The 144179-nt window shown below is 44.9% G+C and overlaps 2 protein-coding genes across 3 annotated transcripts in view; one reads left to right on the top strand and one right to left on the bottom strand.

Moving 5' to 3' along the window:
* The window catches only part of GDF5 (growth differentiation factor 5), a 14864-nt gene extending 12221 nt beyond the window's left edge, over nucleotides 1-2643 (bottom strand). The window contains exon 1 of the mRNA XM_068263908.1: nucleotides 2008-2643. Coding sequence (XP_068120009.1) covers nucleotides 2008-2641 — 634 coding nt within the window. The 5' untranslated portion in view covers nucleotides 2642-2643. The remainder of the gene's footprint in view (nucleotides 1-2007) is intronic.
* Nucleotides 2644-82505: 79862 nt separating this feature from the next.
* Nucleotides 82506-139275, top strand: ZNFX1 (zinc finger NFX1-type containing 1). 2 transcript variants are annotated; one of them, XM_068264328.1, is made up of 14 exons: nucleotides 82506-82602; nucleotides 97106-97187; nucleotides 101256-103205; nucleotides 107892-108023; nucleotides 109787-109935; nucleotides 112120-112263; nucleotides 115917-116028; nucleotides 119222-119469; nucleotides 120551-120690; nucleotides 122921-123075; nucleotides 126154-126299; nucleotides 128729-128839; nucleotides 131499-131594; nucleotides 136325-139275. In XM_068264328.1, exons 2-14 carry the CDS (start codon nucleotides 97124-97126, stop codon nucleotides 138764-138766), a joined length of 5889 nt encoding a protein of 1962 aa, XP_068120429.1. In that variant the 5' UTR covers nucleotides 82506-82602; nucleotides 97106-97123; the 3' UTR covers nucleotides 138767-139275. The 2 variants fall into 2 exon arrangements, with proteins under 2 accessions (XP_068120429.1, XP_068120430.1); XM_068264329.1 differs by lacking the exon at nucleotides 82506-82602 and adding an exon at nucleotides 95664-95710.
* Nucleotides 139276-144179: the final 4904 nt, after the last annotated feature.

Genomic DNA, 144179 nt, shown 5'->3' with positions numbered 1-144179 from the left:
TTCACTTGGAAGCCGAGTGAATTTCTGTCAAACTACAGAATCACATACAGTTCCTGTACAGAATAACCCTACAGCTCTTAATTGGGATGTAATAAAAGCGGTTTATAAAGGATTTTTATTTTTACCTCAGTGTTAACAATTTTAAACGTAAACATTGTTTTAGCGATGATGAATGTCATGTATTCAACTAAAGCAATAGATATTTTATCCCCTAATTCTCCATAAAATCCATAAGGAATAAACTTGCTGTTTGTTTGGTCAAAATGGAAAGCTTTCCAAGATATATATATATTTACATGAGTTTAAGTACCAAGTTATTCATCAATTAACATACACATGGGCAGCTGGGCACATACACATTACAACAGGCTGGGAAAATACACACCCATACACAACCAAGCATACACAAATGTGCACAGGTCATGCCAAAAAGTTTTGATGGATAAGGGGCACATTTTCTCTACACAAAAGTGGGGGCTTTGGCAGAAACCAACAGTATTATTGGTTTATCTAAAGTTTCCTTTACTTTAAACAAAATTAGACTTTTATATTCAAGATGTTTCATTTTGCTTGCTATAGCAGGGGGTAATAGTTTATTTCTGGTTTATTTTTTGGGGGAGGGGAGGGGGGTGCAACAAGTAGCAAGTTTGCACATATAGATACATACAGACATTGACTTGCCTGCACACTCAAGTACATGTATGCATGCAGAATTTGCATGGCTAGTTACAGACAACAGGTTTTCTTTGGCCAAGGCAATCACTCATAATAGTCTGCTGCATAAAACTAGCCTTGGTATAGGTGTCCCACAACTTCAGTTAGCAATTGTGTCGGTCCACTAAATGACCATAATGGATGATTTATGTTTGGTCCCTTCTATCCCTCCCTCTACATTGAAAAGGATGCTTGGTTGTAGCCGAGCACCATATCTATATAGTGATTGTTCCTTAAGGTGGCCACTAACGGTCCAATTTCTAGCGAAAAATCGTTAGGGCAATCAGAAATTCTGATCTGATTGGTTGTAAATAATCTCAGTTGATGGGCACAATCAATTACAGACAATTATAAAATCAGTTGTCCGATTGGATTTTCGTCGAACCAACATTTGAATTTTCTTGTTGGTGGTGGTAGATAGTAAGCAAAGATTGGTTTGTTGATGGTGTAGTGAATGATTTCACTGCTGATCAGAATTTCTGATTGCTCGAACGATTTTTCGCTAGAAACTAGATCATTAGTGGCTACCTTTAAACTGTTTACCAGTGAGCATTCCAGATTCCAGACAGCGATTGGGCATCTATATGGGGCTTAATATAGATTATCTTATAAAGCAATAGTTACCTGTAAAAGGTAAAACATTGCATTTAAACATACTCACACATAAGAAAAACTAGCACAACCTAATTTTTTTGCAAACAGTTGCAAGCCAGATTCATAAAAAAAAAATGAATATCCAGAAAGTATTAAATATTCTCGTTCAGGCAAACAGGTGCAAAGCAGTTTACAGGCAGCATTGTCCATTATTTACAATAATCCAATTATTGACGACTAATCACAAAGCCTGTCTAATAACGACCGCTAGATAACTGCCGCACATCATCCACAGCTGCATGCTGCCTGGCCTTGTGGGCGTGCCTGGCAATGACCGCTGCCAGAAGCTCACCCACACCCACGAACCGCGTGTGCGCAGCAGGCACCCGACACAGGGACATGGTGGACATAATAACAGGGAAATTATCATGTAGAATAGTACATGATAAAAAGTAAGTTTTGTGTGTTTTGCTATAAAAGAAACAACTTAGCCTTCAGTTAAAATTAAATTGGTTTCTATTGTCTAGATTTTATGTAAAAGCAAAGAACAAAGCAGATCCATTTTTAAATAGACCCAATATCTGTCCTCCTTAAAATAGATTTTGTCTTTGAAAAGACTGGTATAGGTTGCAGCCAATATATTGTTATTGCCAGTTTTATTTTTTTTAAAAACTCCATTTGGAGCTAGTATTTTCTTACCTTGACCTTTGTCTATGAAACTGGTGATAGTGTTAGCTAACCCTGCCTCAAGTTTCAGGCTTCCGTTCACTCCTTTCCTTTCGGCATCGGAGAGTGTTCGGTACAGTGACAGCATATACTCATGAGGAGTGATAAGGGGGTGCTTAAAAGTGTCCTTTTGTTCCTTCTCAGTAATGGGGTTTGTGGGTTTTTTAGGTTTAAATCCAGCCGAATCTGCATGGATGTTGACAGTTTTGGCAGTAGCCTTTCCTCCAAGGACTAAAGGCCTTGTGTTCCCAATTTTAACCCCAGGCTGTTTATTCTCAGTGTTCCCATTCTTGGTTTCCACAGTGGGTCTTTTCAAAGCTTGCTTATTTGGCTCATCATTTTTAGCTAGAAGGACCCTGCTCTGGGCAGGTGGGTTCTTACTCCGAGGTTTTGCTGCACCTGCTCCATGGCCAGCAGTTCCTGACCTAGTAGTAGCATTGACCTTCAGTAAAGGTGTCTTCTCTTTCCCTCCAGCGATGGAAATCTCTAGCTTAGCTCCTGATGGAGTCTGTCCTTGTTCAGAAAGGCCCAACACCAAGGGGGCAAGATTGAGGTAGTCCCAAGTTAGATACCAAAGCAGTAAATGGATCAATCTCAATATTTTCATGTTCTGATTTGCCTTTGAACATCACCAAAGAAAAAAAAAACAAAGGGTCCACCAAATTGGCACACAGCAACATGAAACAAACTAAAAACCAGTGTTAGCAGAAACAGCTTTCTTCTTAGTTTCCTTTTTAAATCTGTTTGCTTAATGTCGTTCTCCAGTCCCATAATGGAAACTTAACATGAATTCAGCCCTAATCTATGTTCTCCGCCAAGCAGCTGTAAAGAACGTGCTTCTGAAAGGTGAAGTTTACCTCCTGTGTTTCTGCTTGAAAACTCTCTGAATACTTGAAGGAGTCTTGTTTAAATCTGAGAGTTTTTTTTCCAAGGAGGAAGAATGGCGTAATGCTGCCTCTGTGTAAAACCCTTTTTTTTTAAAGATTTGAATCCTTTCCAGTGAAAATATTTCACACACACAGAGTCTTGCAGGTGCTCAGAAATCTTTTACAAACCTGAACTCAGGAATTGGAACCGGAATTCCAACCAAAACCAATTTAATTACTCTCTGATGTCATCCTGTCTAAACTAATTTAAGTGCGATATATTTCTTGAAAAGAAAAAAAATCTTTAACCTTTCCATTAACGTGAGTCAAACTCTATGTGAAACCGTGTCTGTAGGACCAGCATGTCAAATTATGTCATTTAAAGAGGCAAAGGGACTGCATTAACCTTACATGAACCTTAGGGGGGGATTACAACATAAATATTACTACTAATCTTTTTTTGTGTTAATTAGACCATCATAATGCCACCACACTTAGCAAGTACTTAGTCTCTCAGATACACAGATAACAAGCAGTTATATTATTACAATTAATTACTTAGAATCTATTTTTTCTTTATTTTTATTTTATAGAACTTTTTTTTGGCCTGAGAGTTTAAACTAGTAAAATGAAATAATAAAAAAAAGTTAAATTAAATTACATGTTAATGTGGTAATGCCATAGCACTTTCAAAATACTTCATAAAATGTTCTATAAAATTAAGTTACGCAGCACTGAATAAATGAAAAATTTAAAGGGAAAAAATGTCTCTGCTTCATATAAAAGGCAGCAATGCTTTTCCAGATGTTTCCCTGCCACAAGTTTTTTTTCTGGCATGGCGTTAAGCCACAGTGTCCCCTGCAGTCTAAATACAAAATAAAAACAGATTTCTTTTTTAATAATGAAACAAGGGTATCTTATATGCATTTGACCCATTAATGACATATAACCCGCGACCTATACCCACCCACTTAATGCAGGTTTAACTGCGTTAAGTGGGTGGATATAGGTCTGTTTTAACCAAAGTATCTATGACAGAAGTATCAGGTGCTGACAGATATGTAATTTGAGAGCTAAAGAAGGTCTGGTAACACCAGAGTTTTGAGAGTTGTGTTAGTGGAAGGGCTTTGTCATTGTAGGGTTTTTTTGTATTGTTAGACAACACAATTGTGAAAGGTTCGAATTTTTGAACTTGAGCTACTGTTAAGGCAAATTTAAAGGATTAAGGTAAGGGGTTTAGTGTAATTTGCCTTCTTAAAACAGAAAATATTTACGATGATTGAGCTTTATGTGAGCAATTGTGGTTTCCCATGATACATCACTACTGAATATGCAAAATCTTCTTGCCGCTGAAGCCATGCTTGCATCCAGAACCGCTGGTGTATAGCAAGCCTATAGCTTATACATTTTACACAGCCACATCAACCCAGAATGCAGACAGTCTGTTTTGGACTTATGGTCCTCATCAGTGCATGGCGGTGATTGATATGTCTCTATGGGATAGGGTTTGGACCAGTACTAAGGAATACAAAGGTAGTTCATTGTGATGCAGAACCATTAGGAAAGTATAGGGGACTAAAGGAGACTGAAAAGCCATTCTACTAAAAAGCAACGCTCAGTGTATTTTGCTTTCTTAAACAGAAGGTATTTGTGATAATTCAAGTCAGTGAGCTACTGTGGTTTCCCATGAGGTTAGGGTTTATGCTCAAAGATAATTTTAGGATTTTGTTAATGAACAGGTTAAGGTTAAAGGGGATTTTTTTTAGGGTCACCAGAAGGGAGCCTTGGTTTGTGAAGGGTTCAGGTTAGCATTAGGCATATTCTGGGGAAAATCTTTAGTGTTAGAGACAGGGCATGGGCTCAGGTTAGTATTCTGAAAATTTGGGGGATCCGTTTATTTTTCAAGGGTATAGTGGGTTAAAGAACAGGGCCATGCAGAGGGTCCTTAAAGAGACAGTGAAGCGAAAACAAATTATGATATAATTAATTGGTTGTGTAGTACAGATAATTACTAGAATTTTAGTAGCAAAGAAAATATTCTAATATTTTTATTTTCAGTTATATAGTGTTTTTTATAACATTGCATTGTTCTCTAATATTTGCAGTTTAGACACTACTCAGCATTCTAAATGGGTTCAAAAGTTCACTAGCCTGCTCTGTACAATCTTCCCTGCAGAGGAAAAAAAGATGCATTGTCTTTTAGCTTATTATCTCAAGTGTCTATCAGAGTTCTCTGCAACTTTGAAAGTCCTGGAGTTCAATAGCTAATTTGCATAGATAACAACTGGAGTTTCTTAAAGAGACTCTGTAACAATTTTTTCAGCCTTAGTTCTTCTATCCTATAAGTTCCTATGCCTGTTCTAATCTGCTCTGGCTTACTGCAGTCTTTCCTAATTACACTGTCTCTGTAATAAATCAATGTATCTTTCCTCTGTCCTGTTTGTCGGGCTAAAGCTTGATTGTGTGGAATGTGCAGGGCTGCTTGTGATTGGTAGAAGCGATACACACCCTCTGCAGGCCCCCTGCATACTCTGAATGACTCATACACTATGCTTAGCTAAGCCTATTAGAAGCTGGTTAGTTTGTTTGTAAACACTGCCTAAAACTGTTAATTACAAGCCAGGATTGCAGCAGAGAGTGGCAGAAACAGCACAGAGGGGCACAGGAGAAAATAATGAATAGAATGGTATGCTTTTTATTGTAAGAATATTAGAGTACAGATTCTCTTTAACTCTTCCTTTACTGGAAACAATATTAGTGTGTTTCTGCTGCTAATGTTTTTTTTCTCAGTTGTACTACACATACAAATCATATCATAATTTTTTTTTCACTTCATTGTCTCTTTAAGAGGCCTCACCCCCCGAAATGCACAGTGTTACATAATAGTGGTGGGGGACCTTCCCCCCCCAACTCCCTTGCCCTGCAGTGGCATATGACCTTCACCCCCCCTGGCTCTCCAACTGTCCCAAATAAATCCTCCTGAGCCTCACCGCTTGACACATATATTCAGTCACAGAAGCTCTGGCAACATTCAGTGGTGTGGAGTCAAGTACTGCCATGTGAGGTCTGGGTGCATGTACTGGATTTCATGTGGATGCTGGGTGCAGTTCCTGGGTGTGACATGGGTGTGAATACTTGGTGCCATGCCTGTACTGGGTGCTAGTTATGGGGGGCATTGGGTGTCACGTTGGTTTTAAATGCAGGTACGAGGTGCGAGTACTGGTTAAGTGGTTGTGTGCAGATAGTGGAGGCTATGTGCAGGTGGGAGTACTGGGTGCAATGTCAGGCCTTGGTACAGGTACTTGGTTTCATGTGAGTGTGAGTACTGGGTGCCAGCTATGGGGGTAATGGGTGTGGGTGGATGTTGGGAGAAGTAGAGGTCGGTGTGGGTGCTGCAGGAAGGGGAAGGCATTGGGGTGATGGGGGAGGGAGAGGTCACTGGGGAAGCTGGGGGAGAGAGAGGTCACTTTAGGTGCTGGGGGAGGTCACTATGGGTGCTGCTGAGGACAGGAAGGGTGCCGATGGGGGAGGGAAAGTCAATGTAGGTGGGGCAATGTAGGTGTAGGTAGGGGAGGTTGAGGTAGGGAGAGGTCAGTGTGGGTACTAAGGGATGGAGGATCACTGCAGCGCTAATGCTGGGGAGGGAGAGGTCAGTATGGGTGCAAGGTGGAGGGAGAGGTAACTGTGGGTGAAAGATTGAGGGAGAGGTCACTGTGAATGCTGGGGAGGAAGAGGTCACGGCTGTCAGGGAGACACCATCTTAGTTACCTGCTCCAACAGCTGCGGGGATGGTTACACTAGGATTTCTGTACCCTCTTTACTCCAAAGTGTCCCAGATGGGGGAGAAGCAGGTGGGCAGGGCCCCTTGAACGCAGTGAACAGGGCTTATCACAGCCAGAGAGGGCTTCCTTTCCACAGCCAAAGGGGTCTTTTTACGGATTTTTAAAAAGGGGGGTGCTTGGGCACCCAGAACTCCCCCCTCTGCACATGCGTGATACTAACTGTAGCTGAGATTTCCATCCAGACTCTGCTGCCAGCGCTCCTGCTGTTCTTCCCACCTTCCCACACCTATCACACCCACTAACGCCAGCACCTAAAGCACCTAACTATAGGTGTCGGCGTAGGCGGGTGCAATAGGCTTGGTTGGGTGGAAAGGACAGTGAGAGTGGTGGTGGCAGTGTCTGGATGAAACCGAGCTCTCAGCTATACTAAGTAAAGGGGACTTCCAGATGCCACCATGACCCCCCCAAAAGCGTTGTTGACTCCGCCTCCTCCTAGTCACCGGATGTGGGGAAGAGTCCCTTGTCCATGGATTGGCCAAGGGCTCTGGGGAGAGGGGGAGGCTTGGCCACCCCTCTCTAGCAAAGTTGTCCCATACCATGGACCATGTGGGCTGGTATAGCTCAGGGTGTGGATCCCCACGTGGCCGTGGTCCAAGAAATAGGTATATGTAGTTCCTGGGGCTCCTTATACAGCCATATTGTGACTGTATAGCGATCCCTGGCCAAAGTGTTGCCACATCGGGTTTCTGGGTGGTCATTATGCACTACATACTATTACTGACCACCTGGAAACCCTGTCATGAAATCCACTGCTCTTTCTTTTGACATATGTAAATTTGGACTAACTATAGGTTGATGCATTATCTGTCATTTAGCCACATTTAAATACAGTGGCTTGCAAAAGTATTCGGCCCCCTTGAAGTTTTCCACATTTTGTCATATTACTGCCACAAACATAAATCAATTTTATTGGAATTCCACGTGAAAGACCAATACAAAGGGGTGTACACGTGAGAAGTGGAACGAAAATCATACATGATTCCTAACATTTTTTACAAATAAATAACTGCAAAGTGGGGTGTGCATAATTATTCAGCCCTCTAAGTCAATACTTTGTAAAAGCACCTTTTGCTGCAATTACAGTTGCCAGTCTTTAAGGGTATGTCTCTACCAGCTTTACACATCTAGAGCCTGAAATCCTTGCCCATTCTTCTTTGCAAAACAGCTCCAGCTTAGTCAGATTAGATGGACAGCGTTTGTGAACAGCAGTTTTCAGATCTTGCGACAGATTCTCGATTGGATTTAGATCTGGACTTTGACTAAGCCATTCTAACACATGGATATGTTTTGTTTTAAACCATTCCATTCTTGCCCTGGCTTTATGTTTAGGGTTGTTGTCCTGCTGGAAGGTGAACCTCCGCCCCAGCCTCAAGTCTTTTGCAGACTCCAAGAGGTTTTCTTCCAAGATTGCCCTGTATTTGGCTCCATCCATCTTCCCATTAACTCTGACCAGCTTCCCTGTCCCTGCTGAAGAGAAGCACCCCCAGAGCATGATGCTGCCTCCACCATATTTGACAGTGGGGATGGTGTGTTCAGAGTGATGTGCAGTGTTATTTTTCCGCCACACATAGCGTTTTGCATTTTGGCCAAAAAGTTCCATTTTGGTCTCATCTGACCAGAGCACCTTCTTCCACATGTTTGCTGTGTCCCCCACATGGCTAGTGGCAAACTGCAAACGGGACTTCTTATGCTTTTCTGTTAACAATGGCTTTCTGCTTGCCACTCATCCATAAAGGCCAACTTTGTGCAGTGCACGACTAATAGTTGTCCTATGGACAGATTCCCCCACCTGAGCTGTAGATCTCTGCAGCTCGTCCAGTGTCACCATGGGCCTCTTGACTGCATTTCTGATCAGCGCTCACCTTGTTCGGCCTGTGAGTTTAGGTGGATGGCCTTGTCTTGGTAGGTTTACAGTTGTGCCATACTCCTTCAATTTCTGAATGATCGCTTGAACAGTGCTCCGTGGGATGTTTAAGGCTTTGGAAATCTTTTTGTAGCCTAAGCCTACTTTAAATTTCTCAATAACTTTACCCCTGACCTGTCTGGTGTGTTCTTTGGACTTCATGGTGTTGTTGCTCCCAATATTCTCTTAGACAACCTCTGAGGCTGTCACAGAGCAGCTGTATTTGTACTGACTTTAGATTACACAGGTGCACTATTTAGTCATCAGCACTCATCAGGCAATGTCTATGGGCAACTGACTGCACTCAGACTAAAGAGGGCCGAATAATTATGCACACACCACTTTGCAGTTATTTATTTGTAAAAAATATTTGGAATCATGTATGATGTTCGTTCCACTTCTTACGTGTACACCACTTTGTATTGGTCTGTCACGTGGCATCCACGTTGTCGACATGATAACCATTGTCATGGCAACAAAATGGACATCATGACATTTGAATGGAAGCTATGGCAACCTAGTGGTCATAATGACAACCAAGTGCAATATTTTTTCCTTCTGTGAAGTGAGCAGGAACCTCAGTTGATTTCCCAGAGTGCTTTGGGGGGATATTGCTGCATGACATCATAGCCTAGACTAAACATCACTGGGAGGGTGGGTTTACATACCAATATACAGCAAGATCCAGGCCAGTAACACCTTTCTGCGCCATGAACTCAAAGTGTCACCTGAGGGATCACGTCCCAATCCATGCCGGGGGACATTTCTGGTATGTTCAAAGAAGGCTTCGAACACCATATAAAAAAATATAAATAGTTAACCTTTACATGAGGGACTACCACAAAAAGTCAAAGGATATGCTTTACTAACTCATAATATCGCGTTTCGCAGGTGACCCCCCCCCCCCCCACACACTTCTTCAGGGTAGTCAAGGCCAGAGCCGGGACAAGGTCCTTCAGCACCCAAGGCTGAGACAGCAAAGTTCGCCCCTCCACCCCTCCCACCCCAGCCGTCACACACTGATTTCTATTAGACTAATAGGTGCCCCAGGGCCCCCAACCTCCTCAACACCTTAATCTCTAGTTATCTGGCTTGCAGTCACTGTCATGTATCCTTTTTCTTATTTCTCTCTGCTTCAAACACAATTGGGAATGGCAGCTGAATGAATTGTGCACCCCCTCCTACACTGCGCCCTGAGGCTGGAGCTTCTCCAGCCTCTGCCTCGGCCCGGCCCTGGTCAAGACTATAAAATAATAGTATGTTATATTATAAGAGCTCTACTAAATCTATTTAATAGCATTTGGCTGATTGAATCTCCTACCATAATATTTTAAATCAAGTTGAAACTGACAAAGTGGTTGACAGTTATTTAAAACCTACAACTACAAAAAAACCTCCTTCCTGATTCCTAACCTTTAACATCCCACCCAACACAAACTCCTTTATGCTTAATCTTTTTCCCCTGACCCTCCCAATAGTTGAAATACGCAACAACTTTCATGCAGAAACTGTGTGTGTGTGTGTGTGTGTGTGTGTGTGTGTGTGCGTGCGTGCGTGCGTGCGTGTCAGAATCAGAATCAAGTTTAATGGCCAAGTACAGGGGTTGTACCTGGAATTATTTTTGGCACAGACAGGCTCGAGTAGTGCGAAAGACAAGTTATGCAGATATGCAGTATTGCAGTGGCGTACCTAGGGCATTTGACACCCGGTGCTGGGTATTAAAAAGACACCCCCCCCCCCCATTAAAAAAAAAAAAAAACAGCAAATGTGGCATGCTAAACGTGACACGGCGGGTAATGCCAGGTGTAGGCTCGCTCCCCCCCCTAAAGTTGTCCTTAGTATAGTATAGTGGCACCAGTATAGCTAACAAAAAATGGGTGCGGTTATAACATGCGGCGCGCATTGCGCGCCGCGGCGAAAAATGGGCGTGGCCATGACCGAATGAGGGCAGACCTAACTAATTTAAAGTGAACCCGGGATAAGAGTGATATGGAGGCTGCCATATTCATTTTCTTTTAAACAATAGGCAGCCCTGCTGATCTATTTGGCTGCAGTAGTGAACTGAATTACACCAGAAACAAGCATGCAGCTAATCTTGTCAGTTCTGACAATATTGTCAGAAGCCCCTGACCTGCTGCTTGCTTATTCAGGGTCTATGGTTTAAAGAATTAGATGCAGAGGACCAGCACAGCAGCCAGGCAGCTGGTATTGCTTAAAAGGAGATAAATATTGCAGCCCAATATTATTCTCACCTCGGGTTCCCCTTAAAAGTGCAACACAAAGACAGTGGGCCTTTCCCCAGAAAATTCACATAATTGTTCAGGTTTTCTCAAGAAAATACACGTAATGTGAACAGATTTGACCAGAAAATAGTTCAATCATGTCGGCAGATTTGCCCAAAAAACACGTTCAATCATGTCGGCAGATTTGCCCAAAAAACACGTTCAATCATGTCGGCAGATTTGCCCAGAAAATACATGCAATCATGTCGGCAGATTTGCCCAGAAAATACATGCAATCATGTCGGCAGATTTGCCCAGAAAATACATGCAATCATGTCGGCAGATTTGCCCAGAAAATACATGCAATCATGTCGGCAGATTTGCCCAGAAAATACATGCAATCATGTCGGCAGATTTGCCCAGAAAATATATGCAATCATGTCGGCAGATTTGCCCAAAAAACACGTTCAATCATGTCGGCAGATTTGCCCAAAAAACACGTTCAATCATGTCGGCAGATTTGCCCAGAAAATACATGTAATCATGTCGGCAGATTTGCCCAGAAAATACATGCAATCATGTCGGCAGATTTGCCCAGAAAATACATGCAATCATGTCGGCAGATTTGCCCAGAAAATACATGCAATCATGTCGGCAGATTTGCCCAGAAAATACATGCAATCATGTCGGCAGATTTGCCCAGAAAATACATGCAATCATGTCGGCAGATTTGCCCAGAAAATACATGCAATCATGTCGGCAGATTTGCCCAGAAAATATATGCAATCATGTGGCAACCTGGCCAGAAAACACTTCAATCATGTAGCAGACCTGGCCAGAACAGTCGATACACCTGCTAATATAAATTAAATAAAAATTTACTCACCTGAAGCAGCAGCAGACCTCCTGTCCCGGCCTCCGTCCGGCGCGCAGCTCTCACGATCCTCTGCAGCCAGCAACTGAAACTCCCGCGGTGAGAGCAGGGCTACGGGAAAATGGCGCCCGAAGCCCTGCATTGCAGACTCAGTCTCCAGAGCAGGGCTTCGGACGCCATTTTACTGTAGCCCTGCTCTGCCGCTGTTGGAGCTGCGGGCTGCTGCTGTCAGTGAACTGACACAGCGTCTATTAGACGCCGAAAATCAGTTCACGCTGGGGGTGCTTGGACAATATTAGGGGGTGCTTCAGCACCCAAACCACCCCCCTGGCACCGCCACTGCCCCAGTATAGCTAGTATAGTTGCCCCAGTATAGCATAGTGGCCCCAGTATAGTTTAGTGTAGCATAGTGGCCCCAGTGTAGCATAGTGGTCCCAGTGTAGCATAGGTGCCCCCAGTGTAGCATAGTGGCCCCCAGTGTAGCATAGTGGCCCCCAGTGTAGCATAGTGGCCGCCAGTGTAGCATAGTGGCCGCCAGTGTAGCATAGTGGCCGCCAGTGTAGCATAGTGGCCCCCAGTGTAGCATAGTGGCCCCCAGTGTAGCATAGTGGCCCCCAGTGTAGCATAGGTGCCCCCAGTGTAGCATAGTGGCCCCCAGTGTAGCATAGTGGCCCCCAGTGTAGCATGGTGGCCCCCAGTGTAGCATGGTGGCCCCCAGTGTAGCATAGTGGCCCCCAGTGTAGCATAGTGGCCGCCAGTGTAGCATAGGTGCCCCCAGTGTAGCATAGTGGCCCCCAGTGTAGCATAGTGGCCCCCAGTGTAGCATAGTGGCCCCCAGTGTAGCATAGTGGCCCCCAGTGTAGCATAGGTGCCCCCAGTGTAGCATAGTGGCCCCCGGTATGAGGGAAGCTTGGAAGGTGGGGTGGCGGGGTCCCCTCCTTCCGGCGCTTCCCCCTCCTAATTAGCAGCAGCCAGCAGCTTAGCGAAGCGGGCGGGGAGGACTTACTCACCTGCTCCAGGCGATGGCGCATAACGTCATCCTCACGTGACGCTGGTCTCTCTGTCGCTCACTGTGCTTCCGCAAATCAGGAAGCACAGTGGGCGGTGGAGAAGGTGGAGACCAGCGTCAGGTGACGATGACGCTATTTGCCATCGCCTGGAACGCAGGAAGTAGGTGAGTAAGTCTTCTCCGCCCGCTCCTGCCCGCTCATCAAGCTGCTGCTAATTAGGAGGGTGAAGCGCCAGAAGGAGGGGACCCAGGTGAGGGAGGTGGGGGGTCCGGCCCCCCTCCCCGCCGCTTTCCCCGCCACCCCTCCTTTCCGGGTTGCTTTCCCCCTCCTGTCCGGCCGGCACAGGCCTCTGTGGGGGCCTTGATGACACCCCCTGGGGCGCCCGACACCCGGTGCGGGGCGCCCCATGCCGCCCTATGGTAGGAACGCCACTGCAGTATTGTACAAGTTATACAGATATACAGTATTGAGGACAACAGATATACAGTAAGTAGAGTAATTTAAAGTAGGGAGGGCATTGGAGTAGTTTTAATGACTCTAGACTAGTTGGGGTGACGTAACATGGGTGGGCTAACTACCCGGGTGTAGCGCTGGAGCAAGGGAGTGCGATGTGGAGGGTACGTTGAGGAGATCAATGGCTTGGGGAAAGAAGGTGTTCCTGTGTCTAGTGGTCCTGGTGGGTAAGGACCTGTAGCGGCGGCCTAAAGGGAGAAGACTGAAGTAGCGGTTTCCAGGGTGGGTGGGGTCGCCTGCTATCCTAGCGGCCCCCGAGCGCAGTCTGGACGAGTAGAGAGGGTTGAGTGGTGGGAGGGGAGTGCCGATGATCCTTTCTGCAGACTTTATGACTCTTTGTAGCTTGTACCTGTCCCTTGCAGAGGCCCCTGCATACCACACGATGATGGAAGAGCCAAGTATTGACTCAATGGCTGCAGAGTAGAAGCAGGTCATAATGTCTGGAGACATTCCAAACTTTTTCAGCTGTCGTAGGAAAAACAGGCGTTGTTGCGCTTTCTTCTGGATCATTGTGGTATTTTCCTCCCACTTTAGGTTGCTGGATATGGTGGTGCCTAGGAAACGCGCATGCGGGACCCTGACAACCTCAGTGCCTTCGATGTGGACCGGGGGGAGTTCGGAACGGCCTTTTCTGAAGTCAATGATCAGTTCTGCGGTTTTGGCTGTGTTCAGTACAAGCTTGTTTGTCTTGCACCAGTTGCAGATATTCGTAATCTGTTGGCGATAGGCTCGTTCATCGCTCTCATCTATGAGACCAAGGATGGTGGTGTCATCTGCAAACTTGATGACCTGGACCGAGTTACTTGTTGAGGTGCAGAAGTTTGTGTACAGCGAGAACAGAATTGGGGACAGGACACAGCCCTGGGGTGCACCCGTGTTGGTGACTCGTATCTGCAAGGAGAAGGTGCCCAGCTTGACTGTCTGAGTCCTGTTTGTGAGAAAGTCCATCAGCCAGCTACAGAGGCTGGGATGCACATTTAGGAGAACTAGTCTGTCGGAGAGAATGTCGGGGCTGATAGTATTGAAGGCGGAGCTGAAGTCCAAGAGGAGGATCCTGGCATAGGTATTTGGTCTGTCTAGGTGGCTCAGAACGTGCTCCAGGCTGATATTGATGGCATCCTCCACGGACCTGTTGGCCCTGTAGGCAAACTGGTAAGGATCCATCAGATTTTTGGTGGTGTGTTTCAGGTGGGAGAGGACCAGCCTCTCGAAGACCTTCATGATGTTTGATGTCAGTGCGACAGGTCTGAAGTTGTTTAGGTCAGTGGCACCCGGTTTCTTTGGGTGTGTGTGTGTGTGTGTGTGTGTGTGTGTGTGTGTGTGTGTGTGTGTGTCAAAAAGGCTGCAAGGTGGGAATGTAAATCCTGTTGATCTGGATGTTTAGTGTTATGATTTTTTGCACTACTCTTCTCTGTAGTATAGTTCCTTTCGCTATGTCATATTGCTGAGTACTGCTGTTACTACTGTGTGATGCACAAGTGAAGCCTTTCATTCAAGATCCTGCTGTGCTGGCTGTTCCTTGTGGGATCATTGGAAGACCACATCTACCTAAACGAAAGGTCACCAATATTTACCTTTTGTAAATACAGTAAGTAACCAACACTCCACTGAAATGTTCTTGGGCACCTGATTGCATATCCAAAGTTTATTCGTCATCAGCATACCCATACCACAGCTCCAAACAAGATGGATAAATGCTAGCACGAAACCATTTGTTTTTATCAGATAAGGATAGAGTCAACCACTTGAGGACCGCGGTGTTAAACCCCTCTAGTGACCAGGCCATTATTTTACTAAATGGGCCACTGCAGCTTTAAGGCCTCAGGTTAAAGTTTAATCATAACTTAGGTTGGAGGTGCTTATGTTAACTTAGGCTGGGGGTGCATCTACAGGGTAGTGCTTATAGTTAGGCTGAGGGGATAAAGGATGTTTAGGGTTAGACATCAGAGTAGAATTAAGATACAGTTAAGGTTACATTAAGGTTATTTGGTATTAATATCAACGAAGCGGTTATTGTTATGGTTAGGCAAATAAAAGAGGCTGTGGTTAGGCATTAAGGTGTAGATCCAGCCAAAAATTTAAACCACAGGGGACCTCCTGGAAAATTAATAATTACCTGCTGTATTTTGTCCTCAGAAGTGGTCCCTGAAGTTCCACATCAGTTGACTTCACAGAGCCCTTCCCCCGAAAAAATGCCAATCTGTTTTCTCTATTGAGCCACGAGCCAGAAGTTGGCTGATGCAAGGGCTTTGGGGACAACTTCTGGGGATAAAACACTGCACACATGTGAGGGTGTGTATTTTGTATCCGTCCATACAGATAATGTGTATGTGAATGCCAAGTATGTATGCATTTATTTGTGATAAAACAGAAAGGACCGGCACCGCTGTCTTGTATCAAAGCTCTTTTAATAGCACCAAAGTGGCAGCAGTGACAGACTGCTGTTTCGGTTTACACCTTTATCAAACTGCTCAAAGCCATTTTGTTTATGTGCATTTATTTGTGGGCATTTTGTGCAGGGCAGAGGTGAATGGGTGTGGTTTAGTCTTTATGGATCTTTTTTTTTCAATCTTTTTTAGTTCTATCATCCTATTCTTTTTTCTTTAACAAAGGAGGGATGTAGCCCATATGTGACAATGCATACTGTGTCAATTTTTTTTTTTTTTTTTTTAAACCAGGAGCCCTATGCAATTCCAGATGATAAGAAACTCACTTGCTTGTGCATTTTTTATCACCTGGCATTACTGAGGAATTACCTTCAAAAGCAATTGCCAGCTTCTCCTGGGTAATGGTTGAATGAAAAGAGCCTCACTCAGGTGAATAAGAGCCATTTGTCTCAGCGATGCTAGTGGTTCCGAGGTGATGTCACAGTGAAATTTTGTGCTGTGAAACGGTACTTCCGCCACTCTCCTGACGTTCACTGCTACAGTGCCTGACACCCACCACTCTTCCAACGTCCTTGATAATTCAGCCAGGCCTGCCTCTAACTGCCACTACAGTACCAGGCAACCTGACAATCTTCGGACATCTACCACACTTGCGGCAGACCCGTTGCTCACCGCCACTACAGTGCTGGGCAATCCAACACTCTCCAGACATTCACCACTACAGTGCCTGCCTCCCTTACATTCTCCCAATGCCCTTTGTACCTATGACATACCCCCCTCTAACTGCAGCTACAGTACTGGGCACCCTGACACTCTCCCAATATCTGCTGTACCTCCACCAGACCCGTCATTCACCACCACTTCAGCGCTGACCACCCCAACACTCTTCTGACATCCAGCACACCTATGCCAGGCAATGTTACTTCCTGCCACGCCACACCAGACCTGATCCGCCGTAACTACTACCGCAGCTGATGCTCCAATGCCACTCTTCTCACAATGTAAAATGGGGACATCTTAAAACCTCCTTTGGGAATCTCCATTGGTCCACTAATCTGGCCAATCGGAGTCCAACTCGGATAAATGTATTTTTTGAAAGATTATTTTTATTCAACATTTTCCACAATAAAATATGTACATTCCTGCTCCAATGCTGCATGTAGGCAGTGTGGGCACACCTAACAAACAACCCCAGGACCCAACCAAAACTCCACCAGTGGATACCCTCTGCCCCACAGCAAAATAAAAAGTATAGTTGAGCACTTGATGATATATAGTGCCATCATCTTCAGATACTGGTAAATAATACAGATGCGGTAGATACTAAAGTTGTGAAAGTGAAAAAAGTATAATGATTAACAATTTACAGAAAGACACAAAAGAAAGAGAATGCTACCCTTGCAAGCTTAAGATCTAAAGGAATAGGAAGGAAATATGGTGGGGACAAGCCAATGGTGTTGGGTTATTCAGAAAGTATTTTCAGAAAGGAGCTGTAACGATTGTGGAACTTTCTCCGTGATCAGCGCACAACGCGTGCGCTGACACAGCGGAAATCCTCCACAAGCGTGTAATTGCAGGCACCCAGCAAAAGGTGCTACGCACCTGTAGAGGGAAATTCCTGTTGGCAGATGGCGCTGGGGAGTGCAGAGGAACCAATCCTCTGTACCTCCACAAATGCCAGACAGGAATTGTACGAAGCGCAGAACGCAATCGCAAGAGAGGCGATTGCGAATGAGAACGAGCAAAGGGACAGGTTGTATGTGTGTGCGCCAATCCAGTCGCCACCCCGCGACCGCGCACACACAACAGCAGATATGAAATAGGAACGCGATCGCGAGAGGTGCGATCGCCAGACGTGACACAAGGCAGATCAGAACAGAATACGAGGGTAGCAAAGGCACAGCAAATAATACAATGAGAAGATGCGGAAAATAACAAACGCTAGCTAACTGCGAACACCGCACTCATTCGCAACAGTGCACGCGGTTATGCGCGGTCTCCACATGATAAGCACAATAGAGACAAGCACGCCTAACTAACCATCGACAGACAAACATGAAACAGAGGATGTGAACGCTTGCTTAACGGTTACCTCACCGAGCCTCCAGCAAGCGGTCGTAGCAGACAAGACAGACACACGAAAACAGGGACAAGCGAGAGATAGGATCCACAGCACTAGCAAAAGTGGCTAGCGCGATCCCAGGAGACAGAACAGAAGGATCCACAGCGCTTGCGAAAAGTGGCTAGCGCGATCCCAGGAGACAGAACAGAAGGATCCACAGCGCTAGCGAAAAGTGGCTAGTGCGATCCCAGGAGACAGAACAGAAGAGATAGCTGGTAGCAACCGCTGCACCAGCTATACTCCAAGAACAGAGATTAGAACCATTTCCTGTCGATCACCGCTGGGACAGGACAACAGCAACAGAACAAACAAACAGATAAACAATCCTAACTGCACTTAGGGAATCTGCCTAGCACAGTTTCCAGGAATACTCTAAGCTGATCTTCAAACCAAGAGCATGGCTAACACTCTCCAGAGTGTTTCACAGGAAGACTCCTTATGAACAGCAAAGCATTGTGGGAAACACATAATGACAGGGGACCCCCAGATGCTGCGGTGGCGACGTGCGTTAGCCGGTTTAGACCTGCTTTTTGCAGGTCTAAGCTAATGCTCATGTCTGCATCGCTTCCCGGAGACATGATAAGGGTAATTGGATTCTGTGTTAAGAACTCGCTGGGCAATTATATCGCCCAAACGAGTTATTTTCCGCCTGGGGGGGTCTAAAGTTTAGTAAGATTAGGTGATGCCCCCATCGCCTAAGTTAAGAACTCGCCAGTGCTTAGCGCTGGCGAGTTCAGCAATAGAATATGGCCCATAATGTCTAAATAGCTGTCTAAACATTTTCCTTCTTTTTATGTTAAATATCAAAATTACAATGTACAATTAATGTCTAAGTAGCTGTCTAAACATTTTCCTACTTTTTATGTTAAAGGATTTATGAGGTGAATTGCTTAAAAAAAGTTATGTACCTCATTGCTAAAGCAGACCTCAGGGCAGACGAACAGCACCTTCCTTTTCAGGTGCTTTACCAGCCTAATCCATGTTTCATTGTAGCTCCCGACCCTCCACAGGGTCACCTTATCAGAATCGGCGCTTTAAAAATCTACCTCCTGCGCAGCTCGCATAGCCTTGGCTGTGCAGGATTACAGCCCTGCCCGTGGCCGCCTTCACTCCATTCGCTCCGTTATACGTCATGTGACCACCCACATGACTAACTACACTGCCAGCCAGCCACGCCCCCTCAGCAGAGAATACAAGCGCTGAGCAAGTGAGGAAGTTTGATACCATAGTTAATACACCCAAAATAAGCACATGGTCAGATCTACAGTATGTAGATCTGAGCTCCCAGCCCCCTGTCAGTGATAGTAATTGACAGTGGAGCTGTTTTTCTCCTAGGCAATGACCTCTGATCAGAAAAACTCGTTTTGTTAGCATTTAATTTCAACCAGCTGTCATTCATCCACTCCTCTATCACAGCTAAGCAAGCCTTTATTGTTGGTGTAGGGTCTGCCTTACAAAGTTTAAAGGATACATATACTGTAGCTGGGTGTTGAGAAGATAATGCAATCACATTTCTGGTGTGATACTTGGTAATTACATGTCCCACTCGGTATTCCAGGTCTGCTTGTTGGCAGGTGCTGGTCATTTGCACTCCTTGAATGTATTTGAAACACCAGGTTTACAATTTAAGACCCCATAGGGTTGCAGCTAGTCTAAAAACACTGCTGGAGGCGCCCTGCATATCTAATCGTAAGTAATGAATTAGGAGTAAATAGATCTTAACTATTAAATATAAAATAGAAGTAAATATATTTTACCCCTTTAAAGGGAACCTGAGGTGAGAGGAATATGGAGGCTGCCATATTTATTTCCTTTTAAACAATACCAGTTGCCTGGCAGTCCTCCTCATCCTGTGTCTCTAATATTTTTAGCCATATACCCTGAACAAAGCTTGCATCAGATCAGGTACTCTGACTCAGCTGACTGGATTAGCCATATGCTTGTTCCTGGGTTTTGACTCTACTTATGCCAGTAGATCAACAGGGCTGCTAGGCAACTAGTATTGTTTTCAAGGAAATAAATGTGGCAGACTCCATATCCCTCTCATCTCAGGTTTCCTTTAAAGACAAACCACAGAGGTAAGTATAACGTTTTTTTCATGTCTTCAGGCGTAAAGAGGCGCTCACCCATAGTAACTGCTGCCAAGGCACTTTTGTATTGACCCGAGGAAGTGGGCCAGTACCCATGAAGTGGGCCAGTCTTATGTGCAGGAATAAAACGTTATACTTACCTTTGTGCTTTGTCCTTAAAGGAGGTAAGATCTATTTACTCCTAATTAGAGATGGCCCGATCCTCCGATTTTCGGTTTGCGAACCGGGTTCGCAACTTCCGCAAAGGTTCGCGAAATTGCAAACTTTTGCGAACCGCAATAGACTTCAATGGGGAGGCGAACTTTGAAAACTAGAAACATTTATGATGGCCAGAAAAGTGATGGAATAGATGTTTCAATGGGTCTAACACCTGAAGAGGGACATGGTGGAGTGGGATACATGCCAAAAGTCCACGGGAAAAATCAGGATTTGACGCACAGCAGCGTTTTAAGGGAAGAAATCACATTGAATGCTAAATTGGAGGCCTAAAGTGCTTTAAAACATCTTGCATGTGTATACATCAATCAGGGAGTGTAATTAGTGTACTGCTCCACACTGACACACCAAACTCACTGTGTAACGCACCGCAAACAGCTGTTTGTGTAGTGACGGCCGTGCAAGACTGGTGCGCACCATGGCCAGAGTGCATGCGATAGCAGTTTTCAAGCCCATATGGTCGCCGGGCTGAGGCAGCTCAATGACAGAACAACAGTACAGTGAAGTACAGTGACTGTTTATTATATCACACTGCAAGCGCCCCCGTAGGTAAGTGGGTGCACAGAACAACAGGTACGTATATGCAGTGATGGGTATTACAAATGTGCACCTGTCACACACACGTACTGTACCGTGAACAAGTACAGTGACTGGTGCTATTAAATATCACACTGCCTGCACTCACGTAGGTAGGTGGGTGCACTGAACAACAGGTAGGTATATGCAGTGATGGGTATTACAAATGTGCACCTGTCACACACATGTACCATGAACAAGTACAGTGACTGTTGGTATTAAATATCACACTGCGTGCGCTCACGTAGGTTGGTGGGTGCACTGAACAACTGGTAGGTATATGCAGTGCTGCTGGGTATTACAGATGTGCACCTGTCACACACACATGTACTGTGAACAGGTGCAATGACTGGTGGTATTAACAATGCATGCGCTCACGTAGGTAGGTAGGTAGGTAGGTAGGTAGGTGCGCTGAACAGTGAACAGGTGCAGTGATTGGGATTACAAATGTGCAGCTGCCTGTCACACATACTCAGGTAGTCACTCACTGAATGTGCTGGGCCTGGTAGTGGCACAGTAGGAATTACCACCAAGGGGCCAAAGGCCAGCTGCGACTGACTGACAGGGCTATATACGCAAGTGGGCCACACACACACACACACACACACACACACACACACACACACACACACACACACGCACACACACACACACACACACACACACACACACACAAATTAGATCACAAGAACAAGATTAGCTCTCAAAAGAGCTGTTGAGGGGTGCTTTTTTAGCAATAAGAATCAGCAAGGAGCAAGCTAAGAAGCCTACAAGAGCCTAACTAAGCTTTTCCTATGAGAGTCTGACTGCAGCAGCAGCAGCACCTGTCCCTTCACTAATTACTGCAGGCACACGAGTGAGTGAAAAGCCTGACACTGCCTGCCTTTTAGAAGGGGGGGGGGGGGGGGGCTCCAGGAGGGAGTGTAGCCTAATTGGCTACAATGTGCCTGCTGACTGTGATGTAGAAGGTCAAAGTTGACCCTAATGATGCACTATGGGGGCGAATCGAACTTCCGGAAAAGTTCGCGGTTTGCGGCGATCGCGAACCACCGAAGTTCGCCGGGAACTATTCGCCGGCGAACCGTTCGGGCCATCTCTACTCCTAATTCATAACCTCGTATTAGATATACAGGGTGCCTCTAACTGTGTTTTTAGAATGCAATTAAAAATACTTCATTAAAGGGGAACTTCAACCTAAACAAATATACTTTAATTAAGTTACATTAGTTATATTAGTTATGTTAATTAAGAAGTTTTAAATCAGGATGATACCATTTATTGGCTAACTAAAAAATGAATAAGAATAAGCAAGCTTTCGGCCTTGCAGCTTTCGTCGGGCTTACATCCCGACAAAGGCTGCAAGGCCGAAAGCTTGCTTATTCTTATTCATTTTTAGTTAGCCAATAAATGGTATCATCCTGATTTAAAACTTCTTGCTTTTACTGATGGCTAACACGGTACAATACCCTACTGCTACTATTATGTTAATTAAAATAGATAGGCAATATAATCTCTAACCCACCCTGTTTTAAAAGAACAGGCAAATATTTTAATTTCATAGGGCAGCTATCTTTTTCATGGGGCAGCCATCTTTTTCATGGGGCAGCCATCTTTTTGGTTGAAAGGAGGTGACAGGAAGCATGAGACACAGTTCCAACTGTCCTGTGTCCTGATCACCCCTCCCAGCTGTGCGCGCTAGGCTTCAAATCTCAAATTCAACATTTTTAAAAAAATTGCGCCAAAATAGCAGAAGGAGAACAACAACATCAAAAATGCTTTGCACAGCATCAGGGGAAAAATGCCTGGGCAGTTTCCTTCTGTGCAGCTGAAAATGAGGCTTGGGTAAGAAAAACAAAGTTCTGATGCTGTAAAACACCAAGCCTTTTCAGTGCTGCTGAGTAGATTTTTAGTCTGGAGGTTCACTTTAAGGTTACATAATGTCCAGAGACCACCATCAAAGCTGTGCTTACTGTTTGATGTATATTTCCTCACCTTGGTAATAGCCTATAACCACCCCCTTCCCCATCTCTACCAACACAGAGGAATGCAGTGTTTAGAAGGGTAGTTGCCCCGACCATCCCTGAGAAGGGGATGACCTATAAAGTCCCATAGAAGAACTGTGTATTGAACTAATAAAGATTAAGATCTGTGTATTGTATGGGAGTATCAAATCATTTCAATATGTTAATTTAGCACCTGTAAGTGCACAGTGCATGTTCCTGTATCCAGAAAGCTTCCTAGAGTTCTGGCAACCTTCTCCCAATGTACTCAGTTCAATGTACAGTAGTTTTAATGCAATGTGGTCACTAATGTGGAACAAATTACATGTTTGGATACCTTGTGCAGATCTTAACCAATCTTAATGTTAAATATATATTTTTTTAATCCGTTTAAAGGGGCTTTATCATGTCACCCACAAACTGGAGTCCAGAGGTACGCTCTGAACATGACATTTCAAACGAGATCTGATGTCCCAAGCACATTGTTGGTAATAGATTTGATTCTGGTTTAAACATGACAACACTGACACCTAGTGGAATTGCAACTAAGTGCACCACTAGAAATGTCATTTGTATTTATCTTCATACAGTATTAATTATTATTATTGATTTACAAAGCATCAACATATTTTGTGTCACTGTACAAAGTAGGAAAACAACAAAGGATAAATAATGACACAGACAATGATATACATTAAATATGGACACTGGTACAAAATACAGAATATGTGATTACAATGACAGATGTAACATGATGAATAACATGTATAACAGAGTGCAAGCTATAAAATAAAAAACACGATCCAAGACACAAAAAAGGTGAGAGAACCCTGCCCTTACGAGCTTACTATCTAAAGGGATGTGGGAAAACAAGAGGTGGGGAAAGTATGCAGAATACTTACAGGCAGGGGGGTTTAGGTTATCTAGTAAGGAGTAAAAGTTGACGAGAGGTTGAAGGGGAATGGCCTAAGTTAGAGCATATGCTTGTCAGAAAAAGTGATCTTTGAGGGAGCGTTTAAAGATTTCAAAGGTTGGAGAGTGACGGATGTGCTATGGAAGGGCATAACAGAGGAGGGTTGAGGCACGTGAGAAGTGTTGTATATATGAATGCAAGGAGGTAATTCTAGAGGACAAAAGAAGCTCATGTGCAGATCTGAGATTGCAGGAGAACATTGTCAGGCAATAACAACGGAGCAATAGCACCTCTGCGAGGTGCCTGGGTCTTCTACTGACCACATATGCTATTGCTCCGTGGTTATTGCCTGATGAAGCGGGATCAAACCTGCGAAACGCGTTGCATATTTGGAGTTCATAAATAAAATATATTGACTGTCTTTACTACAGTCGTTGTGTGTCTACTTGGAGGAGGTAAGTCGACCACTACCTCCTCTATTTGCCAAGAATTTGGTTTTTAAGCTCATTTAGCTTCCTTTTATCCTTTTGGCGCCTCTGTTCTACTGCATAATATTGAGTCCACCCTGGGTGGAGGGTTGAACCCCCTTCTTCTCATCTACAGAGAGCGACTTCTTATTCCTGAGTGGGGTCAGGAAAATCTCCCCACCTGCCTTTACAGTGGTTGCCTAATGGTAACCCTGGTATGTGAGTATTAATATTTACTCTATCTAGTAACCATTTACCAGTACATATTACACTATTGGGGCTCTTGGTGTTCCTTGTTTTTAGATCTGAGATTGCGGTTGGGTTGGTATCTTTAAACTAGTAAGGAAATGTGCAGAGGAGAGAGATTGTGGAGAGCTTTGTAGGTTCGGGTTAAGGCTTAAAATGGATTGTCTCTGTAATTGGCAGCCAATGAAGAGCTTGACAGAGAGGAGCAGCAGAGGAAGAGCGAGAAGAGAGATGAATGAGATGAGCAGTCAAGTTCAGTACAGATTGGAGGGGAGCCAGTTGGTTCATTGGTAGTCCACCAAGCAATATCAGAATCAGAATTTATTTCTCAAGTACAACGTAAGTTGTACCCGGAATTGATCAATATATTACAATAGTCCAAGTGAGATATAATAAGAGCATGTACTAACATTTTAGTAGTATCCTGAGTGAGAAAAAGTCAGATGTGTGCTATGTTTTTGAGTTGGAAATGACAGGGGCTGGTTAGGGAGTAAATGTGAGGAATACATGAGAGATAAGAATCAAATATTACCCCTAAGCATCGTGCTTTGGGAACGGAAGTTATAGGGGTGTTATTAACATTTATTGTTATATCAAACAGAGAAGTGGACAGATATGGTGGAAAGATGATTAGATGATTAAGCCCCTCTGCACAGAGGCGCTTAATGCAGACCTGGACTACTACTGCTATATACTCCTTTTTTAATTGTCTGAAGAAGTGGGGTCACGCCCGCGAAACGCTTTGTGAAATCGTGGAGTGTATAAATAAATTCTTTTTGTGTTATACCTTGAAACATACTTGTTTCCGAGTGTCCTTTGGAGTGGTCAAATTTCCACCTCAACCACGTCCATGTTTTAAAATTTTTATCATATTGTTTTATTCTTTTGGCGCCTCTGTTCACTTGCATTGATTTTCTATTCACCCAGGTGGAAGGGCAGAAAACGTTATATGCTGCTTCCTATCTACAGAGAGCTACTTCCTATCCCTGAGTAGGGACATGCGTAATCTCCCTACCTGCTGTTACAGTGGTTGCCTCAGAGGTAACCCTGGTTTGTGAGTCCTATAATTACCTTTCATCACTCTTCCCTTGTGTCCATACATACTACACTATATTGGGCTCTCGGTGTCCCTGTGTTCTCTTCTTCCTGAAGCTATGTGCGACTTGAGTAGTGAGTTAAAGTCTGGGGACAAGAGGTACAGTTGTATATCATCTGCATATGGGGGTATTGAAAGCCAAATGAGTTGATTAAGTTACCAAGGCCATGCACGTAGATGGAAAAGAGAAGGGGACCAAGGATAGAGCTTTCAGGTATCGCCACAGACAAAGGATGTGGAGAGGAGGTCTGATCTGAGTAAGAGATGGTGAAAGACCTTCAAGAGAGATAGCAAGATATCCAGGAGAAAGCATGGCCCTTTATGCCTACAGATGAAAGAATTTGTAGGAGTAAAGTGTGGTCAACAGTATCAAATGCTGATGACAAAGCAAGGATGGGTATGGAATTATGGCCTTTGGATTTAGCTGTAACAGGAACATTGGCCACTTTAGTAAGGGCTGTTTCTGTGGAGTGGTTTGTCTGAAAGCCAGACTGGAACTGATTAAACTGATTAATATGGCCTTTAAGTAATTTAGATGCAAATGGGAGAAGTGACATTGGGCGGTAGTTGGCGAGTGCAGTGGGATCTTAAGTAGTGGTGTTACAATAGCCTTTTTGAGTGAGGACAGAAAAATACCAGTAGAGAGGGATAGATTAAACAGATATTAGAACAGGGATGAGCAATGAGTATAGCTGCAGAGTGAGATGGGAGGGGATAGGATCCAAAGAACAGATGGTTAAATGAGATTTGGAGATTAGAGAGGAGAGAGAATGTTTGAAGAGTAGAGAGAAGGCAGATAGAGAGCAATTGACAAGAGGTCTGTGTAACGATCGGTGCCAGCACACAGAGAGAATCTGATTATTGGTGATCTGCAGTATCATCAAGAATACAGATATATACCCGATTATTGATGATCTGCAGAATCACCAATAATACAAGTATAACTAACCTCTGGACACCTATATAGTGTGAGTGTTTGGTGCAACAGTAATGACTTTGAGTGGGGCCACCCGAGGAGCAGGTGGTCCTTGGCAGTATGAGAAATACCTCCCTCTGGGAAGTGCGAAGACCTTCTAGCAGCCTGAGACTTCCAAAGGGGTGGAGCCCAAGGCTGAATAGCAGGAAGGCCCTGTGGCTTAGGCCCCGTTCACACTTGCGGTTTTGCGAAAACCGCACCGGATGTCCGGACCGCACCGGAGCCGGATCGGACCTGAACCGTACGGTTCCTGTCCGGATCCGGTCCGGATCCGGTCCGGTTGCATACGGTTTCCGTGCGGTATGAACACGGTTGCGGTCCGGATCCGGATTCTTAAAGAGATAACAACCTGTATAAATACCTGGGGTTCTGGGAGGTCAGCAGAAGCTCTGGGGTCATTGTTGGAGACAGCTGGACGTGTGGAGACCATCCTTGGATACAGAGACAGCAGTTGGGACCATGGATCCAGTCATTTTTTACGCTTATTACCTGGGAATTCTCTCCTTCCTGTTGTTTACCTACTACTATGTGGGGAGAAGGCGTGCTCCTCGCAGGAGATGGTGGGTGCACCCTCTACTAGCCAGGAGGCAGAGGAAGGGAGAGTTCCAGGCCCTCTACCGGGACCTCAGACGACACCCACAGAAGTTCTACAGCTACACTCGGATGTCTATTCCCCTGTAAGTATATAGGCCTAAATACACCAACCCCCACCATTCCTAAACACCACACCCTCACCCCCACAACACCTCATCCCTGTATACCTAGCTAAACACACCACCCTGACCCCCACACCCCTGTATACCTAGCTATACACTACACCCCCACCCTCCACAACACTCCCAAACCTCTGTAAACACACCTCCCCCATCCTCCACCCAACACCTTGTCCCACAACATACTTTACAGCTTCTTCCTTTACATCTCCTGACAGGTTTGATACCCTTTTGGAGATGGTGAAGGAAGACCTTAGGAAGAAGGATACCACGTTCAGGAGAGCAGTCACACCACAAGAACAACTACTCATCACACTGAGGTATGTAAAAACAAAAATTTTTATTGCAAAAACAACCACTTTCCAACATGGAAACATTCTTCCGACATGGAAGACAAAAAAATAACATATCTATGGTATAGCCCGGTCAGTTTTAAGGAACACCAACCACCAACTTTGTGCTGGAAGAGTTGCAGGGCATAGCTGCCCAAGTGTCTTTCGGGGACACCAGGCCCTAATAAATTGAAGTGCTTCAAAAACCTAACCACTGGCACAGGACCCTCTGAGCCATGGATGAAGGACACAGGTCAGTGAAAAGGCTAGGCCTCTCACCAACCAGTGTAGGTGTCCTTCATCCATGGTTTCAAGGGTCTTGTGCAAGTGGTTAGGAACAAGAACAAAGTGAGGAGCAAGAGGAACCGATGGCAGAGGTGCATGACTACAGGTGCAGTGCAACAGGCACAAGGTTGTGACCCAGGTAGTGTCTTTCGGGGACACCAGGCCCTAAAATTGAAGTGCTTTAAAAACCTAACCACTGGCACATGACCCTCTGAGCCATGGATGAAGGACACAGGTCAGTGAAAAGGCTAGGCCTCTCACCGACCAGTCAAGGTGTCCTTCATCCATGGTTCAAAGGGTCTTGTGCAAGTGGTTAGGAACAAGAACAAAGTGAGGAGCAAGAGGAACCGATGGCAGAGGTGCATGACTACAGGTGCAGTGCAACAGGCACAAGGTTGTGACCCAGGTAGTGTCTTTCGGGGACACCAGGCCCTAAAATTGAAGTGCTTTAAAAACCTAACCACTGGCACATGACCCTCTGAGCCATGGATGAAGGACACAGGTCAGTGAAAAGGCTAGGCCTCTCACCGACCAGTCAAGGTGTCCTTCATCCATGGTTCAAAGGGTCTTGTGCAAGTGGTTAGGAACAAGGACAAAGTGAGGAGCAAGAGGAACCGATGGCAGAGGTGCATGACTACAGGTGCAGTGCAACAGGCACAAGGTTGTGACCCAGGTAGTGTCTTTCGGGGACACCAGGCCCTAAAATTGAAGTGCTTTAAAAACCTAACCACTGGCACATGACCCTCTGAGCCATGGATGAAGGACACAGGTCAGTGAAAAGGCTAGGCCTCTCACCGACCAGTCAAGGTGTCCTTCATCCATGGCTCCAAGGGTCTTGTGCAAGTGATTAGGAACAAGAACAAAGTGAGGAGCAAGAGGAACCGATGGCAGAGGAGCAGGACTACAGGTAGTGTCTTTTGGGGACAAAAGGCCATAAATTATTAGTGCTTCAAAAACCTAACCACTGGCACATGACCCTCTGAGCCATGGATGAAGGACACAGGTCAGTGAAAAGGCTAGGCCTCTCACCGACCAGTCAAGGTGTCCTTCATCCATGGCTCCAAGGGTCTTGTGCAAGTGATTAGGAACAAGAACAAAGTGAGGAGCAAGAGGAACCGATGGCAGAGGAGCAGGACTACAGGTAGTGTCTTTTGGGGACAAAAGGCCATAAATTATTAGTGCTTCAAAAACCTAACCACTGGCACATGACCCTCTGAGCCATGGATGAAGGACACAGGTCAGTGAAAAGGCTAGGCCTCTCACCGACCAGTGAAGGTATCCTTCACCCATGGCTCCAAGGGTCTTGTGCAAGTGATTAGGAACAACAAAGTAAGGAACAAGAGGAATCAAAGGCACAGGTGCAGGACTACAGGTGCAGTGCAACAGGCACAAGGTTGTGACCCAGGTAGTGTCTTTCGGGGACACCAGGCCCTAAATTATTAGTGCTTCTAAAACCTAACCACTGGCACAGGACCCTCTGAGCCATGGATGAAGGACACAGGTCAGTGAAAAGGCTAGGCCTCTCACCGACCAGTGAAGGTATCCTTCACCCATGGCTCCAAGGGTCTTGTGCAAGTGATTAGGAACAACAAAGTAAGGAACAAGAGGAATCAAAGGCACAGGTGCAGGACTACAGGTGCAGTGCAACAGGCACAAGGTTGTGACCCAGGTAGTGTCTTTCGGGGACACCAGGCCCTAAATTATTAGTGCTTCTAAAACCTAACCACTGGCACAGGACCCTCTGAGCCATGGATGAAGGACACAGGTCAGTGAAAAGGCTAGGCCTCTCACCGACCAGTGAAGGTGTCCTTCACCCATGGCTCCAAGGGTCTTGTGCAAGTGATTAGGAACAACAAAGTAAGGAACAAGAGGAATCAAAGGCACAGGTGCAGGACTACAGGTGCAGTGCAACAGGCACAAGGTTGTGACCCAGGTAGTGTCTTTCGGGGACACCAGGCCCTAAAGTTCAAGTCCAGCAAAACCAAAAGTTCCCTGACATGGTCATCTGAACACCTCTGAACCTTGGTTGAAGGAGATGGGGCAGGGAAAAGGTTGGGCTAAAAAGCCCTGTGATGGTATCCTTCCTCCGAGGATCGGAGGTATTCAGAGGAGCATGTCCAGGAACAATTTGACTTTTTTTTTCAAATTGTATCGGCACCAGTACTAGAAAAGGTGGGAGTTGCTGCCTGGAAATCTGGACTCTCTTGGGTGCTGGTCGTGGATGAGCTGGACCCTGACAGCGGGGGCCCATATTGACTGCCTCTGTAGCCGGTGTACATCTGTGATGATTGCCAGGTGGGCACCGCTGTTGGTTGTGGGGGTCTAAAAATTGGTGGTTGCAATAATGGCGTGTCCATGTGCTGTTTGATCACCTCCAGCAAAGTGGAATGGCACGCCATCAAGTTTTGGGAAGGCACCTTTTCCAAATATGGTATTAGAGACATCACAGTGTGAAAACACGGGTGTGCCTGCAATTTCAGTAGTTCCTTGCTTTGTTGATGCATTTGCTGCATCATGTTCTGCAGCTGGCCCACCGACTGATGATGCTGCGCACGCAGTTGGTCGATTTATCCTCTGTGCATCTCATGCATCATTTTAAGCTCGTCCCTGTAGTGCCCATGTACAGCGTCGAGCTCACATTGCAGTGAAGTGATGTGGGACTTGTACTGCTCCATGATATGGCCCCTGTCCTCATCTTGCAACTGCCGGGTTATGAGAGTTTGGTGGCTCTGAAGAATCCCGAGAAGTCCGGAGACAGCCCCGGACATCTCGGACTCTGTCTCTCTCCTTGTTGGGGGGAGGGTACCTCGACGCCTCACTGGTGTGGTGGTCCTCACTGGTGGTGTGGCAGCATCTTCCCGTCCTCTGGCCTGTGTCGGGGTTGCCCTGCTCGCTGGTTGTGCTGCAGTCTCTCGGTGCTCCTCACTTTGTTCTTGTTCCCCGGGAGCTTCCATAGCGGTCGATTGTGGAGGTGCAGCTTCATCCACACTCGGTCCTGCAACCTCAACATCCAAGCTCTCTTCTCCCAAGTCATCATCAAAGGAGAGAGCTGGGATAGCTAAGGACTCCCTCCTCCTACTCCTCTCCTCGGGGACATAGGTTACATCGGCGACGTCATTATCCACCAAGCTCTCCTCACTGCTGAACCGTGCCTCCTGGGTCGGTTCCTCTTGCTCCAAATTGTCTTCAGTCCTGTAGATAAAAACAATATTTATTGGTGTGCCAAACAGCATGTGGCGTCAATTCACAGAGCAAGCAAACACTAGCAAACACTTTATCAACCGTTTCTACCAAACATTTGATAAAGCTTGTGAGAAAAGTTCGCTAGCCATGGGAATTGAGGCCAGTTTATAGCAATACATGGCCGAAGTCATGGTAGTTGTCTGCTAAAATGAGCTCTCAGTTCCTGCCCACAGTAGTGGTACTTACAGTCTAGGTTCCAGGCTTGCATTGATGAAAGACAATTGCTTGGCAAATTGGTAGTCTTTTTGTCGCTTTCCCCCGCCACTGCCACTTCGTTCGGCAAGTTTTTTCTTCCGTAGCCATTTCAAGTATGCATCACGTATATTGCGCCACCTTGTCTTGAACCTTTCTCCTGTAACGACATGAAAAATTGATTTCGATTATTTCTCTTGTAGGTACATCGCAACTGGACAAACATATACATCGCTACATGTCACATTTCGTATTGGGAAGAGCACGGTGGCAGGCATCGTCGTGAGGACTTCGAGGATCCTTTGGACGCGACTGAGGGCCAGATACATGCCTGTGCCGGACACCACGAAATGGGAGGAGATCGCCCAGGGCTTCTGGACCGAGTGCAAGTTTCCTAATTGTGTTGGCGCACTGGATGGGAAACACATCCGGATTCAGAAACCCGTGGGGAGTGGCAGCCATTATTTCAACTATAAAAAATACTTCAGCATTGTTCTAATGGCAGTGGCAGATGCGGACTACAAGTTTGTGTACGTGGACGTGGGGTCGTACGGTAGTTCCAATGACTCTGGAATTTTCCAGCGTACGACCCTTTGCCGGCTGATGGAGGAAGGCAGACTGCGTCTCCCCCGTGACAGACCCTGGCCTGGGACAAGGGCACCGGCCTACCCCTATGTGTTTGTGGGGGACGAGGCCTTCGCCCTGTCCGACCATGTAATGCGTCCGTACCCAGACAGGGGACTTGATGCCAGCCAGCTACACTTCAATGCTCGGTTGAGCCGTGCAAGGAGAATGGTGGAGTGCACATTTGGGATCCTGGTGTCAAAGTGGAGGGTGTTCCACACGCCCATGCTGCTGAAACCGGGCAACGCAGTTGTCGTGGTGAAGGCAGCATGCATCCTCCACAACTTTGTGCGGCAGGAGGAAAGAGAGACTCCGGAACCCCCGAATGTGCTTCCACTAATGCCCCTGCGGAGGTATGCAACCAGGCCAAGGGTAGTGTCACTGCGGAACAGGGACCAACTGAGACTTTATTTTACCACACCACCAGGACGAGGGTGAATGTTTGGTTTTTAATATGTTTTGTTGAAATGTGTTTATTTTGGAGTTTCAAGTTTTTAAGTGATTTTAAATGTCTTAATTTTTTACAATAAATTGATGTTTAATAATTGGTCATTGTGTATGTTTTATGTGCACAGGTGGGGTACATCGCAGGTGGGTGGGAGACATCACAGGTGGGTGGGATACATCAAAGGTGGGTGGGATACAGCACAGGTGGGGTACATCACAGGTGGGGTACAGGTGGGTGGGATACAGCACAGGTGGGGTACAGGTGGGTGGGATACATCACAGGTGGGTGGGAGACATCACAGGTGGGTGGGATACATCACAGGTGGGTGGGATACATCACAGGTGGGGTACAGGTGGGTGGGATACATCACAGGTGGGGTACAGGTGGGTGGGATACATCACAGGTGGGTGGGAGACATCACAGGTGGGTGGGATACATCACAGGTGGGTGGGATACATCACAGGTGGGTGGGATACATCACAGGTGGGGTACAGGTGGGTGGGATACAGCACAGGTGGGGTACAGGTGGGTGGGATACATCACAGGTGGGTGGGATACAGCACAGGTGGGGTACAGGTGGGTGGGATACATCACAGGTGGGGTACAGGTGGGTGGGATACATCACAGGTGGGGTACAGGTGGGTGGGATACATCACAGGTGGGTGGGAGACATCACAGGTGGGTGGGATACATCACAGGTGGGGTACAGGTGGGTGGGATACATCACAGGTGGGTGGGATACATCACAGGTGGGGTACAGGTGGGTGGGATACAGCACAGGTGGGGTACAGGTGGGTGGGATACATCACAGGTGGGTGGGAGACATCACAGGTGGGTGGGATACATCACAGGTGGGTGGGATACATCACAGGTGGGTGGGATACATCACAGGTGGGGTACAGGTGGGTGGGATACAGCACAGGTGGGGTACAGGTGGGTGGGATACATCACAGGTGGGTGGGATACAGCACAGGTGGGGTACAGGTGGGTGGGATACATCACAGGTGGGGTACAGGTGGGTGGGATACATCACAGGTGGGGTACAGGTGGGTGGGATACATCACAGGTGGGTGGGAGACATCACAGGTGGGTGGGATACATCACAGGTGGGGTACAGGTGGGTGGGGAACAGGTGGGTGGGCCACGGGTGGGTGGGCAACACGTGGGTGACACAAATCCATAGCAAAAGTGGAATACATCACAAGCTAAACCACAAGCCCCCCCAAAAACTTCTAGTCAACATACCCTCTGTGCCTTGCTGTCTCTTGCTCAAGTGCTCAAAGTCCTCCACATACAGCTTGGCAATTTTTTTCCACAGGCCTCTGCATTTTTTGATGTTGCTGTGGTCCGCATCCCCCTTGTCCCACAGGGCTGGTACCTGCTGCACCTGTAGGATGAGGTCTTCTGATGTGTAGGGCCTCACCCCCTCGTTATCAGACATATCGTCAGACATGTTGCTGCCAAACAGCTCCAGCATGAAGTCACTGCTGCTCCACTCTGTGAACGCTGGTGCCATGTGGTCCCCATCCAAAATGGCCACCATACCATAGAGTCTGCATAGGAAGTGTGGTATAACATCCGGTTTTTATAGCCAGTGTGTTGTGCGCTCTCCGGTTCTCATTGGTTTCCATTGGCCGGATGCAACATTCCGGCTCCGGTCCGGATACGTCAGCCGGACCAGCCGGACCAAAAAATAGCGCATGTTGGAACGGACGCCGGAGTCCGGATCCGGTCCGGCTCCGGTCCGGACGAAACGGACGCATGTGAACGGTCGCATAGACTTTCATTGCTATGCCGTGCGTCAGTTTCGTCCGGTCCGCATGCGGTCCGGCTCCGGCACGGCTCCGGCACGGCGATTCCGGATAGCAACCGCTAATGTGAACCGGGCCTAAGTGACACCTAGAAGGTGGGAGTCACAAGCAGGACTGGAGACTAATCTCTCAATGAAGAGGGATAGCTCGCAAGGTCGGGCAGGCTAGGTCCGCAACACACGGGCAGATAAGGTACAGAGACAGAAGGCTGATTCGGTAACCAGGGACAGGCAGGGTTGGCAACAGGCAATCAGATATGCGTAGGTACCGAATCAGAAAGCAGAAGGATAGTCAGGAATGCAATAGGTCATAACAGATATCAAACAATGCCTAGTCTTGGGTGTGAGGTCCGTGGTCTTAACACCCTGGAACTAGTCTGAAGTATAACACAATGGTAACACAGTATCCCTAGTCTTGAGTGTGAGGTCCGTGGTCTCAACACCCTGGAACTAGTCTGAAGTATAATATAATGGTGTGAGAAAACGCGGAAAAGCCGCCGCATATGCCAAGAGCGAGGCGGCTGACTCCGCGTCCAAAGCGGTGGTTTGCATGCATGGACACGCGTCTGGTAGTATGGTGGAATGCGGAAAAGCCGCCGCATGTCCTGACAGCAAAGCGGCTGTTTCCGCGTCCAATGCAGCGGTTTGCATGCAGCAGCATGCGCTTGGTGTGGCTGGGTCTGTTAGTGCACATAGGCAGATGGAGAGCTACGCGCGCGCGGGCCTGAACTCAGGATCTTTATACCAGCAGGGGAAGTGTCAGCTGATCAGGAAGATCAGCTGATTCCTGCAGGACTCATGATTGGCTGAATGGCTCGGGCGGGGCGGCAGAGTCCAGCAACTATTCTGCTGCTTGTCAGTTGCTGGTTGTCTGCCATTGCTAACACTTGCGTGAAGGCACTCAGACCTTAGCTAGACCCGACAGTGTGCCAGAACCGGCTGGAGCTGGGAATCCACACTGAGTCATATTCTTGATAGCTTAAAGTACTAATTGAATTGTATTATTTGTTAGACCAGTTCCAGGGTGTTGAGATCAAGGCCCTCACATCCAAGACTAGGGAACTGTATTATCATTTATGTTATTCTCCAGACTAGTTCCAGGGTGTTGATGAATCACGGAACTCACACCCAAGACTAGGGAATTGTATTATCATTTATGTTATACTCCAGACTAGTTCCAGGGTGTTGATGAATCACGGAACTCACACCCAAGACTAGGGAATTGTATTATCATTTATGTTATGCTCCAGACTAGTTCCAGGGTGTTGTGAATACGGACCTCACACCCCAGACTAGGTTGTGTTACTACTGTGTTACGTTAGCCCAGTTCAGGGCAAAACCTTACATATTAGCAGCAGGGCTTCCTGCATCCCAGCCTTGGTCCCTCGCTCTGGGGTCCACAGGCTACAGGAATATCACCCACCGCTCAGGAGTGAATTCCTCAGGAGTATAGGCCGCCAGCTCCTCTGGTGGTCTTTACTCAGAGTTGTTACTGTTGCACCAAACACTTACACTCTCTCTGGTGTCTAGAGGTTAGACATATCTGATTATTGACGATTCCGCAGATCCTCAATAATTGGGTATATCTGTATTCATGGGGATACTGCGGATCACCAAGGATCAGATTCTCTCTCTGGTTGCTGACACCGATCGTTACAAATGGTAACACAGTATCCCTAGTCTTGGGTGTGAGGTCCGTGGTCTCAACACCCTGGAACTAGTCTGAAGTATAACACAATGGTAACACAGTATCCCTAGTCTTGGGTGTGAGGTCTGTGGTCTCTACACCCTGGAACTAGTCTGAAGTATAGCACAATAGTAACACAGTATCCCTAGTCTTGGGTGTGCGGTCCGTGGTCTCAACACCCTGGAACTAGTCTGAAGTATAACACAATAGTAACACAGAAGTGATCTGGCTCAGTGTGAATTCCCAGGTCCTCCTGGTTCTAACACACTGTGGGATCTGACTATGGTCTGAGTGCTTTCACGTAAGTGTTCGCAACGGCAGACAACTTGAGACTGACCAGCAATAACTATATATAGAGCGGCGCTCCCCGGCGCCACCCATCGCTGATCAACCAATGGCCACTCGCTCTGAGATCAGCTGACCAACCTGGTCAGCTGATCCCTCCTCGTTTGTCATAAAGGTTCTGCCTCTCAGCGTGCGCGCACGTATTCCTCAATCTGCGTGCACTAACAGGCCCATCCATATCAGACGCACGCTGCCGCGTGCAAACCGCCGAGCTGGACGCGGAACCAGCCGCCTCGCTGCCAGTCCGCGCGGCGGCTTTTCTGCAATCTATTACAGTACCCACCCCCCCCTGAGGAGTGGACTCCGGACACTTCCCACCAGGCTTTCCAGGATGTGAGTCATGGAATTCCTTCTTTAATTCTTCTGCGTGCATGCGACAATCTGGCACCCAAGTTCTCTCCTCTATGCCATATCCCTTCCAGTGAACCAGATACTGCACAGAGTTCTGCACTAGCCGGGAGTCCAGAATCTTTTCTATCTCATACTCAGGTTGGTCATCAATCAACACAGGGGGGGGCAGAATCCACGTGCACTGCCGGCTTGAGCAAAGACACATGGAATGATCTTACACCTCGCATGCTGGTAGGGAGGTCAATAGCATAAGTGACATTATTAATTTTTCTGGTCACTGGAAAAGGACCTATGAATCTAGGGCCCAGTTTGGGTGACAGTTGTTTCAGAGCCAAATGTCGTGTGGACACCCAGACCAAATCCCCTGGAGAGAATTCCCATTCTATGGAACGTCTCTTGTCAGCCTGTTTCTTCTGGTTCTGAAAAGCCTTCCCCAAATTTCTTTTAACCATTCCCTAAATTTGTTTCAAGGCCCTCTGCCAATCCTCCAGGGCTGGAAACGGAGTAGATGCCACTGGCAATGGGGCAAACTTGGTTGACCTTCCCGACACCACCTGAAATGGGGAAAATCCTGAAGAGGAACTTTTCAGATTGTTGTGTGCAAATTCTGCAAACGGCAAAGACTTTACCCAGTCGGTTTGTGCATCTGCAACATAACATCTAAGAAACGGTTCCAGGGACTGGTTGACTCTTTTGGTCTGGCCATTGGTCTGTGGGTGGTAGCCTGATGAAAATGAAAGATCCATGTCTAACTGATGTCAGAATGCCCTCCAAAACTTAGATACGAATTGGACTCCCTGATCTGACACTACATTTTCCGGAATGCCATGCAGCCGAAAAATGTGCTGGATGAAGAGATCAGCCAATTCCTGGGCCGAGGGGAGTCCTTTCAGGGGGACAAAATGAGCCATCTTACTGAATCTATCAACTACCACCCAAATGACCAACATGCCCTCAGACCTGGGGAGTTCTCCCACAAAATCCATGGACAACTGGGTCCAAGATTCACTCGGAACTGGTAACGGCTGCAACGTTCCAACAGGTGCCTGACGGGAGGGTTTGCTCCTAGCACATACTGCACACTCTCTTACAAACTCCTTACAGTCTGTTGCCAATGACGGCCACCAAGCACATCTAGCAAGCAGGTCCTGAGTTCTGGTGGCCCCAGGATGCCCAGCATTCTTGTGGGAATGAAACAGCTGCAACAGTTGTAGGCGAAAAGGCAATGGCACAAACAGAACCCCCTCAGGCTTCCCCTCTGGAACATCCTGTTGGAATGGACTCAGAGTGACAGTCCAGTCTTTCCAGGTCTCAGTGGCTGCCAAGACCACCTTCTGAGGTAGAATGGTCTCAGGGGCTGAGGGCTGTGCTGTCTCGGGCTCAAAACACCTGGATAAGGCATCGGCCTTGATGTTCTTACTACCAGGGGTATACGTAATTACAAATCTGAATCTCGAAGAGAACAACGACCACCGGGCCTGTCGGGGGCTAAGTCTCTTAGCGCCCTCTATGTACTCTAAATTTTTGTGGTCCGTGTAAACTGTGATGGTGTGTTCTGCCCCCTCTAGCCAATGTCGCCATTCCTCAAAGGCCAACTTGATGGCTAGAAGTTCCCGGTTGCCGATATCGTACTTTTTCTCTGCGGGTGAAAACCTATGGGAAAAATAGGCACATGGGTGGAGTTTTCCCTGCAAACCAGAACGCTGAGACAATACAGCCACCACCCCTACCCCTGAGGCATCAACCTCCACGATAAAGGGAAAGGTGACATCTACATGTCTCAATATGGGTGCAGAACAGAACAGTTTCTTTAGAGTGGAAAAAGCAGCATGGGCTTCTGCGGACCAGTGGTGAGTATCTGCACCTTTCTTGGTGAGACTGGTGAGAGGCGAGATCACCGTTGAGTACCCCTTTATGAACCTCCTGTAGTAGTTAGCGAACCCCAGAAATCTTTGGAGTGCCTTCAGTCCCACAGGCTGAGGCCACTCCAAGACAGCAGAAACCTTTCCAGGGTCCATAGAGAGGCCAGAGGTCGAGATAATGTACCCCAAAAAGGCGACAGAGGTCACTTCGAAAATGCATTTTTCCAATTTGGCATACAGCAGATTCTGTCTCAATTTCCGTAACACAAACTTAACATGTTTCCTATGTTCTGAGAGGTTTGATGAAAAAATCAGTATATCGTCTAGATACACCAAGACGAACCTGCCCAACACCTCCCTGAACACCTCGTTAATCGGCTCCTGGAAGACGGCCGGGGCATTACACAATCCGAAGGGCATCACCAGGTACTCGTAATGCCCGTCGGGTTTGTTAAAGGCCGTCTTCCATTCATCACCGTCCCTGATACGTACAAGGTTGTATGCACCCCTCAAATCCAGTTTCGAGAAAATGTTTGCATTGGTGACCTGAGTAAACAAATCGTCAATTAACCAGCTGAGCGGTCTGGACGAGCTCAGCTCGTCCAACACCGCCAGCGGCTGCCGCTCAGGCCCTGCTGGGCCGATTTTGATGAAATAAAAAGCAGCACACGCAGCCGGCACTTTGCCAGCCGCGTGTGCTGCCTGATCGCCGCCGCTCTGCGGCGATTCGCCGCGAGCAGCGGCGAAAGAGGGTCCCCCCAGCCGCCTGAGCCCAGCGTAGCCGGAACAAAAAGTTCCGGCCAGCGCTAAGGGCTGGATCGGAGGCGGCTGACGTCACGACGTCGGCTGACGTCGATGACGTCACTCCGCTCGTCGCTATGGCGACGATATAAGCAAAACAAGGAAGGCCGCTCATTGCGGCCTTCCTTGTTTATTCTGGGCGCCGGAGGCGATCGGAAGATCGCCTCCGGAGCGCCCTCTAGTGGGCTTTCATGCAGCCAACTTTCAGTTGGCTGCATGAAATAGTTTTTTTTTTATTTAAAAAAAACCCTCCCGCAGCCACCCTGGCGATTTAATCAGAACGCCAGGGTGGTTAAAGGCAAAGGATAGCGATTTTTTACTGTAATCTTATTTAAGTCTCGATAATCAATGCAGGGACGGAGGCCTCCATCCTTCTTTTTCACGAAAAAGAATCCTGCCCCTGCTGGTGACCGAGAGGGATGAATAAAACCTTTAGCCAAATTTTCTCTGATGTATTCTTGCATAGCCAATTTCTCTGACCCAGACAAATTATAGAGATGACCTCTAGGGGGCATACAACCAGACCTGAGATCGATGGGACAATCCCGCTGATTTGGGACAAAACACGTTAGCAAATTCTGAATACTGGCTTGGCAAACCTTCCACCTGAATCTTGGTGTTACCCAAGGTTACCTTCGCTAAACAATGATGATGGCAATGGGTAGACCAGCTCGTTAGCTGACCTGAAGCCCAATTGATCTGAGCGGAGTGAAGTTGTAACCATGGCATGCCAAGAATGATCGTGGAAGTTGTCATCCGCAAAACCAAAAATTGTAGACTCTCTCTATGTAACACCCCCACCGTGACCCTTAACTCTGGGGTCTGAGACAGAGGGTATTTACTCTGCAGAGGAGAGTCGTCTACTGCAGTGACCAAAATCTGTTGATTCAAAGGGAAAATAGGAATCCCCAATTTCTTCGCAAATTCGTAATCCATAAAGTTGGCTGCTGAGCCAGAGTGTAGGAAGGCTTTAGTAGCAACTGTTTGATCCTCCCATGATATAGAACAAGGGAGGAGCAAACGTTTACCGTTTAGAGGTAAAGACTGCATGCCTAGGGTATTACCTCCGACTACACCTAGGCGGCAGCGTTTCCCGACTTTTTGGGACAATTCTGCACTCTGTGACCCTCCTCTGCACAGTATAAACAGAGCTGTTCTGTTTTTCTGCGATTCTGCTCCACCCGGGACAATTTTGACCGACCAATCTACATTGGCTCTGGCGGAGGTGAAGCGGGTGGAGGAGAGGCGTAGGAAACATATCTCACATTGTTCCTACTCCGAGTCGGCCTCTGGTAGCGTAGACGACGATCAACCCTGACTGCTAATGAAATGGCCTCATCAATAGACTTCGGCTCAGGATGTCCCAACATTAGATCAGAGACCGCGTCTGACAACCCTGACAAAAAAACAGTCCAGAAGTGCAAATGACCCCCATCTAGCTGATACTGCCCATCTCCTGAACTCAGCTGCGTAAATTTCAACCATATCCTTGCCTTGCCGCAAAGTCTTGAGCTTCCGCTCAGCGGTGGAAGCAATATCCGGATCATCATAAATTATAGCCATTGCTTTAAAAAATTCCTCAACTGAAGTTAGGGCCTCATGCCCTGTGTGGAGACTATATGCCCAGGTCTGGGAATCCCCTGACAACAGAGTCTTAATAAAAGTAACTCTCTGTGCCACGGTTCCTGATGAATTAGGCCTTATCTCAGAGTATGACAACACTCGATTTCTAAAATTCTGAAAGTCAGATCTGTGACCAGAAAACCTTTCGGGCACAGGCATACGTAAGTCTGTACCTGGAGGAGATTGCACTGTATTCACAGCCGTCTGAAGGACTTGTACAGACCCAGACAAAGCGTTGATCTGGGTCTGATGACTGTCCAGCACTCGGATGTAATTTTCCACAGAGGTGGTGAGTGCATCAAGACGGCTGTTAAGTGCGTCCATTTTGTTTTTATGGTCTGCCGTTCTGTAACGATCGGTGTCAGCCACAGAGAGAATCTGATTATTGGTGATCTGCAGTATCACCAAAAATACAGATATATACCTGATTATTGATGATCTGCAGAATCACCAATAATACAAGTATAACTAACCTCTGGACACCTATATAGTGTGAGGGTTTGGTGCAACAGTAATGACTTTGAGTGGGGCCACCCGAGGAGCAGGTGGTCCTTGGCAGTATGAGAAATACCTTCCTCTGGGAAGTGCGAAGACCTTCCAAAGGGGTGGAGCCCCAGGCTGAATAGCAGGAAGGCCCTGTGGTTAAGTGACACCTAGAAGGTGGGCGTCACAAGCAGGACTGGAGACTAATCTCAATCTCTCAATGGAGAGGGATAGCTTGCAAGGTCGGGCAGGCTAGGTCGGCAACACACGGGCAGATAAGGTACAGAGACAGAAGGCTGATTCGGTAACCAGGGACAGGCAGGGTTGGCAACAGGTAATCAGATATGCGTAGGTACCGAATCAGAAAGCAGAAGGATAGTCAGGAATACAATAGGTCATAACAGATATCAAACAATGCCTAGTCTTGGGTGTGAGGTCCGTGGTCTCAGCACCCTGGAACTAGTCTGAAGTATAACACAATGGTAACACAGTATCCCTAGTCTTGGGTGTGAAGTCCGTGGTCTCAACACCCTGGAACTAGTCTGAAGTATAATACAATGGTAACACAGTATCCCTAGTCTTGGGTGTGAGGTCCGTGGTCTCAACACCCTGGAACTAGTCTGAAGTATAACACAATGGTAACACAGTATCCCTAGTCTTGGGTGTGAGGTCTGTGGTCTCTACACCCTGGAACTAGTCTGAAGTATAGCACAATAGTAACACAGTATCCCTAGTCTTGGGTGTGAGGTCCGTGGTCTCAACACCCTGGAACTAGTCTGAAGTATAACACAATAGTAACACAGAAGTGATCTGGCTCAGTGTGAATTCCCAGGTCCTCCTGGTTCTAACACACTGTGGGATCTGACTATGGTCTGAGTGCTTTCACGTAAGTGTTCGCAACGGCAGACAACTTGAGACTGACCAGCAATAACTATATATAGAGCGGCACTCCCCGGCGCCACCCATCGCTGATCAACCAATGGCCACTCGCTCTGAGATCAGCTGACCAACCTGGTCAGCTGATCCCTCCTCGTTTGTCATAAAGGTTCTGCCTCTCAGCGCGCGCGCACGTATTCCTCAATCTGCGTGCACTAACAGGCCCAGTCACATCAGACGCACGCTGCCGCGTGCAAACCGCCAAGCTGGACGCGGAACCAGCCGCCTCGCTGCCAGTCCTCCCGGCAGCTTTTCCGCAATCTATTACAGTCTGCAAGGAAGAAAACTCTTTGGATGTTGGCAACTTTATCAGTGAAATATGTTACAAAATCTTCCGCTGATAAGCATGAAGAAGGAGGAGGAGGGGGGGGGGGGGGGGGATGGAGAAGGGAGTTAAAAGTGCTGAGTGGAAGGATATGAGGGAGTGGAAGGATTATATGAGTGGAAGGATATGAGGGAGGAAAAATTTGACTGTTTTGCAGAAGAGAGAGCATTTCTTAAGAGAACCCGAGGTGGTTTTTACTAAAGCTAATAGGACACAGAGGCATGTCCTGTGCACAATTAGAACTTTGAATCACTCTACTCGGGTCACTGTAGATACATTTATGATTAAGGGAAGGTGCTGAAGGGAGGGTTTCTTCTAAGGTCTATTATCATCTCCATGCTCTTATACTCTGTAAAGTGCTGGGGGATATGTCAGCTCTATATACATGCTGAATAATAATAAAAATATTAATAATAATTTTACTTGTAAATGGTGTCACGAAGTACACAAAGTAGTGAGCAGGTGAAGCTTCTACCGCAAATCACAGCTATATGCTATTGTCATAACTGCAAATGCAGTAATGACAAAATCCAACCAAATGCAGAAAATGTGGTTGATTGATTCAGTTAATTAAGTTGATGCAAAAAACTAGACAGACATGGTATGGCAGTTTGATAAAAGTACAGCATTCACAGTGAGCACATGCACACTTGCCTTGGTAATCCAATCCAAAAATTACCTCCATATGTTATTATTGTATTTGTAACGGCTGAATGATGAAGTAGTTGGGTAGCGCAGTCTGAAACACTGACACAGATAATTCAGTTTATTTCATGTTACAGATTTAGCATCCCATAGTTTTCCCAAGGATTCACAGGTAGCATTCACTAATAGCATACAAAGTTCCTATAACTGCTATATGCTGTCTGTAAAATAGCAAATGCTGCAACAAAAAATGTTAGCTGATTAAATTAATCGAGGCAATACTAAAGGCTCATACACACATCAGACTATAGTCTTTGGAAAATGAAAGATCACAGACCAATCTTACCACCCTTCATGTAGTATGAGAGCCATACTCTACACAGTCTTTGGTCTGGTTTGATTGGTCTGTGATCTTTCATTTTCCAAAGACTATAGTCTGATGTGTGTATGAGCCTTAAAGAGACTCCGTAACAAAAAATGCATCCTGTTTTTTATCATCCTACAAGTTCCAAAAGCTATTCTAATGTGTTCTGGCTTACTGCAGCACGTTCTACTATCACCATCTCTGTAATAAATCAACTTATCTCTCTCTTGTCAGACTTGTCAGCCTGTGTCTGGAAGGCTGCCAAGTTCTTCAGTGTTGTGGTTCTGTGATGCATCTCCCCCCTCCTGGCCCCTCTCTGCACACTGCTGTGTGTTATTTAGATTAGTGCAGCTTCTCTCTGCTCTATTATCTTTTACAAGCTGGATAAATCCTCCTCTGAGCTGTCTGGGCTTTCACATACTGAGGAATTACATACAGGCAGAGCTGTCTGCACTCTGCAGGAAGAAACAGCCTGACACTTCAGTGGAAGATAGCTGCAGGGGGAAAGAAACACACAAATGATCTCTTGAGATTCAAAAGGAAGGGTGTATACAGCCTGCTTGTGTATGGATGTATTTTCTATGTGTGGACATACTGTACATCAACCTACTTCCTGTTTTGGTGGCCATTTTGTTTGTTTATAAACAAACTTTTTAAAACTGTTTTTAACCACTTTTAATGCGGCGAGGAGCGGCGAAATTGTGACAGAGGGTAATAGGAGATGTCCCCTAACGCACTCATATGTTTACTTTTGTGCGATTTTAACAATACAGATTCTCTTTAAGGGTGAAAGTGGATCTGAACTCTTGCACAGCACACAATGAAAAGTCTTTTATTCCACATATAATAGCTGGAAGCAAAAATCACTTTTCTGTGTTTTGTGTTTGTTTAGGCAGATAAACTTGTCTAATTCATTCTTATCAGTATCTAATAACAGACTTCTGGATAGCTTTGCTGAGGCAGCACTCCATTTAATAAAGACTGAAGCTTAACCCTTTCAGTGCCTTCTGCAAAAGTGAAAAACTTCAGGGAATTTTGTAGGATTTCCATAAATTGTAATGAAGATTTTTTTTCCATAAAGGCTATTATGTTGTGGCTAATCCTTTAGAGCAGAGAGAAAGCTTTGAGTTTAGTTGCTGATTGGTAACTAACATTATGTCAGTTAGATAATTCATGTACATGCACAAGTAGGCACAAGTAAAGTTAATTTCATTAGACAGTTATTAACCACGTCATTTAAACTTTGAATGACAGTGGCTTCAGTTAATTCAGGTGTCACTGGAGTGGCAATAAATAGAAACAAAAAACTTTAAGACATAAATGCAACAATAATTTTCTGGTTCACAAATGAGGTGCACACATATTCAGCATGTACTTACAACCCTTGATCACTACCCTGGCCTCCTGCAACCCTCCACAATGATCTTTGGTAGCCCCCTCTGCCCCTACACCTCCTGAGACATACAACCCAAGTCACAACCCTCAGCCATAAACCTGAGTGGCACAAATATGGGCCATCTGATGCCAGTACATAATACAGGCTTTCTGTGCCCTTGGCTGTGTTGGGCTCTGTTATTGGATGGATGCTACTGTCCGTGGACATCCACCTTCTTCCCCCACTATAGCAATACCGTAGCTCAGCTTTGTGTAATGTGGATGCTAAGGATGCTGTGGTTGAGTGGTTTACCGCCTGGAGCCTGCATCAACTGCATGCCTGCTGATACCTGCTAGCAAGGTGAAGAGAGCAGCTTGAACAAATAGTAGCTCAGTCAGATCGGACCTTGAAAAGGCAGAGCCTGATCACAGTGGGGCGTCTTGGAGTGCTGAGCACAGAGCAAGCAGGGACATATAGGCAGCTCACTCCTCCCCCCTCATCCATTGCTTCTTTCAAAATGTACCCTGGTTGTGGTGTCAACTTATTGTAGCCAAAGTCTGTGCAGATGTACACATTGGCTTCAGTATCTCTGCTTGAAGATGTTTCAGAAAGGTTAGACCTCATGGCCCATTCATATGGGCAGCATCAACTCAAATTGCTTGCCCATAGGCTGACCCTCACCGGTTGCATGGTACCATATGCTGTTATTTTCATGTGTGTTTTGCACAGTGTGGTTGCGATCTGTAATATGTATTGTTGCTGTCACATTGTTGTTGCAGCCTGGTTCCCTCAGTCTACCACTGTGTTTGGATTGTAGCACTTGCTATGCGAACCATTGCAGCGATTTTTCAGCGATTTTAATGAAAGTGAATGGGAGCAATTTTAAAAAGCGCTAATCAATCGCAAAACGCTCAGAAAAGCGTTTCGAGTGTGAATGGAATTCCACTTTAAGTGAAAACAAAGTGAAGAGATAAGCAATTCTATCCTCCTATCCTAAAATGACTTTTAGATATCCCACAGGTTTATGTTATGCTTAAAAACTTAAAAAAAGCAGATTTATTGTTTTGTCTCAGCTGAATGTAACAGTCTGTCTCTGTGTCTCAGAGTGCTGAAATATAGCAGGCAGAGCACTGGGTATGCATAATCGTTGCATAGTAGAATATTAACTATTTCAGGCAGATAAAGAAGAAAAGCATCACAGCATATTTACTTGTGTGCTATGCTCTGTACATACACATATCTATCTCATCGTGTCACACGTCACTTTAAGTGGAACTGAACTCTTGCACAGGACAGAAGGAAAACATAGAGTAATGCACCCTGTGTGTATTTAGAGAACTTAGCCTGTTTAATTCCCCCTCATTTCTGTCTAATCACATTTTGTAATTTGATCTTTCCCCTTTGTCACCTGACTGCCACGGCAGAGATGGCAGATAAGCTCATTTGAAAGCACAGGCTGTTAATGATATGTCTGCTTCCATGAATCAGGAAGTAGAAACAGTGCAGATTTATTTTAGGATTTGTATCAGCTGTAACAAAGAAATGTTTTTTGTTTCAGGCTGGGTGCACACCTAACATAATATGAAAAGCTGTGTTTTATGTCAATGTTGTGTGCGTTTTTTGTATGTTTTTGTGCATTTTTTTGTGCGTTTGCTTTAGCTTTTTTTTTTTACCGCAGATGCATTTTTTAAGCATTTTGTGTGCGTTTTTCTTTTTGCAAATCACTAGGAAGACAACAGGAAGCGGAAATACATTACAAAACAATTTTTTTCATGCAAAAATGCATAGTAAAACGCATAAAAAACACATACCATTGCGTTTTCATTGACTTTCATTACCGTATTTTTCGGAATACAAGACGCACTTTTTCTCCCCCAAAAGTGGGGAGAAAAAGTGAATGCGTCTTATATTCCAAATGTTTGAAATTTTGTATTTATGTGGCGCCCGAGGCAGCGCGTGCGGCCATTTGTCCCCCTTCTAAGTGTGGCCGTGAAGTGCTGGAGTTGATAGCCGCTGGTCAGATGCGGCTGCAGAGCGGCAGATATGCCAGGATACTGTGGCCATGATCTCTATGGATGTCGGGGAGAGAGCCGAGTTCAGCCTGTTTGGCTGATGGCTGGAAGTCTGAGGCATGCTATTGGTGCAGAGCGCAGCGGAAGGCGTTATTACCGATCCGGGATCCAGCCGACGAGTCCTCCATCTGCTTCTGTATCTTCAATACCGGCGCGCGCGGATCCCCGTCTTGTAACTTCCTGGTCTGTCGCTCTCGCACTGCGTGACCTCGGCGGCTCACATGCGTCAGGGTCACCTGTGGGGTACTATTCAAAGAACCTCTGTTATTCTCAATGAGAATTTCTCATACAAAAGGGTTAAAACAATCAAAAACATGGTCAGTAAAGTGGATTTGCCCCCAAAGGTGAGTACAGTCAGAGCCAATCCACAGACCAACACCACAGACCTACAACATCATCTTGCTGCAGATGGAGACACTGTGCATTGTTCAACCATTCGGCGCATTGTACACAAGGAGATGCTGTATGCGAAAGTAATGCAGAGGAAGCCTTTTCTCCACCCAGAGCACAAACAGAGCCGCTTGAGGTATGCTAAAACACATTTTGACAAGCCAGCTTAATTTTGGAATAAGGTGCTGTGGACTGATGAGACAAAAAATGAGTTATTTTGGCATAACAAGGGGCAATATGTATGGAGGAAAAAGAACACAGCATTTCAAGAAAAGCACCTGCTACTTACAGTAAAATATGGTGGTGGTTCCAGCATGCTGTGGGGCTGTGTGGCCAGTGCAGGGACTGGGAATGTTGTCAAAGTTGAGGGATGCATGGATTCCACTCAGTATCAGCAGATTCTGGAGACCAATGTCCAGGAATCAGTGACAAAGCTGAAGCTGCACCGGGGCTGGATCTTTCAACAAGACAACGACCCTAAACACTGCTCAAAATCCACTAAGGCATTCATGCAAAGGAACAAGTACTGTACAGCGTTCTGGAATAACCATCTCAGTCCCCAGACTTGAATATAATTGAAAATCTGTGGTGTGGGTTAAAGAGAGCTGTCCATGCTCGGAAGCCATCAAACCTGAATGAACTAGAAATGTTTTGCATTATTATTATTATTTAGTATTTATATAGCGCCGACATATTACGCAGCGCTGTACAGTGTATATATATATATATATATATATATATATATATATATATATATATATATATATATATCTTGTCACTAACTGTCCCTCAAAGGAGCTCACAATCTAATCCCTACCATTGCCATATGTCTATATTATGTAGTGTAAGTACTGTACTCTAGGGCCAATTTAGGGGGAACCAATAAACTTATCCGTATGTTTTTGGAATGTGGGAGGAAACCGGAGTGTCCGGAGAAAACCCGCACAGGCACGGAGAGAACATACAAACTCTTTGCAGATAGTGCCCTGGCTGAGATTCGAACCAGGGACCCAGTGCTGCAAGACGAGAGCTAACCACTACGCCACCGTGCTGCCCAGAGGAATGGTCCAAAATACCTTCAACCAGAATCCAGACTCTCATTGGAACCTACAAGAAGAGACAAGAAGTGTTTAGAGGTTGTAATTTCTGCAAACGGAGGATCTACTAAATATTGATTTCATTTCTTTTTTGTGGTGCCCAAATTTATGTACCTGCCTAATTTTATTTAAACAATTATTGCACACTTTCTGTAAATCCAATAAGCTTCATTTCACTTCTCAAATATCACTGTGTGTGTCTCTTTTATATGATATATTTAACTGACATTTTTTACTGTAACAACTAGCAATTTATACAGGAGAAGCATGACGATTACCAAGGTTGCCCAAACTTTCGCATCCCAATATATATATATATATATATATATATATATATATATATATATATATATATATATACACCGTATATACTCGTATATAAGCCGACCCGCATATTATTGACCCCCATATAAGCCGGGGGTAGGAAATGCTGGTTTGGTGCAGGCCGCGTGATCCCCCCAGTGTGTCCCAGTATAGCTAGTATAGTGCCCAGTTTAGCTAGTATAGTGCCCAGTTTAGCTAGTAAAGTGCCCAGTATAGGTAGGTAGTGTCCAGTATAGCTAGTATAGTGCCCAGTATAGCTAGTAAAGTGCCCAGTATTGGTAGGTAATGCCCCAGTATAGCTAGTATAGTGCCCAGTATAGCTAGCATAGTGCCCAGTATAGCTTGCATAGTGCCCAGTATAGCTAGTATAGTGCCCCAGTATAGCTAGTATAGTGCTCAGTATAGCTAGTATAGTGCCCAGTATAGCTAGTAAAGTGCCCAGTGTAGCTAGTATAGTGCCCAGTATAGCTAGTAAAGTGCCCAGTTTAGCTAGTATAGTGCCCAGTATAGCCAGTATAGTGCCCAGTATAGGTAGGTAGTGTCCAGTGTAGCTAGTATAGTGCCCAGTATAGCTAGTATAGTGCCCAGTATAGCTAGCATAGTGCCCAGTATAGCTAGCATAGTGCCCAGTATAGCTAGTATAATCCCAGTATAGCTAGTATAGTGCTCAGTATAGCTAGTATAGTGCCCCAGTATAGCTAGTATAGTGCCCCATTATAGCTAGTATAGTGCCCCAGTATTAGTGCCCCAGTATAGCTAGTATAGTGCCCCAGTATAGCTAGCATAGTGCTCAGTGTAGCTAGTATAGTGCCCAGTATAGCTAGTAAAGTGCCCAGTTTAGCTAGTATAGTGCCCAGTATAGCTAGTAAAGTGCCCAGTTTAGCTAGTATAGTGCCCAGTATAGCCAGTATAGTGCCCAGTATAGGTAGGTAGTGTCCAGTATAGCTAGTATAGTGCCTAGTATAGCTAGTATAGTGCCCAGTATAGCTAGTAAAGTGCCCAGTTTAGCTAGTATAGTGCCCAGTATAGCTAGTAAAGTGCCCAGTTTAGCTAGTATAGTGCCCAGTATAGCCAGTATAGTGCCCAGTATAGGTAGGTAGTGTCCAGTATAGCTAGTATAGTGCCCAGTATAGCTAGTAAAGTGCCGAGTATTGGCAGGTAGTTCCCCAGTATAGCTAGTATAGTGCCCCGGATAGTGAGGTAGTGGCTTCCGTGGTGGTCGGTGGTCCTCACCCCCTCCCTGACCCCCCCCCGCGCGGCCGCCGCTGCTATTACCTGCTTTAGGCAGCGGCTTCCTCTATTTCGGGTTCCCCTCTCATGTTTCGTATAAGTGTATCACAGCAGCGCGCCTGCGCTGCTGCTGTGACGATGCAGGGGGGTGATCACTTATACGGAACATGAGAGGGGAACCCGGATTAGGAAGCGGCTGCTGCCTAAAGCAGGTAATACCAGCGGCGGCCGCAGGGGGAGCGGGGAGGGGGGAGCGCGGACCACCGACCACCAGTAAAAAAGACTTGCGTACAAGCCGACCCCCCCAACTTTTGACCCCCTTCTTGGGGGTCAAAAATTCGGCTAGTATGCAAGTATATACGGTATATATATATATATATATATATATATATATATATATATATGTATATATATATACAGGGCCGGATTTGTACTTCTTACCGCCCAAGGCCGACTATTACCAGCCGCCCCAACCGTATCCTACCACCTCTCTCCACACACATCCATCAAAACATTTTTGGGCCGATGGTGTCCACTATTGGGGCTAGTGCCGAGGTCTCCATGGCAACGTGAAGTGAATCAATCATATCACACAGGGGAACTGGTCAATCAAGCGATCTACAGGTGATGGGCGTGGTAGGAGCCTTCCACCATACACACATAGTCAAAAGTGGCTCACAATTGGACATTGGGTGGGGTCAGCAACACGTAAAAGTGAGTCCTGTACCCACTGCTGTCTCCAGGGTAACAGCGCTGGCCAATCAATAATTAAGAAATGGGTACTGTGAGAGGCTGCCTTCTGTATTCTGTACTATTTGCTGGTGCTGCCCCTGGTCCTTTCATCCCCCACACCAAGTGTGTGAGACCCGGCCTTCTGTAACTGCCTGGAGCTGCTGCTATGTCATTGGACAAGGTCTGGCTTTTTGCTAGTCACACACTGTTCACAAACGTTTGGTTAACGGACTGCAGCTACCTGTAGCACAGCACAGGCAGATGCCAGCTGGTACTAATAGTGCAGTTATCCTGACCACTTTCATTTAATGCCCTGCAAATAATGCCCACTGTCTGCAGGCCGCCCCTTGTTTATCTGGTGCCCTAGGCCATGGCCTATGTGGCCTTGCCAGAAATCCGGCCATGTATATATATATATATATACATATATATACAGTGGGTTGCAAGTATTCGGCCCCCTTGAAGTTTTCCACATTTTGTTATATTACTGCTACAAACATGAATCAATTTTATTGGAATTCCACATGAAAGACCAACACAAAGTGGTGTACACATGAGAAGTGGAACGAACATCATACATGATTCCAAATATTTTTTACTAATAAATAACTGCAAAGTGGTGTGTGCATAATTATTTGGCCCTCTTTAGTCTGAGTGCAGTCAGTTGTCCATAGACATTGCCTGATGAGTGCTGATGACTAAATAGAGTGCACCTGTGTAATCTAAAGTCAGTACAAATACAGCTGCTCTGTGAGGGCCTCAGAGGTTGTCTAAGAGAATATTGGGAGCAACAACACCGTGAAGTCCAAAGAACACACAAGACAGGTCAGGGATCAAGTTATTGAGAAATTTAAAGCAGGCTTAGGCTACAAAAAGATTTCCAAAGCTTTGAACATCTCACGGAGCACTGTTCAAGCGATCATTCAGAAATGGAAGGAGTATGGCACAACTGTACACCTACCAAGACAAGGCCATCCACCTAAACTCACAGGCCGAACAAGGAGAGCGCTGATCAGAAATGCAGTCAAGAGGCCCATGGTGACTCTGGACGAGCTGCAGAAATCTACAGCTCAGGTGGGAGACTTTGTCCAAAGGACAACTATTAGTCATGCACTGTACAAAGTTGGCCTTTATGGAAGAGTGGCAAGAAGAAAGGCATTGTTAACAGAAAGCATAAGAAGTCCCATTTGCAGTTTGCCACAAGCCATGTGGGGGACACAGCAAGCATGTGGAAGAAGGTGCTCTGGTCAGATGAGACCAAAATGGAACTTTTTGGCCAAAATGCAAAACGCTATGTGTGGCGGAAAACTAACACTGCACATCACTCTGAACACACCATCCCCACTGTCAAATATGGTGGTGGCAGCATCATGCTCGGGGGGTGCATCTCTTCAGCAGGGACAGGGAAGCTGGTCAGATTTGATGGGAAGATGGATGGAGCCAAATACAGGGCAAACTTGGAAGAAAACCTCTTAGAGACTGCAAAAGACTTGAGACTGGGGCGGATGTTTACCTTCCAGCAGGACAATGACCCTAAACATAAAGCCAGGGCAACAATGGAATGGTTTAAAACAAAACATATCAATGTGTTAGAATGGCCCAGTCAAAGTCCAGATCTAAATCCAATCGAGAATCTGTGGCAAGATCTGAAAAATGCTGTTCACAAACGCTGTCCATCTAATCTGACTGAGCTGGAGCTGTTTTGCAAAGAAGAATGGGCAAGGATTTCAGTCTCTAGATGTGCAAAGCTGGTAGTGACATACCCTAAAAGAATAGCAGCTGTAATTGCAGCAAAAGGTGATTCTACAAAGTATTGACTCAGGGGGCCGAATAATTATGCACACCCCACTTTGCAGTTATTTATTTGTAAAAAAATGTTTGGAATGATGTATGATTTTCGATCCACTTCTCACATGTACACCACTTTGTATTGGTCTTTCACATGGAATTTCAATAAAATTGATGCATGTTTGTGGCAGTAATGTGACAAAATGTGGAAAACTTCAAGGGGGCCGAATACTTTTGCAACCCACTGTATATATTACACACACTATATATATATATATATATATATATATATATATATATATATATATATATATATATATATATCTTACCTGGGGCTTTTTGCAGCCCTCTGGAGTCCTCCTGTGCCTCCGAGGTCCTCCTGATCCCCTCTGGTCAGCAGCAGCGACCCCTGCAAAGCTGGCCTGTCGATGCGAGTTGCTGGCTGCTGCGCATGCACGGTCCAGAGCTGTGCACACTCTGATCACGCTCCCGCTGCCGGGAGTGCTTTGTGCATGTGCAGTACGTGAAAATTGCTACTGCGCATGCATAGAATGCTCCCAGCAGTGGGAGCGTGATTAAGGTGCGCGTCACTCAGGGCCCCGCATGCACAATAGCTGGTGACTTGCATTGACAGGCCAGCTTTGTAGGGGTTGCCGCTGCTGACCGGAGGAGATCAGGAGGATGTTATGGGCACAGGAGAACTCCAGGAAGCTGCAAGAAGCCCCAAGTAAGTTAAAATCATTTTTTGATATAATAATGATGAAATACAGTAATTAAAAACATATTAAGACAAGGACAGACTTAACTTCATGTAACAGAGGTTTATTACTGTATAAAGAAGTGTAAAAGTAGTTATGCATTGTGCAAGGCTAGTATTTTTTTTTCTGGTTGCCTGAGAATTCTGGTTAACCAAGTTCTGGATAATGGGTTTTTTTTACTATACATGTACAGTGTATGTGTGTGTGTATATATACCATATATTCCGGCATATAAGAAGACCCCCCCCCCAACTTTTCCATTTAAAATATCCCTCTTCCAATGCACACCGAATAAAAATAAAAAAAAAATCATATACTGGTGCTATGTATGAACAGATACTGGTGCTGTACTGTATGTGGTACCCAGTATATAACAGTATACAGGTGATTGACTGGTTGGATTGGTCAACTCTCCCTCTCCATATGCGGATTTGTCAGCTCTCCTTGTCTACCTGTTTATCAGAGAGGTATGGAAGAATAGATTAAGCTGTGCCCATAAAACACGCCTCTTTCACCCGTCTGGCTTTCCCTTGTATCCTGTTTACCTTCTTCTCTGCCTCTCAGATCTCGTACATGTGCACCTGCACTGCTTCACTAGTCCTCAGCAGCGAGATCCAATGCTGAATACACACGTTGCGATTTCCCGCGCGATTTGCGGGATGGATTCGATCGATTCGATTATTTCCAACATGTTCGATCGTGTTTCGATGGATACAGCCGTCAATTTTGCATACTTTTTTTTTTTTTTTCAAATAAGTTTTATTGAGTTTTTTTTAAATAGCATAAAAAATACAACATTCCAAAACAACCCAGGCTCCCCCCACCCGTTTCCACCCAATCCCTCTTCTCTCACGATTCCCCCTCCCAAGGGCCAATGACAGGATGCCATGAAATATATATGGTTGACATCGAATATTACGTCGTTTGATAGTCTACATCATGTTTTTTAAGGTGCTCCAACCAAGGAACCCATATCTTATCGAATTTTAAGGGGCAGTTATGTTGCAGATAAGTTAGTTTATAGAGTGGGAGTGCTGCATTGGATGTTTTGACCCATTCTGCCGCCGTAGGCGGTTCCGGTCTTATCCAGTGTAATATAATAGTTTTTCTGGCAAAAAAGCATAGGGAGTCCCATAGGAGTATTAATTGCCTAGCTTGTACTACATTACCTGAGATGCCTAATAAGTGAAGTTTAGGATCTAGCGTCAATGGCCTCTCAAAAATCTTTTGCTGAAGATTATTGACTTGTGTCCAGTATGACTGTAGTTGAGGACATTGCCATAGCATGTGGATGAAATCAGCAGAGGAATTATTGCATCTAGGGCAATGAGATGGCCTATCTGTAAACATACGCGCCAAACGTTGAGGTGTATAGTATATCCTATATATACCGTATATTCCGGCGTATAAGACGACCCCCAACTTTTACAGTTAAAATATAGAGTTTGGGATATACTCGCCGTATAAGACTACCCCTCTTCCAACGCACACCATATTAAAATAAAAAAAAATTATATACTGGTGCTATATATGGACATATTCTGGTGCTGTACTGTATGTGTTACCCAGTATATAACAGTATAAAGTCAATTGACTGGTTGGATTGGTCAATTCTCCCTCTCCATAAGTGGATTGGTCAGCTCTCCTTGTCTACTGGTTTATCAGAGCGGTATGGAAGAATAGATCGTGCTGTGCCCATAAAACACACCTCTTTCACCTGCCTGGCCCACCCTTGTATCCTATTTACCTCCTTCTCTGCCTCTCGCATATATGCACCTGCGCCGCTTCACTACAGCCCTCAGCAGTGAGATCTGAGAGGCGGTAACAGGATAGGGCGTATCACCCGGTATCAATGACACCCGGCGTATAAGACGACCCCCAACTCTTCAGAAGATTTTCAAGTGTTTAAAAAGTATTCTTATACGCAGGAATATACAGTACATTTTAATTGTATGAGTCTATCCCTGGTGGAAATTAAATACTCGTTAGAGGCATCCAAAAGGTCCTTCCATTCTGATTCTTCTAAGTTTGGTACATCTCCATACCACTCCTGAAATGCTTTATCTACTCTAACAGATGAGGTATCAATAAGTGTTGCATAAATAGCAGAGAGGGGGGATTCTAACTGATTCCTCATCGGTAAGGATTCCAAGGGATCCGATTTAAGGGAAATTTGGGAAGGAAATTGAGATTGTGCCACGTGCCTCATCTGGAGGTATCTGAAGAACATTTAGTTAGGTAAAGAGAACTCTCTTTTTAGGTCATTAAAGGGGACCAGTTGCCCACCCCTGACTATATGTTGTAACCATTTGATACCCTGTCTAGCCCAGAGAAGTGGATCAGGAATGCTCTGAAAGTGAGAGAGATTAGGATTGCACCAAATAGGGGTAAATGGGGAGAAAACCCCTTAAATTTCCATCTGGCCGTGTTCCAAACTTTAATGGTAAGTTTCATAGGGGTAGGTAGTTGGGTAATTGCATTGCATCCTCTAAAGGGGAGTAACGTGAGTCCTTCATAGGATCCCAATATGGCAGCTTCCAGAGTGGCTGCTGTATTCCTTCCATCCTGGGCAAACCACCACCGGATGGTCACTAAGGTTGAGGCCCAGAAGTAGATTTTAAAATTAGGCAAAGGTATACCCCCCATAGATACCGGTAATTGGAGAGTGGAGAGGGAGATCCGAGATACAACTCCAGCCCATAAAAAAGCGATCAGGATTTTGTCAATTCTTTTAAAAATGTAATTTGGAATCCAGACTGGAGTTTGCCTAAAGACGTATGTGAGCCGGGGCAGGTAGAGCATCTTAAATAGGTTAGACCTTCCAATTACTGTTAGAGGTAGTGAAGTCCAGGTTCTACACTGCTTGTCCATCCTATCAATTTTAGGAAGAAGATTAAATTTCAAATAGTCGGTAAGGGGGTATTTAATTTGTATACCTAAGTATTTAAAGTGTGATATCCATTGAAGGGGAGTGTTTACAGCGTTAATTTTAGCCGGTTGGTCAATGGGAAAAAGTGAGGATTTGTCCCAATTAATTTTAAGGCCAGAGTGCTGGCCAAAGGCATCAATAGTCGACAATAGCCGTGTTAGGGAGTCCCGTGAGTCACCAAGAAAGAGAAGGAGATCATCCGCGTATAGTGGGATTTTCTCAATTAAATTGCCAATGCGTAAACCATTTATTCCATCCGCTGCCCTTATCCTAATTGCCAGTGGTTCAATTGCCAGGGAGAAAAGAAAGGGAGAAAGAGGGCATCCCTGCCTTGTTCCATGACCAACGTCAAAGGGAGGAGATACAATACCATTAGTAAGAACCCTTGCACGGGGTTTGGCATATAATAGTTCAATCCAATTAATGAATTTAGGCCCAATTCCAAATGATTGCAGCACCTCCCACAGATAAGGCCACTCTATAGAGTCAAAGGCCTTCTCTGAGTCCAATTATGCAATGACTCGTTGCCCACAATTATCATGAGTAGTTGAGAGATTTATAAATAAACGTCTGAGATTGATGTCTCTCCCTCTCCCCGGCATGAACCCTGTCTGATCAGGATGGATTATAGTTTCAAGCATTGGTCTAATACGATTAGCAAATATTTTAGCAAGAATTTTAGCGTCCACATTAATTAACAATATTGGACGGTAAGATGTGCACCGGAGAGGATCTCTTCCCTTCTTTGGAATGACGACTATGAGGGCCTCTTTCATAGAGTCTGGTAGTGATGACGGTTGTTCAGAACCTTGGAACAGGTTTAGAAGATATAAAGATAGTACCTCAGAGTATTGTTTATAAAAATCAGCTGGTATGCTGTCTAGGCCCGGTGATTTGTTGGATTGTAGAGAGGCTATAGCTAAACTGACTTCATCCTCTGTGATGTCTTTGTCCAAAGATGAAGTTTGCTCTGGAGACAGTTGTGGAAAAGAAATGTGGGAAAGATAATCCTGGGTTTGGGACAAAGAGAGGTTATACTTAGAGGATTATAGCATTGCATAATACGATACAAATTCTGCATTAATATCTTCAGGAGTGGTCAGCATGGTCCCCGAGGAGGAGAGAATCGCTGGAATGGATGTAATAGGGGTGTGCTCCTTAGTGAGCCAAGCTAGCATTTTCCCACATTTATCCCCGTGTTTAAATATCCTCTGTTTGGTTAGCAACTCAGTTTTTTGGTAGATTCTATATGAATGAATTTAAGATCAGTGGTTGCTAGCTGCCAAGCTGAATACGTGGCCCGATCAGGTCGCGCCAAGTATCGAATTTCAGTGTCCCTTGCCCTCTCTTCTGCAGATTGTAAGCTAACTAGTTTCTGCTTCTTTTGTTGTTTGATTTTAGAAACATATTCACCCCTCATAAAGGCCTTGAACGCATCCCAGACAATCGGCATGGTAGCGGAGTCTTTGTTAGTATCCCAAAATTGGGGTATAGATATTGAAATATTCTCATGAATCTCCTGCTCCTTAATCCAATATCCTGAAAGCCTCCAAGGCCTATTATGGGGACAAGACCGTAATGAAAGAGCTGCCATGAGAGGGGAATGGTCAGAGAGGGCCCAAGGCAAGCGCTGTATATCAAGAATAGCAGAGGTTGATGATTTAGAGGCGAGCATAAAGTCAATCCTGGAAAGGGTTCTATGTGAGGCAGAGTGGCATGTAAAGCCTGTGGCGTCCGGATGTTTCCACCTCCAGACATCCACAAACCCCATACTGTTAACCCAATTGAAAAATTCTTTAGGTTCTTTAGGATTGGGCATTTGTCTGTCTTCTGGTTGTAGAACCATATTGAAGTCCATCATTATTAAGTTTTTACCCGGAGACCATTGAGCTATAGAAGGTGCAAGTGTGACAAGAAGTTCTGTAGTAGCAGGAGGAGGGAGGTAGATTCCTATGATAAGTATGTCTTGTAGATGAATTAAAGCATGAAGGGCAATATATCTACCATACGGGTCTATTTTTAGGTGAAGGAGTTGGAATGGTAAGGTCCTACGAATGAGGATACTGACACCCCTGGACAATAAGGAATATGATGTATGGTAGCAACTGCCCACCCACGGTTTCTTCAGTGCTAAAACTTTACTCCCAGTGAGATGTGTTTCCTGGAATATGCATATATCTGGATGGTGTTGTTTAAGATAGGTGAATACAAGTGAACGCTTGAATTAGTTTTTTAGTCCTCTCACATTCCATGAGAGGATCTTAAGCCTGATACACACGAGGTACAAATGTGTCTGGCAACACAGGGCGCGTGCGTGTTTAGGCGACAGTTCGTACGTGTGCACAAGGCGCGCGCCACGAACTGTCGCTGTAGCACGGCATCGCCAGGCGATTGAACCGTTCAATCGCCAGCTACATTTGTCGCACGAACTGTCGCTACTGGAAGTGCGGTATGACAATGTGGATGATGGTCGCTGGTATGCAGTTGTGTTGCAAGCGACAGTCCGACGCTATTTCCTGTGCGCTGCTGTGACAGTTGTGCTTACATTATAGTGTTTATCACAAGACAAGACAAATAATAGATATATGTAGATAGATAGATAGATAGATAGATAGATAGATAGATAGATATAGATATATGTTAAACTATATATACACATATATACATACAGATATATGCTCTGAGCAGTGCAGTAACTATGGAAAGATGCATATCATTTTAAAGCTCTCTTTCTTCTCTTTTTAATGATATATAAACGGCCGTCCTATGCCTTACAGTTTCCGCAATTTTCGTGATCGAAATCGCGGCCACAGGACGACTTTCCTCCAAAGTCGGCAGCTCGATTCAGCACAATGCAAGGAAATATAAGGAACCCAGGGGGATATAATTACAAACATCATGCTCGTAGGTGTGAGGATGTAATTAATTAGTTGTGGGTATGCTTAAAGGCATACCCACAGGCACTGCTCGGAGTCCCTTTAAGGGCTCTGCCTCCGACACAGGAGACCAGGGTTCGAATCTCGGCGATAGTTGTCACCGCATGTGTATCTGTTCCCAAGCGAGCAACTATTGTGTACGGGCGACACCTTCCGCTCTGTTGCTCGTAATCTGTAGCTACTTGTGTACAACTGTCGCTACCTGTCGCTAACTGTCGTTGCCGGCTACTTTCCAAAGTTGCTTGTCTCCATGTATCTGGAGACAATTGTGCCTCGTGAATATGTACCTTTTTACAGTTCGGTGTCATAAAAGTTAAGGTAATAAAACATTTGAGACAAGAGTGTGAAATTGACTGTTGCCCTGTAAGGAGAAATCGTGAGAGAAACCCACCCCCCAATGAAAGTCTTCCAAAACATTCCCATGCCCACCGCCCTATATCCCAACAAGGGATATCTTGTCCCTAAACAGTAACTCTAGCTAAAACTAGACTCTATCAGTGGGGGCGACCTGCCTGAGGCAGAAGCCCCTGCTGCCCGCTATCTCCCAATTGTGCTTGGGGTTAACACCTATAACGTTACCATATATAACAAGAAGTACATTCATGCAGACAAAAATCAGAACTTAGAATACAAGGTCTTAACCAGCCTGACCGGAGAGATTGCTTGGAGGGAAGTTAACAGTTCAAAATCCTAACTATAATACTAAGTGGGATCACAACCTTCCACCCGGATTATTAGCAGTATAAACAGCTTAAAGAAAAGGTTATAACAATTCTAGTAGTATAGTTCTCGTAGACTATCCGTGCAAGGTGAATGCCAGCACCTAATTATCATCTATATCCCTTAGTCATTGCCAGCGGACACCCTAGAGAGTGAGATGTGGTAAAGATTGGCGTACGTACAAAAAGGGCGCCTGGACAAAAAGGGCGCGGGGTGTAAACTCTAAAAAATAATTAATCATTAATAGGGTTTATAAATATAGTGTGCTATATTTCGTTTACAAATAATGTTTAACAAAATTATAAATCATTAAATAATGTTTATGAAATCGGAAATTGTGAAAACGTTAATCTTCCCTGTTTCAAAAGTTAAACTTATAATTACGTTTATAAAAAAACCAATAATATATGTTTAATTGTTATAATTGTATATTATTGTGAATAACCGTCATTTATGGTTTGTTCTTATAATAAAATCTGAAAATATTGTTTATAAAGATGATATAAATATAACTACGTTCGTAATAAGTGTTGTAATACATTAGTAATTATTACTAAAATTTTAACTAAAACTATACCTAAGCCTACTCTTACACAGAACCCTACCTGTACCTATCCCTAACCCCTAGACTCCCCTGTTGGTGCCTAAACCTAAGACCCCCCTGTTGGTGCCTAAACCTAAGACCCCCCCTGTTGGTGCCTAAGTAACCCTCCCTGTACCTACCCCTAACCCCTAGACCCCCCTGTTGGTGCCTAAACCTAAGACCCCCCTGTTGGTGCCTAAACCTAAGACCCCCCTGTTGGTGCCTAAACCTAAGACCCCCCTGTTGGTGCCTAAACCTAAGACCCCCCTGTTGGTGCCTAAACCTAAGACCCCCCTGTTGGTGCCTAAACCTAAGACCCCCCTGTTGGTGCCTAAACCTAAGACCCCCCTGTTGGTGCCTAAACCTAAGACCCCCCTGTTGGTGCCTAAGTAACCCTCCCTGTACCTACCCCTAACCCCTAGACCCCCCTCTTGGTGCCTAAACCTAAGACCCCCCTGTTGGTGCCTAAACCTAAGACCCCCCTGTTGGTGCCTAAACCTAAGACCCCCCTGTTAATGCCTAAACCTAAGACCCCCCTGTTAATGCCTAAACCTAAGACCCCCCTGTTGGTGCCTAAACCTAAGACCCCCCTGTTGGTGCCTAAACCTAAGACCCCCCTGTTGGTGCCTAAACCTAAGACCCCCCTTTATTATGTGGATAATTATGTTTTACTAATTGTGGATTAAAAAAATATTTTGCAATTTACGTTACGTACTGATCGCTTTATTTTGTGAATAATAATGTTTTACAAACAGTAAGGGATAAAACTTTAAATAATGTTTTAATTATTTAAATAAGATAAATATGTTTAGTATTTTCATAAACGTTATTCGGCACGGGTGCATTTTATAAACGTAAATCACCACAAGTTCAGTTATAAATCATTAAACAGCTCCGGGCGCCGTTTGTAAACTTTATTTAGCTCCTGGCGCCGTTTATAAACTTTATTTAGCTCCGGCGCCCTTTTTTCCTACCCGGCGCCCATTAAACGCTATTTATTATGGGAGTGAATGGCGGCGCCCTTTTTGTCCACTAGCGGCATGCGCCCTTTTTTCCCAGCTCCTAAAGATTGTGCTCAAGCTGTTTCATTATATAAATGAATAGGCGCCATCTATTGAATCATGAAGGGTACTGCGTCAGAGAGGCATCTTCTCAGAGAGATTTAGCAGCTATTGATTGGAGAGGATTATTTATTATTATATTTTGATAGACTATAATGATTACAGCCAATATCTCCACCGCACCTGAGCTATGGTAATATACAGCGAGCTAACAGCGCTGGCACCCAAAATGCACGGACGCGTCCCTTGACTCAGAGGCAAACCCAGTGAGTCAAACCTGCAGGCATGTTTGGAGCCTGAGAGCAACACAACCGGCTCATCTTAATCGTTAAAAATAATAAAACATATGGAAGTGGTCAGGATCCAGCATTATAGGGCATTCGCCAAACAAGAATAGCTAGTAGAAGGTAAAGGATGTGATGTCATGGGACCCAGAACGACCCGCCTTGAGTAATGTCCCAAGTTGGATCCAATTTAAATGGAAGATGATCGCAACTTATAAATATAGAGTAAGTTGTAAATAAACTGGAAGTCACTTACAAGGTGCTACGACATCCCATATCCTAGTGCTAAATCAGGATGAATTACATGTACCCAGATCCACAGCCCCACCATGGACTACAGCATCATTCATGAATGTTAAAGAATAAATCTATCGACAACACATTATAGAGAATTCTAATTTAAGGCTGCTTACACACTAAGACGTTACAGGCGCACGTTAGTGCAGCCTGTAACGCTCCCCCAACGCACAGCAATGTAACACAAGTGGGCTGTTCACACTGCCCACGGTGCGTTACATGTAACGCTGCACGTTCTTCCGAAAGTGCAGCATACTATAGCGTTACAGCGGCTTAAGCCACGTTAGACTGTTTGCACATGCTCAGTCATGTTGGGAAGGAGCGGAGAACGGCCAGGCACATGGCTAATTAATATTCACTGCACGTTGTGACGTGCAGTGTTTACTTCCTGGTGCGGCCGCTCTGTGCGGCGATTGGCCGGCGGGACCACGTTATGATGCATGCGTCCAAGAGTACGCATCACGACATCAAGGACGCCAGAGTGAGCTGCACAACGCGGCTCACTCTGACGTCCACATCAAAGAGCACCAGGCCTTGCGTTAGGTGCACGTTATGCGACCTTAACGTAGCACCTAACGCAACGTCTTGGTGTGCAAGTAGCCTAAGAGTCTTTCTCTCCTCCTCCCTTCTTCCCCAGAAGTATCATGCATCTATAACGTATTGAAAGTCTGCAGCGAATGCTTATACAGACATATATGTGCTAGACAGTTAATCAGACAAAACAATAATTTGCTCATTTTGGAGAGGTTAATAGAAGGCAAGAGTATAAGTCACCAAAATCAGGGGCACCATTACAGAAGGGTTAATGAAAAAAGGTCTTTTCAGTCTAGTGTGCCAAAAGTATATTTTCACATCTTCATCCTTGAGTCAATAAAATGAAACTCAGAAATCCCCATGAACGAGCAGTATGGAGGTTTTATGTCAGCAGAAGTAAATTCAGTTCCATACCGGGCATATTGCAAAAAACAGGGCGTGAAAAGGTGTCAGTGTCTGGGAGAGTAACAAATCAGAATAGATAATATTCACAGTATTCACAGTCTCCTACTCAGATCAGATCTCTTCTCCCCATGCTTTGTCTGTCGAGGTTCCTCAAGGCTCTGTCCTTGGTCCCCTCCTCTTTTCCATCTACATGCACGGTCTTGGTGACTTAATCAACTCATTCGGGTTTCAATACCACCTGTATGCAGACGATACGCAACTGTACCTCTCGGACCCAGACCTTAACTCCCTCCTCAAACGTGTTCCTGACCGCTTGTCTGCTATATCCTCCTTCATGTCCTCTCGCGTCCTAAAACTTAATATGCGTAAAACGGAACTAATAATTTTTCCACCGTCTCTGGCCACCTCTCTGCCTGAAGTAACTGTAAATGTTAATAACACTCCTATAAGTTCAGTTCCCAAAGCACGGTGCTTGGGGGTAATATTCGACTCTTCTCTCTCTTTCATTCCTCCTCTTAACTCCATAACCAGCTCCTGCCATCTCCAACTCAAAAATATATCTCGCATCCGTCCCTTTCTCACTCAAGACACAACAAAAATGTTAATACATGCTCTTATAATTTCTCGTCTGGACTACTGCAACGTACTACTTTGTGGACTACCTTCTAACAAACTGGCCCCGCTCCAGTCGGTACTGAACTCAGCTGCTCGTCTCATTCATCTTTCTTCTCGATCTTCCTCAGCTGACCCTCTCTGTCAAGCTCTTCAGAATCAGAATCAGAATCAGAATCTTTTATTTCGCCAAGCACGGCTGGGCCGTGCCCGGAGTTGGGTTTGGCAAGTACAGGGCTAGTGTGAGAACAAGCAGGACATAACGATACATATATGTAAGCAGACAGACAATATAAGGGGTACAGTTACAGCGTTTGGACACATTTGAACACGTATATATGAAGTGTGCACCCGTGCGGTCAGGCTGGGTGCTACCAGACACCACTTGTTGTGGTAGGATGAGGAGGGATATAAGAGTTCTAAGAGTTCAGATAATTTACGGCTGAGGGGAAGAAACTGTTCCTGTGCCTTGTGGTCCTGGTGTAGATGGATCGGAATCTCCGGCCTAGGGGGAGCCTACTAAAGAAGCGGAAACCTGGGTGGGACGGGTCATTAGCGATTTTTTGAGCTCTGGAGCGCAGTCTAGAGTTGAAAACCTGGTCAAGAGAGGGGAGTGGTTTCCCGATGATTCTCTCCGCTGATCTGATGACCCTCTGCAGTTTGTGTCTGTCGCTGGCGGTAGATCCAGCATACCAGACCAGGATGGAGGAGCAGAGGACAGATTCAATTGTGGCAGTGTAGAAGCTCGTCAGAAGCTCGCGGGCCATACCGAACTTCTTAAGTTGGCGTAGGGAAAATAGCCTCTGCTGGGCTTTTTTCTGGGTTGAGGTAGTGTTGGCTTTCCATGTCAGGTCCTTAGAGATTGTCGTGCCAAGGAGGCGTGCACAGGGGACGTTCTCAACTACCGTGCCGTCAATGCTGATCGGGGGTGGGGTGGTGGCGCGTTTCCTAAAATCGACAATCATCTCGACCGTTTTTGTAGTGTTGAGGACCAGCCCGTTCTCCCTACACCAGTGGCAAATTCTGTCAATCTGCTGGCGATACTCCTGCTCATCATTACCCGAGATGAGGCCAACGATGGTGGTGTCGTTGGCGAACTTGAGGACTTTGACGGAGTCCGCAGTGGACCTGCAATTGTTAGTGTATAGGGAGAATAGGAACCGTGACAGTACGCAACCTTGGGGGGCTCCTGTATTGGTGGTCCTTGGTTGGGAGATGATAGTGTCCAGCTTGACGGCCTGGGATCTATTACTTAGGAAGTCCGTGAACCAGAGGCGGAGGGTGGGGTGGACTCCGAGGGCAGCGAGATTTTCCTGAAGTATTAGGGGGCTGATGGTATTAAACGTCGAGCTAAAGTCGAGTAGAAGGATCCTGGCGTATGAGTCAGGTCTGTCCAGGTGTTCATTTACAAGCTCCAGGCAGATATTTATGGCGTCGTCAGTAGACCTGTTTGCTCTATATGCAAACTGAAACGGGTCCAGCAGGGACTCGGTCGATTGCTTGAGGAAAGGCAAAACCAAGCTTTCAAAGGCTTTCATGATGACTGAGGTGAGAGCCACCGGCCTGAAATTGTTGAGGTCTGAGACACCCTGTTTTTGGGGACCGGGATGATTGTGGACCTCTTGAAGCAAGCAGGGACCCTGCCTTCCTGGATGGACTTGGTGAAGATGGATGAGAGAATGGGAGCAAGCTGCTGTGCGCAGGTTTTCAGACAGGCTGGTGACACTCCATCTGGGCCTGAGGCTTTCCTTGCCTTAATCCTTGACAGGTGTTTCCTGACGTCATCCTCATACACCGCTAGGGGAGGTGGGCTTGCATGTGGGGGTTCTAAGTCAGAGGAGGTGGCCAGAGGCTCTGGGGACTTTGCTGGATTCTCATATCTGCAATAGAACTCGCTGAGGTTCTCAGCGAGCTCGGTGCTGGGAGTTGCATGCTGCGGAGGGGGCTTGTAGTTCGTGGCAGCCTTGAGCCCCTTCCAGACAGTTCGTGTGTCTCTTGAGGAGAGGTTCTGTTCCAGTTTTACAGCGTAGTTCTTTTTGGCAGCCCTCAGTTCCTTGTTTAGGGCGTTTTTTACCCTCCTATACTCCTCCTGGTTGCCAGACTTGAATGCCAGTTCTTTGCTTCTGCGCAGATGCCGAAGTTTACTGGAGAACCAAGGTTTGTCATTCGGGTAGTGTTTGCGCATTTTTGTTGGTACACACTGCTCCTCGCAAAAGCTGATGTACGAGGATACAACGTCTGCCCACTCATCTAAGTTCGGTGTTTCCAGAGCCTTCCAGTTCGTGCAGTCGAAGCAGGCTTGAAGTTGTTGTTTAGCCTCCTCTGACCAGACTTTGCTGGATCTTAGGACTGGTTTTGCGGTTTCCATGCGTCTCCTGTAGGTGGGTATCAGGTGAATGATGCAGTGGTCCGATGAGCCCAGTGCAGCTCGCGGGGTTGCCTTGTAGGCATCTTTTAGGACCGTATAGCAGTGGTCCAGAGTGTTGGCGTTTGTGGTGGGGCAGGTGACGTGCTGGTGGTAGCGCGGAAGTTCATGGCGTAGGTTGGCCTTGTTGAAGTCCCCTAAGATAATGAATAACGAGTCCGGAAGGGACGACTCCCACTGTGTGATGGTGTCGCTGAGCACGCTCAGGGCCGCTTTGACATCAGCGTCAGGAGGAATGTACACCCCAACAAGGACGTAGGAGGAAAATTCCCTGGGTGAGTATACGGGTCTGCAGTTAACCAGGAGAAGTTCCAGATCAGGGGAGCATCTCTTGGCAAGAACAGAGGTGTTGGGGCACCAGGCAGAGCTGATGTAGAAGCAGATGCCACCCCCTTTTCTTTTCCCTGAGAGCGCGCAGTCACGGTCTGCCCGGATGATGCTGAAGCCATGGAGATGGAGGGCACTGTCGGGGATGTTGTCGTGCAGCCATGATTCTGTGAAGCAGAGGACTGGGGTGTTGCTGCGAAGTTCCCTCTTGTTGCTGAGGAGCCGCAGTTCGTCCAACTTGTTTGGGAGAGAGCAGACATTTGCCAGGAGGACAGCGGGGATGGCTGATCGCAGTCCTTTCCTTTTCAGTCTCGCATGGGCTCCGGCACGACAGCCTCTCAGTCGCTGGCCCCAGCGGGGCCCTGACCCAGGGGCAGTGATTTTTTGGACATGGCTCCAGACAGAGTCAAACAGGAATCTGTCCTCTGGGTGCAGGGCTGCGCTAGGCTCCCATTTTAGGAGCTGTGGTCTGGTGTAGGTGATGCGTGTGAGTTGAGGGGGCATGGGAGGCATGGGTGTAGAGTCGACTCGCGGTCGCTGTGGTTCCAATCGATAATTGTTCAGCCAGTAGTCGTGCCCTACAGTCCCTCCTGTGAGCCGCACAAGAACAGCCGTCCCTTGTGTGATGCCATACAGACCATCGCATGAGCAGTGCAATACAGTCCATCACATGGCAGTGCAATACAGTCCGTCACATGGCAGTGCAATACAGTCCATCACATGGCAGTGCAATACAGTCCATCACATGGCAGTGCAATACGGTCTCACACAAATGCAGTGCAATACAGTAAATCACCAGTGCAGTGCAATCCAGTCTATCACCATTGCAGTGCAATCCAGTCCATCACCATTGCAGTGCAATCCAGTCCATCACCATTGCAGTGCAATCCAGTCCATCACCAGTGCAGTGCAATACAGTCCACCACCTGTGCAGTGCAATACAGTCCACCACCGGTGCAGTGCAATGCAGTCCACCACCAGTGCAGTGCAATACAGTCCATCACCAGTGCAGTGCAATACAGGTCATCACATGAGCAGTGCAATACGGACCATTTCATGAGCAGTGCAGTGCAATACAGTCCATCAAGTGCGCAGTGCAATATAGACCATCATCATCATGTGTGGAGTGCAATACAGCCTAACCCAGTGGCAGTGCAATCAATACAGTCCCATCCATTAGCTGTCCACTACAGAATCATCGCATGGAATTTGGAAAATGGGCCCAGCGAGCAGAGCTCTCACCTGGTGGTTGGCTGCAGCGTCCTGGCAGCAGTGGTGGGGTGGCTGGAGCGGAGACTCCCTGCCTAGAGAGGAGGCCAGGGGACGTGTGCTGTAGCGGTGCAGCCTGACCAGGCCCGTTGGCTGTGATGGGGCAGAGGCTCTGCTAGCAGCGGAGGGGCCGGCGTCCACCTTACTCCTGCGGCCGCGTGCAGAGGCCACAGCCGGTGATAGAGGAGCAGGTCGCCCGGCGGTACTGCAGAGGGAGCAGTGCGACAGGAGGCCGTGCTGCCCCGTAGGTGTCGGCTGCTCAGCTGTGCTGGCTGGTCCTGGCAGAGTTCCGCGTCCCCCTTACTTCTGCGGCCTGGTGCAGAGGCCACAGGCAGCCGATGGTAGAGGCAGGTCGCCCGGCAGTGTTGCAGAGGGAGCAGCGCGGCAGGAGGCCGTGCTGCTCCGGAGGTGTCGGCTGCTCAGCTGTGCAGGTCCAGGCGGAGTTCTGTGCAGCAAGAGTTCCGTGCGGCTGGTCCTGGCAGAGTTCCGATGGCGTGAGCCGGGACAGCCCACAGCAGGCAGTGGCATCCGCTACAGCAGAGGGCGAGCGGCAGTGGCATCCGCTACAGCAGAGGGCGAGCGGCGACGGCAGAGCAGGGTGAGCCGTTGGAGGGGGGACACCGGTACAGGCGGCTGGGTGGTCGGGTGACTGGGGCCACGTGGAGCCGGGCCGGCTGACGAACCTCCACAAGCAGGGTCCGCAGCTGAGCTCACAGAAATACTAGGTGGAGGCAGTGAAGGAAGAAAAAAAAAGGAAAAAGGAGCAAAAAGGAGCCCCAAAACAAAAGTTCCAGAAGCCCTGTGAGCCGAGGCAGCCTCACGGCGCCATCTTGATACAACAGCTGGCTGCCAATTAACCAGAGGATCCAGTTCAAACTCCTAACCAGGGGCGTAGCAATAGGGGGTGCAGAGGTAGCGACCGCATCGGGGCCCTTGGGCCAGAGGGGCCCCGAAGGGCCCTCCCTCAACTGCAGTATTAGCTCTCTATTGGTCCTGTGCTGGTAATAATCACTTCTATAGATACTTTAAATAGTGCAAATCATTAACAAACTGTTCTCCATCCCCTCCTTGCACCTCTGACACTGTAGTTGCCATTGGCAGGTTTTGGTGCGCCGTATCAATTGTTGTGTATAGAGTGCGGGGGGCCCATTGTAAAACTTGCATCGGGGCCCACAGCACCGTAGCTACGCCACTGCTCCTAACCCTAATCTACAAAGCTCTCCACAATCTCTCTCCCCGGTACATATCATCACTCATTTCCAGATACAAACCCAATCGCAATCTCAGATCTGCACACGATCTTCTGTTCTCCTCCTCTAGAATCACCTCCTCACATTCCCGCTTACAAGATTTTGCACGCGCTTCACCCCTTCTCTGGAATCCCCTCCCACAACACATCCGTCACTCGCCAACCTTTGTTACTTTTAAACGTTCTCTAAAAACTCATTTGTTCCGACAAGCATATGCGCTACCCTAGGCCACTTCCCTTTGTCCTAAGACCAAATTGCACTCCTACTAGGTATCCTAAAACACACTGCCTTTATATATTTTATCGTATACTACCCCTCCTCTTGTCCCCCCCCCCCCATTCCCTTTAGATTGTAAGCTCGCAAGGGCAGGGCTCTCTCCCCCTTTTGTGTCTTGGAAATCATTATACATTTTATTCATCATGTTACTTTTATCACTGTCATTACCACTTCTGTATTTTGTACTCTGTCTGCTGTATCATTTTTTGTATTTTGTCACTAATTATGTATCTTGCATATTAGTGTACACCATGGTCTGTATTATGTACCCCATGTTTGTTTCTTACTTTGTACAGTGCCACGGAATATGTTGGCGCTTTATAAATCAATAATAAGAATAATAATACTAATAATATGAGAAGGTATAAAACAGTGTCAACCAACCCTAAAGATGAAACTATTAAATAGTGCAATTAACCGTTATGTTCCTAGCATAGTAGAAGGCTATAATGAATACTGAGCGCCATTAAGAACTCGTTCCCGCCCAAATTTGAATGGTATACGAACCAGTCTCTACTCCCTAAGGGAAATTGTGCAGCATTAAAAACATAACGTACAGAAAGGTAAAATTGCAGAAAACATAGATGGTGTCCGTCCGGAGGAAAGTGGGACCGTGATGAGGTTAGATAAGGTTTCCCCCACCCGCAGGATAGTGGTAAGGTGTCAGTGTGCGGGGGTACTAACAAGATAAAGCAAGGTGATGAGGATAGATAAGGTTCCCCCCACCCAAAGGATAGTGATAAGGTGTCGGTGTGCGGGGGTACTAACCAAATAAAACCAAGTGTAGGTGAACCATTAACTCAGTACTCACGGTCGGATTCCCAGTAGTGATGTTAGATCAGATTAAGGTTGAACTTGCAGATTCGGAATGGCCTCAACCCAAGTGAAGACTTCTGCAGCTTTTTCAAAGAAGTGCACTTCTTCCTTATATACCACCCTCAGCTTCGCAGGAAAAATAATGGAATACTTAATATTGTATTCTCGTAGCTTAGCCTTGGCTTTAACAAAGGATTGTCGCATCTTCTGGACGTTGCTCGAGTAGTCAGGGAACAGTATAATTTGAACGTTATCCACAATGAGATCTTCCTTCTGACAAGCCGCCATTAGCAGGGCATCTCGATCTTTGTAATTCAACAGGCGGAAAATCACAGCACGTGGTGGTGCTCCGGGTGGTCCACGTTTGCTGGGCATTCTGTGAGCACGTTCGATGGCAAAAAATGGCGAAAATGTAGTTTCAGGGAAGAGGTGCCGTAGAAGCCCTTCAATATAGGAAGGAATGTCTTTGTCCTCCTTACCCTCCGGAAGGCCAACGAGTCTCAAATTGTTTCGGCGGTTCCTATTTTCCGCATCTTCAGCCCTATCTTCAAGGGCCTTGATGCGTGATTTCATATCAGGAATAGCCGCTTGATGTTCTCCTACCCGGTCTTCGGTGTCGGATGTACGACGCTCAACCTCAGTAATCCTTTCGCAAATTTTTGCCATGTCCTGTCTGAGGAGGCCCAGGTCAGCGTCTAGATGATCTATTTTGGCTGTCACCGCAGTTTGGGAGGCTCTGATCGCACCCATGATGTTTTCCACGAATGCTGGGAAAACTTCCCCCTCATCCTCTTCTGCATCGAGTGCAGGGTCTGGATCCTGTTGGAGTTTAGATTTGCCGACACTTGGTGTGGCAGGGGGTTGTTCTGGCGGCTTGTTTTTCTCGCCCTTTTTAGCTCTTTGGGCTATGGGACAGCCGTAGGGAGAGAAACGTGGAGAAGAAGGTCTGTGGCGGGAAGGGCCCGGTCCCGAGTCCCAGTCTGCGGGAAGAGGGTCCGCGATCTCCGCTTCACCCGTCGGAGGGTCACACCAGTCAGCCAGATTCCTGCCTAACGTATACGCAGTAGTGTTAGAAGATTTTGGCAGTGGTAAACCACTAATTAGCGCAATTTTAGATAAAATAGAAGATAGGGGCAGCGGAGCTCCGAGCCGCACGTCTTATTCAGTCAGGCATCAGGCCACGCCCCCGATTTTGCATACTTACTATGCAAAATCGATGGCTGTATCCATCGAAACACGATCGAACATGTTGGAAATAATCGAATTGATTGAATCGATCCCGCGAATCGCGCGGGAAATCGCAAAGTGTGTTTTCAGCATGAGAGTCAGTAACAGGATAGGGAGTATCACCCGGCATCAATGACACCCGGCGTATAAGACGACCCCTGACTATTCAGATGATTTTCAAGGGTTAAAAAGTAGTCTTATACACCACAATACACTGTGGTCCTAAGACCGTATATCCATGTTTGTTTCTAGTGGTGCTCAAATACCCCTTTTTAAAATTCGAGTTTGGTCGAATTCGAATAGTAAATTATTCGAGGTCAGTCGAATATTCGAGTCGAATAATTTTTACTATTCGATTCGACCTCGGACTTCGAGCTGACTATTCGAGTCGGTATTCGAGCTCATTATTCGAGCTGACTATTCGAATTGGCCTTAAATAGCTTCCAACACTTGTTTTGAGGGTGAATGATGCAAGAAACATCTTTTTTTCCAAGTAACAACAGCAAGTGATTATGTGGGGATGTTCCTTTAAAAAAAAAAAGGTGGAAAGAGAAGTTGTGTCCAGAATTTTGTTCAGTACTGTATATACTTCTTCTTCTTCTTCTTCTTCTTTATCTTCTATATCTTCTTCTTCTATATCTTCTTCTATATCTTCTTCTTCTTCTTCTATATTGTCTTCTTCTTTTTCTTCTTCTTCATCTTCTTCTTCTTCATCTTCTAATCTTCATCTTCTTCTTCTTCTTCATCTTCTTCATCTTCTTCTTCTTCATCTTCTTCATCTTCTTCTTCTTCATCTTCTTCATCTTCTTCTTCTTCTTCATCTTCTTCTTCTTCTTCTTCATCTTCTTCTTCATCTTCTTCATCTTCTTCTTCTTCATCTTCTTCTTCTTCTTCCTCTTCTTCATCTTCTTCTTCTTCATCTTCTTCTTCTTCTTCCTCTTCTTCTTCTTCTTCATCTTCTTCATCTTCTTCATCTTCTTCATCTTCTTCTTCTTCTTCATCTTCTTCTTCTTCATCATCATCTTCTTCTTCATCTTCTTCTTCATCTTCTTCATCTTCTTCTTCATCTTCTTCATCTTCTTCATCTTCTTCTTCTTCTTCTTCTTCCTCTTCTTCTTCTTCTCCTTCTTTTTCTATATCGTCTTCTTCTTCTTCACTTATTTTTCTTTCCATTTTTTTTTTAAAGAAATGCAGCTATTTTTGAGCGTAACAAATAGCTGGTGGGCGCACGCATGTTGGAAGCGCCATTGTATGTGCTCCCTGGCAGTGGAAACACACAGACAGCAGGAGGTAAATTCAGCAGCAGGAGAAGGAGGATGAGTGTGTGGCAGCAGGCAGTCAATGAGGCAGGCAGCTTGACATAATAGCCCTGGTACCTAGCGTTGATACCAGGGCTGTAAATAAACACAACAGGAGGTCCCAGACAGCGGTCGTGCAGCCCACATCGTGTCCAATACACAACTGGGACAACACAGTTTTCAACCCGGGCACCTCAGAAAAATTAAACCTTTTTTTTTGTAATGGTTTTTTGGTTTTGGTTTTACAACCAATTACACAGATATAGCTATTTTTTGACGTAATAGCTGGTGGCAGAGTGGCAGCAGAAGGTAAATCTGTGTACCCTGGCAGTGGGAAACACAGACAGACAGCAGCAGCAGCAGGAGGAGGAATGGAGGAGGAGCAGTGTGAGTGTGGCAGCAGGTAGGCAGCGTGACATAATAGCCCTGGTACCTAGCGGTGATACCAGGGCTGTAAATAAACACAACAGGAGGTCCCAGACAGCGGTCGTGCAGCCCACATCGTGTCCAATACACAACCGGGACAACACAGTTTTCAACCCGGGCACCTCAGAAAAATTAAACCTTTTTTTTTGTAATGGTTTTGTAGTGTTGGTTTTACAACCAATTACACAGATATAGCTATTTTTTGACGTAATAGCTGGTGGCAGAGTGGCAGCAGAAGGTAAATCTGTGTACCCTGGCAGTGGGAAACACAGACAGACAGCAGCAGCAGGAGGAGGAATGGAGGAGGAGCAGTGTGAGTGTGGCAGCAGGTAGGCAGCGTGACATAATAGCCCTGGTACCTAGCGGTGATACCAGGGCTGTAAATAAACACAACAGGAGGTCCCAGACAGCGGTCGTGCAGCCCACATCGTGTCCAATACACAACTGGGACAACACAGTTTTCAACCCGGGCACCTCAGAAAAATTAAACCTTTTTTTTTGTAATGGTTTTTTGGTTTTGGTTTTACAACCAATTACACAGATATAGCTATTTTTTGACGTAATAGCTGGTGGCAGAGTGGCAGCAGAAGGTAAATCTGTGTACCCTGGCAGTGGGAAACACAGACAGACAGCAGCAGCAGCAGGAGGAGGAATGGAGGAGGAGCAGTGTGAGTGTGGCAGCAGGTAGGCAGCGTGACATAATAGCCCTGGTACCTAGCGGTGATACCAGGGCTGTAAATAAACACAACAGGAGGTCCCAGACAGCGGTCGTGCAGCCCACATCGTGTCCAATACACAACTGGGACAACACAGTTTTCAACCCGGGCACCTCAGAAAAATTAAACCTTTTTTTTGTAATGGTTTTTTGGTTTTGGTTTTACAACCAATTACACAGATATAGCTATTTTTTGACGTAATAGCTGGTGGCAGAGTGGCAGCAGAAGGTAAATCTGTGTACCCTGGCAGTGGGAAACACAGACAGACAGCAGAAGGGCAGTACACAGCAGCCCACTGTAGGTGTAAAATGTGTGGCTGCAGGCGACGTAATAGTCAAAGTGAACCAGGCTGGCTTAGTGAGCAGGAGCCAGGAGGTGGTAAAGGGTGGTAAGGCACATTAACGATGGTTCTTAGCCAGTTCATGTCCCCCTCTCGCAGACAACAGGGGCCAGGAACTCGCCTTCCACCCACGCCTGGTTCATCTTCAGAAACGTCAGTCTGTCCACAGACTTGTGAGACAGACGTGAGCGTTTCTCGGTGACCACGCCACCAGCTGCACTGAAGCAGCGCTCAGACAGCACGCTGGAAGGGGGGCAGGACAGCACTTCCAGGGCGTACTGCGCCAGCTCGCTCCAGATCTCCAGGCGCTTGACCCAATACTCCATGGGATCAACAGGGGCATCGCTGTCAAGCCCGCTGTAGGACCCCATGTAGTCAGCCACCATGCGGGTCAGGCGCTGGCTGTGACCGGAGGAGGATGCTGCTGCATGCACCTCCTCTCTAGTCACTGCTGCCGGAGCCTCTACAGTCCTGTAGAGCTCATGGCTGAGAGACAGCAGGTCTGTGGGGCGCTTGCTGCTGGATGCAGGCACCTGCTGCTGCCTCTGTGCTGGCTGCTGGACAGTGGGGGTGGAAGGCTGGGGGAAGGCTTCCTCCAAGCGCTCAACAAGGGCCTGCTGCAAGCTCCTTATTTGTTGCGCTGGGTCTCCTCCTGCAGGCGGCAGGAACTGGCTCAACTTCCCCTTGAGGCGTGGGTCCAACATCATGCTGATCCAGATGTCCTCCCTCTGCTTCATCTGGATCACCCTGGGGTCTCTGCGCAGGCACGTCAGCATGTGCGCTGCCATTGGGAAGAGGCGGTCCACGTCTGCTGGCACATCGACGGCAGTGCTGCTGTCCTCATCCTCCTCCTCTGCCTCGTCAGCCTCATCCTCTCTCCACCCCCGCACCAACTCAGCTGCACTGTGCTGCTCCCCCTCATCAGCAGCAAGGTCAGGGACCTCCACCAAGTCCTCCTCCTCCTCCCCCTCAGAGGTGGACTGTGCAGCTGCTTGCCGCTCCTGCTGGTCCAAGGCTGCCGCTCCCTGTTCCAGCAAAGCATCGAGGGCCCTGTTCAGCAGACAAACCAGGGGCACCCACTCGCAGACCATAGCATGGTCCCTGCTCACCATGTTAGTGGCCTGCAGAAAGGGAGCCAGCACTAAGCACACCTGCTGCATGTGCCTCCAGTCATCATCGGGGACGATGGACGGGATGTTGCTGGTCTTGTCCCTTCTCTGAGCGGCGGAAACAGTGGCCAGGGCAAGGTACTGTTTGACAGCGCGCTTCTGTTCAACCAGACGCTCCAACATCGCCAGGGTGGAGTTCCAGCGAGTCGGAACGTCAAGGATCAGCCGATGGCGTGGCAGATCCAGCTCCTTTTGCACGTCTTCCAGGCTCGCACAGGCTGCAGCCGAGCGCCGGAAGTGACGCACAACGTTCCTTGCCGTTTCCAGCAGTTCGCCCATCCCCTGGTAGGTGCGCAAGAACTTCTGCACCACCAGGTTCAGCACGTGGGCAAGACAGGGGATGTGGGTCAGGTTTCCCCTGTCTATTGCGGCAACCAGATTGGCCCCATTGTCGGCCACCACCTCTCCGACTCTGAGGCCTCTGGGGGTCAGCCAAATCCTCTCCTGCTCCTGGAGTTTGGCCAACACATGGGTTGCCGTCAGCTTGGTCTTCCCAAGGCTGACCAAGTGCAGCAGCGCTTGGCAGTGGCGGGCCTTCACGCTGCTGCTGAGGCGGGGGGTTTGGCCAGGTGTGCCGGAGGATGGCAGAGGATCGGAGGAACCTGCTGCAGTTCCCCTGACCCTGCGGGGTGGCACCACCCACTGTGTTGCTGCTGCTGCTGTGCCCGCTGCTGCTCTCCCATCCTCACCCCCTTCCACCAAGCTGACCCAGTGGACAGTGAAGGACAGGTAGCGGCCTGTCCCGAAGCGGCTGCTCCAGGAGTCCATGGTGACGTGGACCCTTTCACCAACCGCGTGCTCCAGCCCTCGCTCCACATTGGCCATCACAAAGCGGTGCAGTGCAGGAATGGCCTTGCGGGAGAAAAAGTGTCTGCTGGGGAGCTGCCAGTCTGGGGCTGCGCAAGCAAGCAGCGCACGAATGTCGCTCCCCTCCTGCACGAGCGTGTACGGCAGGAGTTGGGAGCACATGGCCCGTGCCAGCAAGCCGTTCAGCTGCCGCACGCGACGACTGCTGGGAGGCAGAGCCCTAACCACCCCCTGGAAGGACTCGCTCAAAAGGCTCTGGCGTGGCCTTTTGCTGGCACGGGAATCAGCAGACACAGCGGAGGAGGCCACTGAGGACTGGCTGCCAGAACAGGCCTCAGTGTCGGCGGCAGGAGTTGCAGAGGGGGGAGGAGCAGTGCGTTTCCGCACTCCTGCTGGTGCTGCTGGAGGAGCAGGAGGGCGGGTGGCTGCTGTTGCTGCTGCTGCTGCTGCTGAAGGCTGTGCAGTGATGGGTGTGGTGCCACTGCCAGCACCAGATGCCTTCAGCCTCTGGAACTCCTCATGCTGGTGGAAATGTTTCGCAGCAAGGTGGTTGATGAGCGAGCTGGTGCTGAACTTTAAGGGGTCTGCACCTCTGCTCAACTTCCGCTGACAGTGGTTGCAAGTGGCGTACTTGCTGTACACAGTGGGCATGGTGAAATATCGCCAGATTGGTGACAGAAACATCCCCCTACGGCATGGAAGCGCTGCTGCCTGTCTCCCTGTGGTGGTTGGGGGGGGGGGGGGCTTGGGTGCGGCTGGTGGTGGTACTGGCAGATGCTGCTGCTGCTGCTGCTGAGCCTGAGACACCAGCAGGCTGTGGGACCTGCCTACTGCTGCCAATGCTCGCAATGATGCGCCTCCTTGCAAGGCCCACAAGCGCATCCTCCCCCTCCTCCTCAGAGCTGCTGAGGACGACATCCCCTGGAGGTGGTGGCACCCAGTCTCTGTCTGTCACCGGGTCATCATCATCCTCCCCCTCCTGAAACATGTCCTGCTGGGATGATGACCCCCCAAACTCCTCTCCTGATGCATGGATGGGCTGCTTGACTGTCGCCACAGTCTTGCTGTCCAATCCCTCATCCCCCAAAGTGCCCATCTCCTCCTCAAGATCGCCAACAACAGCAGACAATTTACTCATGATGCCTGGGGTCAAAAGACTGCTGAATGACAGGTCGGCGAGTGACGGTGAACTGGCCTCCTCCCCAGACCCTGCTGGGCGGCTGCTGCGAACAGGGGTGGTGGTGGTGAGGGTGGAGGCCTCGGATGCAGAGCTGATGGCGGGCTGCTCATCCTCCGTCATGAGTTGCACCACAGTGTCTGCATGCTTTTCCTCAATGGGACGTTTCCGACCCGGCTGGAGGAAAATCGGAGCAGGTGCTACACGCTGCTGCTGCTGTGTCTCTGCAGCGTGAGTTGCAGATGCTCCTGCTGGGCGGCGCCCAAGGCGTCCACGGCCAGTGGCTATGGGAGGAATGTTAGCCACTGACGCTGCTGCTGCGGAACTGTGCATGGTGGCGCGGCCGCGGCCTGCCACAATGCTGCTCCCTCTCCTCCTGATTCCCTTGCTGCCCTTCCCCTTGCCCAAACCGCGCTGGCTGCCACTTCCAGACATCTTCGATGTTTTGGGCGTATAGACAAAAGTTTTTTAAAAGGGCGGGTGAAAAGTGGGGTACTTTAATGGAGTGGGTTGGTGGGTGAGGTGACTGAGTGAGTGTCCCTAGTACAGTAAGTAAGTAGTAACAGTCAGGAAGTACAACTAGCAGTTACAATAATCAGTAGTAATCACAAGTAAATTTAGTGTGTGTACACTACAGACAGTGAGTGCACGCACGCGCAAACACGCGCAGGAGCTAGCCTATGAACAGTGACTGAGTGAGTGTCCCTAGTACAGTAAGTAAGTAAGTAGTAACAGTCAGTAAGTACAACTAACTAATTACAATAATCAATCAGTTATCAGAAGGAAATAGAGTGTGTGTAGTGTGTGTACACAGACAGTGAGTGCACACACGCAGGAGCTAGTAGCCTATGAACAGTGACTGAGTGTCCTAGACTCCTAGTACAGTAAGAGTAAGTAGTAACAGTAAGTACAACTAACTAATTACAATAATCAATCAGTTATCAGAAGGAAATAGAGTGTGTGACTGTGTGTAGTGTGTGTACACAGACAGTGAGTGCACACACGCAGGAGCTAGTAGCCTATGAACAGTGACTGAGTGTCCTAGACTCCTAGTACAGTAAGAGTAAGTAGTAACAGTAAGTACAAACAACTAACTAATTACAATAATCAATCAGTTATCAGAAGGAAATAGAGTGTGTGTAGTGTGTGTACACAGACAGTGAGTGCACACACGCAGGAGCTAGTAGACTATGAACAGTGACTGAGTGTCCTAGACTCCTAGTACAGTAAGAGTAAGTAGTAACAGTAAGTACAACTAACTAATTACAATAAGCAATCAGTAATCAGAAGGAAATAGAGTGTGTGTAGTGTGTGTACACAGACAGTGAGTGCACACACGCAGGAGCTAGTAGCCTATGAACAGTGACTGAGTGTCCTAGACTCCTAGTACAGTAAGAGTAAGTAGTAACAGTAAGTACAACTAACTAATTACAATAAGCAATCAGTTATCAGAAGGAAATAGAGTGTGTGTAGTGTGTGTACATAGACAGTGAGTGCACACACGCAGGAGCTAGTAGACTATGAACAGTGACTGAGTGTCCTAGACTCCTAGTACAGTAAGAGTAAGTAGTAACAGTAAGTACAACTAACTAATTACAATAAGCAATCAGTTATCAGAAGGAAATAGAGTGTGTGTAGTGTGTGTACACAGACAGTGAGTGCACACACGCAGGAGCTAGTAGCCTATGAACAGTGACTGAGTGTCCTAGACTCCTAGTACAGTAAGAGTAAGTAGTAACAGTAAGTACAACTAACTAATTACAATAAGCAATCAGTTATCAGAAGGAAATAGAGTGTGTGTAGTGTGTGTACACAGACAGTGAGTGCACACACGCAGGAGCTAGTAGCCTATGAACAGTGACTGAGTGTCCTAGACTCCTAGTACAGTAAGAGTAAGTAGTAACAGTAAGTACAAACAACTAACTAATTACAATAATCAATAAGTTATCAGAAGGAAATAGAGTGTGTGTAGTGTGTGTACACAGACAGTGAGTGCACACACGCAGGAGCTAGTAGACTATGAACAGTGACTGAGTGTCCTAGACTCCTAGTACAGTAAGTAGTAACAGTAAGTACAACTAACTAATTACAATAATCAATTACAATAATCAATCAGTTATCAGAAGGAAATAGAGTGTGTGTAGTGTGTACACAGAAAGTGAGTGCACACACGCAGGAGCAGCTAGTAGCCTATGAACAGTGACAGTGAGTGTCCTAGTACAGTTACAGTATATAACTACAATACTAATACAATCAGTAGTAAAGGACAGCAGAAATACTGGTATAGAATAGAGAGAAATAAACAGAGGACAGGAGGACAGCTGCCCACACAGGCAAGGCCCTGAGGCCTAAAGCTGTAAGCCTGCAGCAGCTGGCCTGTCTCTATGTAACACAAAAGCTACTAACTAAAATACAATGTCTAACTAACTAACAACAATATAGGTGTGTATAGGAGGTGTATGTGAGCAAAAACGCTAGGTAAATGACCACAATAGAGCTCTTGCTAAGCCAAAGCACAAAGGAGCAACTCTCTCTCTGTACAAGTCTCAGGCAAGCACGGAGAAACCTAACATGGCGGCCGCTATTTATAGGGTAGGGGCTGGCCAGGGTCCCCCTCTGTGATTGGCTGCCGTCAGAGGGCCTGGGAGCCCTCTGATTGGCTCTAAGGACATCAATCTGGGCTATGACGCTATTCGAGCTCGGTACCGAACTCGAATAGCGCCGTTTTGCTCGAATAGCTCGAATAGTGAATGGGCTATTCGAGTGTACTCGAATAGCCCATTCGAAGAGCTACAGCTATTCGGAGCTCGAATACCGAGCTCGAATAGCTGGAAAAGAGCTCAAATATTCGAGCTACTCGAATATTCGAGCTCTGCTGAGCACCACTGTTTGTTTCTATTCTGCACAGAGCTACAGAAGATCATAGCACTACTGAAGCAGGCAAAAAGGGCGCAGGAGCCCTTACAGAAAAAAATGGTGCCGCCAAAGGTGCCTATAATAAAAACCACATTTAGCGGCATTAGGGGGAAATTTGGGTGCATGGCGGCGGCCGTTAGTGCCCAATTTTACCATTTTTTAAGCAAATAAGCGACTATGAATGTAAAATTGGGCGCCCTGAGGTGCCCAATTAGCAGCAAGAGGGGACATTTTTTCCCACACAGGCTTGTGGAAAAAAAAATGTCCTGCATATTGCGGCATTGCATAACGGCGCATTTTAGGCACCACTGGGGGGAAGGTTGTTATGGTTAGGCACCACCTGGGGGGGAGGGGTTAGAGTAAGCACCATTGGTTGGGGGTTGGGCACCACTGGGGGGGGCAGAGGCGTAGGGACCGGGGTCGCAGCAGTCGCCTTGGCGACCAGGCCTGGCTCCTGAAGAGGCGGAGAGGGGCCCTGGGGGCCCATGTTCATTTGGAGGGCCGTGCGGCCCATGCGCGCTATTGGGAGGGGGCGCTGTAATGGAAGGCGGGAGCCGCAGCCGCGGGGAAGGCAGCCCGACCTCTCCCTCCCTTCCTCTCCCCGCCCCCCCCCCCCGTCAGATGCAGAGTAAGCGTGCACGGAAGCGCTGTAGGCAGAACTCACCTCCCTGGTTCCACTCGCCGCTGATCTCCACTCTGCATAGATGCTGTTACACACGCTGCTTCCGGCTAAACAGGAAGCAGCGTGTGTAACAGCATCTATGCAGAGCGGGAGGAGACCAGCGGCGATTGGAACCAGGGACGGAGGTGAGTTCTGCCTACAGCGCTTCCGTGCGCGCTCACTCTGCATCTGAGGGGGGGGGGGGGGGGCGGGAAGAGGAAGGGAGGGAGAGGTCGGGCTGCCCTCCCCGCGGCTCCGGCTCCCCCCTCCATTATGTGGGGGCAAAGCGGGGGCAGCTACCTACCTAATCTTTCCTGGGGGGGCAGCTACCTACCTAATCTTTCCTGGGGGGGCAGCTACCTACCTAATCTATCCTGGGGGGGCAGCTACCTAATCTATCCTGGGGGGGCAGCTACCTAATCTATCCTGGGGGGCAGCTACCTAATCTATCCTGGGGGGGCAGCTACCTAATCTATCCTGGGGGGGGCAGCTACCTAATCTATCCTGGAGGGGGCAGCTACCTAATCTATCCTGGGGGGGGCAGCTACCTAATCTATCCTGGGGGGCAGCTACCTAATCTATCCTGGGGGGGGGGCAGCTACCTAATCTATCCTGGGGGGGGCAGCTACCTAATCTATCCTGGGGGGCAGCTACCTAATCTATCCTGGGGGGCAGCTACCTAATCTAACCTATACTGGGGGGCACCTACCTAATCTAACCTATACTGGGGGGGCACCTACCTATCTAACCTATACTGGGGGGCAGCTACCTAATCTAACCTATACTGGGGGGCAGCTACCTAATCTAACCTATACTGGGGGGCACCTACCTCATCTAACCTTATACTGGGGGGCACCTACCTCATCTAACCTTATACTGGGGGGCACCTACCTCATCTAACCTATACTGGGGGCAGCTACCTAATATAACCTATACTGGGGGGCACCTACCTATCTAACCTATACTGGGGGGCACCTACCTATCTAACCTATACTGGGTGGCACCTACCTATCTAACCTATACTGGGGGCACTTACTTATCTAACCTGTATTGGGGGCACCTAGCTAGCCTATACAGGTGGCAACTATACTGGCTACCTATATTGGAGGCACCTACCTAACTAACCTATACTGGGGGCACCTACCTATCTAACCTATGCTGGGGGCAACTATTCTGGCTACCTATATTAGAGGCACCCACCTAGCTAACCTGTACTGGGGGCACCTGTCTAACTTATCTAACTTATACCGGTGGCGCCTGCCTATCTAACCTATACTGGGGGCAACTATACTGGCTACCTATGCTGGAGGCACCTACCTGGCTAACCTATACCGGGGGCAACTATACTGGCTTACCTATGCCTGGCTACCTATACTGGGGGGACCTATAGCTGGCTATAGGGATTCGGATATGTGTGTGCGTCGGGTGTTGCCGGGGGAGGGGGGCTGTTGTTGCCGGGGGGGTGTGTTGTTGCGGAGGGGGCACATCCAGATTCCGCATCGGGGGCCAGAGGTTTGTAGCTACGCCACTGCTTATAAAGCATCCACATTTTACAGTATACAATACAGGGAGTTCAGACTGCATAGTTTTAGAATTATGCTTCTAAATTAGGGATTGTACATTGTCTTTCTCTCTTTTCTATTGTTTTTTCTTGTTTGTTATTCTCTTCCTTTATGTTAAATATGGTCACTTCCTCTTTCTATTCTCACTCTCGGATTCATTACCCCTCCCTGGAGTTCTCTCTTCTCCATGTCAGCTGGGAGAATAGAAACTGAAAGCGCTGAATGGGAGGGCTTTAGAGCTCGTATATATACCAGTGGACGACATAACAGAAACTGCACATTACTGGAACAGAGGCTCAGGAAGACGCAAGAAATTACAGTGAGTTACAGTTCAGGGTTGAAGCTGAGAACAAGAAAACAGAGTGAGCAGACACCGAACGCAGCCTGAAATGTAAGCTAACAGATGCATGCTGCATGTAATGTAATTGTTGAGGTTGTTTTTTAGTTGTCTGTAACCAATGTAATCACCATGACTCAGGAAGACAGATACTGACTGGGATGCATAGCCAATCCGAGGCTTGGTAAAATACATAGGGCCTTGTATAGCAAAGTGTCTGAAATGTCTGTATTTACTAGTTACCAGCAGCAAGTTACACTAAAAACTGTCATTTGCAACTCTACTGATCCTATTGTTTTTGGATGCCTACCTTCCCAATCCATACTGTATGTCGTTTTTAAAGGTACTCATGTGTCATCATTGCATCATGTCAATCATTTTAGATAGGTTTGATGCAATTAATGTTTGCATGTCTGCACTAAGCATATTACAGGGCCAGAATTAGGTCACCTATGATTACCTGTGTACTTCTGCTCAGTGTAGTTGACTACGCCTTGGAATGCATTCTTTTGTTACTAAGACCCTGACTTTTAACCACTTGCCGACCGCACGCTTATACCGTGCGCCGGCAAAGTGGCAGCTGCAGGACCAGCGACGCAGTATTGCGTCGCCAGCTGCAGGCTGATTAATCAGCGAGCGGCTGCTTCCTGTCAATTCACGGCGGGGGGCTCCGTGAATAGCCTGCGGGCCGCCGATGGCGGCTCGCAGGCTAAATGTAACCGCTTTGTTTACATTGTACGGCGCTGCTGCGCAGCAGCGCCGTAAGGCAGATCGGCGATCCTCGGCCAATCAGCGGCCGGGGATCGCCGCCATGTGACAGGAGACAGCCTGTCACTGGCTGCACAGGACGGATAGCGTCCTGTGCAGCCCGGTTCACCAGGGGGGGGCAGGTAGGAGAGGGAGGGGGAGGATTTCGCCGCAGAGGGGGGCTTTGAGGTGCCCCCCCCCCCGCAACACCCGGCAGGCAGGAGCGATCAGACCCCCCCAGCACATCATCCCCCTAGTGGGGAAAAAAGGGGGGCGATCTGGTCGCTCTGCCTGCACCCTGATCTGTGCTGGGGACTGCAGAGCGCACCCAGCACAGATCAGCTAAAACAGCGCTGGTCCTTAAGGGTGGGTAAAGGGTGGGTCCTCAAGTGGTTAACTTAGCTGTAGGGATAGCAGTGGTGCCGGAATGATTGCTCTATGTGAATGCATTTGTTTGAACATTTGCATGTGAGTATCCAAAGGGTTAACTGTTTTTTGTAGTTTTTTTGGCCACACTCCCTTTAGCACCTCAATAATAACTTTTTTTTAATGTTCTAAGGCTCAACACACACCATACAATCTTGGTTGTTCAATCTTACCACTTTCATGTAGTATAAGAGCTTATCCAATCAATCATTCAAGGTATTTTCAATCTGTTGGCTCTTATACTACATAGATTTGGTAAATCTGTACAACCAAGATTGTATGGTGTGTGTTGAGCTTAACTTGTGGGAATGTGCCTGGATAAATGTATCTTTTTCTTGTAACTGACCCTTGTGGCCAGGGTTTAATCTGGTTGCACTCCCTAATGACCTTAATATATTTCGTTAGCTCCCTTGTGAGTTTAGTTTGATGCACTATCTGTCCCAGGAGAGGACGTCAGGATGTGTGCTCCTAATCTTTTAGGTATGTATGATGCAATGAATGTTTGCATGTCTTCATTATGCATGTTACAGGTCCAAAGTTAGGACACCTACGATTACCTGGGTACTTCTATGCAGTGTAGGTGACTACGCAAGGGAATGAATGCTTTTGTAACTAAGCTTTAACTTAGCTGTAGGTATAACAGTGGTGCCTGGATGATTGATCTATGTGAATGCATTTGTTTGAACATGCATGTGAGTGTGCAAAGGGTTAACTGTTTTTTTGCTAAGGTATAAAGTATATTGTTATGTACCCACATGGCAGCTATTACCTCCCATTGCCGTCACTTATGTGGCACCCAATACCCTCCGTAGTCTGCACCCCCCCCCCAAGCTTGCACCCACATACCCAGCACCCATATGGCATCCAGTAACTCCCATAGACCGCATACCCAGAGCCCACATGGCACCAGTAATTCCTGTAGCTGGCACCAACATATCCAGCACATATAGGTCATACAGTACCCCCCAGTAGCCCACACCCACATACCCTGCACCCACGTGGTACCCAGTATCCCCTGTAGCCTGCACCCACGCAGTTCCTACTAACTTCCATGGGCTGTAGCCACATGGCACCCAGTAACCCCCGTAGTTCACATACCCAGCACCCACATGGCACCCTCTGCTCCATAGCCTGCACCCACATGGTACCCAGAATCCACAAGGCATGACACTCAGTACCCACATAACCTGGTCCCAGCACCCACATGGCACCCTCTACCCCATAGCCTGCACCTACATGGCACCCAGAATCCACAAAGCATGACACCCAGTACCCACATAACCTGGTCCCAGCACCCACATGGCACCCTCTACCCCATAGCCTGCACCTACATGGCACCCAGAATCCACAAAGCATGACACCCAGTACCCACATAACCTGGTCCCAGAACCTACATGGCACCCTCTACCCCATAGCCTGCACCTACATGGCACCCGGAATCCACAAGGCATGACACACAGTACCCACATAACCTGGTCCCAGCACCCACATGAAAACCCAGTACCTCCTATAGCTTACATCCAACACCCACATGGCACCCAGTACCCACATAATCTGTTCCCAGCAGCCACATGGCACACAGCACCCACATTGCCTCCAACCAACAGTTTATGGCATCCAGTAGTGTTTAGCAATGCTTGCAGATTGACAGCCAATTCTCCTTAGCACCCACTGCAACATGGCACTCAATACTGCTTAGCATCCACTACAACTTGGCACCCAGTAATGCTCAGCACTCACTGCAGCTTGAGACGCACTGCTACTCTGGATACCTTACAGGGGGCACTCTGGTTATGTTATGAGGGGCATTCTGGCTTCCCTATGGGGGGGTGGCACTCTGGCTACCTTACAGGGGGCACTCTGGCTACCTTACAGGGGGCACTCTGGCTACGTCACGGGGCACTCTGGCTACCTTACAGTGGGGAAACTCTTGCTACCATAAAGGGGGCACGCTGGCTACCTTACAGTGGGGAAAATCTGACTACCTTACGGAGGACACACTGGCTTCATAATGGGGGGCACGCCGGCTTCCATACAGGGGCACTCTAGCTACCTTACAGGGGTTAAAGAGACTCTGAAGTCTCAAAAAAATCTTTTTATTTAACAAATATGTTTAATATGAGTGTCCTAACTAAACCACCGCATTCCCGCCGCTGTAATCTATCTAAATCCCTCCACACTCCCTGGGGGGCAATCCGGGCAGCGCTTCCGTGAGAGGCAGAGCTATGAGCCGCAGCTCTGCCTCTCAGTGTGTCTGTCAGCCCGGATCGCTGACCTCTCCCCCGCCCCTCTCAGTCTTCCTTCACTGAGAGGGGCGGAGAAGAGAGGCGGATATACGCTTGGCAGACACGTATAGAGGCAGAGCTGCAGCTCATAGCTCTGCCTCACATGGAAGCGCACAGGGCAGCAAAATCCATGACCAAGAAAGTTGTGGATTTTGCAGGGGAGAGGGAGGGCGAGTTAGGGGGGATTTCGATAGATTACAGCGGCGGGAATGCGGCGGTTTAGTTAGGGCAAACATATTAAAGAGGAGCTGTTAGGTATAGGGTCTCAGAGAAAAAAACCCACATATATCAGTAGCTAAATAGTAGCTCTACGTACATTACATATGCATTTCACTGTCCACTTTTGGATTTCACAGAATTTTTATATAGTATTTGCAGAGAATGATGCTCCTGACAGCTCATGGCAGGTTCCATGTTTGTCTGTCTCCTATGAAGCCAATTGTGATGTCATATCCTCCCTCCTTCCTGATAATTCGACTCACAAAAAAGATCCTAATGGTTCATGATCTGGACAACACTACTGTGCAGTGAATATTAATTAAAGGAATACTGTAGGGGGGTCAGGAGAAAATGAGTTGAACTTACCCGGGGCTTCTAATGGTCCCCCGCAGACATCCTGTGCCCGCGCAGCCACTCACCGATCCTCCGCCTCCAATTCACTTCTGGAATTTTAGATTTTAAAGTCTGAAAACCACTTCGCCTGCGTTGCCGTGTCCTTGCACCCACTGACGTCACCAGGAATGTATAGCACAACCCCAGTATGGTCTGTGCCTGCGCAGTACCCTCCTGGTGACATCATCGGGAGCGAGGACACGGCAACGCCGGCGCAGTGGTTTTCAGACTTTAAAGTCTGAAATTCCAGAAGTGAACCGGAGGTGGGGCCGGAGCATCGGTGAGCGGCTGCGCGGGCACAGGATGTCTCTGGGGGACCATTAGAAGTCCCGGGTAAGTTCAACTCATTTTCTCCTGACCCCCCTACAGTATTCCTTTAATTAATATTCACTGCACAGTAGTGTTGTCCAGATCATGAACCATTAGGATCTTTGTTGTGAGTCGAATTATCAGGAAGCAGGGAGGATATGACATCACAATTGGCTTCAACAGTAGTCCCCCTACAGTATTCCTTTAAACGGAGAATGTGCCCTGTGATTTCTCAGTGCTGTGAGTTTAGTCTGCTGTTACAAGCTGCTGTAACATGAGCCTGTAACTTCCCACTGTGAAAGCAGCCTTAGGGGGTGATAGGGAAATGAAGGGGAGGACCCAAGTTAGTGCAGTGGGGAGAAGAAGCAGCCCCAGAATGCTTTGCAGTATCTGTTATGCATCCTGCCGGCCTCCTTAGGAGCTTGGGAATAACAGCCTTGCTGTTCAGCACACATCAAAGTAAGAGAGATTTTTAACTTCAGTATTGCCTTTTTTGGCTTCCTTCTAAACTATTTAACACAGGATAATAGAGGTTTAAATTAGCTTTTGCAGCCTGTTACTCTTTAAGCACTTTTGTTAAATTAAAAGATCTTTTTTTGAGACTTCAGTGTCTCTTTAACGCTGGCTACCGCATCGCAATAGTATGCATGCACCGGGGGGGGGGGGGGGGGGGGTGTTTCAATTAATACACCTTCGCCCTGTGAGCGCTATAGCCTAGAAACTGCCCTGGATAACACTATTTTTCTGGAAGCTGCTGTGCACATACTATGGTTTTTTCCCAACAATTCAGTTGCCTAATCCCTAGAGAGTCTGCTTACAACTTACAAACATTTTTTGACAAGTATAACAGTTGCTGCTGCTATATGTTCAGTTCAGTGACACATCACAGATTTTCTCTTTCGCTACTGTTTTGCTTGAGACTGCAGTGTAACCATACCTCCCAACTTTTTGAGATGAGAAAGAGGGACACTTAAGCCACGCCCCTGTCACACCCCGCCACACTGGTCCTTTCTATCCTGGTTCATTTTCCTTCATAGTAACATTTTAAAATTAGTAATATATCAATTTAAAGGATGGGAATACAGTTTAGAGTCAATCAAACACATTTTTTAGTAGAGAAATATATATATTTACATGGAAAGAGAGACAAAGTCCTGAAAGAGGGACAAATGAAGAGGACAGAGGGACAGGGCTCCCAAAGAGGGATTGTCCCTGCAAAAGAGGGACAGTTGGGATCTCTGGTGTAACCTATCTTGTTGTATAGTCAGGGAATGATTACAACTAAAGGAATTTATCACATGCACTTCCTGGAAATTTACGTGAAAAGGTGTTGTTTTTGTCATATGAAAATCCCCCAGCGCAAAGTACAACTGGTAATTCCTGTTCAGACTTGGAGAGTCTAGCACAAAGCAAGGGATAACTGCTAGTTAAAATACAAACATTTTTTTGAGAATAACACTGGATGGGTGTCTGAATAGATAGTATTTTATCAAAAGTTTACTCTTAATTATCCTGATTCAAAACTTTCAGTGTTAGAATTCAGTTCAGTGTCTTGGTGCTGTATTTGTAGGTAAGGATAAGCCAGTAAGCTAGAGCATCTGATATAGGGGACTGAGTTATTATTATTATTGATTTAACCAGTTAAGGATGACGCTAGTTGAAATCTACACCCTGTTCTGATGCTGTTGTGGTTGCCAGGGCGTAGATTTCAGCTCGCCGCCGTGCATTCTCATTGCTCCTGCCGATTGCGTTGCACTCTGCCTGCCATAGCACACTCGCCCTGCTGTCTCTATGACAGCAGAGCCCTGTGAGCAGGTCAGGAACTGATTTCATTGGCTCCTCTATCAATTCCCATTGGCTTAAAGAGACTCTGAAGCGAGAATAAATCTCGCTTCAGAGCTCATAGTTAGCAGGGGCACGTGTGCCCCTGCTAACACGTGCATACGCGCCGCATACGCGCCGCTAAACGGGGGTCCCTTCACCCCCAAACCCCCCACTGCGACACTTGGTCGCAGGCTTGGTCGCTTCTGGAGGCAGGGCTAACGGCTGCAGCCCTGCCTCCATTCGCGTCTATCAGCCGCGCATCGCCGCCTCTCGCCCGCCCCTCTCAGTGAAGGAAGACTGAGAGGGGCGGGGGAGAGGCGGAGATACGCGCTGACAGACGCGCGTGGGGCAGGGCTGCGGCGGTTAGCCCTGCCCCAACCAGGAAGCGCTCCCCCGCTGCACGGAGGGGATTTGGGGGTCAAGGGACCCCCGTTAAGCCGCGGGATAGCGGCGGTTTAGCAGGGGCACACGTGCCCCTGCTATATATGAGGTCTGAAGCGAGATTTATTCTCGCTTCAGACTCTCTTTAAAAATTGATCACACGGTCAGAAGCCAATGAAAGCGGCTCCTGACTGTCTCTCAGAGTTCTGCCGTCATAAGAGATGGCAGAGTGGGTGGCCTGAGGATCGTGGATGGCGGTTGCGGCAGGTATGTGCGGTGATTTGTCGGTATTCCGCCGTTTATGGTACCAGTGGTCTCTGGTCCTTTAGGGGGCATAGACCACTGGCACTTAAGTGGTTAAAGGGATCCTGAACAGAAGAAACAGAGGGAATCTGGACTTACCTGGGGCTTCTTTCAGTTACTTGTAGCATCCTCTGGGTCCCCTCCGTGGTCCTGCTGGCAGTTCCGTTAAACCGGCAACTTCGGCTGAAGTTACGCATGCGTGGTTCTGTAATATTATTAATACAATATTATTGTGGCTCTATAATAGTAACAAGCTGACACATCATTGCATTCCAGCGGATCTGGAGGTGTGTTTAGCTGACAGGGACAACAATGGATAATTTGCATATATTCAGCAGTGATGCACTGGGAGACCTCTTAGAGCTCACTCCAACCTGAATTATCCCAAATACGTTCTGTTTTAAGAAAGCATACTTTTGTTTTCCATAGCATTTAAGTAACAGGGTTTTTTTTGGTCCATTGTAGCCCCTTACACACTCCTAGGAGTTATGGATCACCATGAGCCTGCAGGGTACTCTGTAATCTTTGGATCAAGCAAAACTGGCCTTGTTTTTTTTCTTTTTGTTTTTTGTTTAATTGTCTGCTGTTATTAACCACTTCACCTCCAAGGCTTTTTCCCCTTAAAAAACCAGACCAATTTTCACCTGTCAGTGCTCCTTCCATTCATTCGCCTATAACTTTATTACTACTTATCACAACACAACAATCTATATCTTGGTTTTTTTTCCGTTACCAATTAGGCTTTCTTTGGGGCGTACTTTTTGCTAAGAACAATTATTCTGACTGTGTTCTAACAGGAAAAAAAATAAAAAAAATAAAACATGCATTATTTCTCAGTTTTCAGCCATTATAGTTTTAAAATAATACATGCTACCATAATTAAAACCCACACATCTTATTTGCCCATTTGTCCAGTTATTGCAACACTTAAAATATTTCCCTAGTACAGTGTATGTCGCCAATATTTTATTTAAGAAATAAAGGTGCTTTTTTTCAGTTTTGCGTCCGTCACTATTTAAAAGCCCATAGTTTCAAAATTAACAGTAATATACCCTCTTGGCATACATATTAAAAATGTTCAGTCTCCAAGGTAAATATTTATGTATTTTTTTTATGCAAAAAAAACCCCCAATAATAATAATAAATTGGGTAGTTATGGGATAGTGTTGGAGATAATGTGTTAATTTAAAATGTATTCATGGGTCTTTTTTTAAATGAAATATGTGTAGGTGTAATTTTACTATTTCGCCACAAGATGTCTTCACACATTACTTCCTATTGCGTCTCCATAGTAAGCTAAATAGGAAGTAATGCATGCATAGGTTCCGTTGGAAGTAATCAAATGATTGCGGCATCTATTTAATGCCTGAGACCATTCGTACGGAGACAGAGATTAATGAATGCAATTAATTTACCTCCGGCTAACGATCGGCGGCGATAACGAGTGTGGGAGCGCGCGTGTGTGTATGGGGGGAGAAGGCGAGCGGGAGTGCGCGATGGGAAGGGACTACGTCCCTGCAAGAGGAAGAGGGAATTTGCAGGGACATAGTTACTCGTCCCGGGGGAGGGGAAGTGGTTAAACGACCAAAGGCTGTAAAAATAACATAGGTAATATCAAATAGTAGTGATGGTTCATGAGCATTAGCAAATTTGCAGCTGTGTGCCTTCAGTCATGTGCAGCACTCGCATCAATAACTATCTTTAATAAATTTGACGCATTTTGTGGATTCACCTGCTTTTTCATGTCACTGGTGTCCCCTGGTAAAAGTAGCCAAGCAAAGTGCCTTGATCGTCAAAAACGGTAAAAAAAAGAATTGTGCCATCCTTCTTATCTGGCACCCAATGCACAAACCCTCAAGTCCCTCAAGTTCTTTCTGTGTGCTATAAGGTGCAGATCAGGTCATCCACTACAAAGGTTGTGACTACTACTACTCTGCGAGACAGGTTGCCTCAGTGTGTGCTCACAGCCATGTAGCATCTGACTTGGGTGCCACCATAGGCATAATGTTATGGTGGCACCCATAACAGATGCTCACAGCCATGTAGCATCTGACTTGGGTGCCACCATAGGCATAATGTTATGGTGGCACCCATAACAGGTGCTCACAGTCATGTAACATCTGACTTGGGTGCCACCATAGACATAATGTTATGGTGGCACCCATAACAGGTGCTCACAGCCATGTAGCATCTGACTTGGGTGCCACCATAGACATAATGTTATGGTGGCACCCATAACAGATGCTCACAGCCATGTAGCATCTGACTTGGGTGCCACCATAGGCATAATGTTATGGTGGCACCCATAACAGGTGCTCACAGTCATGTAACATCTGACTTGGGTGCCACCATAGACATAATGTTATGGTGGCACCCATAACAAATGCTCACAGCCATGTAGCATCTGACTTGGGTGCCACCATAGACATAATGGTATGGTGGCACCCATAACACGTGCTCACAGTCATGTAACATCTGACTTGGGTGCCACCATAGACATAATGTTATGGTGGCACCCATAACACGTGCTCACAGTCATGTAGCATCTGACTTGGGTGCCACCATAGACATAATGTTATGGTGGCACCCATAACACGTGCTCACAGTCATGTAGCATCTTACTTGGGTGCCACCATAGACATAATGTTATGGTGGCACCCATAACAGATGCTCACAGCCATGTAGCATCTGACTTGGGTGCCACCATAGACATAATGTTATGGTGGCACCCATAACACATGCTCACAGCCATGTAGCATCTGACTTGGGTGCCACCATAGGCATAATGTTATGGCTATAGCGGCGCAGTGGGATTCCTAGTGGGGGGTGTTGGCAATAGCCAGACCCCAAATTACGTGTCACTTTGAGTTGCTACGACAAAGGGAATAGTATTTAACGCTGCCCGGAATTCCAGAGGCAGCAGGGTGAGCCATCACCTGGTTCACCATGTACCCAACTGACCAGGCGATGTAATAATATTCAACAGCAGGAGCCTACTCTGCACTTTTTCTTTGGCATTACAGTAATAATGCTTTTCAATATGTGTACTTTGCATGGTCAGAATCAGTAATAAATTGTACCCAACTATTTGCTCAGACAGCTCTCAATCCTGATGACATAAGGAGGCAGGATTTGGGAGAAATGGGAGGAAATTCAATTCAGCTCTTGGCCCCTGGATAAAATTTGCCATGGGTTAATATAGCAATGCCAGTGGCAAAGGAGTTGTCTGTGCAGCTATGAAGTTATTGTAATACTTTAGTATTATATAACGGGTACGGTTGTGGTCAGCATCAACATAGTCAATATAAAAAGAGAGAACACTAAGAGCCCAATATCTACACTATATTGGGCTCCTGTCTTGCCTCTATAAAAAAAATACCAACAGCATCTGCTGTTTACTCCTGTTTGTTATTGCCTGATGAAGCGGGTTTGTGTCCCACGAAACACGTTGCACTTTATTTGGAGTATCCAATAAAATTGTTTTGACTGAAAATCTACAGTCGTATGTTCTGCTTGGAGGAGGTAAGTCCACCACTGCCTCCTCTATTACCAAGATGGGTTTTTAAGTTCTTTTAGTGGTTTTTATCCTTTTGGCGCCTCTGTTATCCTATAGTCAATAAAAAGTGTGAGCAAAAAACACCCCAAGAAAAAAAAAACCACAAAAACACACAGAAATTTGGTTCCAGAAACATATTTAGTAGAGGATGAACTGGAACATTGCATGAGAGTAACTAGATTCAGGAGATGCTAAGTTAAAATGGAAGCCTGAATAATTAATAAAGCTGCCAGTTAATTAATCGGCAGCTGGAGAACCCTCTTGAAAGTTATGTTGTGGCTTTTGCTTATTTTTGTTCCAGTAGAAGTAGAACTTAGCATGTTTAGGCTCATCACCATAAGGCCTGCTGGACTCTCTGCCTTTGTACCAGCCCCTATGCCCCAACCTACCACCGCAATCTTCACCTTGTGTGGCGCGGCCCTACTCAAACAGGAGACTGAGCAACACCTACCTGACTTCAGTTACACCCAGGCCTTAATGTGCAAGGTATAAAGGGAAGACAGGACAAGGCAGGGATCATACACAGGAAACCATACATGGAATAGGGCAATTCAGTATCATAGTCTAGTCCAGGCAAGTGATCAATCCATGCGGCAAACAAGATTTGGTCAGGAACAGGCTAGATCAAAATCGATCAATGACAGAACTAGATCATTTATCAAACAAGGGGCACCAAGCAATTAGCCAAGCTAACACTATCATAGGCAAGTGGGAAGTGTCACAGGAAGGCTTTAATACTTGCTAACCAACGAGGGCAGGCATTAAACTTCCAACACAGGTGAGTGGTAATTAATCACTCCTGTGCTGATCTGAACTGCAGGGTAATTGCAGATGGCAATGAAATGCATTACAAGTGCTAGCAAACGTATGCAGCTGTATGTTTGCAGAGAAATCCGAGCTGCCAGACTATATTGCTCAGCTGCATCAAACCACAGGTTTACAACAGTATCCTGTGCTGCTCAGAACTGCAGCGCAATTGCAGATAGCATTGCGAATGTTAGCAAACTTATGTTACCAAATACGTGCAGAGATATCAGAAATCCCAGGCTGCAGCTCATCTGCAACAAACAGGACACACTAGAGGGGAGATCATGACAATCATTATCACAGGCTCAATGCCCCCTCATCCAGATGCCTTCACCCCTCCACTCTGGTGTGGAAATTCCAAATTTTCCTGGCTGATGTTAGCTGTTGGTCAGCATAAATAATTAAGGGTATTTCCAAGCCTCTTGTAAGCACTGTTTGTGCATGTATGACTTGCAGATCTCGTCATTGGAGCCCTGGAGATAAAAGCAGACATTGGCCTTGAAGCAAAGAGAAACATTTTCATTTGATTTACTTTCACTTCAAACAGCCTATCAGATTCTAGAGAAATAAATGTTTTTAATTTGGTATTTTTAAACAAAGAAGATTAAAGCAAACCCAAAGTGAAAATAAACGTATGGCATAATGAATTGTATGTGTAGTACTAATGACAAAGAATAACAGAAGTAACATAAATGAGTCTCATATGTTTACTTTCAGTTTAACGCCATCATTTTTAAGATTGCATTAGATGGCCAAAGCTGCATTTTAGAATCCACACTCTACCTTGTGTAACTGAAAAGGAAACAGAAGTAATAACCCTTTGAACCTTCTTGTACTAAAACCTTAGGGCTAGTTCACACTCGGCGCTTGTCAAGTTCGGCTTCGCAAGCGCAATTTGCGTGCAAAATCTCTTGATTCAGTGTGATTTGCGCTTGTGCTTCCCGTTCAATAGAACGAGAATCACAGCGCAATCACCCCTGAAATGCTGTATGCAGCACGTTTGCGATTGATTGAAAACGCAAACGCTGCAGGGTGGATGTATCTATAGGGATACATTAGTAGCAGCTCTTTGCTGATCGCCGGTGAAAAATCGCCAAGTGTGAACCAGCCCTTACTATCTGCCTTCTGCCTGCCAGATAATGGCCTTTGGGCTTCTATTTACTTTTTAGCAAACCGGGTTATATTCCCAAGATGTTCAACAACCTCATTTGCATAGATAAGAACTCACTTTTTTTAACACTTGCTGTACTGGAAAACAGAAAGGGACGTCAGACAATTTCTTAGTAGGGCTATTACTACATTTCATCATGTCACATGTCATTTTAGGTGTGCTTAAAGTGAACATTTTTCCTGTTACATTTCCAGTTACACAAACAGTTTCTCGTTTCTCTAGACTGAGCAGTGATGCCTAACCTTGGCACTCCAGCTGTGGTGGAACTACAAATACCATGAGGCATTGCAATACTCTGACAGCTCTAAGCATAACTCGGGGAAGGCAGAAGCATGATGGGATTTGTAGTTTTGTCACAGCTGGAGTGCCATGGTTAGCCATCACTGCTGTAGAGTCCCTGGGGTCAGTTGAAGCTGGGCAACTATTCTTACTAAAATGTAGTGTACAGCTATAAAAGCTATTTTTAAAACCTGACAGAGATAAAAAGTTTGGTAGGTCATTCTTATTCTGTATAGAAACCAAATTAACATTTTAAAGAGAATCTGTATTCACAAAATGAAGTATAAACAAACATCCCTGCCTGTTTGGGGTCATCTCCTAGCCCCCTCTGTAATATTTTCGCTGCTCTCAGCTTAATAAAGAGGGTAAAAAAAACAGTTTTATAAACTGTTTTGTAAACAGAAAAGATGGCCACCAAAACAGGAAGTACATCAGCAGAGCAGTGAATTCAGTTAATACACAGTGAGTACACAGAGAATTCAGTGAGCTACACATTGAATTCAGTCTCCAGAGGTTATGTGCAAGTTTTGAAAGAGCTGTGTGTCAATGAAGCATGACAAGCTGTGTCTGCTCTGCACTTGTGTCAGCCTGACAGGCAGCTTCCTCCTCAGCTAGCTATTCTTTGTTCAGTTTATCAGTCTGTGTTTATCAGCCTCACAGATAGCAGACAAGCTGACAGTGAGAGCAGGGACCTTGTCTGTGAGGATTAAAACATCACAGGAGCACCATCCTCCTCAGCAGAGGGAATCCAGGGCTGGCTCCCCCGAACCTCTACTTGTTGCCGCATGTTGGGAGCTTCGCACAGTATTAGCTTCCAATCAGGCTCCTGCAGAAATAGCCAAGCAGAGGTATAGCTAGGGTTATCAGTGCCCAGTTTTTTGTGCACGCCTCTGGATAGTCCTGCGGCATGTGGCCATGCAACGTGAATGTGGATGTGGTCATGGGTGGAGCTAAATGTACAAATGCTGTTTACATAGCCAAATATGCCCCCTTCCCCCATTCAGATAGCCAGTGTGCCCCACTATCATTCATCGCTCGCCCCGATATTGCACGCCGTTACTGATGCACAACTGATCAGGCATGACAGCCCAACATCTTGCAGCATGTCCAAGTGATACATGCGACCAGTTTTGACCAGAAATTGGTTGCATCGTTGATCAGGCATGCACTTTCGCTGCACCGATTTTCATTCAACTCGATTATAATAATCGAATCGCATTGTCATGATGTATGGCCATCTTTAGAGACAGAGCACAGAAGTCAGGTAACTGGCATTGCCTATTAGAGGATGAAGATGGCAGGATCCATATTTGTCTGTCTCACTTCAGGTTTCCTTTAAGGGTGATGTGACCTGGAACAGTTTGAGCACCAGCCTTTCCCTCCCTGTTATAAGGAACAGGTCACCCTTGTCAATAGTCATGCAGTTTTGCAGCAGGGATGCCTCATTTGACTCAATGAAGGGATATTGGGGGGGGGGGGGGGGGGCGCATCTGCTACATAATAAATAGACATACGACTATGGTAGGGTTTAGATTGTGAGTTTCTCTGAGGGACAGTAAGTGGCAAGACTATATTCTCTGTACAGCGCTGCATAAGATGTTGGCGCTATATAAATACTAAATAATAATTAATAATAAGGCGCCTGTAGGCACGAGCCTACAGTGCCTTATGGAAGTTCTGGTACTAGGGATGGGAATAGTACCACTATAGCAACTCATTGTATTTAGGAAACTAAATAAATAAGAATGGTGGTAATTCATGGTTTTATATCACTCTCTCTTATACCTAATATTCAGAAATATTCATCCATTGTTTCTGTTGGCTGTTTTGATCTATATATGTCAATTTGAATTACAGATATTTCCAGGAACTTCTATGGACAACTGGGGAAGGCCAGATGGAGATCCTCAAGCTCATCATCACTGGCCTAATGAAAGAAGTAAGACGAGACTGTTCCTTAGCTCAGTGATCTATCCAATTACAAACTACTGTAGATCAGATTACATGTTTGGTACATAGCAAAAGATATGAAAGTAAAGTTTCACTTTTATTGAGAAATAAGCTATACCCTCAGCTAAGCTCTACACATTCCTCAAAGCAATCCTGTAGTATAATGCAGCATAATAAACTGGTGGGTGGATTGCATATTGTGCAGCCTTACTGACATACCTTTCAGCCTCAGCAATGTTAAAGAGAATCTGTACTCTAAAATTCTTACAATAAAAAGCATTCCATTCTACTCCTTATGTTCTCCTGGGCCCCTCTGTGCTGTTTCTGCCACTCCCTGCTGCAATCCTGGCTTGTAATTGAGAGTTTTAGGCAGTGTTTACAAACAAACTAACCAGCTTGTGATAGGCTCAGACTGTGACTCACACAGAGCGTGGAGGGGGTGTGTATAGCTTCTGCCAATGACAAGCAGTGCAGCACATTCCACACATTCCAGCCTCAGCCGACAGACCCGACAGAAGAGAGAAGATTAGATCATGTAACATCGATAACACAGCCACTGTGCAATTAGGAAAGGCTGCAGTTAGACAGAGCACATTAGAACATGTATAGGAACTTATAGAATAGAAGAAATAAGGCTGAAAAATTTGGTAGAGTCTCTTTTTTGATTTTTTTCATATTTTTTTCAATAAAAAGTATCGTTTAGTTGGAAAAATTGAGTGTTTTATTTATTTTTTGATTGAGAAGTATAATTGAATTTCTCATTTTTTTTTTTTGTGTGCATAATTTAACTTTATCGGTTAGCCATTAAAATGTATTACTTTTGCAAGACTTTGTTTTTTTTCTACCTACATAATATATCAGGTTTTTTTTCTAGATTGTCCATACTGGAAAATTCTGATCCATTTATCAGAAAATTAAAATGTTGTTGGATAGACTATACATTGCTTGACCCACGCAGTTTTTTCAGGGGTTTGTATAGACCCTAGTGTTGTCCGGATCTTGAACGATTCGGATGTTTGATCCAAATCTCTTTTGTGAGTCGAATCATCCGAATCATCAAAATGAGTGATTCGGATGACAAAGGGGGCGGGGCCAGGAGCGGCACGCCCCCGCTCAGCGGGCAGGGGGGTCCTGGAAGCAGAGATGGATCGCTCAGTTGGAGGAGAGCCAGCCTTGCAGGGACAGGTAGATGAGAGAGGGGACATGGGTGCCACTGCCAGATATGTGTAGAGCACTCGTACTGGCTGCAATGTGCTGCTCATTTTAAGCTGTCTGTTCCGTAGTTGTGCACAGTGAACAAATGGGAAACTTTTGCCTCAGAAGCACAGCTCAGTAACTTTGTAGACAGTGTGTTGGGCTAGAAGGGCAGGCACTGTGATTGCTGAGCAATATGATCCTCCTGCACTCGCTCTAAACAACTGCACTTCACTTCTGGGAAAGCTTTAGGGAATGCTTTCTTTCACTGTGTGATGTTTGCATTCAAAGTATACAGATGAACATATAGGTGAAATATATGTAAAGCATATGATTGCAACATGTGGGTATTGTGTGCAAACAAACATTTCTGCTCTCTGCTCGTCCCTCCTCCCTTCTCTGTCCACTCCCTTCCCGTCTCTGTCCACCATCTCCCCGTCTCTGTGTGTCCACCCCCCCTCCCCTTCTCTGTCCACCACAGGGAAAGTCCTGTTCTGCTAGTCATTTCACCCCTGAATGCTTCCCTAGTAAAATGATCCGAGATTCGGAGTAAAGATCCGGATCTTTTAATGATTCGATTTGAATCATCTGATTCATTGAAAAGATCCGAACTTCCCATCTCTAATAGACCCAATAATTGTGACCAGGAGGAGGACTTAGCTACCTACCTAACCATCTAAACAGCTTTGTCTTTCAAGAGTCCTGCTAAAGTGCAGTGTGTCCTCAAAGTTGGAAGGAAATATTCATATACATCGTACTACACCTATAGCTTCACTCATTATGACTGAGGCATGACCTTTGGAATGGGAGCTACTAGTCATTCTGGAGATGAGGTTTACTGTTGCAATGGTTTAGAGAAAAAAAATACTAACTAAATGTCATACCAGATATAGACAGTCATAAATGACTTCAAATTGAGACAGAGAGGTCATTTTAATAACTGTTATTTAAATGACAAGAAGATGTGTGCATTCAATCACATATGTTAGAGAAAAAGTGAAATTTCACTTAAATACCTAGATTTCAGCATGACATGACACCCACATCTGCAAAGCTAGAGCTTATTAAAACAAACAAACTGGTGCTCATTAAGCATAGCGCAGGCCAGGGAGCCCATTGCTATGCTGGTAAAGGAGGGGACAGCTACAAATTGGCTAACTGGACTGAGAATTCAGTAGAAATAAGATTTCTAAGTAAAGCATTTTAAAAATGTTTTATCCTTCGAATGTTATCAGCTGCAAAAGTTTTCAAAAATAAAGCAAAACCCGAGAGCCCCAATAGTGCAATATGTAAAGTCAAAAGGCTAAAATATATATAGCTGATACTCACACGTGTGGGTCACCAAAAAGAGACCACTGGATGTGCAGGTGTGTATCGCAATCCCTTCCCCACTCTGGCTAAAAGTCGGTCTCTGTAGTAGAGGGTTTGCGGAGATACACCCCTCCACAAAGGTTGGACGATAATAGATAATAAGATCGATGGTACAGAGGCGTCAACTAGAATAAAATATTTAAGATACGTTTAAAAATAGAGGTAGGGGTGGACTTACCTCCAGAAATTTGGACATAGACCATGTAAATTTAAAAACAGTGTCTCTTTATTAAAGAAAATACAGCAAACATCACTCCACATGCGACACGTTTCACGGGCATACCGACTTCCTGCAATAATGTGGAGCATAAAACAGTGCTCATGCTACATCTGATTTAGTATAAAACATATTTTTCTATATCATAGGCATATTAATTGTAACCAACATTAAGGAGAACACTTCTCAGAACTCTCGTAAACTATACCATGACCATATACATACATACATGACCATATACATCGCATACATAAACTACATAGGATCTAAATAAAATTCAGGAAGATATAAAGCCAATATCCCTACAAAGCTTAAATGTAAAATGGTCATGGTAACTCCATAGCTAACAATTTATACATCTATCAATGGTGCATATAAACATATATACCAATAAACATAAATAAAATAAACATAACTTTAGCGTCATCATTGTAGAAAATGCTAGTTATATCTGATGCGTTGATGTCTAGAAGTGCCACCATTAAATCGGCATAGCATTCATAAAGGGTTCACATACAAAAAGTTTCAAAATCTATCATACATCACCACTGATGGTGGAAGGTGGAAGTTCTATGATAAATAATGTTGCTGTAGAGATGAAGAGCCAATGGAAAAATGCCATGTTCCAGAGGGAGTGGATCTTGTGGTAAAGCCCAATCAAGATAGGCCACGTAATCGGGCATAACTTATCTGATAAAAGTGCTTAAAAGGATAATAAATTAATGATAAATTATTATTTATCATTAATCATTTATCATTCATTTATTATCTTTTTAAGCACTCTCAACAGATACGTTATGCCCAGTGACGTAGCCTATGCTGATCAATACTTTGGTCAATAAAGGATTTTCACACTTTACCCAACACAGACTGAGTACTGTGTATTTATTGTTCCTCAAATATACTATCCATTTCACACCGTTTAAAAAAAATTGGGGGGGGGGGGGGGGGAGTTAAAATAGTCTGACTGATGTAATGTAGTTGTGATTTCAAGTCTATTTAAGCACACTCTGTGATATGCCATGATTTCCATAGGAGGAATACTTTTTTTAGAAATATTTTAATACCTCATAGGGGCACCCACTTGACCACAGGATTTCAGAATTAGATAAGGCAAATGAAAGGTGGAAAAAAATCATCCTGATCTTCTTATTTTGCCTGTAATTTGTATATTAGTTCCTTTTTTTCAGAATCAATTATCCAAAGTGTTATGAGTCATTAACTGTAATAGAATTGTAAAATTCTTTTGAGTGAAAACTGTCTATTTATTTCCAGACAGAGCATGGAGAAATCCACACAACGCCCCAGGCAGAGGTCTCCACAATGCCCCAAGGCAGGCTCAACAACAACAAAGGAATGAAGGGGGAAGGCAAGTAGGAAGAGGAGGACAGCATGAATACAGAGGTGGTAGACAACATGTCCCATATGTTGGAGGACAACGTGATCAAAGACCTGGTGGGCGGTATGAACGTGGGCCTGAAAGATATCATGAGCAAAGACATGGTGGGCATAATGAGCATGGAGCTGGAAGACAGAATGAACAAAGAGGTGGTGGTCGTGGTGCCCCAGGACAAAATGAACCGAGAATTGGAAACCAGGCTGCACCTGGTGGTGGTGGGCATAATGTGCCACGTGATGGAAGACCTCATGGGTATGGACCAAGAGCTGAAAATGAACAAAGAGCTGCAGACGAGGAGGGCAACCAGAGAAGGGGTAACCGCAACCAAGAAGACAGGGAAGGTCACAGACAGCAACCAGGAAGGCCACGCAGAGACAGAGAGCCTGAAAGGGAGCAACAAATAAGACGTTTGGGTTATAAAGCTCTTGAAGAACTTCTGCAAAAAGATCCCTCAGAAGTGGCAATTACACTAGCTGCACATCCTGGTCTAAAAGAGATGCTCTCAGCCATACAAATGAGGCCAGATTTGGTGGAATTGCTTTGCAAAGTGCTGTGTAAAGCCTGCACTGCAAAGTTAGAGAGACAAAGTATCCAGCATCTCCTTGGACAGGTCAAATCATCTAGCTATCTTCACATCTGCCTCCCACATTTTATAGTTGAAATGATGACAGAAACTGTGCCTGAAAGAAGATATCGGAATCCAGCTAATATACAAAACATTATAATTCTTATGCAGGAAATTATGAGCATCTTCCCGGCCAGTAGCCTACTAGAGATGTCAATGTTGATGGCTCTTATTCCTCAATCTATTAACAGTTTGCGTGCATCTGGGGTAGAGGTGGAGGAGCAAATTGAGCAGAGTCTAGACAGGGTATCAAACATTATTGAGCATCTACAGGACAGAAAAAAAGAAGGGACACTGAGAGTGGATACGTATATGGTGCTTGGACCTGATGCACCTGTTGAAGATTTCAGAAATTTGAGTGAGTACCCTAGCTATGATGAAATTCATCTGAATACAAATCCATTTCTTCGACCAAATACTCTAAAGACCAAGTTTGAAAGCACAGACCTTTACCTGGACACCCATTTTCGTCTCTTGAGGGAAGACTTTGTTCGCCCACTAAGAAATGGGATCCGAGAAATCCTTGATCATCATGATGATCAGGGCATTCGTAAAATGAAGTTTGATGACATACGTGTTTACTTTGATACACGAATAGTTACCCCTATGTGTGAGCATTCAGGCATTGCATACAAAGTCCAGTTTGATGTCACACCTTTAAAGTTTGTTCGCTGGCAGAACTCCAAGCGATTATTGTATGGATCGCTGGTCTGCCTGTCCCAAGATTATTTTGAATCCTTCCTCTTTGCTATAGTATCTAACCGTGATGAGAAAGACTTAAAACAAGGTGAGGTACAACTGCAGTTTTGTGAACAGAGCAGAGAGCTTCTGGCAAGAGCCAGTCCAACAGATTCTTTCATTATGGTTGAGACAACTGCCTACTTTGAGGCATATCGGCATGTCTTGGAGGGCTTGAAGGAGATGAATGCACAGGATGTACCTTTCCAGAAATACATTGTGTCATGTGAAAAGGAGGTGGGAGCCCCACGCTATCTCAACGCAGGTAGCCAGTATAATCTTGGATGTATACTGAGCCTGGAAGAGGAAACAAGTATTTCTGCTGCCAAGAATAATATTAATGTCCTGAATCTGCGGAATTGGCCCTCCAAGGAGTCCCTAGGCCTGGATGAGTCTCAAATGCAGGCTTTACAATTGGCTCTTACCAAGGAGCTTGCTATCATCCAGGGACCTCCAGGCACAGGTAAGAGACTTTTTTTCTTAAAGAGAGCCCGAGGTGGGTTCTAAAAATCCTAATAGCAGACAGAGGCTGGCTGTACATGTAATCACCAGCCTCTGTTATATATCGTTCCTCTAGGGCCCCCCTGCGCTCTGCTCTGCCCCCCATAAATCACAGCCGTGCTGTCGACACGCAGTGTGTCACCAGCCGACTGTTTACAATTGCCTATCAATCTCCACCACTTCCCCGCCTCCTCCATAGCTCCGGTCCCCGCAGGGTCTCTTCGCTCCCACCTGATTGGAGGGAAGGGTCGCAGGCGGGGACTGGAGCTATGGAGGAGGCGGGGGAGCAGTGGAGATTGATAGGCAATTATAAACAGTCGGCTGGTGACACGCTGCGTGTCAACAGCGTGGCTGTGATTTATGGGGGGCAGAGCAGAGCGCAGGGGGGCCCTAGAGGGATGATATATAACAGAGGCTGGTGATTACATGCACAGCCAGCCTCTGTCTGCTATTAGGATTCTTAGAACCCACCTCGGGTTCTCTTTAAAACTAAGCACACTCTATTAGATGTATAGTCAGCCTGGCAAATAATTTATATGCCTGGACCAGAAATTAATTGGGGAGTGTAAATCGTTTTCTACCATATTGCACCACTTGATTTCCACAAATATGCTCAAAAAGCTATAGAAGTGCTGCCACCACCATCTTTGTAGCAGTGGAGGCAGTAGAGTCCTATGTGACTGCCAATACCAAGCACCCAACTAACTTAATAAAGTGCTCTCTCAATCAAGTTTCAATTGATATCACAAATTAACTTTATGGGTGCTGGTTTTAAATGGATTTTTGATTAATACGATGTTTTCTCTCATGAAGTGTCTAATCAATTAAAACACTTCACAGTGTATGACTTTAGACACACCTTTTGTGTTTGATCAGTGAACAACGGCTACAGTTATATACACAACTAATATTTTTTTTTTTTACTGCATTGTAAATTTTGTGATTGTCTTGCGGTTGAATGCGAAGGTAAATTCCACTTTTACTGAGAAGAATGCAATCCATTCACTTATAACACATACAATTATATTACCACTATCATTAGTGTGATGGTGAATTGGGTTACGATTAGAAAATAGGCAGAAAGATGATTTGTTGCCGACACTGAAGTGATGAACATTTATCAATGCAGAGGCAGCAGACTGTGGGCTGAAACAAAGATTGTAAGAGATAAGTGTTGGATAAAGGTAGGTCTCCATAATGAGAGTTAAGGGTAGGCAGTAGAGTAGAGGTCAGTTTTGTTGGTTAAGGTTACATATCAGGATGGGTCCAATGTGTAGTGGGGTAGTGGATAAACCCCAGGGTGCGATCAGGCCACCTTAGTGTACTCGGCTGCTCCCTAATGTAAGCCACTGAAAAGATAAAACAAAGAGGAAGGGGCGCTCAGAGATTCAATTCAAACTAGTGGGTCTTCCTAACAGTCAGATCTCACCTGGATCAAAAGCAGCTAGCACAGCGTACTTAGCAACGATACGCCTCTGTCTCACTTACAGCCGGGGACCGGGCTCTCCATGACCGCCGGCCGGATGTGACGTCAGTGCACCCAGAATCCTCGTCGTGACTGGATACACAGCCACCAGGAAATCTGCTCTACTGGGGCCAATCGGGCGCAGTGAGCAGCGCCTGGATTGTCGTATAATGTTAGTTGCAAGCAGAGCTAATCGGGGCAGTAATACATTAATAAAATTGGCAGTAAAAAAGTAGGAATTTATTAAAAATGACCATGCGTTACGCGGAGGACCTCCCTTCGCTTTTTCAAGTCAATAATCTACATTTACAATGGTATAGAAACATTTTATGCAGTCCACACGCATACAAAGTGAGAAACTGGCCAATCAAGATTGCATGGGAGGGGGAGGAAAGGGACCATATTACTCCTATTAGCTGGGAATTAATACATTACCTCTAATATAACCACATGTAAAGGGCAATTTAGAAAGACTGCAAAATATGATAGGATGTTAGAACGAGGACATTAAAACTGAGGAATAAAAACCCCCAATAGGTAGAATAAAATTTGTCAATTTGTCCTAACCATCTACATATAAGCCCACACACGTGTATAGACCAAATAAAACGTGTGCGCTCTGGTATACATGCGATGCTGATCTTCCATCCAAAGGAATACAATACAATTATTGCCATATATTCCAATAACATATAGGGCCCGATCCTCAAAAGAGCGCCAACCAACAGCACGGCCGCCCCCGCGCAAACCCCCACGTCCCGTGCGACCGCGAACCCCCGCACAAAACGACAATGCCCCCGTGCGCAAATGCGAACCCGCGCGTGCAAACAATATCGGTCTAGTGCGAAAATCCAAAACACAACCGCCCAGCGTGAAAACCCGCGACCGCGCGAAACACAAAAACTGCCGCGCCACCAGCCAGCACCCCCCGCGAATCAATATCAGGATGGGAGAATTGCTGAAGTACACCTGACTCGAACACAAAGTAAATACATATATGAGCACAATATTTACCCCTACAAATGATTTTCTCCATATTATTTCCTCACTCCGTTGTCCAGTTCGGCCATGGCTTTGCTCCAAAAATGGATACCTCCAGCTTTAAAATAGTGGGGACTCTAAAAGAACTGCCAAATGTGGATCGGTAGAGATCAGGGTAAACATGGGAGCAAGCTTACTGGTGCAGCAAAGGGGCGGTCAAAGGGTGTGACTGGGTCAGCGAAGGGGCCTGAATAAGGGGGGGAAGGGACAGACTAACAACACAAGCTAGCTTCTTCCTTTCAAAGTTTCTCTGAAAGTCACATTTTTGTGGCGGGGATAGGGACAATGGATAATGCAAAGAGCTACTGTATGTAGCTGCAATATTAACATACCGCTGTGCTTAGGAATGGCATTGTGTTAAAGAGAACCCGTGGTGGGAATTTATTATGCTAGTGGGGCACAGAGGCTGGTTGTGCACACTAACACCAGCCTCTGTTGCCCCATGGTGTGCCTCAAAGACCCCCCTGCGCGCCGCTATACCCCCACAGTGCTGGCGACACGCAGCGTATCGCCAGCACAATGTTTATCTAAGCGCTTTCTGTCAACGCCGCTCCCCCGCCTCCTCCGTATGGGCGCTACCCGCCGTGTCACTTCCCTCCAATCAGCGGGAGGGAAGGGACACAGGCGGGTAGCGGCGATAAGGAGGAGGGGGGAGCGGCGCTGACAGACAGCGCTTAGGTAAACATTGTCGCCAGCACTGCGGGGGTATAGCGGCGCGCAGGGGGGTCTTTGAGGCACACCATGGGACAACAGAGGCTGGTGTTAGTGTGCGCAACCAGCCTCTGTGCCCCACTAGCATAATAAATTCCCACCTCGGGTTCTCTTTAAGGTCAGGCATTAAAGTGACACTGAAGCAAAAAAAACAAAAACTTATGCTATAATTAATTGTATGTGTATTATGGAAAGTTAATAGAACATTAGTATCAAAGAAAAGAGTCTCATATTTTTATTTTCAGTTATATAGCTTTTTTTCTATAACACTATCATTCTGTCATATTTGCAGTTTACAAACCACACTCTGTGTTTTAAACTATGCAACAGAGCAGAGCTAATGACCCTTTGAACTTCCCTGCAGTAAAACCTTATCTGAAGCTGTTTTAAATGCTTCAAAAAACAGGACCCAACTCAAGTTGGGTCGAAGAGTTTAGAAAAGCTGATAGATAATAACTAAAGTTTTTTTTAACTCTTCCTGTACTGGAAAACAATATGAGACTTTTTTCTTTGCTACTAATGTTCTATTTCGTAGCTGTACTACACATAAAATGAATTATCACATATGTTTATTTTCACATCAGATACCTTTTAAGGAGGGCATTAAAGTGTACCCAAGGAGTGTGGGTGGGTGGGGGGGGGGGGATTTAGAGGCATGTTGTCTTGTCCATGGCATGCCTCTGTGTCCCCATGCTCCGTTCTCTGCCCCCCCCCCCCCCCCCCCGCGCAGCGCTGTAACCCCTGACATGCAGCTCGTTGGCTATCTTGAGGATAACTGGAATCCCCTGCAGGACAGGCATTCCTGCAAAATGCCCACTGTGGGCGTTCCTAACACACCCTTCTGAGTAGCTCTTCTTCTCCCCCACCACTCCAATGCCTCCCTGCTCTGTGATGAGTCACACAGAGCAGAGCTTGCAGTGTCGTGATCCCAGGGGCCACTGGAGACGAAACTAGAGGGTTTCAGGCCACAAGAGCAGTGGAGAGCTATGGTAATTGACTCTACCTGATATGGCTAGCACACCAGATCAGATAGCACTTGCAAAAAATTCCACCTCGTGTTCTCTTTAACATTAACGATCAGACATGGGAGTGCATTTAGAAGGAGTGGAAGGTAAGGCATCAGGAAAGAATATTGGCATCAGGGAAGAATATTTAAGGGAAACTGCCATGGCTGGTCATGAAGTGGAATGAAATTAGCAGATGATCAGTGTTAAGGCATCAGAAATTAAATTGTGGTCGGTGTTAGATGGATAACAAGGCTAAAAAACCAACAGCAGATGAAAAATAATGTATTATAGTTGCTTAGTAAAGAAGTAGTCCATGAAAGCAAACCCTGTGGTGTTCAGACCAACCAGTCCAAAGCCAAAAATATGCCTCTTGTATAGTCTACTAAACGTGTAAAATAAGTCTGCCTTTCCCTTTCAATTACAGGCAAGACATATGTTGGACTGAAAATTGCACGGGCTCTCCTTACTAACACAAGTGTATGGCAATTAAATGGACACACCTTTCCAGTTCTCGTGGTTTGCTACACAAATCATGCATTGGATCAGTTCCTGGAAGGTAAGGTTGCTGCTGTCTTATGATTTACCATGTTTTGATCTGAGGAGTAGCAGTGGCATTGGAACATTCTGAAATAACTTGCATATAATTTTATTGGTTACTCTACAAGACCTCCAATGACTAATTATAAAGGACTACTGCCCTAGCCAGTTATTTTAAAGAACAAAGTGTTACTGGGGATTACCCTTTTTTTTTTTTTTAAACTTGATTTACTGGATAAGGGGTCTAAGGGAACTGTCTGCTTTTACAAAATCATATTCTGGTCTTTGTCAATACTTACTAAGCTCCCCAGTGCCACCCTCATCTTTACCAAATGGCAGTAGTTTGGTTGACAAATTAATTATCTTTAGTATCCCCCTTATAACCCCGTCATGGCCTTAATTTCATATCATCAGAGGCACTAATGGTTAGTGCCCCTGATGATGCGGTAATACATAATGTCAGGCCAGCCACCTAACCCCCACTTGAACCTGCTGTATGGGACGCCCAACTAAAACATCAAAAAGTGTTTGAGGGCACACTGCCTCCTTCTGATTGTTCCTCAACGTTTGCATACGACTTTGAGTAGCACGTGATCGGGATAAGCACCATCAGTCTGACCGTATCCTGCCTGCATCTAGTGCCAATATTTCTTCTCCTTGTTGCATAGGATCAGGTCCTGTGTATGCATCTTCAGGGCCCTTTCACACTGTGGCGGTGTGGCAGATTGCGACACTGCTACCGCAGCCTAATAATAGTCTAATTCTACCCATGTCGCGGTATGCTGGGCCGGAGGTGCCTGATTTAACGCTATTGCATACCTACGTGACCGCGGGGCTCCTGCGGCGGCCTGTGGCAATCTGCGTTGGCCCGGAAGTCATGTTAGTCTGTGGCGATGCAGGTTTTTTTTAAACATGTTGGCGTTGCACTGTTGCGGCGCGCAAGCACGGAAACATATTTTTACAATATGCTTCCATGCACTTCTGCATGCATGAAACAGGAAGTGATCACAACGCTAACATCAATTTGTAGTGTGAAACTAGCCTCAGTTATAGTAAAAGTTTTTATACACAATAACCCTCATCCTTATGTTTCCACCAGACACAATCCTATGCAAAAGTAAAGTCTAGGTTAATTTGTTTTACTAAATGCATTTTAACTTTACACAGTACAGTACTTTGCATTAAATATTTTTCCATAAATGTTTTTGGATTGTGAAACAAATCATCTGAGTTTCCATTATTCTTATGGGAAAATAAACTTTTATAAAAGAATGCTTTGGATTACAAGCATGATTCTGGAATGAATTCTGCTTGCAAACCAAGGTTTCACTGTTTAAGAAAATAAATAAAAGATAAATGTATATACTGTATATAGTTTGATGGTCTATTGAAGGTATTCTACTGCAGTTTAAAGCAGACATGAACTCTGAATGTCCTTTCTGCTCTAAAAGATACACAACAGCATAATAACCTTTAAGGAAAAAATATGTATTTGTTACAGCTGATACAAATCCTAAAATAAATCTGCAATGTTTCTACTTCCTGGTTCATGAAAGCAGACATATTGTTTACAGCCTGTGCATTCAAATGAGCTTATCTGCCATCTCTGCCAAGGCAGTCATGTTACAGAGGAGAGATCAAATTCCAACTTGTGATTAAACACAAATGAGGGGGAATTAAACAGGCTAAAATCTCTAAATACATACAGGGTGCATTTCTCTCTGTTTTCGTTCTGTCCTGTGCAAGAGTTCAGGTCCACTTTAACACTAAATTCTATTTCAGGAATTCACCAGTTCTTGAAAGATGGTATTGTCCGTGTAGGAGCACGCAGCAACAGTGAGATCCTGAAGAAGTTCAATCTCAAAGAACTGAGACAAAATCAAGGGGGTCGGAGAAATTGGCCCCTTCACATGCGCAGGGCATGTGGAGAGGTAAGTGGTGTCACTAAGAGTTAGCATGTACATTACAGCACAATAATAGTGGAGAAGCAAGAAACGGACCAGGATCAGAGCAGTTACAAAACGAGCATGTAGCCAGCCAATAATAAGATCACTGCATAGAGCACATTGTAATTAGTGGCTCTTGCGATGCCCACTGTATAATAAGGGCACAGGAAACATTATATCGATAATTATCCATAATAGAACATTTAAAGATAATAGATTTTTTTCAGCTATTACCTCGGCCACACCTGGTGCCAAACACACCGCTAATAATGGCGGTTAGCATTGCAGTTATTGGTGGATAGGGTTAGGCGGGGGGGCGTAAAGTTAGGCACCACCAGGGGGGATTTAGGGTTAGGCAGCGGCAGGGAAATCCTAAGGTTAGGCACCACTATGGGATATTTAGGGTTAGGCAGTCGCAGGGGGAGTCCTAAAGTTAGGCATCACTAGTAGGTATTTAGGGTTAGGCAGCGGGAGGGGGGAGACCTAAGGTTAGGTACCACTAGGGGATACTTAGGGTTAGTCAGTGGAAGGGGGGGTCCTAAGGTTATGCACCACTGGGGGTATTTAGGGTTAGGCAGCGGCAGAGGAAGTCCTAAGTTTAGGCACCACTAGAGGGTATTTAGGGTTAGACAGGGGGAGTCCTGAGGGGTATTTAGGATTAGGCAGGCAGCGGTAAGGGGGGATCAGGTAGTGTTAGGCATCATTAGAGAGGGCCCTCTGTGACAATAGGGTTAGATCATAGTAAAATATTTTACTTTTGTAGTTTCACTTGTAGAATATCGGCAATGTTACCGGTAATCTAGGAGCGACGATCTCCGGTGCCCTTTTTACCAGGCACTTTTTTTTTTACGTGTATGCAGATTGGATACACATTTTCAGCGCAGTGTCTAGAATCTTGCAGAGGCTTTCATGGTTTTATATTTTTATTGCTACCCCCCCCCCCCCGTAATGTTTATAAAATAACGATAACCTGAAGATAAAGGCAACCCTTAGGCTTTTACACTAAGACTTGCGGTGACTGCGACCCTTGTATAGTCTCCCATACTAACTCTAACAGTGTTATTCCTACACTGTATCTTAAATCCTTTACCTAGCACACTAACCCTTGTTCACCCCATACATAGTAAAAATAAGGACCTACCTCTCCATACATCAAGCTCTTCTCCTACACCAAGATGAGGATGACAGAAATGACAGTTTTGGGACTTCTCATATACTTGCATGCATACGGCAGCTACGCTATAATATTTAAAGTGAATTCGAAAGTTTAACTTCTGCTCCTTTATTTCCTGTGGGATTAGCAGTATCATGATTGGGTTTTTGACAATGTAAGGAGACAAGAAATCGAGACGGGAGCCCCCAATAGTGTATTATTGATGATAAGAAGTGATGAGAGATATACTCACAAACACGGGTTGCCGAGGATCAGGCAACCACTATAAGCGCATATGGGGATGTTAAACCTGTCCCCACTCAGGTTAAGAAGTCGCTCTCTGTAGTAGGAAAAAAGAGGGTGTCCACACCCATCCACCAGGTGGATAATAATATGTAATAACAGACAGAGGCGCCAACAGGATAAAAAGAGAACCGTGTTTACAGAGGCGCTGCGCTGATAGTGCACAACTTCTAAGCTACTCCTTGTCTTGTATTTTTGCCTGAGGAAGCAGGCTTGAGACCCGCGAAACGCGTTGCAAATTGCTTGTTTTGGAGTACAAATTAAATGTTCTTTGCAATTTGATTACAGTGGTTGTGTTTTGAATATTGGGGAGGCAAGTCCACCCTTGCACCCCCCCCCCCCGCTTTTTGACAATGTTTGCCCATCTCTTCCCCATATGAAAATGCCACAGAGAGGATATATTTGCCCATCTGCAATGCAGACAGAGGACAGATATGGGGGATTTGTCTGGGTAACTAAGAGAGCAATATAACATGCTGGCTACATGGTAATAAGGTGTGTCTAACTTAGTTCTGATGTTATTATTATTATTTTTTTTACTAATAATATGAAAATTTAGTGGATGCACGTGATGTATCTGAGGAGACCCCCACCATTCATAAGTTGTCAGACATTCCCCTCTATTCACCTTTGCAGCCACTGGCTGGCGCTAAGTATGACCTTTTAGGTCCCTGTTTAATAATACTCGTTCTCTTTTATATTTACCATTTTAGATCACGCAAGAAATGAAGTTAGCAGAACATAAGCTGCAAGAGGGTGGGCAGCTTCTACAGTGCTCTACTGAAGGCATCATTCATGAAAGGTTCTTGGAGAGACATATAAAGGAGGAGCACTGGGAGAGTTTACACAGAGTCATGGTAAGACTTACCTCCTTACTAGACTGGAGCAAAACTAGAGATAACGCATTGCCTATGTAATGTAAGGGTTTTTTCGCCTTCCTCTGGATCAACAGGGATATGTGAGGGAGCAGGCTGGAGTTGTACTTTGTACTGGTTGAACTCGATGGACGTATGTCTTTTTTGAACCAAAATAACTATGTAACTATGTAAAATATGGTTCTGAAACTGAAAAGCTTTGCAGTTACAGCAGACCTAAAGTCTTGCACAGGAGACAAAGAAAACATAGAGAAAATCACCCTGTGTGTGTTTACAGAGAACAGCCTGTCTAATTCTTCCTTATGTGCAAGTTATCAGCAAGTGTAAATCAGGGCTGTCAGCTTTGTCTGAACTGTGCCGAGGTGTGCTGTTCAGACAGGCTAATACTGGTTGCTATAATAATGTTATTTCTGCTAAAATAATGCAATTTATCTCTACAGCAACAATCAGTTGAAAATATCGACACTTTTTAGCCTGATTGCAGCCTTACATAGCATTGCCACTTTAAAGGACACCCGAGGTGAAAATAAACCGATGAAATAAACAATCTATCTTCCTTCTCTTAAATTTTTTTAAGATATTTCATTTTTATTATTATATTTAAATCAACTTTTTAAGTTGTTTTTGCTCAATTACACATTCATTGGAGTATGCAAGAGCTAAAATGTATGAACTATTGACCCTTTTTATCTCTGGGGGACAGCCGTGTGACACGGCTGTCCCCCTGGGTCACAGGAGAGCGATCGGCTCTCACAGGCTGAAGCCTATGACAGCCGATAGCCGTGCTTGGCTGGGGGGAGGGCGGGAGTTACGTAAAAAACATAAAGAAATAAATAGGGAAATGTAATCGCTGGTGTGCTGAGTTGTGCAGCCCTGCAGTGAGGCCTTAAAGCTGCAGTGGCCAATTAAGCAAAACATGGCCTGGTCTTTAGGGGGGTTTAACACTGGGGTCCTCAAGTGGTTAATTGGCAAATGGCTTTCACCACTTTCAGTGTGGTGAGCAACATCTCAGGGAACACAACAACAGTGTATGCGTCAAACACAGTTTTCCAGTTTGCGTTATGATGTATGTAGTGGGACATATTAACTGGATCAAATTAATCCGTTTTATAGCAATGGAATAATTACCTTAGCTTATTTTGCCATCATTTTAAAATCAAAGTTACCTATTCATTATCTATTCATAGTAAGTATGTGGGCAGCCTGAGGTAAAGAAATCAAACAGGCTGGTGAAAAATAAAGTGCTGATTGGTGAAAGCTCTGTGCACTGCCCGGTGAGAAGTTTGTCTATTCCTATTATGAGGCCTCAGTCACAGTGGGACGTTGCGGAGCTGCGTTATAAGACTTTACCGCACTGCAATGCTAATTTTATGGGACGTTCACAGTGCGATGTTAGCGTTGAATTGTAAAATGTAGCATTATGGTAACCTCTAAACACACACGTTACCAGGAACTGGAAAGCATGCTTTCCATTGCCTGTATGCTTTACAGTACCTATATAATGCAGCGTTAATGTGGGTTACCACCTTTTTTTGTGTTGTATTGTAATGCTGCGTTGTGACTTTAACGTCGCATTACACTGCAACGTCCCACTGTGAATGAGGCCTAACCTTCTTCATAGAAAGGAGCTGGATGGATTAATGTGCATCAGTAAATTAAGGTCCAGGACTCCACCTGGATACAAACAGCTGAAGGTATGTTTATAGCTGCCCTGAACTCAGTACGTCTTCTTTGCTCTAAAAGATACGCAACAGCATAATAACCTTCAAATAAAAAAACATTTCTTTGTTACAACTGATACAAATCCTGCAATAAATCTGCAGTGTTTCTACTTCTTGCTTTCATGGAAGCAGACATATTGTTAACACACTGTGCTTTCAAATGAGCTTATCTGCCATCTCTGCCATGGCAGTCATGTGACACAGGGGAGAGATCAGGTTACAACTTGTGATTAGACACAAATAAGGGGGAATTAAACAGGCTAATCTCTCTAAATACATACAGGGTGCATTTCTCTCTGTCTTCCTTTAGTTCTGTGCATGAGTTCAGGTCCATGTTAATTCACAGTGCAACCCTACAGATGTTGTTACAGAGAAGTGGAGGCAGTGGCACTTTAAGATTGTGCCCCCTCTAGTGGGAGTGTTTATGATACATAAATGTTTATGGAAACTGATATGTTTAGCATGTGATAGAAGTTAATGTGACCAAAACATTGTGCCTGTTTGACATGTTTACACTTTGCACTGAATTAAACAAGCACTTAGTTGATGTCAGGGCTAATGGGGATGGAGCAGTGGTAAGGGGTTGTGGTTAGTGTCAAGCAAAAAAAAAGTGGTGGTGACCAGGGGCGTATCTAGAGGGGAGCAGTCCTTGAAACCGCAAGGGGGCCCAGATCTGTAAAGGGACCTAAACTGCTATTTCCCTCCCTCCTATCAGGTGTTTTTGTGGCTACACGTATTATGGATGTGGAGATTACAAAGTCCACACTTCTTTTAGGATCCTTGCAAGATAGGCTCCCAGACTGTGAAGGTCACCAGAGGTAGTAAGGTAAAATGTGTCAATACTGGGGGGACCCATCAAAGTTTTGCTGGGGGACCCCATGATTTGTAGTTACGCCCTTGGTGGTGACCTAGAGTATGGAGCACAGCAGGAGTTAACTATGCTGGTGGGTTGAGGAACGGCCAGGAGTTTCATAGAACCTCTAAAACTAGGTACAGGGTGAAATTTCCTCTGTTAAATCCGGTGTCCAACTCAATGAGCGCGCAAGTATCAGGCTTTAAAATGATGTGCTTGCACAGGCAGAGGAATGGCGTTAGCAAATAAACTCTACTGGTCCCACAATTAAAAAAGTAACATTTGATTGCAGATTTTATATGAACTATGTTTTTTAGTCTGGACAATGTTTGGGCTAAACCAGGGATGTCGAACTTCAGTCACCGAGGGCCGAAATCCTCACACATTTTTGGCACAGCTCAAATTACGTTAATTGATGGGATTGAATCAGGAAAGGTGTGGTTGGTTCATCTAGTAGAACCATTTCTCTGTCTATCCTAAACACTACCATGGATATGGCCCTCAAGGACTGGAGTTCAACATCTGTGGGCTAAACCATTAGCAGCCTACCCTTGCAGTACTCTACTAAATATGATAAATAAGGCAAGAATTAATTTATGTAGACCAGTGTTGTTTGTGAATTTTTGCCAAAGTCATTTCCGCATTGAAAATACTATTTTTAATTTTAAGATTTTTTTTGCAAAAATAGCTTGTATTTTTGCATTTTTCACAAAAACATGAAAAATAGATAAAAAGCGTGAAAACGTGGAAAAAGATATTTTTACTATGCAAATTTTTACTGGGAAAATGCAAAAAGTCGATAATGTTTACCACGCAAATTTGCAAATATGTTTACTGCCAGAAATGTAAAAAATAGCATTTTTTTTTCTATGGCATTTTGCTCAAAAATGTAATTTAACATTATTTTCACAAAAATGAATGCGAAAATAATATTGGCATTTTCACTCATCACTGATGTAGATCAGTTTTATTTGCATATCTTTATGCACTTTTTCTCTGTTTAAAGAGGATAGCACAACAGTAACTGATAAAAAGCCATAATCATATGTATGTATCACCAGTATGAAGATGATTTCTATTTTACTACTGGGAAAAAGAAGCCCTCTGTGATTCTTGAATGGCTTGGCCTTGGATCTTCACCATTTATGCGTACAGCAGATCCTGCAGCAGCAGGTAATTTACATTTTTTTTTATTACAATAACCTGAGTGTACAAAAAAACCTGAGACTGCAGTCAGTTATAGCACTGGTCTGGGTGGAGTTGCTGAACTCCCACTCATAAGAAACCACCCACTGTTCTCCAGATACTTACCGTATGTAACCACAGATAAGCCAATTTTATTTACATGCACATTTTGATCTACAAGTGTGTGTGTGTCTGAGTGGTGTCGGCTTATCCAGGGGTGATATACTGTGCAGGGTGCTCCTGTGCAGCCCACCCCCCAACATAGCTACCTCTCCTCACTGCCGGGGAGACACAAGGATGCAAGCTGGAGCGAGGAGAGGTAGCTATGATCACTGGCAGGCTTTCAATGTATACTCTGCATGGGGGTGGCTATATCATGGCATGTTGGGTGGGTCAGCCAAAATGATTTAGGCAAAGCGTATGTGTGCTCCCGGACAACTTGAGGTTTGAACTATGTGACATTGAAGACATTGGGGAAACCTTCTTGAAATTGTTATTTGGAAATGTATTGGCCAAAACTAACACTTAAAGCCCCCATCCATGTGAACTGTGTATCAAACTAATAGGCCCCATCATTCTTCCACTGCATTAGTTCTATAGATATAAATGTAAAAAAACAAAATAAAAAAAAGGTTTTTTTTGTAAATAACAGTGGTCATGTGACTATTGCAATATTCTGGAGAGGTAAAATTCCTAGTTCCCACACTAATTTTTGAAAGGTGAATCAGCAGTCTTATTAGTCTGGACCAATGGAAGATCAGCATTGTGTCTGTGATGTATAATTAGCAGAGCAGTCTGATGGCCAAAGTAATCCATGGCTGCAGAACACCGGAGAATCTAATTTGAAGTTAAGGCATTTTACTTGCTGGCAAAAAAAATGCTGCTAGTGGGTTTGAGCACTAAATGCACTAATATACAGTTTAGCAATCATATACAGCAACGTGTCCATCAGCAGGGATCGCCTTATGCCGGATACGTGTGCTTGCTGGTTCCTTAAGCAAAAAAAGCACAGCACCCCTCCCCCGTGCAGCATAAAATACTCACCGAGCCTCCAGTGATGTCTTCAAGCCTTCCTGTAGCTGCTAGCAGCTTTCTGGTGCCCTCCGTGTATGACTCCCAGCATGTCACCTGCCCTGCGTTGGGTCACGTTAAACGCCGGAAAGCCACTAGCGGCTAGGAGCCTGCTAGGAGCTACAGGAATGCTAGAAGACCGTGCTGGATGTTGGTGAGCATTTTATGACTCACAAACCCCCCAAAGCAAAGTCCCCTTTATCCCCTCGGGCATACTGGTTAGTTGAAACTTGTGGTTGCCTGAGTTCCAGATAATGAGCACGTTGCTGTATTACAACATTACAGAACATAGGTAGTCCATGGTTTTGGCCTTCAGATATGTCCTGCTAAAATGTCTGTTGCTCAATATACTTTTCGTAGGTACATCTTAGAACCCAGTAGGGTTAGAAATGTGCCAGCTTCTAAACTGCCAAGTTCTGTGCTGTATTTTAGTGTCTAATAGAGAGAAATCGATTTTCATCATATGGAAGGAGTGCAGAAAATTGTTAACCAATCTCGCTTATGGTATGACCTTCCCTTTCCAGCACCCTTAGTTCTATACACAGCACTATTACCCTTAGTACAGCTGAGCTGTCATTTTCCTTTGCACAGTGCTCAATATACTTGTCTGCTGCTTACACAGGTGATACTCCACTACCACACTCAACAGTGGGGAACTTGAATTGAAGGATACTAGTCACTGGGTCTAGCGCATGTGGAAAGCTTAAGGTTCCCTCGCCACAAACGATCACTTTGTTTTCAAGCTCCAGCCTCCAGCACAATAACCTTAGACAAATAGTAGCCTCCATTGTGTAAAAAAACACAGCTTTTTATTTCCATAAAAGCTTTCAGTATTTCCAGAATACTCACATGGGGAATATCAATACACGCTTGAGCTACATGTGGGCACTTTCCCTGTAGGCTTACGGCTCCTGTGGCTGAGAATCACCCCTCTGTCCACTCCGCCACCAAGCTTGGCTCACTGTACATGCAGTGTCTTGGACCTCCACTGCATGTGCTAGATCGCGTCACCACTTCCACACTGCCTAACTAGTTTCATCGTTGAGACTCATCAGGAGCTTGCGCCGCAGCACCTGCACTATATAGCACCTGGTATATCTATTTGTCATGTAATTCGTTTTGCCTAAGTGCAGCATTGTTTGTATTAGCTATCAAATGAGAAATATGTGGTACAGTATTATTTTAACCGTGATAAGTTGTAGAATTATCAATTTAGGTTTGAGGCCTATGTCATGTGAATTCGTTTTAGTAAAAAACTGAATTAAAAGCAATAAAATGGTTATTTTCATATATTCTTTACCAAAATAAAACACTAATAAAAAAAAAAAAAAAACCCAAAGTGATGGTATTTAAAAGGGAATACATAACCTTAGCAACTCAACTTTGTAAATCTGTATGTGATGAGGGTATATTACTGTTATTACTGCTGTTTTTTCAAATACAAATAAGGATTTGTAATTATTAATAGAGTATATTGAGAAAACAGAAAACACAACACAGAAAGAAAAACAACAACTTTTATTTCCAAATAAAATGTTGGTCACCATACATTGCACTAGGAACATGGTTTAAATGTTGTGATAACCAAGATAAATAGGCAAATGCATTTGTGGGATTTGTCTACAATAGCACTGTTTATTTTAAAACTATAATAAATGAAAATGGGGAAATGTATTTTTTTTTATTTTTTTTACTCTTAATTTTTCCTTTTAAAATACATAGTAATAAAGTAATTACTAAAAAAAAGTACAAGCCACAAAATGGCTAATTTGTCCTGAATAATACAATGCATAGCTCATTCAGGTGTTGCTTACGCCCATAAGGTGAAGAATACCCAGCGGTCAGAAAATGTTAAGGAAATTATTCATAATGTGATCGTTTAGGATAGATTGTCCCACCAGGTTCTGTGTTTTCATACTAAAATGTACCATTAATGGGCACCTTTAGGTCTACCCATGAGGGAAACTGCTTATTGACAATGTAACTATGAGGTGTTTATGTCAGCATGTTGATGTGAACTGCAGTGCTTGTACATTCACAGCACAAGCAAGTTCTATACATATTAAAAATTAATCCTTATTTAGCAAATTGCTCTTTGATTATTCTTCAGCTCCCCAGGAAAATCTGGAGGAACTGGATGAAGTGGAGTCAGAGGAAGAGGAGATGGTTGACATCCAGGAGGAAGCAGACATACTCCAGGCTGAGCGCGTACTTGATGATGAAGATGAGGAGGAGACAGCAAGGCGCAAGAGGAGGAAGGCTAAAATGGTGGAGAATGAAATGGCAAATCTTCTTCTTGCCATGTCAATAAAAACCAAAGAGCAGCCGGGTGCGCAGGAAAATGATGGGGAGTGGCAGGTAACGAGTGGATCCAGCTGCCATATCTCTTATATAGCTGTTGTAGGATTTTTTGTGAACATAATATTGGCCTCAATTCACTAAGCTTTATCAAACACTTTATCAAACATTTGATAATTTACCTCATGGGTAAAAACTAATTTTGAACTCACTAAGGTGTTATATATTTATCGAATGGTTTATCAATAAATCATTTGATAAATATATAACACCTTAGTAAATTCCAAATTAGTTTTTACCCATGAGGTAAATTATCAAATGTTTGATAAAGTGTTTGATAAAGCTTAGTGAATTGAGGCTATGTGCAGAAAAACAGAAACACGATCAATTAAGATGATGGTACCTGTTTAAGTTATGGACAGCCAGATCCACTAGGATTTTATGTTATGCCATTAAGACATTTACTAGCGTAAATTATAAGTACATGGGGCTCCCCTCACCTGACCCTCACCCACTCCCCCAGTTTAATACAGCAGCATTAGGTGCCCACTGCATCCACAGATAGTATTCAATTTTCCAGCCCCCCTCCCTTCTCCAGTGAACATTCCTCCCATGAAGTCTATGCAGAGTGTTCGCAGAAGAGTGAACTCACTTGTCTGACTGGCATGCTCCTATTTCAGTTTGTGTGTATTTGTCTTCATCCATGGGAGGGGGGGCACTCATCAATTTATTTTCACCTTGGGTTTTCTTTAATGGTTAGTATAGTGAATCATACACATAGGAGCTCAACAAAGAAATGCAGCATTATTCACTCAAAGGGTGTGTGGTGGAAGAGAAAGAAGATGGGCAAATGTAATGTTGAAGTTGCCGCAGCTCGTGTGGTGTATGGAAGGGGCGGCATATTGAGGTGTGAGGAGTATCACAGTTGGGTATACATGTAAGACAGCTGTCTGTCAGAATTTCTATATTGTATAGGTTATACTTTTGTTTATATATTTTTCATCTTTTGAAAGTAATGCTTTTTTGCTTGTAGTGCCTTATATATTCCAACCCTCTTTTTTGGCTCTTCTCTTTGTTTAAACCATTCATTGACTTTGGGTAGCAGAGTAAACTTACTCCTTTTTCTGTTGCCTTGTTTAAGACTACGAAGAAACAGAAAAAGAAGATGAAGCAAAGGATAAAGCATGAACTGAGGAAAGCAGATGCAATGATGCAAGCAGAGGCTGACCGGATTGGAGACATCTGGACCCTGGACCCAAATTCACGATGGAAACTTTACAGGTAACAATGACAAGATGAAGGAAGAGCATGATGGTATTACAGGAGGCACAATGGGCCTTGTGGGTAAAACGTCTGAAAAGACAGTCTGTGTTGCTTCTGTTGTCAAGTGTCTGGGCTGACAAAAGCATTTAGCAAGGATTAATTAAAGCAACTCTTTATACTTAAAGGAATACTGTAGGGGGGTCGGGGGAAAATGAGTTGAACTTACCCGGGGCTTCTAATGGTCCCCCGCAGAGATCCTGCGCCCGTGCAGCCACTCACCGATGCTCTGGCCCCGCCTCCTGTTTACTTCTGGAATTTCAGACTTCAAAGTCTGAAAACCACTGCGCCTGCATTGCCGTGTCCTCGTTCCCGCTGATGTCACCTGGAGCATACTGCGCAGGCCCAGTATGGTCTGTGCCTCTGCAGTAAGCTCCTGGTGACATCAGCGGGAGCGAGGACACGTGAGGACAGGTGAGTGGCTGCACGGGCACAGGACGTCTCCGGGGGACCATTAGAATCCCCGGGTAACTTCAACTCATTTTCCCCCGACCCCCCTACAGTATTCCTTTAAAGTAGCTAGAAACTCAGCATTTCTTCTTTGCTTTAAACACATTTTTCCCAATAAAAATTATTGAAACCTAAAAGATTATTTCTACCACAAAACCTAATACTTAACCAAAAAAATAAATAAAAAATTGGTAGCAGAACAGCATTGAAACAGTTGACACAGCACTTGTTTACTAATTGTAGCTCACAAAGGAATGTAAACCTCAGCAGCATGCTGGAACTAAGCTGCCTCACATAGTAAAAGCAGAGGAAACTCAGAAATGATCACTAGATAGATTTGAATATATAAATACAGCAGCTATGAAATAAAATGCAATGGCAGCTTTCAGAGCAACGTACTTTGGGAACTTGTGAGATTTGTAAACAATATTACCTGTGCACAAAAGCATATATGGTAACTTTATGGGTAATACAAAATAGAAAAACACAATTTTATTAAATGTTATGACAGAGTTTTAATCCCAATTTAAGGGATAGTTAAAATCATTGTGCCATTATTTTTATTTAAAAAAAAATTCATGTTTTACCATAGTATGTTTACATTGCTGCTTTATTCCATAATGGGTTCCTGTTGCCTGATTGTTTTTTTTGGCTGCATTGAACAGATGCAGAGAGAATTCATAACATTTCCACTTTGTGGTGTTTGCATCACCTCAGTATGTCAGCAAAAATATGCAAGTGTCAGCATTCTCTAAAGTCTGTCCACCGTATTGTAACATGAAATGGCCATAAAAGAGATACGGTAAGCTGTTGCCATCTGGACAGCAACTGCACTTAGATAATGGGCTTGTTTCAGTAAACCGTGCTAACTCATAGCACGGCGCGCTAGCGTTTTTGCACGCAATCCCGAATTTTCACGCGTAATCGTGAATGTTTGCCCGTGATTGCGCGTGAAAATTGGCAACTGCACGCAAAAACGCTAGCGCGCCTGTGCTATGAGTTAGCACGGTAAGTGAATAAAGCCTTATGTGTTATAAAGTGTGGTGTAAACATCGTATATGTGATTTATTCATTGAACACATCATTTAGCACATTCCTAGCTCAACAATACTCTATGGATATTTATTCAATACTCTATATGGAATTTATTGTATCAATAAAACAAGGACAATCAGTAACAAATATTACAGTACATTGCATAAGCTGACCAGATGAATCAAAATAGTCTTCTGGTCAGTATGCTGTTAAGAATGATAGCTGGATATCTTTGATTGCTATGGTTAACATAGACAGGTTTATTATTATATTGGTAGGTGAACAGAGGCGCCAGAAGGATAAAAGTACATCAAATTTTTAAAAAATTGCTGGGAGGAAGTGGTGGACTTGCCTCCGTTAAAGCAGACACCAAGGACTGTAAATATATAGATATACACATTTATTGAAAATACCCCAAAGATGCAACACGTTTCGCGGGCACAGCCCACTTCTTCAGGCAATAAGCACGGGATAAACAACCGCAATTCATTTATAGCAAGCAGAGGTTTATTATTATTATTACTAGTAAAAAGGCCCGCCTGTTAACAAATGGCTGTGATACCTCCCCCTGCTGGCAAAAGAAATCAGTAACTAAATGAAGTAGCCTGCAGTATTATCTGCATTCATTATTTGACTTACTACTGCTACATATTTAAACAATTTACAAAAAATAACCATTAACTTTCTTTTTTCCCACATTGTGAAGGTACTGGATACAGTTGTATCAGCTGGATATTCGTTTGAAGATCCTGACTCACGAGCAGAAGTATCAGGAGCTTGCCGATCGCTTAGCAGAGCTGAGGCAGAGGCAGGACCTGCAGCTCCTACAGCAAGCCACGGTTATTGGCATGACAACCACAGGTCAGCTGCTTTCTTTTCTAATATTACTCCATGGAACAGTAATCAACATTTAAATAGTAGAAAAAAACAATAACTGTTCCTTCTTCCAAAAACCGAGATTGGCTGCAAGAGGATCTTAATTCCACAATTGAATAAGTACACAATTCAGAAATTGCTGAATTGTCAACATTTAAATGCACTTGTAGCCCTATAACATGCCTGGACTTGTGATGGCTGTGGCACATCCTACTGGTTTCAGTTACAGATGCTGAAAATTAAATTAAAGAAGAACTGTAGTCAAAATAACATGATCAATCAAATTGCATCATTTTTTACACTATGAATTTATAAATTATTTAGTCAGTGTTTGCACACTGTAACATCTTTCCTCTCCTTGATTTACATTCTGAAATATATCACAGGTGGCAACATCTTTAGTACTGGCAATTGATCTCTGCTGAATGTTCATTTACTGAAAGCTCTAAAGGCAGTAGAAAAGATCTCTGGCCTCCCAGACTGCTCTTGCGCAGAGAATGCTGCATGCATAATGAAAAGCCTAGGCTCAGCCTCTGTGGGGAGGCGGGGCAACATACTAATATACAGGAATATTCGGTATAGGAAGTGTTTCTGATGCCGAAACCAGGATATTTAATGTAAAAGTGGGTATCCCGGATAATGTATTGCATTTTTACTCTATGTCGTTATTGTTCCTCTTTAACTTAAGTAACTATAGACACATAATTGGACCATTAATGTAAAACCACTAAAATACATCCCTTACTAGACCTCAGCAGTCCAAGCAAAATTAAAGCGAAACCGTGACCAAGATTTGAGCTTCATTCCAATCAGTAGCTGATACCCTCTTTTACATGAGAAATCGATTCCTTTTCACAAACAGATCATCAGGGGGCTCTGTATGGCTGATATTGTGGTGAAGCCCCTCTCACAGGAAACTAAGCGGACCATGGTCCTGACAATTTCCTGTCTGTGAACCTCATTGCATTGTGGGAAATAGCTGTTTACAGCTGTTTCCAACTGCCAAAAAAGCAAGCAGCATCTCCTTTCACTGACATCACCTGCCAGCAGTAAAAATGTCACATGTGATAAATGTCAGAATGTAAATCGGGGAGAGGAAAGCTTTTTTACAATGAGCAAACACTGACTAAATAATTTATACATAATTATTGTAAAAATGAAGCACTTTTTTTATTACATTATTTTCACTGGAGTTCCTCTTTAAGGCTGGCCACATTTAGATTTCCCCTCAGTGTGGCAAACCAGTTGATCACTCTTTAATGAGAATCTTATTAGATCCTAGGTGTACTTGGCAGTCACAGGCTTGCATAATGTGGGATGTGCCCCAGGAACCCCAGAAAAACTGAGCCAGATTAGGAGAGGTAAGACTTTAGAAAATACCACAGTAGCATGTGGAGGAAATGCCTTGAAATTAGGGAGGTTATTTTATTTTCAGAAAAAAATGCATACCGGTAGTTTGAATGTACAAATGTAGTGGGTAAGCACCATCAGACAGCAATTATAAGCATAATTATTCATTAAAATAATTTTAAATGGAGTGTGTAATCACAATCATGTTCCTCCTGGTAAGCTCTTCACTCCTTCTTCATGGCACCTTTCTGGTTTACGCTATTTCTAACACGCCATAACACTGGTGTATTTTCCACATCATGGTCCATTCTGTCCTCTTCACCCTTCTCATTTTTTTCCCTCGTTGCTATTGGTTGTTTGTTTTTCATTGGTGGCTTTGTTCACGGCACTTTTTTATTTGGTTTGTCGCTTGGGGACATTGCCTCCATTCCCCCGATATTATTTTTACTCACTTGTCCATATTGTAATTTTCACTTTATTGTTAGCCGGACTGGGCTTTGATAATAATTACTAAATTAGGTTCACTGGAAGTTAGATATGGGACAACGGGAGAAGACAAGGTGACTCGCTGAGACTGGAGAGGTGACACTGGTGAGGTAGGCGACAGAGGTTGTTTTGGGAGGTTTACAATAATGTATGTGAGGGCTGTAGGGTGCAAGATGGATGTAGATGTTTTAACATTTGTTGATATTTACATAACCATCTTTCTGCCTTTGCTCGGTTAGCATACACAAGTTTTTGTTGGGCAGGAATTGGTTGACCCACCTGATTCAGAACTGGACTGTTAAAGGGTTGAGGGAAAGCCAATGTTTGGCTATGAGGAGCCTGGCAGACTCCCATTGTTTGATTACAAAAGTAACTTGTCTAACTTTTACCATATTTAAAAATGAACTGCAGTAACGGATATAGCTTTGAGGATACTTTAATTTTTTTTTTAACAGACGTATTTTATTGAAATTTTTTCCAAAAATACAGACAAAACATACATTGCCCATCCCACCCTAACCCAACTCCCCCCCCCCCCTCTCCCAGGTGTGCATCGCAAGGATCATGTCTTAAATATTAAGGTAGAACCTATGAACCGGGTTGGACAGTCTAGTGATAATAGTGTGCGAGTATAGACTATCAGCATTTATGACACATCAGAGGAACACAATTCTGCTAGTACACCAATGGAGTATCACCTTAGACTAGTTGAGTGACAGCATAGTAGAAAACAAAAAGAGAGTACAAGATGTGACTTTCCCTTAGGCCCTAGGCATCAGAGAGAACATCATGAGAGGTAAGATAGTCTAACCAGGGTAACCATATCAAATTGAATTTCTGGGGACAATTTCTATTTAAATATGTTAATTTGTACCATGTCATTGCCTTGTTGATTTTCTTAATCCATAGGGCCCTAGAGGGAGGGTCGTCAGAGAACCATTTATGGAAAACTTCCTTCCTAGCATACATACACAGAATGTTAAATAGGGTAATGTGGTGTGTGGAAAGGGTAGCATCAGTGTATAGCCCCAAGAGTAGACTCCTGGGATCTACCACAACCCTCTCTCCCAGAACCTCGGTCAACAAAGCAGCCACCTGTGTCCAGTAATTGTGAATCACGTCACAAGTCCAGGTCATATGGAAGAAGGATCCAGGTTGAGGATACTTTAATTTACTGCACCATGGGTCTCTCCATTAAAACAAACCCTGTGATTATCTTCTTGCCAGGTGCTGCCAAATACCGGCGCATCCTCCAGGAAGTACAGCCTCGCATTGTCATAGTTGAAGAAGCAGCAGAAGTCTTGGAAGCTCATACCATTACAACACTCAGTTCAGCCTGTCAGCATCTTATTCTTATTGGAGACCACCAACAGGTAATGGCACTAATTAACAAAGCTAAAGATGGAACAACAGTATTCCAGCAAACCTGGACTGGATTTTAACCTCTTGAGGACTGCAGGGCTAAACCCCCCTAGTGACCAGGCTATTTTGAGTAAAATTGGCCACTGCAGCTTTAAGGCCAAGCTGCGAGCTGCACAACACAGCACACAAGTGATCCCCCCTCCCCTTTTCTCCCCACCAACAGAGCTCTCTGTTGGTGGGGTCTGATAGCTCCCCCATGTTTATTTTTTTTTAATAAATATTATTGTACGTGTTTTAAAAAAAACAACACTGTTTTTTTAACTACCTTCCCTCCCTCTCTCCCTCCCTCCCCACAGCCAGCCAATTACTGCGATTGGCTGTTATAGGCTTCTGCCTATGAGAGCCGATCGCTCTCTTGTCCCCCAGGGGGATAGCCATGTCACACGGCTGTCCCCAGTACAGCGCTGCTGCTGATCGCAGCACTGCACAGTCTAAATAGACGGCGATCACGCCGTCTAACAGTCTCCTGAGCGGCAATCGCCGCTCGGAGACTGAAGGCGGGGCGGAACTCCGCCCCCCAAGCAGGAGATGCGCGCGCAGCCTGCGCGCGATCTCCTGCAAAACAGAGCCCCAGGACTTTAGGCGGTCCTGGGGCTGCCGCCACGGCCATCGGCGTGACGCGGTCGGCAAAAGGTTAAGCTTTGATAAAAGGATACTTCCCCCCCCCCCCCCCCCCCCCTCTTATTCAGTCAACCTGCTCACCTCAACCTCTAGGCCTTGGAGGAGAGGGCCACTTTAACACCTTAGGTGCTATTTGAGAAGAGCCCTTAGCAATAGAATGTCAAATAAAAAATGGTAAGGAAATTATATTTAAAAAAACAACAGAAAAAAACAATAGAAGGAAATGAAAGCCCAACTACAGTTGAGCTTTTTCACAGTCTTCCCTATGTTATAATTGGAAAATGGCTACTTAAAATGTACCTGAAGTGAAATGTGACATGATGAGATAAACATACGTTCATATAATACTGGCCCTAGTAAGAAAATCTCTGTAGTCTCTTTCTGTTTTCCAGTACAGCATGAGTTAAAAAATATGAGTTGTTAACTATGCCAGAGAGAGTTTGTTGACAGCTTGTTGAAATCATTAGTTTTACTGAACAGTGGATAGAAGCCAAAACGGATGAAATAAGCAGTGAGATAAAAATTCTGAGGTTTTAAGGCTGGAACGTTCAGAGTAATTAGTTCTGTATAATTTTCAGCTAAATGAAGAAGAATGTGGATTCTAAACAGCAGCTGTGATAGTCTTATGCAATCTTAAAAATGTACCCATTAAACTACACTTAAAAAATTAGACTCATTTGTATGTTAATAGCCCTATATTTTTTACCAGTACTACACATACAATTAAGTATCTCATAAGTTTATTTTCACTTCAGGTCCACTTTATGTATCCATTCCCGGTTTCCTTTAAAGCGAGAGGGATATGGAGGCTGCCATATTTATTTCCTTTTAAACCATTCCAGTTGCCTGAATAATACCAGAAACAAGCTTGCAGCCGATATTGTCAGATCCAACAAAAATGTCAGACACCTTATCTGCTTCTGCTTGTTCAGGGCGTATGGCTAGAAGTATTAGAGGCAGAGGGTCAGCAAGATAGCCTAGGCAACTGTTATTGCTTAAAAGGAAATAAATATGGCAGCCTCCTTATCCATCTTGCTTCAGTTGTCCTTTTAAAAAAAACCTTCCAAAGCTAAAAGATGCTCCTAGGTTATCCTCAGATAATGGACATACTTCATTGATGTTGATTTCATCAACAGTCCATACTTCCAAGAGGATTTTTGATGTCTAAGCAACCTATAGCCAGGGCTAGAGCCCAGTACAAGTTTTAAACTTCAAAACAATCCTTCTGATTGTTACAGATGACAGTCTGCTTGTGCCCAGTGATGGTTTATGCACACTGGGCTCCACTGAGCTGCATGTACTGACCTATGGAAAGGGGCAGGAGGCTCCTTGACAAACAGATAGAAAATGGAAGCATTGTATAGTCATCTAGCTGATGGCCAAAAAGTCACAAACAAGCATTTTGCTTGACAAAGTAAAGTACTGAGTTCTAAACATAGGTATCGCAAATAGCTGAATCTCGTAGTTTCAGCATTTGCATGGACAGCTCCAAAGGCTGCAGTATGAATTGGCACTGAATTGGGTAAGTACAGTAGATTTCTCAGGGAGCACCTTAGAGCGAAGACATTGGGAATTCTGTTGCAGGGCAGTTTTGTACAGTAATTTCTGAATGCAATTAATTTCAATACATCGTATAGCACTTTATAATATTAGATATTGCACTCAATCATTCATTGTATTAGTTTTATTTTCTATGGCTACATCTGAATATATTTCCTACAAGTCAATCTGATCTTTGATTTATTCTCACGATTTTCAGCTGAGGCCCAGTGCTAACGTATATGACTTGGCCAAGAACTTCAATCTGGAAGTGTCAATGTTTGAACGTCTCATAGAGTCGGGATTACCATTTGTGCGTCTGAACTACCAGGTAAAAAAGCAGTGATCATGACACTGATCACTGGGGCTTGTATGAGTAACAATGTTCTCCTTGTCATTGTTTAGGTGAAAAATGAGGCCACCACACTTTATCAGGGCTCTTTTCCACTATAAAACACGATCGCAATAACATTTCAAACCAATAAGATTGCGATTGAGCTACTATACTCAGTATAGGTGAGCTCAATCGCATACAAAACGCAGCAGGACGACGATTGCGCTCAGGCCAAAATCACCATGCAATTGGCAATTGGCCTCTGCCATTTCCATTAGTTTTATTGTACCCTGCGTTTTGCGATCTGTTAGCAATCGGAATCAGATTGCAAAATGCAGATAAGTATATTACTTTAGAACAATTTGAGTCTTTTGAACATTGAATCCTTCATGTAATAGTGATGTGCCCAAGGATTTCATGTTGTCTACACATCATGGCATAGCCACCATCCCCGCCACTCCATTGGCCTGCACTGTCTTTCTTTCACTTTTGTGAGGCAGAGAGCGGCGTCTGAGGTACACAGAGGCATGTCATGGGTCAGAGAACATGCCTCTGTGTCCCATCTGTCCCCGCCTCAGGTTCTCTTTAATGAGTTTCACTTAAAGAGAAACTCCAGTGAAAATAATGTCATTAAAAAGTGCTTCATTTTTACAATAATTATGAATAAATGATTGTAAAATCTTTTAAATCCCTGATTTATATTCTGACATTTATTACATGGTGACATTTTTACTGTGGGCAGGTGATGTAGCTGCTGCTTGCTGTTTTGGCAGTTGGACACAGCTGTAAACAGCTATTTCCCACAATGTAACAGGGTTCACAGACAGGAAACTGCCAGAAGTACCTCGGTACTCAGAGCTTCTTGTGGGAGGGGTTTCACCACAATATCAGCCATACAGCGCCCCCTGATGGTCTGTTTGTGAAAAGGAATAGATTTCTCATGTAAAAGGGGGTATCAGCTACTGATTGGGATAAAGTTCAATTCTTGGTCAGAGTTTCTCTTTAAAGCAAACCTGAACTGAAAATTTAAAAGTCAAAATAAACATACACACATACTTACCTCCCATGTAGGCTTCTAATCAATGTCTTCCTCCTCTCCCCCGCCCTGTTTGTCCACTGTGATCAATGGAATTCTCCGTACTCCATTTTGAAACTGGCCATTAACCCATAACAGCTTCCTGGTCAGCACTCTGTGAAACTGTAATATTCCCCACTTGAGCCATGGGGAGACATGGACATTACCTTGCTCATCAGTTGTCCTTTCAGTTATAACTGACATCAACTGATATATAACTGCATGCAACTAGTATATTTCAGTTCTGACAAGATCTTATCAGAGCTGGAGGGAATAGTTGTAACCAGATAATGGTGAGCTTCTGAGAAGAACTGGTGGCGAGGTAAGTATGTATTATTCATTTGCAGGTACATTATGTGTTTATTTTAAATCATTTTACTCAGTTCAGATTCCCTTTAAACTTCATGTAACTGTTTTATTTTCAAGCTGCATACATTTTCAAAAAAAAATGTGCATCATTCTGCATCAACTCAGAATTATTTGCATCTCATTGACCATCCCTACTAAGCACATATCACATTTCTATTTTTAACCACTTCAGCCTACAGTGTTGTTCACCTTATGCATCCGAGCAACTTTTACCTCCCATTCATTTGCCAATAACTCTATCACTAATTACCACAATTAATTGATCTATATCTTGTTTTTTTCCGCCACTAATTAGACTTTCTTTGGGTGGTACATTTTGCTAAGAATTTTTTTTTTCTAATTCGTTTTAACAGGAAGATTAAGAAAGAAATGGAAAAAAATCATTATTTCTCAGTTTTTGGCCATTATAGTTTGAAAGTAATACATGCTACTGTAATTAAAACTCATGTATTTTATTTGCCCATTTGTCCCGGTTATTACACTGTTTAAATGATGTCCCTATCACAATGTATGGCGCCGATATTTTATTTAGAATTAAAAGGTGCATTTTTTTCAATTTGCATCCATCACTATTTACAAGCTTCTAATTAAAAAAAAATATATAATAATATACTCTCTTGACATGCATATTTAAAAAGTTCAGACCCTTAGGAAACTATTTATTTGTTTTTTATTGCAATTTTTTTTTAATTAAAAATGTATTTGGGTAATTTTTGGTGTGGGAGGTAAACATCTCATTTTAAATGTAATATAATGTAATTATTTATTAAAAAATGTATGTGGGTGCAGTTTACTATTTGGCCACAAGATGGCCACAGTCAAAAAAGTCCTGGAAGTGAACAATCAAGCTTCCAGGAACTAGAAAGAGGACGGGAAACATTTTTTTTTGCAGAAAGACCGCAGTCTCTAATAAGAGACTGTCGTTTTTTCTGCGGGGGACTTAGATCAGTGAATGGGAGCTATATTCCCATTCACTGAACAGGGGGATAACGGCAGGTGACGGGAGTGCGCCTCAGGTAGCAGGAGCTGCACAGTCTATCTGAATGGATATATGGTTAAAAGGTGACATTTTCCTGATTTAAAAAAAATGTATTAATTAAATGTATTTTTCAATATTAAAAATAATCTCCATAGTATATATTTATTTTTTTAATCATCTGACATCCACTTTACTTCTTCAACACTTTCACGTGGTGTTTTGTGTTATTATAGCATCGTATGAGGCCTGAAATAGCTCAACTGCTGACTCCCCACATTTACAAAGAGCTGGAGAATCATCCATCTGTGCTCACCTATGAAAATATCAAGGTGAGGAAGAGCTTCTGTCCTATGCAAACGTGAAACTTTATTTCTTATCTGTAAATTGCACATGACAAAGTTATTTTTGTATTACATACATGGCAGCTATATTTGAAAATGTTCTTTAAAGGGACCCTGAACAGTGACTTAAATTAAAAGATTTCACTTACCTGGGGCATCCTCCAGCCCACCGTAGGCCACGAGGTCCTCCTGGCTCCTCTCCTTGTCCCTCTCCCTGCTCCCGTTACCGGCGACACCGGCTCTTCCTGGATCCTGACGCATGGTTTCATCACACCGGCCGGCGTGACAGGTCTGCACATGCGCGGTTTTCTAACGCTGAATGGCACATGCGCAGACCTGTCATGCCAGCCGGCGTGATGACGTGAAGCAGCTGACGTGATGACACCATGCGTCAGGATCCAGGAAGAGCCGGCCCGACACCCGGCCCGAGGACGCCGGGGGACCTCGCGGCCTACGGTGGGCTGGAGTAAGCCCCAGGTAAGTGAAATCTTTTAATTCAAGTCACTGCTCAGGGTCCCTTTAATTTGCCACCTTCATGTGACATTAGGTGACACTGAAGAAAAAAAAGTGTGATGAATTGTATGTGTAGTACGGGTAATACAACATTAGTAGCAAAGAAAAGTGTCTCATTTTTATTCAGTTTATATTTATTATAAATGTATTATATTACAATTATTAAATTATAATTTATTTATTTTTTTATAACATTTCATCATTCTCTAATATTTGCAGTTTACAAACTATACTCTGTATTTTAAACTATGAAACAGAGCTGGAAAGTTCAAAGGGGCATTAGCTCTGCAGTAAAACCTTATCTCACCATGTCTCTCGCCGTTTCTTGTTTAAGTTCTTCAGAAAACTCCTCTCTGGCTGAACTAGTTGGAGAGCTCAGATAAGCTTTTGCATAGATAACAACTCTTCCTGTACTGGAAACCACATAAGACTCATATCTTTGCTAATAATGTTCTATTTCTCAGCTGTGCTACACATACAATTCATTATATCATACGTTTATTTTCACTTCAGATTCCTTTTAACCATTTGCGTACGCTTATACCGTGCGTCGGCAAAGTGGCAGCTGCAAGACCAGCGACGCAGTACTGCGTCGCCAGCTGCAGGCTGATTAATCAGGAAGCAGCCGCTCGCGCGAGCGGCTGCTTCCTGTCAATTCACGGCGGGGGGCTCCGTGAATAGCCTGCGGGCCGCCGATGGCGGCTCGCAGGCTAAATGTAAACACAAGCAGAAATAATCCGCTTTGTTTACATTGTACGGCGCTGCTGCGCAGCAGCGCCGTAAGGCAGATCAGCGATCCCCGGCCAATCAGCGGCCGGGGATCGCCGCCATGTGACAGAGGACGTCCTGTCACTGGCTGCACAGGACGGATAGCGTCCTGTGCAGCCCGGATCACTGGGGGGACAGGTAGGAGAGGGAGGGGGAGGGAATGTCGCTGCAGAGGGGGGCTTTGAGGTGCCCCCCCCCCCGCAACTAGCCTGCACGCAGGAGCGATCAGACCCCCCCTGCACATCATCCCCATAGGGGGGAAAAAAGGGGGGCGATCTGATCGCTCTGCGTGCCCGCTGATCTGTGCTGGGGGCTGCAGAGCCCACCCAGCACAGATCCCATCAAACAGCGCTGGTCCTTAAGGGGGGGTAAAGGGTGAGTCCTCAAGTGGTTAAAAAGAACCTGAGGTGGGAGGGATAAGGAGGCTGCCATATGTATTTCCTTTTAAACCATACCAGTTGCCTGGCAGGCCTGCTGATCCTGTGTCTCTAATACGTTTAGTCATAGACCCAGAACAAGCATGCTGCAGATCAGGTATTCTGAGTCAGCTGACTCAGGTTTTACTGGATTAGCCATATGCTTGCTCCAGGGTTTTGACTCAGATACTACTTATGCCAGAAGATCGACAGGGCTGCCAGGCAACTGGCATTGTTTACAAGGAAATAAATATGGCAGCCTCCATTTCACTCTCACCTCGGGTTCCCTTTAGGTAAGCTCAACAAGGTGATGTGCAGCCAAGGTGGCTCCATCCCCACCACTTACTCACCTGGTCACTCAGACCACTGACTATAGCTACATTGGCTTCAATTCAGAAAGGGCTGTTTGTTTAAGAAGAAATCAGGTCAATATTTTAGACTTTTTTTTTTCCAAATTCACTTACGCCTGCGGTAATTTACAGAAAACCTTGCTTCAATTCACTTAGATCTGTTTGGTAAACAGTAGAAGTCTAACCAGCTGTGGAGTATGTCTCTGCAGCAAGTTACGTTCTGCAATGGTGGTCTTCTCCCACTTCTGTGCAGTGACAGCATTACATTAGTAAGGCATTCCTAGCATCCCTTTAGATCTACATGTCCACCTTTAGCACCTCTGAATCTCTGTATCAGTCTTCCTCACCATTATTATTATTATTATTTTCTTCTTTTTTTTTAGCCCGAATTTACATGAACTTTCAATAAACATAAGACACACCATGTATACAATGAACAGAGGCGCCAAAAGTATAAAATTAGATTAAATGAGCTATTAAATACCAACTTAAATGGCAAAAATGAAGGTGGAACACAGAGGTGACACAGAGGTGCTTAACTTGAATCCTTGTGCAGATCGCTTGATACTCCTCCCTGTATTGCCTGATGGAGCGGGATTGAGCCTGCGAAACGCGTTGCAAATTTTTTTGGGGAGTTTCTAATAAATGTGTTTGTCTGTCTGAATCGCAGTCGTTGTCGTGTCTGCTTGAGGGAGGTAAGACCACCACTTCCTCATTCATTTTTGCCATTTAAGTTGATTTTTAAGATCATTTAATCTAATTTTATACTTTTGGCGCCTCTGTTCATTGTATACAATTTCGAGTCCACCCTTGGTTGAGGGTTGCTACCCCTTTTTTCCTGTCTACAGAGAGTGACTTCTTAATCCTGAGTGGGGTCAGGATAATCTCCCCACCTGCCTTTACAGTGGTTGCCTGCTGGTGACCCTGACTTGTGAGTATTTAGCAATACGAATTTATTGCTACCTTATCCAGTACGTATTACACTATTGGGGCTCTTGGTGTTCCCTGTTTTTATAAGACACACCATGCTTGCATGATCTCGCCAGTTGCTCCTCAGCATCTTGGAGCAGGAGTCTAAAGGGTAATTGTCTAAAGGGCTGCAGGCTCTCTTTTCTGTTGCCTGCCTGGGGAAGAGAAACTTCTCCTGCCCGGCACTATATAGGCACCAATGGAGGGAGTACCAGGACGAGTTGGCTTCTACTATTAGCTGGATCCTTTGCCTGTAGCATTTTATCAATTGCAAATTGTTGTTTAGCAACATCTGTAGCCTCGGAGATAAATACCAAACATGTCACCTGGTTTTACCGAATGCTCTAATCTTTGTGAACTGACATTTACTGACATGTATTGAGGTATTTATCACACAAGTCGATAATTTATCTCAGGCACCAGCTGAATTGCAAAGGCTAATTTATTTCATCCCACCATAGACAGACACCATAGATCAGGCAGTAGGTCTAACAGCCGTTTCGCAAGCTGGCAATGCTTGCTTCCTAAGAGCAATTCAGCTGGTGCCCGGTATCCTTTACTCTTACCACACAATTGATGTCTTTAAACCGGAGGCACAGGGAGCAAGCGCTAAGGACCCCCCAGAAGGCTGCCTGTTTTAGCATTTGGTGCCGATCTTTCTTTCAATTATTTATCACGGATAATTTATCTCACTGGTCGGTAATATCAGCTTGCCATGTCGTAACAGCCTTTGTGACTTGACATTTGCTAAGATGTTTGGAAAATCAGCTGTTTTCTGCATTAGTGCTTGCGGTAATGCTTTGTGAATTGAAGCCATTGTGTATGGGAATAAATAAGCAATAAGCCTTGGAACTGCAATACTACATAACTCTCTGTGTGGTCCTTATTATACCGACCATTTATTTTTTAGGCTACATTTCCATTGTAGTATGAAAGTTTCGCATCCAAAAAATTGAATGCGATTTTCCTGATTGGTGAAAACATGTAAATTTGTACACATTTTTATGCGAATTGTTGTACCTGAAAATTTGCATTAGTCAAATTTAACATAATCTACCTAGTAGCAACTTAAACATGGCTGCTGACAACTTCCTGTAACCATGCATTTAATGCGAATTTTCGAGCAAATAACATGAAAATTTGCCTTGCTATCCAATGCCATTGCAAAGCATTATACCCGAATCATGGCCGATATGCATAAAATATTCAAAAAAAAGAAGCAGGACCTCAGATTTTTTTTGCATGCAAATGCTTACAAAAATTTGCATTAAATGGAAACTGCCCCATTCACTACCATTTGTTGCTAAACTAATGCAATGTTTTGGCCACGAGATGGCACTGCACATAATTCCCAAGTAATCTAAACAGTAGACGGGAAGTAGTAAGTGTTTACTTTCACTTTAATGAAAGCGGAAGTCTTCCTGACGCTGACTTTCATTCTACACAGGCACTGTGATCGGGTTTGGGAACAAGATGTTCTCATTCACCGATTATGAAATGGCGGGATTGCAGTGGAAATGAATGGCAGCGGCGCAGGGATCAGGACTGGCTAGGTAAATAAGCGAATAAGTATATCTATGACCCTGGTTGTTAAGTGAAGTTCCAAAGAGCGTAAATATACTGTACGTAACAGCGGTGGGAAACTGGTTAAATAAATGCAATTAATTGTGAATTTATTTTATTTTTATTTTTTTACTTTTAGGGAGTGTCATCCAACCTCTTCTTTGTGAAACACAACTTCTTAGAAAAACACATTCATGATGGAAAAAGTCACGAGAATGAACATGAAGCTGAATTTGTGGTGGAGCTCTGCAAGTATTTCCTGCATCAAGAGTACAAGCCATCTCAGATCACCATCCTTACTACCTACACTGGACAACTTTACTGTCTTCGGAAGCTCATGCCTGCTAAAACATTCTCTGGAGTTAAGGTGCATGTTGTGGATAAGTACCAGGGTGAGGAGAATGATATTATTCTTCTCTCGCTAGTCCGTAGCAACAACGCTGGAAACGTAGGTTTCCTTAAAATTGCTAATCGTATTTGTGTGGCACTTTCTAGAGCCAAGAAAGGACTGTACTGTATTGGCAACATGGATATGTTGCGGAGTGTGAAACTCTGGAGCCATATTTTTTGCACTCTAAAACAGAAGGGACAAGTTGGAGATCATCTTATGCTTTGCTGTCAGAATCACCCGGAGATGCGTACTCTTGTCAGTAGTGCCAAACATTTTAAAGATGTTCCAGAAGGAGGCTGCACTAAAAAATGTGAATTCCGACTGAACTGTGGACACGTGTGCACTCGTGTGTGTCACCCGTATGATCCAGAGCACAAACAGTACCAGTGCTTCAAGGATTGCCAGAAAGTTCTGTGTAAAGATGGGCATAGATGCAAACTGAAATGTTATGAGCTTTGTGGTGAATGCATGGTGGAAGTGGAGAAGCTCATACCAAAATGTAATCATCTACAGATGGTGCCATGCAGCATCTCTGAAAATACTTTCTGTTGCACAATGCCCTGCGATAAATATTTGCAGTGCGGTCATCCGTGCGAAAAGCTTTGTGGAGAGGACTGTGAAGTGCGCTGTCAAAAAGAAGTAACAGTAGATCTAAAATGTGGACACCAGCAAAAAATTAAGTGCTGGCAGAAGCGGGATCTAGAGTTTGGCATGCCAGTGAAATGCAAAGAACCTTGCCGAACCACATTAAACTGTGGTCATAAATGCTCTGGTACCTGTGAGAGGTGTTTTCAAGGGAGGTTTCATGAAGGCTGCAGCCACCCCTGCAAGGCTGTTTTAGTTTGTTCACATGAATGTCAAGAACCTTGCACAAGGAATTGTCCTCCTTGTAGTAGACCATGTAAAAACAGGTGTGTCCATAGCCAGTGTAAAAAGGAATGTGGAGAGAGTTGTGTGCCTTGTATAGAGCCATGTTCCTGGAGGTGTCAGCACTATAGGTGCTCCAGGCTCTGCTCTGAACCTTGTGACCGTCCACCTTGCAGTCAGCCTTGTGAAAAGCAGCTTAGTTGTGGACACCAATGCATTGGATTTTGTGGAGAGCCTTGCCCCAAAAAATGTCGAGAATGCCACAAAGATGAAGTTACAGAGATATTTTTTGGTTTTGAAGATGAGGAGGATGCATGTTTTGTGCAGCTAGAAGACTGTAGTCACATTCTTGAGTCTTCAGGCATGGATACCTATATGAAAGGGCAGAGTGATTCAAATGAGGACTGTGCAATTAAACTTAAAGAGTGCCCAAAATGTAAGACTCCAATAAGGAAAAACTTAAGATATGGGACAGTCATCAATCAAACTCTAAAGGAGATTGAGAAGGTGAAAGAAAGGGTAAGGGGACTGCCTAGTCAGAGAATAGAAACTAGTAATCGCCTCATCAGAAATCTAGAGCAAATGGTTGAGGTAAGAAGGAACTTTAGTGATGAATATTACAAATTACAGGAGACACTGGAAGATCCTGATACACCACTCAGAACATTAATTAGTGTGGAAAACTTGATGTTGTTCTATGATAAGCTAGCAAAACTCTTTGGTGCCATAAAGAAAGTAGATGATAAGGAGAAGACTGGATTGAAGAACCGTTTACAAGAGATTATGAAATGGATGAACAAGACCCGTTTAATCTTTACAGAACAAGAGCTGTCTGATCTGCAGACAGAAGTTACTCGATTTACTTACCTTCTTGAGCTACTTGTAAAATGTCAAGAGGCCAAAGGAAGAATTACAGCAGATATTCTAGAGGAAATAAATATCATAAGAAATATATTGGAAAACAACAGAAAATTTACAGAAGAAAATGAAATCTTTGTGAAGGGGAAGCTTAAACAGCTCAATCAAAAGCTTCCAAAGACAGGACTTGGGATAACGGAAAGTGAACGTGTCATGATTGTGAATGCCATGGAACTTACACAGGGACATTGGTTTAAGTGCCCCAATGGCCATGTCTACTGTATCACAGAATGTGGTGGAGCAATGCAGCGCTCAACATGTCCAGAGTGCAATTCAGTGATTGGAGGAGCAAATCACATGCTTGAGTCAAGCAACAGGTTGGCATCTGAAATGGATGGAGCTCAACATGCGGCTTGGTCTGAGATGGCAAACAATATGATGAATTTCCAAGATCTCCTTGACTGATATCCTGCATCCGGAGGGAATTCTGTAAACTCAATTAACAAAATGTGGCAAAAATCATAAATAACCTTCCTGAATTGTATACTGCAAACACAGACTAAATGTTCAAGCCCCAAGAAAACACTTTAGATTATTTTCTCTTTTTAATAGTTTTCCAAAGTCCAAATACATATTTACTGAAAATGTTAGTTAGCTTATTTTTAAAAATATACTAATTGCCTTGTTTATATTAACAGCTTAAATGAATTAAATGGGAACTGGATTGGGCTGTAAATAAAACATTTTTAATTGATACTGTTTTAAACTTTATTGGTCATCAAAAATTATCAGCTGTAAAAAATAGCTCAATAGGTTTATTAGAGGTGCCAACAAAGGATAACATACATTAAAAGCAGGATAAAAAAGGAGGTGGGGTGGATTTACCTCCTGTGAGATCACTCAGGTAGTCAGTTTTCAAAAAAAGAGAATTTATTGCGAACTTGTAAAACTCTAAGGGCCCGTTTCCACTAGGAGCGGTGCGATGCGGCTACATAGCCGCATCGCACCGCAGGTGTCCTGAAACACATGCACAGCAATGGAAGAGTTTCCACTGCGTGCATGCGATGCATATGTAAATGTAACATTTCTTTCAGTGCAACGCCACTTTTGTTAATATTATGCACTAAAGCAATTGAATTTCAGATGTCACTGCTGTGCTCTGTACATGTAATGCACAATGGCAGCTTTCTGGCAGGAAATACTAAGTGGGGAAAATTAATTTTTATGTAAAAATAGGGCACTCTCAGACATGCATTTTCTTTGTAGTGAATTAATCATTCAACTTCCTGATTGAAGTAGGATTCTAGGTAGGCTCTGGCTCTGTAATGCCACCAACAGATGAAAATACAGTATATCAAACTGTGCTGTTGCTATGGATTCAAGTAAGCTTAGTTTGATATTTTTAATAAGTATGTTAAAGTTATAGTAGCTGCAGACTGAAAAAGTAAGGTCATTTTTAAGACAAGATTTAAAAAATGTGTAGCACTAGCACTGAGTCATATTAATGTTTGATTAAAGTGTGGGTTACCATTTCTTAGACCGAAGCCCTTTGAAATAAACCATCCTCCTCAAATGATTGATTGGCAGCTCCAGAGACACTTGAATGCTCAGGTCCTGAATCCTTGAAATTACAGTGCTTATTATTATTATTTTTATCTTGGCTGAAGGAGGGAAGACACACTCTTTAAAGCATAGTTCACAATCATGCCACAGTACAGCATAGGTGTAACTAAGGAGAGCAGTAAAGACATATCGTGCCTGGACATACGGCAAGATAAATAGGATATTTTTAAATGAATTGCAATAACTGACACAGCACTTTAATTTTAAAACATGAGTTTCTCTGACATTAAAGATATTATGCAGTTTTACACTGTGCAGACAGCAATGATCCACATGCCCAGTCTAATCTTGACAGTTAAGTCCTCTTAAAGAGAAACTCCGACCAAGAATTGAACTTTATCCCAATCAGTAGCTGATACCCACTTTTACATGAAAAATATAATGATTTTCACAAACAGACCATCAGGGGGCGCTGTATGACTGATTTTGTGCTGAAACCCCTCCCACAAGAGGCTCTGGTACCGTAAGGTACTCTGGGCAAACTGCCACAATGTAACAATGACACACACAGGAAATGGCTGTTTATAGCTGTCTGTTAAAGCCAGAACAGCTACATAATCTGCCCACAGTAACAATGTCACCATGTAATACATGTCAGAATGTGAATCGGGGAGAGGAAAGATTTTACAATGAGCAAACTCTGACTAAATCATGTATACATAATTATTGTAAAAATTAAGCACCTTTTTATATTAAATTATTTTCACTGGAGTTCCTCTTTAAACAGGAACTCCAGTGAAAATAATTTAATATAAAAAGGTGCTTAATTTTTACAATAATTATGTATACATGATTTAGTCAGAGTTTGCTCATTGTAAAATCTTTCCTCTCCCCGATTCACATTCTGACATCGGGGAGAGGAAAGATTTCACTCCAGTGAAAATAATGTAATAAAAAAAGTGCTTTATTTTTACAATAATTATGTATAAATGATTTAGTCAGTGTTTGTCCATTGTAAAATCTTTTAAATCCCTGATTTACATTCTGACATATATTACATGGTGACATTTTTACTGTTGGCAGGTGATGTAGCTGCTGCATGCTTTTTTTGGCAGTTGGAAACAGCTGTAGACAGCTATTTCCCACAATGCAACAAGGTTCACAGATAGGAAACTGCCAGGAGTACCACGGTCAGTGTTTCTTGTGGGAGGAGTTTCACCACAATATCAGTCATACAGCGCCCCCTGATGGTCTGTTTGTGAAAAGGAATAGATTTCTCATGTAAAAGGGGTACCAGCTACTGATTGGGATAAAGTCCAATTCTTGGTCGGAGTTTCTCTTTAAACAGACTCTGAAGCGAGAATAAATCTTGCTTCAGAGCTCAAAGTTAGCAGGGGCACGTGTGCCCCTGCTAAACCGCCGCTATCGCGACGCTAAACGGGGGTCCCTTCACCCCCAAACCCCCCACTGCAACACTTGGTCGCAGACTTGGTCGCTCCTGGAGGCAGGGCTAACCGCCGCAGCCCTGCCTCCAGTCGTGTCTATCAGCGGCACATCGCCGCCTCTCACCCGCCCTTCTCAGTGAAGGAAGACTGAGAGGGGCGGGGGAGAGGCGGAGATGCGCGCTGACAGACGCGCGTGGGGCAGGGCTGCGGCGGTTAGCCCTGCCCCAACCAGGAAGCGCTCCCCCGCTGCACTGAGGGGATTTGAGGGATCAGGGACCCCCATTAAGCCGCGGGATAGCGGCGGTTTAGCAGGGGCACACATGCCCCTGCTATTTATGAGGTCTGAAGCGAGATTTATTCTCGCTTCAGACTCTCTTTAAGTATGAGGCCAGACATGGAACAGTTAGCACTACTAGAGATGCAAATAATTTTGAGTTGATGCAAGATTATTCAAACCACATAAGTAAATGTATGCAGCTTGAAAATGGACCAATTGAATTCCACCTTGGTGAGATTTGGTTGGTCCATTTTCAGGCTGCATAAATTTATTTACAGAAATTAGAATCTTGCATTAATTAAGCATTCTTTGCATTTAATGTGAAATGAAACTCTTCTTTGCTCTAAAACATTATTTACAGCATATTGTATGCAACCAGCATTTTTTTTTTTACTAGAACAGCATTCAAAGGGTTAAACACCGGACAGAAAGCTCAATGCTGGGAAGCTGGACACATCCAAACTGGAGATAATAGAATTAAAACACAAGATAACATTAAGTGAGGAATGTAAACAAACACTTCTCTGACACTGCAGACTCTCCTGAACACAGACAGTCAGTCAGAAAGCATTTCTGCTTCTATTTCAAGATGAAAAAAAAAACAGTTATGAATACAATGCAAAGTCAGCTCTCAGAGCAAAAAAAGTGTATTTTGGAAACTTGTAATTTCTAAATGAATAATAATGCTTATGCACACAAGCAAATATGATAACCGTATGGCATATAAAAAGTAGGAAAATAGGTTTTATTGAATATTATATCAAGGTTTTATACCGCTTTAATCAACCATCCCTAACTACTACTAATCCTTGGTACTGCATCCTGAAGTGCAGTAGGAAGCGGGCACATTGTGACTTATTGTCTTATTAGACAGTTCAGCGCCAGAGCAGCAATAAATACATGACTACAGGCTAAAATTTCACTGGCTGCATTTGCAACAATTCTCAAGGTTGACCGCAGTTAATATTTGTCATGAATAAAGTTTTTTTTTACTACTTTGACTTGACTGCTGTTTTACATAACATTGTATGGAATTTTTTTTTTTTTTTTACTTTGTGATGACTAAACATAATCATTTCTATGAATCATGTGTAAAAGTGTTATTTCCCATATAATTGTATAAATAAAAGCTTACATGTCAAAGATTGTGTTGTGTAATAGTGAACTACATAAAGCAGCTAACACATGGAAGCCTAGTCCCAAGAGTGATTCTGGGACCAAAGATTGGCAGTACAAGTTAGAACATTGGTTGTGATCTGTATTGTTTACCCGATATTAATTGGCCCAGCTTCACCTCCCATTTTCTCTACATAGTCATAAACTTGTGAGCTCTGCCGAGCCATAATATTTCAGAAAAGTACAAAAACTAAAATGTGGTAAAATCCAGAACAAACTTAATTTAGTGGATTTGCAAGATGACTCCAATCAGCACATGATTTAGTAGATTTCTTGGCCAATTATGCATGTCCATGCCTACGGACAAGAGAGGGAGGAGAAAGGGCAGAATCCTTAAAGGACTTACGAGGCCTGTTTTGTAAAAAAAAAAAATCAAAAAAGTTAGATACCTGTGTCTGTTTGTAAGGCACGGAGGACGCCGTCCGCGCCCTCCGTGCCGTTCCGCCGGGTCCCCGCTGTTCAACATCCCCCCGAACGTCCCCCGACCGCACGGCCCGGGTCGGGCTCTCCAGCCTTCACAAAGATGGCCACCGGAGCTGGCCGCGGCTGCGCAGTCCGCATAGCCACGAGTGCGGCTGCGCAGCTCTAAGGCCAACCCCCCGATCCACGTAACAGTAACGTGGATCGGGGGGTTGGCCTTAGAGCTGCGCAACCCGGCGGAACGGCACGGAGGGCGCGGACGGCGTCCTCCGTGCCTTACTAACAAACACAGGTATCTAACTTTTTTGATTTTTTTTTTTACAAAACAGGCCTCGTAAGTCCTTTGAAGTGAACATTAACTGAGTGGGGGAAAAAGGTTAACTTATCTGAGGCTTCCACTAGTCCCCTGGAGACGTCCTGTGCCCTCCCAGTCTTGGAATGATGCTCCGGTCCTCTGCTGCAGTTAAGTTTCGTTTTTGGCGACTGGCCCTAGCTGCTCGAGTCCCTTGATTGCGCTTTTGTCTCCGTGGCCGCCAGCGATGATCAGATACCCTCGATCATGGATTCGACTTATTCGGCCGTGATTCAAAAAAAAAATCTGGAGAAGTCGTGATTTTTATCCAGATTTGAAATGGCCTTACGCAAATTCGGCCCGGATTTTACCCGTGATTGCCTTTAAAATCCTGGAATCACGGTCGTGATTCGTGATTAAAAGCCTGCCAAAACCCGCCAACTGTAGAGGTTATTAGATAAGCCCCATTACGTGGTAGAAGCACCAAATTTGCCAGATATGTTAAGAAGAATACAGGGAGAGTAAAGAATTGAGAAGAGGAAAAAAAAGACCTTATTGTTTTTTAGCTGTCTCACTACCGAATAGGAGTACTGGTAATAAATAATCTGTTACACAATGCCCATAGGGCTAGACCAATATGTACAAAGTTTGATCACCAAATGGGACCCGTCTCATGTGTGTGACGTAGTCTCACCTGAACACACG

Source organism: Hyperolius riggenbachi, chromosome 12, assembly GCF_040937935.1.
Source record: "Hyperolius riggenbachi isolate aHypRig1 chromosome 12, aHypRig1.pri, whole genome shotgun sequence".
NCBI classification, from domain to species: domain Eukaryota; kingdom Metazoa; phylum Chordata; class Amphibia; order Anura; family Hyperoliidae; genus Hyperolius; species Hyperolius riggenbachi.
This window is presented reverse-complemented; position numbering and strand designations above follow the sequence as displayed.

Excerpts from the sequence above, each read along its gene's own strand:
- ZNFX1 (XM_068264328.1), top strand. The coding sequence starts at position 97,124 with ATGGACAACTGGGGAAGGCCAGATGGAGATCCTCAAGCTCATCATCAC. Across the intron at positions 128,840-131,498 it reads TTGTGCGTCTGAACTACCAG|CATCGTATGAGGCCTGAAAT; the intron begins GTAAAAAAGCAG and ends GTGTTATTATAG. Across the intron at positions 131,595-136,324 it reads TCACCTATGAAAATATCAAG|GGAGTGTCATCCAACCTCTT; the intron begins GTGAGGAAGAGC and ends TTTTACTTTTAG.